The sequence below is a fragment of the Perognathus longimembris genome, chromosome 3, assembly GCF_023159225.1.
Source record: "Perognathus longimembris pacificus isolate PPM17 chromosome 3, ASM2315922v1, whole genome shotgun sequence".
NCBI lineage: Eukaryota > Metazoa > Chordata > Mammalia > Rodentia > Heteromyidae > Perognathus > Perognathus longimembris.
The window spans coordinates 66871140-66993035 of record NC_063163.1 but is presented as its reverse complement, the minus strand read 5'-3'; the positions used below and the strand labels follow the sequence as shown (position 1 = coordinate 66993035).

At 62.0% G+C, this 121896-nt stretch overlaps 2 protein-coding genes and 1 long non-coding RNA gene across 9 annotated transcripts; 1 reads left to right on the top strand and 2 right to left on the bottom strand.

Moving 5' to 3' along the window:
• Window positions 1–1269: 1269 nt before the first annotated feature.
• Ptprs (protein tyrosine phosphatase receptor type S) lies at window positions 1270–66800 on the bottom strand. Of its 7 annotated transcripts, XM_048341918.1 has the most exons (35): window positions 66682–66800; window positions 45115–45287; window positions 40629–40774; window positions 40383–40524; window positions 36542–36730; window positions 31513–31623; window positions 23324–23593; window positions 21244–21825; window positions 20470–20603; window positions 19922–20066; window positions 15912–16217; window positions 15406–15599; window positions 12963–13080; window positions 11871–12473; window positions 11480–11577; window positions 10661–10914; window positions 10304–10397; window positions 9918–10133; window positions 9360–9517; window positions 9081–9092; window positions 8711–8823; window positions 7802–7849; window positions 6915–7012; window positions 6714–6837; window positions 6369–6544; window positions 6168–6287; window positions 5402–5556; window positions 5022–5307; window positions 4692–4870; window positions 4197–4323; window positions 3962–4087; window positions 2621–2775; window positions 2313–2448; window positions 2014–2118; window positions 1270–1396 (listed from the first exon to the last, which is right to left on the bottom strand). In XM_048341918.1, the coding sequence occupies exons 2-34, from the start codon at window positions 45203–45205 to the stop codon at window positions 2050–2052; spliced, it is 5775 nt and encodes a 1924-aa protein (XP_048197875.1). In that variant the 5' UTR covers window positions 45206–45287; window positions 66682–66800; the 3' UTR covers window positions 1270–1396; window positions 2014–2049. The 7 variants fall into 7 exon arrangements, with proteins under 7 accessions (XP_048197875.1, XP_048197872.1, XP_048197877.1 ...); XM_048341915.1 differs by having other exon boundaries at window positions 1270–2118; XM_048341920.1 differs by lacking the exon at window positions 66682–66800 and adding an exon at window positions 49215–49349 and having other exon boundaries at window positions 1270–2118.
• Window positions 42187–54780, top strand: LOC125348584. Its single transcript, XR_007210389.1, has 3 exons — window positions 42187–42605; window positions 47425–47429; window positions 54769–54780. It is a non-coding gene; the product is annotated as an uncharacterized LOC125348584 (long non-coding RNA).
• A 42929-nt stretch (window positions 66801–109729) lies between the features above and the next one.
• Znrf4 (zinc and ring finger 4) lies at window positions 109730–111794 on the bottom strand. The gene is given in 6 exon segments (XM_048340631.1): window positions 109730–109807; window positions 109809–110087; window positions 110089–110184; window positions 110186–110416; window positions 110418–110959; window positions 111344–111794. Coding segments are annotated over 6 exon segments (1677 nt in total).
• Between the last annotated feature and the right edge of the window lie 10102 nt (window positions 111795–121896).

Here is a 121896-nt window from a genome sequence, read left to right as displayed (position 1 = left end):
GATCTTGACCAGGGTCTGTGGTCAGGCCCTACACTAGGTGCTTAATGAATGTGTCTGCTTTCACTTTCTCCCTGTGGTATCACCGGGCCAGTGTGGTTGGTCCAAAGAGAAGGGATACTGCTCGGTGGGCGTGAGCTGGACACCAGGCTCAGAGGTGCTTTCTTTTTTTTTTTTTTGCCAGTCCTGGGCCTTGGACTCAGGGCCTGAGCACTGCCCCTGGCTTCTTTTTGCTCAAGGCTAGCACTCTGCCACTTGAGCCACAGCGCCACTTCTGGCCGTTTTCTGTATATGTGGTGCTGGGGAATCGAACCCAGAGCTACATGTATAGGAGGCAATCAGAGGTGCTTTCTTACAACGGACTTTAGTACTGGCCTTTGAGGATTGAGTAGGAGCTCTAGGTGCACGAGAGCCTATTGTATTGGTAAGGTCCTGATGATTCACGTAGGTCAGGCTTGCACTTTTGTCTTTTCTTTCCTCTGTCACAGTGTGACGTGAGGTTCCTCTCCCTACGTGTGCATTCAGAGGTTACCAAATGCGGTCCTCACATGGTTTTCTGCTCAGTTTATTCCTCTGCTCCCTACCTGCCCTTCTCCCACCCCACAGGAGACAGGTGTCCTCCCAGGCCGGCTCCTGTACCCCCATCCCGTGGGGCTACTGTCCCCCATCCCGTGCCCCTTCAATTCTTTCCATGATAACTTGCTTCTGGTGGCTATGGTGGTCGTGTATATGGTGTGGGGTGAATGGCATTTTGATCATTCAAAGGACCCCTATTGGGGATGGTCTCCACCTCCATCTTCCCTCCTCTCCTGTATTGCTATTCAATGCCTTAACAATTGTCTTGAACTGGAGCTGGGGTCGTTTTTGGGTTCACTCAATTTGAAAATGTGTTCTAGACTTTTGAATTTTAGTCTGTAATGTGTATTTTGTAGTACTTAGGATGTAAACACTTGTAACTTCATTTTGATTCCTCGTGTGAGCAGGTGCGGCTGGCTGGTGTCCCAGGACCGGGAAGGGGGCTCAAGCCTGCCCCATGGCCACAGGTGGAGCGGGTCAGGGCTGGCGGCTAGGGCTGTGGGGGGCCAGGCCCTGCTCGCCGGCTTCTAGCTATGGGACAGGTTGGTGCCGTCCCCTCTGAACCTGTTTTCTCCTTGCGTGAGAAGCGACTCGCGTATGAGTGCAGCCCAGAGTCCCGGTCGCCTCGTGAGAACTGGAGGCAGCTGCCGTAGCTCCGTGCCCTCCGGGCCGGTGGCGCAAATGAAACTGCAGTGGCCCGGTCGGACCATCTCCCTTTAATACAAAGTCGATTTATCTACATACACGCGCGGTGCCCGCGGGCTCCGTGCATACAAAGAGGGAAACCCGCGCTTGGGCGGGGCAGGGCGGGGCAGGGCGGGCCCCCAGTCCCGGCCGGGCTCCCGCCGCGGGCGCGGGCCGCACAGGAGGAGCTGGGCCGCGTCCCTCCGTCCGTCCCCTCCTGGGGCGACGCAGCTTGGCCGCGCCCGCCGCGGCCTTGGACTGGGACTTGAAAACCTGGTACTCATGAAACTTAATTAAAAAACCAAAAGGGAAGGAAGGCAGGGCAGGCACCGAAGTCTTTGTCTCCGGGGCAGCGGGGACGGCAGGGACGGCGGGTGGTGGCATCGACGGCCGGGCCGAGGCTGGGGCACGGGCCCCTGCGGCCGCCGCGGGCGGGGCTCCATCGTGAAAAAATAGACTGTCTTTGAACGGAATATGAATAAGCAAGATGGGTCTTCACGTCGTTGACCGGCAAGTCTTTTTAAAAAGAAAAAAAGTGAAAAAAAATACACTATTTAAAAAAACCAAAACCAAACCAAACATGACTGAGCGGCGGTGGCGCGGTCCCGGCGGGGTCCCCGTGCGGTCCTGGCTCGGGCCGCGGGTTCGGAGTCAGGAGATCAGGAATGTTCTAAGTATCGAAGGCGCCTGCGGGCGGCGGGGTGGGGGCGCCGACGCCCCGGGCCCCATCCTGGAGACCAAGCCGGTGTCGCGCGTGCGGGCGGCCGGGCCGGGCCGGGCGGGTCCATGGCTTTAGGTTGCATAGTGGTCGAAGCTCCCGAGGTACTCCAGCGCCGCCTGGTAGCAGAACTGGTACTCGTCCTGCGGAGAGGGCACGCGTCCTTGGCACCAGCCCTGCGGCCCCGGGGCGGTGACCCGCACGTGACCGCGGGCCTCGGTTTCCCCATGGGGCTGTCAGGGGGTTGGGCGCGCTATGGCCGTGGGTGGGCTGATGGGAACTGAGGAGGGATGGAGGCCGCCCTCTTCCTCTCCTCCCTCCCCCCCTCCCCCCGCACCTCCGTCTGCACCATGGCTGGTCTCTGCGTCCGCAGCATCTTCACGGTCTGGAATATGTCCACCACGCCCTCGTAGCGCATGCGCTCCAGCACGATGCTCAGCGTGATGAACACACCGGTCCTGCCCACGCCAGCGCTGTGGGAGGCGGCGGGTGAGGTGTGGTGTGAGGGGAGCCCGGTGCGGCCCACCCACTGCAGAGGGCCCACCCCTCGCGGCTGCTAGCCCCGCCCACCGCAGAGGGCCCTCCCATGGCAGCTAGTCCCGCCCGCTGCAGGACCCTCCCCTTGCGGCAGCTAGCCCCGCCCACCTGCAGTGCACGGAGATGGGCCCGTCCTGGCCGAACTGCTCCTTGGTCTTGTGCACCTGGCCGATGAAGTCGATGAAGCCCTCACCTGATTTGGGCACGCCCTGCTCCGGCCAGTCCGTAAACTGGAACTGTCGCACTGTCCGCGACTGGCCGTCCTGCAGCGCAACATGGCCAGTGCTGTGGTCACCACCCGTGGCCACCTGTCCCCTACTCCTGCCCCTTGTGAGCAGATGCTCCTTCTGGAGGCCCAGAGTGCTTCACTCCAGGAGAGGGACTCAAGTGCCAGCGAGGGGCTGCCACCTCTCGGTCCATGACGACAGCTCTGCCCACCTCACCTTGTCCCCCATCACCTGGAGCTCAGCTCTGCCCTCCCTAGACAACCTTGCCTGCCAAGCACCACCCACCACCAACCCCGCCAGGCCAACCTTGGCTGGGAGTGACACTTCACCCCCTTTGGGAACCCAAATCCTGCCATCACCCAATCTCTTGCAGGCCGCTGAACCACTGCTTAGCGAGCAGCAGGGTGCCCCCCAGCCACCCACCAGCCTTCCTGAAACCCGTCTTCTGCGTTAGCATGCCACCCTGCAGCAAAGCCACCCCTCCCTGGGGTGCTGCCTCACTTCCCACCCTGGTTACCTGGCACTGCTGGACAGCCACAGCAATTCCCGCAGCTCTCGCTGGGCCGCCTTGTGCTGCCACCTCAGCCCTCCGAGCCCTGGCCTCAGTCCTCCTCACCCTTGCCCACTGCCGTGGTCACCACCATGCCCACAGATTCCAATTTGTGTCCCTAGCAAGTGGGCGGCTGGGCCCCATCTCTGCCACCTTCCCCCACCCCACACTAAGTCTGGGCCTCTGTCTCTGAGAGGCCCCCCACTTCACTAAGTCCCCACCCCAAAGTACCTCTTCTCACCTGTCTACACATCTATCCTTAGCCATACCCAGGACTCCCAGGAACCCCCAAACACCACTCTACAGCCTGCCTCCTTGAGAGAGAGACTTGGTACACAGGGACCCAGCGCCTCCCCCACAGATCAACCACCCCCCATCTCCCTCCTTTCTGCCCCAGAGCCTTTGCTTCTACTGGCCAGGGGACAGACCCCCTCCCCACCATCATCCCAGGGAGAGGCCAGGAGCCCCCTTCCTGTGCTGGAGCCTGGACTTCACCTCGACGCTTGGGGATGGGTAAAGCACACACTGCCTGCCTGACAGGGGGCAGACATAATTTAAGGCAAGAACGCTCTGCATGCAGGCTGCCATCCAATAGGGAATGTGGGGGGATGGAGAAAGCAGGCTGGGACCTCGGGCCATCCACCGCCCTCTCCTCACGGGCCCCCGGCTCACCCGGGCGTCGGTGACCTTGAACTCACGCAGGATGTACTGAGGCATGTTGTACTCGGCCATGGGGTCCACCACGAAGTACTGGTAGCGGGCGGACCGCTCGGCTGGCCAGTACTGGTGGCACTTCTCCTGTGGGAGCACGGGGCCACTGTCAGCTGAGTTTCAGGGCTGTCGGGGGAGGCTGCCCCTCCCCCCATCCCCTGCCCACCCCCTGCCCACCCCCTAGGGCCCTGCTCACCCGGCCCATCTCGCGCAGCTTGGTGAGCATGACCACGATGGTGGAGTTGTTCTCCCACAGCATGCGCCAGAAGTCCTCAGTGCTCTCGGCCAGAGGCCCCTGTGTCGCTATGTAGGCCTTCTGCTGCCTGTGGGGTGGAGATGGGGGCCACTGAGGGGGTGCCCCTCTCTCCTAGTGCCCGCGCCACGTGGGGATCTGCCAGCCTCCTCAAGGAAGCCACAAGTCCTTTCACCCCAGAGCCTCTGCACCAACCCGGAGGCCAGAGTCCTAGGGCCAGAGCCAATAATATTGTTCCATGCTCATGTCCCTCAGGGGCCTAAAAATGTCCCAGAGCTGGGAACAGCAGCCCGCTGAAACCCCAGCATGCATGAGGCAGAGGCCCCACCCAAGCTCTGCAGCCCAAGGCTTGAGGTGCGGCTCAGTGTGAGGGCCCAGCTCTGTCTCCTCAGCCCCTCAGGACAGGGCTCCAGCCTCCCGGGGCCCAGGGCCAGGCACCTATAGCCATCGATGAAGCTGGCATTGATGTAGTCGGAGCCCTCCACGCCCCGGATGGGCTGCAGGCAGACGCGCGTGCTCTCGTAGGGCATGACATTCACCAGGCGGTTTTTGAACTTGTTACAAGGCAGATTGGCACTGATAAAGCGGGAGGTGTGGGCCTTGGAGTTGGCCAGGCGCTGTAGGGGTGGGAAGGACAGGCGGCCATCAGGAGGGGGTCCTGCTTTCTCCAGGCACAGGGCAGCCACAGGCTCAGATGACCCCTGCCGGTTGGTCCCCGGCTCCGCAGGCCCTCAGACCCCGTGGCGGCCACCTCCAGCTGGCCCTCACCTTGAACTCCAGCTCCATGCCGGTGACGTGCTCCCCGGGCTCCACCTGAGCCAGCTTCTGGATGTAGGTGTAGAGGCTGCGCGCGGGGACCTCGGTGTTGCCGCAGCCCACAGCCTCCAGCAGCGCCTCGTGGATGAAGCTGTACTGGTCCTCCGTCTGCACCATGTAGTTGCGCTGCGAGCGCATGAGCGTCACGTGGCCATACACGTCCACTGTCTTCTCAGGCCTGATCCGCTCCAGCATGGCGTCGATGACAATGAAGCAGCCGGTGCGGCCCACGCCGGCGCTGTGGAGATGGGACAGCGCGGGGCGCTCAGGGGCGGCGGGGCCGGGGCCATGGGGCGGGGCCGGGGGGGGCCGGGGGGGCAGGGCGGCCGCACCTGCAGTGGACCACAATGGGGCCCGCGTCAGGCGGGTTGCAGGTCTTCACCCTCCTCAGGAAGGCCAGGAAGGGCGTGGGGTACTCGGGCACCCCGTGGTCCGGCCACGCCGTGAACTGGAAGTGGCGGACCTCGCGTTTCTCACTGGAGCCATTCTGGGGACAGAGCCACAGGGTCACGGCACACCCGAGGGTCCTCCCCTTACCTTCCGAGGCTGGCTCCGCCCTTCTGCTCAGCCCCCAGCCCTGGGGCCAGGCCTGGCAACCATAACCAACACCGTCACCATGCTTCTGGTCTGTCTCCAACCCACCGAGGGCTTCTCCCTCCCTCCTGGCCGGCTCTGTCCACGCTGGCCCTGCCCCACACCCGGTCCCTGCCGCCGCCTCCTGGGCCCATCCCTCCGCAGCCCCGAGGGCCCGCTTCCCTGGCCACAGCCCCACCGTCCTCAGGGCCAAAGCCCCAGTCCTCCCTCCTGGAGCCCAGCCGTGGCTCCCCACAGCACCCCCCCCTCCACACTGGGCTCTTCCTGTGCTGGGCCTCTGCGAGACAGGGGTCTGCCGTCTCCTCCCGACTCCCCCTTCATGTGCATGCTGACCCCCAACCTCTGCTCCTCCTCCTGCCTGAGGCTCTAGCTCACCCCTTTGTTAGCGGCACCTCTCATTACAACACACAGACTCATGTCATGGAGCGTGGCCACCCCTTCCACCCAGGCGAGCCCCACGCACGGCTGGGAGACGGGGGGGGCTCTGGCAGGTGCGGCCCCCACCTTGTGCAGGGAGAAGGTGCGCACGCAGAATGTGGCTAGCTCGATGGTGTCCAACAGCGTGACCTGGATGAAGCCGTAGGTCTCGGTGCCCCGGTTGGGCCAGTACTGGTCGCACTTGATCTGTAACGGTGGGGGGGGGGGGAGGGCGTTAGCGGGGGCTGCGGCCGGCCGGGGCTGGGGACACGAGGACTCGCGCCTCACCCGGGACTTCTCCTCCAGCCGCGTCATCATGACGATGGTGGCGGAGCGCTGCTCCCACACCATCCGCCAGAAGTCGCCGAAGGTCTCGGGCAGGGGCCCTTGCGTGGCAATGTAGGCGTTTTGCCGCCGGTAGCCGTCCACGTAGTTGGCATTGATGTAGTCGCTGCCCACAAGGCCTGCGGCGAGGGAGGCAGCCAGGCACTGGACTCAGCGAGCCCAGGGCCTTGCCCGGCCACCACAGCCTCCAGGCAGCCTCTGGCCGCACCAGGTCAGCGTGAGGAGGGAGACGAGGGGGCGGCGGGAGGGCGGGGGAGTGGCCTGAGGAGGGCGGGGCTGTTAGGTTACCTTCGATGGGCTGCAGGATGACCCGGGAGTGGTCATAGGCAATGACGTTGGCATAGCGGTTCTTGGGCTTGTTCACCTCCAGGTTGGAGTGTTCCCATGTGAACTGCTGTCCGGGGTCGATGGACTGCAGAGCAGGGGTTGGGTCAGGGGTCAGGCGGGTTGGCAGGGTCACAGGTGCGGAGGGTGGGGGGCGGGGCTCACCTCGTACTCCTGGGAGAGCTTGAGGCTGTCGTTGGCCTTCAGGCGCTCAGTGTGCTCGGCCATGTCGGCGATGGGGATGGGAGGGTGGCTGAGCATGCCTGCGGATAAGGACAGCCCCGCGGTAAGCAGCAGCGCGGGTGGCCTGGCTGCCCTGGGCTACGTGGCGGGGGCCCTACAGGGTCAGCCCATCTCGAGAGCAGCAGTTAGAAGCGGGAAGGGGGCTCTGGGTGGCTTCTCCAGACTTCTGACTTAAAAGGTGGTGTGGTGTGGGGCTGTGTCCCCACTGTGGCTTGCTGTCCCTCCCCCTAACCTGGCTGGGGTTCAGGGGCTGGAGTAAGCTGTGTGTGTGTGTGTGTGTGTGTGTGTGTGTGTGTGTGTGTGTGTGAGAGAGAGAGAGAGAGAGAGAGAGAGAGAGAGAGAGGAGCCCTCCAGACTTTGTGGTGAGAAGCAGGAAGTGCAGAGAGAATGGTGGTGCCCAGGGCGGAGGCAGCAGGTGGCACAGATGTGTGGCTGGCTGTCCCTGGCTTTGTCGCACACCTGAAGGGCTCTGGTGGCTGGGGTCTCCCTTCTGTGTGTCTATGTCTGCCAGACCTGGCTGGGCACCCAATTCTGTGAGCTGGGCACCAGTCACTGAGACATCCCAGGCTAGCCGGTGAATCCGCTACAACCCCCAGGGTCCCTCCAGGCCCACATCGGGGGACTCTAGGCCGGTCTTGCCAATGCTTGAGCGCCAGGTCTCCCCTGTCCCATCATGGCCCCCCATGTCCACCCCCAGGCACCCGCGGGAGAGGCTGTGGCCTTGCAGACAGACAGGAGGCAGGATGGGGACAGGAGTGGAGGGGAACAAACGGGGCGGGAGGAAGCAGAGACAGCGGTCAGGAACTAACTTTCCAAGTGGAACCCTGGCTCCCCGAGGGGGCCGCTGAGGCCCGCATCTGCAGAGACAGTAAACAATAAATAAACGACAGCGAGGTGCAGCGTGGCCCACGCAGGGCACCAGGGCCGGGCACTCACCAGCCCACGGGACAATGGCTGCTCCTTAGCTGCCATGCCAGCAAGACCCCAGAGGCTGAGGTGTGTCTGTATGTCCCCCAGTATGGAGCAGCCTGGCTGTGTGTCCCCAGCGGAGGATACGGGCAAGGAAAATGTGGGGGTCAGGCCACAAATCCACCGGGGGACAACAGACACACGACACAGGGGAACCTCTTGAGGCGGAAACAAGCCCTTGTTCAGAGCCAGCAGGGAAAGTGAGCTTGTGACATCTGGAGACCGCCCCCTTGGGGGAGGCCATTTGTGTGTGAAGAACGGATGGGCAGAAGCCAGCTCTGGGGCAGGGAGGCAGAGGCGGGGGGATGGCAGAGCCCTGGCGAGGGGACAGCAGGAGACCCCGGGAACGCCCTACGCCAGGCACGGACTACCAGGTGACCCGGACAGAGGGACAGGACAGCGCGGAGGACAGGCAGCCACGCCACGGGACAGCGGTGGGAGAATGGGAACACACTGTGCCCCAAGCGCCTGGTTGAGCCCCAAGGAAGGGAGTCTGTCACTCCCTTGCCCCTCAGGTTCGGCAGGGTGTGGGTCTGAGAGGAGGTGGGAGCCACAGCTGCGGGGACTCCCGGTGACCAGGGCCTTCTGGCCAAGGAGTGGTTACATTTCTTGGGCTCCCAGGTAAGACAGCCAGCATGGGTGTAGCAGGGCCGAGTGCAGCATCAGACCCGCCTTGGGGGGTCAGAGTCAGGACCCCAGCCACACCGGGGTGCGGGGCAGCGTGTGCCGCAGCAAGCATGGGTGCGCACCTGGCGTCTGGAAGTTAATGCGTCGCATCTCCACGGGGTCCTTGGGGTGGTGGGGGGCAGGGTCGGCATTGTTCAGCAGGCATTTGGTGCGGGGCTCCGAGTCCTTGCGCTTACTTCAGGGGAGGAAGAGGGAAGGCTCGGTGGGTGATCCACAGTACTCACACCCACACGTGCGGGCACACACATGGGCATATAAGGTAGTCCCCCAGAAAGTGCAGTAGTGAGGGCACACTGAGCCCTGGTCCCAGACAGCAGCGATGCTGAATCTCAGTTCTGACTCTTGGTCCCAGCAGAGCGACCCAGGAGCACGCGCGTACGCCCTGTCCCTTCCGCTCATCTTGTCCACCCTAGCCTGCAGCCCAGTTCTTACCTGTCGGGTTTGCTGCTCCCCAAACCGGATGGACACAGGCAAGAGGAAGAAGGAAAATGGAGGTCAGGCTGTGCTGGCCATGGGGACCCGGCCACTTCCTTCACCTCTCTGAGCAACGGCCTCCTCAGGAAGCACCATCACTCAGGTTGGGACACACAGCTTGTTCTGGCAGGCATACTACACCAGACCCCAGATGCCCCCCCACAGTCGCCTGGCCAGACAGCCCCGTCCCGCCCAGGGGAGGAGCCTGGCCCAGGCCCCCCAGGCTGGGGGACTCACTTCTTGTAGAGCAGGATGGCAATGACGATGCAGATGATGAAGACCACGGCTAGCACGGGCCCCACCACCCAGATGAGGCCCTCCTCGCCGTCCACGATGGGCTGGGGGTCAGGGTTGTCCAGCTGGAAGGCGTCTGAGAAGGGGCTGGCTGCAAACGTCTGTGGGGACCAGTGGGGTGTCAGTGCTCAGCTCCAACACAGACCTGCTGCAGCCTACAGACATCCCCCACAGCAGAGGGTACTCCCACCTCTCCCCCTCTTCCTCCTCTCCTCCTCCCCTCCCCTCCCTTCCCCTGTACACTACTCCGGCTCAATGAAGACCTCTGGGCCTTATGCAAATTCTTCTTGGAGAACTCCTAATCAGCTCTTAAAAACCTCAGCCCCAAAATCTCCTCCTGTAGGAAGCCTTGCCCAGGAGTCTTTTCTACCTCAAGCCCTTCCCTCTATGTAGGCCTGACTAGAGGGAGCGGGAGGATGTGGGGAGGTTTTGGGGACGGGCTGGGCCGCACCGGGGGCTGCCACAGTGTCTGGATATGGGCAGACGCCATGTAGGACTTACAGGCTCACTCTTCTGCAGCACAGCGAGCACGAATAGCACATAGCGGTGGCCAGGCTCCAGGCCCCGGTTGTCAAAGCCACCATATTGTTTCTGGTTCCCTGGATGGAAGATGGCGGGCAGGACGGAGAAGCGGGCTGCAATGTAGGGTCGGGGCACCTCCAGCTGGCGAGAGTGCCGTAGGCTGCGCCTCTGCAGCCGGGAGATGTCTTGGATCAGCTGGGGAACAGAGGTGCGGGTGGCTCAGACATCAGCCTGGCCATACACTCTTGGGTGGCTTGCAGTGAAGGGCAGCCATATGCTCCACCCCATGGATGGCTTGCAGGGGAGAAGGGCAATGCCCCTCCCCCCTCTCCCACCCCCACCCCCATGCGGGGCCCAGGCCTCACCTCCTCCAGGTCCATGTCCTCTGGGCTGCCTAGCGGGGTCAGGAACTGGCCGCCACGAGACTTACGCAGTGGCACCATCACGATAAAGTAGCTCCTGTGGCGGGTGGGAGAATCGTGGCTCTGGTGACAAGCGTCCCCTGTGCCCAGCTGCTGGTGACCCCTGCTCCCAGGACTATGCTGTGCCCTCGCCTCAAAGGCTGACTCCATGCCATCCTAGGCTCTGAAGCCCCGGCTCCAGCTCCCCCATGTTGCAGCCCTCCCTTCTTCACGGCTCTCGGGCAGAGTCCTCCCACCAGCCCAGAGCCCCAGCCTTGCTCCCGGCCAGGGAGGAGCAGCAGCTCAGGGCAGGACACGTACTGCACGGGCACGGGGCTCTGGCCATCGGGCAAGTAGACCACGATGAAGCCGTCGGCATCGGGCTTGGGTGCAATGCTGGGCTTGCTGCTCAGCAGGTTGAAGGCGGTCCAGGCAGTGACTGTCTGCTGCAGGCCACCCAGGCTGCTGCCGCGGTTGGTGAGCACGAAGTTGTAGAAAGTGTGTGGCTTGAGGTGCGTGATGAGCTTCTTGGTGGTGCGGCCATCCACATCCAGTGTGAGCCCATTGTACTGGATCTGTGGGCCGGGGTGCCAGAGCTCAGCCCCCCAGAGCCCCACCCCAGGCTCAGCCTTAACTACGGACTGAACCTCTGCCCCAGGTAGAGAACCAATTCTGAGTCTGTCTTGCCTAAACCTTAGACTTAGCCCTGATTCCGGGCCTTAATTTGGCACCTACCCAACTGAAAGCAGGCCTAAGGCAGAACACTATCGCTGAGTCTTGATCCTCATCACATCTGAGCCAAACTGAGCCTCTATCTCAGACTCAATCTTAAACACTGCCCAGGGATTGGGCCCTGGTGTGAGAAGGCACCTGACCTCGCCCTGCGCCCCAGTGCTAGGATAAGCCCCATCAGTAACTGACCCCTGACCCTAGACTCCGCCCCAACTCCAAACGGAGCCCATGCCCCAGCAGGGCCTTGACGGTGTTTCAGTTCAGGCTGAGACTCCATCTCATACTAAATCCACTAATGCCACAGGCTGGGCGGCAGGGCCCGGCTCAACTGCAGTCCCAGACTGAGCCGGCTGGAGGCGGGGCCTCCGCTCTCTGCTCCACGTTCCACGCAGGGTGAGCCGGGCGCACCTTGTAGGGCGTGGGGGAGTTGTAGTTGTCTGGGAACTCCCAGCTCAGCAGCACCGACGTCTTCATGATCATCTTCACCTTGAAGTTCTTGGGCGAGACTGGGGTTGGAGCGGCGGGCGGGGAGAGAGAGAGGAGGGCGCGTGAGGGTGGCGCGGGGGCCCGGCGCTCCCTGCGGTCCCTGCGGTCGCTGTGCCCGGCCGGCCGGCCTGCCCTGCCCGGGTCCCTGCGGGGCCGCGGCGACGGCGCTGGGGAGGGGGTGACGAGGGTGGCGCGGGGCCTCGGGGCCTCGGGCCGGTCCCACCTGTGCCGGCGGCGGCGGCCGGAGCCCGCGTGCGTCCGTGTCCGTCCAGGCACTTACCTGGGGCCGGGCGGGGCGGGGGCGCCTGCCTACCTTGGTCCCGCAGGAAGGTGCGGTAGCGCACGGCGGGGCTGTAGGGACCGGGCCCGCGGCGCGTGTGCGCGCGCACTTGCAGGTCGTAGGCCGTGTCGGGCTGCAGGCCGCGCAGCGTGAGCGCCGCCTCGGCGCCGGGCTCGGCGGCCGCGGGCAGCTCCGTCTCGCGCGCGGGCCCCGGCGCGCCGGCCTCGCGCACGGCCACGGTGTACTTGATGATGGCGCCGTTGCGTTCGGCGGGCGCGGGCGGGAGCCAGCGCAGCAGCACGGTGCCGGCCGAGGCGTTGCCCGCCGCCTCCAGGATGCGCGGGTGCCCGCGCGGCGCGTCCTCGGGCAGGCTGAGCGCCGCCGCCGCCTCCTCACCCAGCCCGCCGCGCCCGCGTGCCGCCAGCCGGAACACGTAGGTGGCGCCCTTGTGCGCAGGCGCCGCGAACTGCGCCTGTGTGGCCGGCAGCTCCAGCGTGGCCGCCGCCTCGTCCTCGCGCCCGAACCGCAGCCGGTAGCCGAGCACCGGGTCGTCGGCGCTGCCGGCCGGGGGCTCCCAGCGGGCCAGCAGGCTGCCCTCGGGGGTCTGCTGCACCGACAGGGTGGGGCGGCCCAGCACTGCGGGGACAGACGGGGACAGAGGGGACCGGGGCTCAGGGCGGCGCCCCCGCCGGGAGAAGGGGCGCCGGGGACCCCACGCCCTTCCCACCCGAGGCCACCACGCCTTCCCCGTCCATCTGCTGTCAGAGCCCCCCCAGTTCCCACCCGACCCTCCCGGGGGTGCGGGGTTGGGCAAGGGGGGGTTTCACGAAAGCTCGGGCAAGAAAGCTGGACCTCCGCTGCCTTGACCTCCCCATGGCCACAAGCGCCAGGGAAGGAGGCAGCATCCCGGAGCCCCGGGCTTGGCCGTGGGCTTTGTGCGGCAGCTAGGACGTGGCCCAATTCCCCCCTCCAGGATGGAGTGGGGCAGCCACAAAAAGGGCTTTAGGGTAGGGACACGGAACCGGTGCAGGCCCAGATGGGGCGGGGGTGCGGTGAAGGGTTCCTGTCTGGTCGGTGCTCAGGAGAGAGAGGGCTGAGCGGCTGTGGCAAGGCGCCGCCTCCTACCTGCTCCCTTGGTCACCACCACCTTGGGCTTGCTGCGCGCGCCGTCGCCTTTCATGGTGTAGGCGGCCACAGTGATGGAGTAGGCCGTCTCAGGCTGCAGGTTGCTGATGACCATTTCCTGTGGGCAGCAGCAGGGTCAGCACCACAGAGGCCAGGACTGATGGGCTGACCATCCCCTTCCTGGGCCCCAGACAAATGCAAGGGACACCGAGGCCCGGCTGTGGGCAGACACGTGCGTGCACACACGCATGCAGGGGCGGCACGCAGCACCCCAGGCACATGCAGCCCAGCCGCACCATCACCCACCCCAGGCCCCAGCTCCGCCCTTGCCCCTCACACAGAGGCGCCCACCACAGCGGCTCCCCTCCGGGCCCCTCTAACGTGCCCAGCCCCGCTCAGCCCGGGGCCAGGGCTTTGCCTCTGCCTCCACTGGGTGCTGCTCTGTGCTGGCCCTGGGGCTCAGGCTCAGGACCTGGGGTGCTGCCCCCTAGCTTTCCCACTCAAGGCTAGGGCTCCACCACTTAAGCTATACTTCCACATCTGGCCTTTAGGTAACTAGGGCAGAGTCTCACAGTCTTTCCTGGCCTGCGCTGGCTTTGAACTGAGATCTATAGATTTCAGCCTCCTGAGTAGCTAGGGTTACAAGCATCAACCACTGGCATCTGGCAGTTTAAGTTGAAGTAAGTCATTAAAGCAGTAAGTATTGTTATTCCAGTACATCAGCCCTTCCCTCTGAGAAGTGTCTTCTATGTGTGTGCCCAGCCAAAATGCAATACAATATGCTGTGCCCAGAGAGCTGACTTATTTTTCACATACCAGGGTTTGAACCAATGACCTTAGCTTGTCAGGCAGGAGCTCTACAACTGGAGCCATTCCTTAGACTCTTGTAGTCATTACTTTTTGGATAGAGTCTTGCACTTCTGGGCCGGCCTTGAACTGTGATCCCCGCCCCCCGCCCCCCAGGCCTCTAGGCTGGGATGACAGGCACACACCCCCACAGCAGGCTTGTTGGTTGAGATGGAGTCTCACTGCCTTCCTCCTGAGCTGCTCTGGACCAGCATGGGGTCCTCGCACCTCCCCCTCGTGCATAGCTAGGTTCTCAGGTGGGAGCAGCCATGGTGTCCACCATTTGCCCAACCTGCGGCACTTCTGTAGCCATGAGCCATCTACATATCCTAGCGTCCTGTTCTGCTGCCCCCGCTCCACCTGCACTGACCCCCCAGCAGGGCACTGAGGTCAGCCCTGGCCACCGCCCCGCCCTCAGCCAACGGTGGGCATCCTGGAGGAAGCACCCGCCTTGCACACACGGCGCGCGAGTCTGCACGCATGCACGGGGACGGATGCACACACACAGGGTCTCCTCCCAGGGCCCTGGTGGTGACAGGGACTTCGCCTCTCTGGACCTCAGGGGGCATCTGGGCAGGGCTATGGGTCACCCCAGGCCAGGGCTCATGTAACAAGAGACGGTGGCTCCCGTCCTAGGGCAGAAAGGCATCCCAGGGGAAGCCAGCCAACTGCCCCCAGCCACACCGCAGCCTGCCCTCTGCTCCTGAGCATGGAGCCTGTGCTGCAGGGTGACAGCTGCCAGAAGCCCCGTCCAGGCCTTTGCCTGGTGCCCCCTGTCCTCCAGGGAGCAGCGGAAGCCGCTCTGGGGCAAGGTGCAGCCAGCGCCCACATCCCTGATGCCAGTTGCTCTCAGAGGTGATAGGAGGGGTGGACTCCGGCACAGGGAGGAGACCCTGGGGTGAGAGGCGTGCAGGTCACAACACGGCACGGCCCACGCTTGGTAGGGCGGCAGGGCGGCGGGCACTACTTACATATTCAGCAGTGTCATCCATCTCCCACTGAGCGGGAGGCGCCGCGGGGAGAGAGGAGGGAAGTGAGCGAGCCAGGCAGCAGAGGTGGGGGGCGGGTGAGGGGGATAGGGAGGGCAGAGGTGGGGGGGCGGGTGAGGGGGATAGGGAGGGCAGAGGTGGGGGGTGGGTGCGGGGGATGGGGAGGGCAGAGGTGGGGGCGGGTGGGGACAGGCAGTAGAGGTAGAGGGTGGCAGAGGAGCAGAGGCAGGGGAGGGGTAGAGACAGAGCAGGTAAGGGTGCAGGGGTGAGGGGGTATAGGGTGGGAGGTGAGGGCTTGGTGGGAAGGTGAGAGGTGGACAGGGTATAGAGACCGGGGAAGGGTGCAGGGGGCCTGAGGGGGCAGGAATGGATGGGTAGAGGTCTGAGGGGGAAGAGACAGAGAGAGGTATAAGAAAAGAGGGTTTCTGGGGGAAGGGGAAGGGTGCAGGGGGAGGAGGGGTGTGGGGTAAGGAGGACAGGGGTGGAGGGTGTGGGGTGGAGGAGGTGGTGCACGGAGGGGGGGCTGCGGGGGAGGAGGAGGGATGGGAAGGGGTGTGAGGTCTGGGGTGGGGAGGAGGAGCAGGGGGCCCCGCCCCCCCAGCCCGCACCTGCGCATCGGCCAGCATGACGTCCTTGATGCGCGGCGGCCCGCGGGCCTCGGCGCCGTCCATGCGCACGTAGTGGACCTGGTAGCCGCGGATCTGGCCGTGCTGGCGGCCGGGCGCGGGCGAGCGCCACAGCACGCGGATGGCCGTGGCGTTGAGCGCCTCCGCCTCCACCTTCCGCGGCGGCGCGCTGGGCACTGGCGGGCGGGGAGGGAGGGCAGCGGGGCCGTTACCGGGCGCAAGATGGAGAGGCGGAGGCGGCAGCCGGTCCCGCATCCCGAGTGGCCGAGGTCTGTCTGCGTCCGCCCGCCCGCCAGCCCGCGTCCGCGCCCCGCCGGCTCGCTCACCCTCGCCGCAGCTCCGGCTGGCTCCGGCCCGCCCGCCCGCCTCGCCCTCCCGGCCCAGTGCGTCCCCGTCCGTGGACCAGAGCGGGCTGCGGCCGCCGCCACCTTGAGGCTCCCCTGCTAACCGGCGGCCCGGCGCTCCGCCGGGGGGAGGGCGCTGCTTACCGTCCTCGTCGGTGCGGACGACCACGGGCGAGCTCTCGGGCCCTGGTCCGACCTCGGTGTGCGCCACGGTGGTGATCCGGTACTCGGTCCACTTTTCCAGGGCTTCGAGCAGGATCTGGGTGGTGGTCGGGGGGATGCCGTTCACCTCCTTGGCTTCCGGGTCCTCGGAGCCCAGCGGTCGGTAGCGGACGCTGTAGCCCACCAGGGCCCCGTTGTGCGTGTCCGGCGGCGGCGGGCGCCAACTTACCAGAATGGCCGTGGAGCGCATGCTGGTACATTTTACGTCTTGAGGGGGGGCGGACGGTTCTATTGGAGGGGAGAACGTGGGGAGGGGTGGGATGGGCGGGGAAACAAAAGATGGGAAAGAGAAAATAAAAAAGAAGATGATAACAAACAAAACAGAAGCAAACCAAAGAGAAGTCGAACCCAAAAGAAGCGGGTGTCAACCAAAGGTGAGATGCTCGGGTGGATGGGCGGTGGCATGAGTGGGGAGGGCTGGCCAAGAATGCTCCTTCCCTCCCTCCCCCACTGGGCGGGCCTGCACGCCTGGCACACAGAGGGGCTTAGGCACAGGGTGGCCGCGGGCCGCACAGCGCATCCGGCCAAGGCTTTCAGAGCTTTTGCTAGGCACCTACTGTGCCCCAAGCATCTGCTTCCAGAACACCTGTGTATTTTAAGATGTGGCAGCCATCACCCTAGGCAGAAAGCACAACACAAGCCTGGTTCATTGGGCACCTACTTTGTGCAAGGCACTTGCCCAGGGCCTCCTGGACAATACTAGAAGTGTGCCTTTTGAAGATCTACTGTGCATCAGGCATAGAACGGGAATATCAGTAAAGTTCATCATATTCAAGGCCTACTGGAGTGCCAGAGACTTCTTAAGAATAAGGTGTGAAGCACCCTTATTGAATCCCTAGTACATGAACATAAATTGCAATCCATGCCCCATGTACTGGGCACTTACTGTATGCAGGTTCTTGTCCACCATGAGCATATGTTTACCGAGTATCAGCTGTGTGCCATGCATCGTGCCAGAGAGAATTGCAAAGTGCCACTCAGCACCTACTACGCACCAGCCCTCACGCCAAGGGGAGTACTGATAAAAGCACGAGACCTACTATGCACCCATTAGCATGCCTGGTACTTGAGAGGACACCAGGGAAAGCTCATTTCCTGCATGCCTGCTGTGTTGGAGAGGGGTGGCAATACAGCCAGCCCATTGGGGACCTGCAGGACTCGTACTGAGTGCATAACTGTGTGGTGACACAAAAACAGCAGCTGCACACATGGTACCAAGCAGGGGCATTATCAAACTCAAAGCTCTGCGCAATAAGCACCTACTGTGTGCCCGAGGCTTTGACAGTCCCCACAGACGGAGAGCCTACTGTATGGTACACAATGGGGTAGAACACTCCTGATCCGCACACTAAGCATCTACTGTGTGCATCGTGCCAAGGACCAACTGCACCACACACTGTGGCATGAGCTGTATCAGTCCTGATCCCCCGCTGAGCAGCTGCCGTGTTCTAGGCACTGTGCTTTGAGTCATGAGCACATACACTAAGCACTGCATAGTGGTAGAAGCTCAGTCCCCATAGACTAAGCACGTACTGTGTGCCAGGCTGTGGTGTTCTTTCACAATAAACCCCACCTACCACGTGCCACACATGACAGGCTTTTTTAATTTAGTGCCCATGCTAAGTGCCTCCTATATGCCAGGCAGTAGGGCCATGGGCCTAGTCCCCACACTAAGCACCTACTGTGTGCCAGGGGCTTTATCAGAGTCCTAGTCCTCACGTGTTGGGTACCCACTATGCAGGCACGCTGGGGAGCAGACCTACAGCTTCTGAGCACCTGCATACCGCAGCCCAGACCTCGGCGCCGGGCCTGCCCTATCCACAGACCACAGAGCCCAGGTGAGCACCAGCTACATAGCCAGCACCAGGACAGCCTTCTTGCAGCAAGTGCCACTGTTTGAGCAGGAAGTATGCAGGGGGCTCCATAGCCCCTGAGCACCACACCTGTGCACCTACTGTGTGCCTGGTCCCAGATTAAGTTTTATAGAAACCCCTGGAGGCTTCTATTTATTAAATGCCAACAGTATGCATCTGACCCATGTTTAGCTTGCAGTCAGCACCATGGGCCACCCACATGCAGAGCTGCGTCAGGGATGGGACTCTGCCACCAAGTCTTATTGTTGGCGCTGAGCTCGGCTGTGGCCTAGGGGCTTCCTGCAGGTGGTGCTGTCTACATGCTGCACGTGCCTGTGCCCTTTACACACAGCAGGACCTTGTGGCCTCCCTTAGGGCCTTTGTATGCACTTTCTCATGTTGCTCTACCAGCTGGTGTGGGCAGGGGCACTGCTGGTCCCGTCCCCACATCAGGTGAACCAGCCCAGCTGTGTGACTGGCAGCGGTGCCCCCCAGCAAGCTGCCTGGGAGTTAAGGAGGCTCAGCCTGCCACATGGGGTGGCTCCTGCTCTGTACCCCTCTCCTTTGTGGGGGCTGGGCAGCTCCCAGCCTCGCCTGCATGCAAAGCACTTGGGGACACTGGCCAGCTTGCCACATGCATTTCTCGCCAACCTGGTTTTGGGCCATTTTCTCTATGGCTGGGGAGCTGGGGTCCAGCACCCCTATCCAGACATTGAGCTACTAGAGACCATCCTTGGAAACGACATGGGGTGAGGGGCACCCCCATTCTTGACCAGCCACCCCAACCAAAAATGCGGGGGGGGGGGCAGGGGGGAGGTTGAGGAAAACCAAGCAGGAGTGGAAAACCAACTGGGGAATGTGCCAGAGGGATGGACTTGCTGAGAAGTGGGGAGGGAAGAAAACAAAACCAAAACCATAGTAAAACAAGAAACGAGGGCGATGGTGGTGATGATGGGGAAAATCATAACGAAAGAAAGACAGGCGCCTTCCAGAAATCTCCCAGTCTGTTACCTACCTTCCACTCTTCAAGTGCTAAATTACAACTTTCTTACGAGGGGCGGCGGGGCGCACTGGGAGGCTAGCGGGGCTCGTGGTGGGCGGCACGGGGCCGCGAGCTGAGCTGCTGTGGCGCGGGCGCGGTCTGACCTCCACCTACCCTTGCGCTCAGCTAAGGAGCCGCATCCCGGGGACGCGCCTGGCCCTGGGCCTCTCGGCTGCTTCCTTGGGCCCCACCCGGCTAGGGGCAAGAAGTGGGTCCTGCTCCCCCGCTCCCGGTCCTGGGCGCCCAGGAGGCTCCTGTGGCTGGGCCGAAGCCCCTGCTAGCGGCCTCGGGGGCCGCGACCTTCACAATCCGGCCCAACCTGCGTGATGGCCCGGAGGGTGCGCGGGGGGCCGGAGGTGCCGCCGTCTGTGCGGCCGGGTGTCGGGCGGGCACACAGGGTGGGTCGTGTTTGTGAACTCGCGTGAGACCAGCTCGTACTTACCTGCGCCACCTCCGCCGGCCTCGCGCCACAGGCCTCCCTCACTGACCTCCACCTCACGGACACCTGGCACCTCTGGGCGCCCCCAGGGCCGGTGGCTACGTTTCCGGCCCGCCCGCCCCAAGTCCACGGCCCCCTCGACTGACCGAGACCCCGCGCGCGCGGCCCGGGGCTCAAGGCGGCGCGCAGATCAGAGCCTGTGGCGCGCGTGCGTGACTGTGACTGACTGGGGAGGACGGGGACCGGGGACGCGCGACTCGCATGTGACAGGGAGGCCGGGCGGGCACAGCAGACTCTAGGGACCCGGAGCCCCACGCGCCCTCCCGTCCACCGCAGCTGGGGACCTGTCCTGGGGCCTGGAGCCCCGCAGGGCCGGAGGGGCCCCGGGTGGGGCGGGCTTTGCCGCGTCCTCCGTGGGGAGGCGAGTCCCACTCCCGGGCAGCGCGATCTGGGAGGGGACGAGGAGCCCGTGCCCGCCACGCCTCCCCTGCCCGGGCCGCTGGGCCCTGCGTCCTCGCCCCTAGCGCAGCCCCGGCCCCAGGCGGAGCCGGGCCGCGCGGACTCGGCCCGCGGCGCCCGAGCGAGACGAGACACGTACTGGACTGCAGCGTGCGCTGCCGCACTGCGGCGGTGAAGGCGCCCAGGCCCTGCGGCGAGCGCGCCGCCAGGCGGAACGCGTACTCCGTGTTGGGCTTCAGGTCGTCCACCACGAAGGCCGTCGTGGGGTCGAAGGTCCTCCCCACCTGGGGACAGGTGGAGACAGGAGTGGGGGGGGGGGGGCGGCTGTGGGAGGTGATGAGATGGGGATAGGCGGGGCGGGAGGCGGGCCTGCCGTGGGCGTGACCATGGTGGGCAGGGCCATGGTGGGCAGGGCCATAACGGGCGGGGCACCGGGTGAGTGTGGTCCGGAGGGCCAGCACTGGGAAAGACCGTGGTGGGTGGGGCACCAGGTGGGTGGGGTCAGGAGGGCCATCTGTGGGCCGGGCCAGGATGGCCGGCTGTGGGAGGGGCCGCGGTGGGCGGGACATAGGGACCACCTGTGGGGGACCTTGTAGGCGTGGTCGGGGGTAGCGGTGGGTGGGGCCGGGAGGGCCGGCTGTGGGAGGGGCCCTGGAGGGCGCGTCCTGGTGGGCAGGCGGCGGGTACCTCGCGGCCGCGGTCGCCCTCGCGGAACAGCAGCTCGTACTTGATGATGCTCTCCTGCCGTGGCGCGCTCCACGACAGCCCGATGCTTGTCTCGGACTTGGCCTCGGCCCGCAGGTTCATGGGTTGGCCGGGCACTGGGGGAAGCACGAGTGCAAATGGGGGCACAGCCCAGTCCCAGGGGCCCTCACCGCCCCGCGCTCAGGGAGGAACCCCAGACCCGGAGCTCCGAGCTCAGCCACCTGTCCTCTCACAGGGGCGTTCTAGGTTTCAAAAGCCTGAACCCCCAAGAAAAAGGTCCAGAACTGGAACCCCACATTCTTGACGTGGCACCCAAGGCCCCAAGCCCCAACAGGGAGGGGTGGTCGATGGACTGGCCCGGGGCCCCATTCAGCCCAAGGCGAGGGGAGGCTGCGGGGCCTATAGGCCTATGGGCTGCCCAAGTCCGATTGTCCATGGGAGCCCCAACTGGGGTCTTCTGGGAGGACTTGAAACTTTTCTACTCTGCCACCAATTATTTTTGTGGTACTGGAGTCTTATTATGGCTTTTGCTTTGTTTTGTCTTTGTACTGATATGGGGGCTTGAACTCTGGGTCAGGGTGCTGTCCCTGAGCTTTTTCACTCAAAGCTAGCACTCTACCCCTTGAGCCACAGTACCACTTCTGGCTTTTGGGTGGCTAATTAGTCTCACAGACTTTCCTGCCCAGACTGGCTTTGAACCATGATCCTCAGACCTCAGCCTCCCGACTATCAAGGATGCCTGGCGTGCACACTCACCCCCCTGCTGTGTCTTGACCTGGATGGGGTCCGACAGTGGGCCATCGCCCACGGAGGTGAAGGCAAGCACGCGCACGGTGTAGGTCTCGTCCTCCAGCAGGGACCCCACAGTGGTGAGCAGGCTGTCATCCACGTTGTGCTTCTGCCAGTTGCCCACGGGGTGTTCAGGCTCCATGGTGTAGTAGACGCGGTAGCCACGGACGAGCCCGTTGGGCTCCACGGGCTCCTCCCATTGCACGATCATGGTGGAGGCGCTCAGCATGCGGGCCTGCACGTTCCGCGGGGCGCTGGCCGGGGCCTGCTCGCCTGTGCGCGTCACCACTGACTCACTGGGGGGGCCCTGGCCGATGGAGTTGACAGCTGACACCCAGATCTCGTACTCGGAGTTGGGGCTCAGGCCGCCGATGCTGTAGCGCGTGGTGGTGATGTCCTCTTTGATCTGGTACGGCCCATCCTGGCTCTTGGACTTGTACTCAATCACGTAGTACGACACGGGATCTGGGTTGCCCGAGTCCCAGGTGACGGTGATGCTGGTTGCTGTGTTTTCTGTCACCACAGGGGTCCCGGGGGCTTTAGGGAGCGCTGTGGGAGAGACGCAGGGTCATGGGAGGGGAACGGGGCGCCCTGTGACTCTGGACCACATATCACCACCCTCTATGATCCCTTCATTTCTTGGCAGAACCACAGGCCGCACCACCTGATATGCTATCTATGGAGAGGCCGAGTGCCGCAACCAGCAACTGTGAAGCTGAGAGCATGTGATCTGTGCGTGGTGGAGCCTGGGGCTGAGTTCTGGGTCTCACACCTGACCATGGCCCCTGGCTACAGGAACACAGCCCCCACTTGAGCTGCGCCCCAGACCCTCTTTGGTGCACTTATTTTGGAGATAGATAGGGTCACCCTTTATGCCTGGGCCAGCTGGCCTTGAAGCTCCCCTGTGCTCACTCCAGGAATGGGTGAGGTTGGGGTCCTCCACCGGCCCCCCCCCCACTGGCTCGTCCCTCATGCTGCAGCTGATTTGAGATTTGCCTGGGTAGCTAAGGTTACAGGTGTGAGCCACCATGTCCAGCCAGAAAACATGTGCTTCCTTAAGAATAGCATTTAACAGAAAAGGAAGGGGGGAGGCATGGCTCAGTTGGTAGAGTGCCAGCCAATGAGCAAAAGTGTTGGCTACCAAGTTCAAGCATCTGTTTCAAACCTTAAAAAGTTAAAAAAAAAATGCCAGGCACCAATGGCTCACGCTTGTAATCCCAGCTACTCAGGAGGCTGAGATCTCAGGACCATGGTTTGAAGGAAAGTCCATGAGACTCATGTCCAATTAAACACCAAAAAGCCAAAGTGGAGCTGTAACTCGGGTGGTAGAGCACCAGCCTTGTACACAAACGCTCAGGCACAGCACTCAGGACTTGCGTGCACACACACACGTATTTTAGTCTCTAAGATGTCTGCAGTCCCAATCTGTCTGGTCCCCTGGGGTCTGTCTGCTCCTACTTCTCCCTGCACCCCATATGTCCTTGTCTACTTTTCACACTTCTCTGCCGCAGCCCTGGCTACCCAGGCAAGCGGCACCACGCCGACGCTCTCCCCACACGTCCTCCACGCTGGGAGGCCGGGACGCCCGCCCCGGGCTGTTGGGAACCTGGGGCAACACGGGGATGGAAGTCGTCATGGACCTGCACCCTCTCTATGGGCCATGGGAAAACTGGGCACGCTTTTCCACTCAGTTTTGCCAAGATAGCTCAAAAGCTCTGAAGTGATTGTGCAGTGTCTCCATAAAGCTTTATTTATACAAAGCTTCCTGCGGCCGGCCACCCCTGAACCTCACGCCACACTGGTGCTGGCTCCTCCCAGCCTCTTTTTCTTGCAGACAGTCACACTGGTAGCCAGGCTGGCTTGGCACTGGGGACCCTCCTGCCTCTGCCTCCCCAGTGCTGCAGTTACAGGCTTGCCAGGGCCCACAGCTCCCAGCTCTGCCCGGCACAGAGCACCCTTGCAGCTCCACCTCCAGGAAGTGATTTGTGCAGAGAATGAGGGGAATGTGAGCCCTGAGGTCTGCGGCCCTCCTGTGTTCCTGGCTTACATTTCACGGTGACCTGGGCCACGGCCTCGATCACGCCCAGGCTGGACATGGCCACACAGGTGTAATTGGCCGAGTCCTTGACGTCGGTGAGCTCCAGGACGTTCCGGCCCACGGGCATGTCATCCTCAGGCGTCAGGTCCTCGGCCCCCTGCATCCACTTCACGTAGGGCATGGGTGAGCCCACAGCCACGCAGGTGATGTTCACGTTGCCGCCAGGCATGATCTCGTGGCTCACAGGCAAGATGGAGAAGCGGGGGGCTACGCGGCGCACTGGGGGGGGCCGCAAGGATGGGGTTCAGATGTGGAGGAGGAAAGGAAGAAAGAAAAAAAGAAAGGAAAAGGAAAAAAAAAGAGTAGAAAGCCATTTAAATATACACAGGGCTGTTTCTTCCCCCAATCAGTTTCCCCCCAAAAAAGAAAAGAAAACAAAAGAACCAAATTAAAAAACCAAATTCTAACACAAAGAAACGAAACTTTAAAGGAAGGTAGTTCACAAACAATAGAGTTCTCCATCTCGTCAGGAGACACGAAGCGTCACGTCAGAGCAGGGCTTCGGGACCGCTGCGGGCCCGCTCGGAGCACAAAAATTTATCAGCGGTTTCTCATCTTTGCTCTGCTCTGAGTCGGGCTGCAGCCATGCGCAGGCGCGGGAAGGTTCTGACTGTGGCTGCGGGGGGTGCAGGACACGAAGGGGGGGGGCACCTTGTCACCTCCCTGGGTCTCTGAGCTGGGAGGCAGAGAGGGAGGGCCTGGAGCTTGGCCACCCCCCCCGGGGTGCTCTGGGGGCTTGGGGGGCCACCCCTCCCCCCAAGGAAAAGATGAGAAACTCTGATGAAATTTTTGTGGTGTGGGGTAGAAACCCTTCTAAAAGCTTCTGTCAGATCTGACAAGTTTCCATTCATAAATGCAGGTCTCAAAAGTGACAGACATCATGCACACTAGGGCAAGACAGAGAGAGGGACAGAGAGAGAGAGAGAGAGAAAGAGAGACAGAGACAGAGAGAGACAGAGACAGACGAGACAGAGAGAGAAGAGGGAGGAGGAAGGGGCAGGGGGAGGGGAGGCAGGACAGAGAAGGGTGATGCAGGGAACCAGAGGAGGACAGATAGGAGAGGAGAGAGGGGGACAGAGGGACGGGCACAGCAGGAGGGGGGACCCACTGGAGGCTACGCGGTAGTCCTAGCGGGCGTAAGGGAATGTGGGCGCACGCTCCCACATCTCCCGCAGTGCTACTGGCAGGAACTCGGCCATAGATAATCACGAGGATGGGGGGCATGGAGGCCACTCTGCGCTTCTCAGCAGTGAGGGGCGGATGCCGCCTTCTGCAGGGACCTCGCGGTTAGGAAGGCGGCAGGACGGATTTCGGGGGCTCCATTTTCGGAAGATGGGAGGGGCAGATGGTTAACCTGGGCTGGGGTGAGGCTAGACTTCAGGCACAAAGGCCTTGGCCCCAAGTGACCTCTGGGGACTAAGCAAGCATGGGGCTGGGCCAGGGCTCTGGGGGCTGTGTCCCAGTACCCCGATGTAGGGAGTGGGGCTGCGCTGTCACACCTGCGATGAAGGCCTCTCACCACTCTACTCTGAAGAGGAGGCAGCCCTCACCGCTCCCTTCCAGCCTTAGCCCCTGTGGGGAACCTGACCCCTGTTCCCTGAATCTGGGGTGCGAGGGTAGGAGCTAGAACCCTTCAGAAAAGGAGCCCCCCGAAAAGTCCAGAGTCACGGTGGAGACAGGATGGAGGGCGGCAGGCGCCGCTCAGGGCAAGGATGGGGGAGACAGATGGGCCGTGCAGACAGACGGACGAGGTGAGGGTGCTGAGATGGGGGAGCGTCGGGCAGGGCTGGCGGAAGGGAGCAGGGGGTGATGGGGTTCGGGGGGCCGGTGGACGTGGCCCAGGCCCGCGGCCTGCCGCCGGCCTCCACAGGAGGCTGGGCAGGCAATGCGGAGGCTGTGTTGTCATGGAAACAGAGGAAGATGGGGATGAGCAGAGGGAGCTAATTAATCCAGGACAGAAAACGGCACCGACGTCCAAACCAAAACCAGGAGAGAAATAACAAAAACAAAGCAAAAGCAAAGAGAAAAAAAATCCTAAAAAAACCCACATAAATTAAAACCCTCCAAAATGAAACACAACACCCAAAAGCAAGGGGGGGAAAATGGAATGGTGTGGGGCTGAAAATCGGGGTCTGAACTCAGGGGCTGTGGCTTCCCGGGAGCTGCCCCCCTGCGGGCAGAACACAGGATCGGGCCGGGCCCCTCCCCCAGCACCGGGGGACCAGGCCGCCAGGGCCAGGGTCACTGCGGAGAAAGAGGCCTCGTGGCAAACCAGCCGCCCCCAGCACCTCCAGCCCCCCCCCCCCCCCCCGCACCACCAAGCGGGTGTGTACTCAGAGCCTCTGGCCTGGAGACACCGCCCACCGGCAGGAGCCTCAATTTCCCCATCTTGTAAATGCACACAGCCCAGAGTGGAGGCTGCTCCACAGCCCGGCAGCCCCATGGCTGCTCTGAGTCCCCAGGGGTGGATGGGGAAACTGAGATCTGAGACATGAGGAGAGAAAGGGGAATGGCAGGGCGTGAAGCCCAGGAAGCCACTGCCCACCAGCACTGGGGGGGGACCAGGCGGAGCCTGCCAGGCCCTCTCCCTTTAGGTTCCTGCTCTCTAGAGACGCCAAGTTGTTGGCAGGGTGCCCAGCAGGTGCTTGCACCCCCAGGAGCTCTGGCCATGGGGCGGCACCTAGAGCCCCCTTACAGAGGCCCGGAAGCCGTCCAAGGTCCCCTATGGGGCAGTGGGAATGGAGACCCTAGGCCCACTTTCTGGGTGCCAGGGTTCCACCGGAGGCCAGCGTGTCCACTGTGGGGGCCACATCATACCAGGACTGCTCACACCTGATCTGACCTTAAATACCAAGGGCATCAGAATTGCGAAAATTGCCCAAACCCTTAGGCATGGAGCAACAGCAAAGGCTGGCCAGGAAGGCTGGTCCCCGCAGGCCAGGGGGGTGGGGGGTAACAACAGGAGCTGTCACCCAGGGCCCGCATGGCCTCCCGCATGGCCCCGCGGGAAGGGGCTGGTTTGCCGCGAGGCCTGCCCGGCTGCTGTGGACAGTCGACGCTGTGTTCTGCCCGACATGGTGCGGACACCCACCCACGTCCTCTCCACCCCTTGCTGCAAGCTTGAGGTGCGGGTGAGAAAATAAGGTGAGCGCAGGACCCCCGGGACGGAGCGGCCCCGAGGGACCCTGGCCCCCGATTACCGACCTGAGTGGAGGGTCCAGGCGGGTTATAGGGGACCACACCAGCCTTGATCCTCAGCACGCTCCAGCTGGCTCTGGTCCCCAGCTCTTCTCGTCACCGAGCGGCCGGGGCTCCCAGTGGAGGGACCCGCGTGGCGAGGGCCGGGATGGGGGCGGCGGGGTGGGGTGGGGTGGGGGGTTGGGAAGGGGATGGTCGCTTCAAACCCCGATTCACATGGAAAAACAACTCAAAGCAACCGGGGAAACAACCCCTCCCCCAGGCAGGAATAGGCAAAAACTCAAAGAACAAAAGTGGGGTCCAGGGGAGAGGGTGGGGAGAAGAGGGTAAGTGGGAAGGGAACTCAAAAGTGAGGTGCTCTGGGTGGACGCCAGGTGGGGCTCAGTGGTGATACACACATCCCAATGAGTTAGCAAGCAGGGCTCTGCAGGCATTCTGAGGTGAGAGGAAGAAGGCAAGCTTCTCTGCGCCCCAGAATGAGGGTGTGGATGGGGGGCAGGGGGAGCTGTGCAGCCCAGGGCGGATGTAAACTTAGATTACACCTGTCCAGGGAGGGGCCGGAGACCCCACCTCACGCCTGCCCACACCCTCCTCGTGCGCCAGCCCGTGCCTGCGGGGGTGGGTAGCACCCAGTCCTCCGCCCTGAGCACAGCGCCCAGAGACGGGCGGCCCAGGCCGTGCGGCCAGCTGCCGGCTTCGGAACCGGACATTTTGCTGTGCTGTGGACTTGTGTTGATCATTGGGTCAGGGGTGGGGAGCTACCCCATTTCCTGTTTCTTGTCCCCCTCCCTGGCTCTCGCCAGGCCTTCCCGCCCCACCCCTCCCCTGAGCCCAAGGACAGGTGTAAGCTAGCGGCCCTCGGCCCACCCACACAGGAAGCTCAGTGCACAGGCAGCAGGCAGGGTCAGCTCAGTGTTCCTGTGGGAGCCCCACAGCCCTGTACCCGTGTCCCCACACCCCAGCCCTGAGTCCCCCTCCCTGGGACGGAGCAGAATGACAGGGGCTGGGGTCCTGATATGTCACTGGTCCCAGATCCAGTCAGGGGCCTGATGTGCATGTGTGCATGTGTGTGTGCAAGGCCAGCATGGCTGGTAGAAGTGAGAGTGCTGGGCCTGGCCCTGTGTCCGCTCCCACCGGGGGCCACCTAGAGAGCACCCCACGGATTCCTGGGCTCTTGAGCCCAGCGTTGAGTTTAAGGCCTCCTCCGTGCAAGTGGCATGGTGAGGGCCGCGGCAAGGATCGTGTGGCCACGCCCGTCGGTAAAGACGGGGGCCCTGGCCATGAAGCCACACCCCGAGGGCTCAGCAGCTTCAAAGACACAAGAAAACAAACAGGGAGAGTGGTCCCCCTGGCCTCCCGAGGGGCTCCCAGGCCGGGGACCTGCAGGTAACCCGCCACAAGGCAGATGCCTGCAGCTTCTGGGTACAACAGCGGGATGGGCCAGTCTCCTGGTGGGCTGGTATTTGCTGCGAAGGCCGCTCAGCCCTTACCCTCCTTCTGGCCCCAGGGCTTCTTGAGATGGGGGTGCTGTTGGGTTTGGAGGAGCCCCTACCTGGGCTGGAGCTCAAGGGGGCTCAGAAAAGCTAAGTAAGAACCCAAGTCTTAAGGGATGGATGGGCTTCTGCCGCCATGGGAGGGGCCTGGCTCTGACTTCCTCTGGCCAGGGGCACCGGGGTAAACAAGGACTTGCGCTACCCTGCAGGCTGGGCTCCACCTGGCTTGTTCTTAGGATGTGGGCAGACCGCAAGAGGCAGAGGATGGGCCCAGAGTGATTGGCTAGGTAGAGGAGGCGGGGGCCCAGGGCCGCCCCTTTCGACCCTGGACTCTGGAGCACCTGGAGCTGGATTTGGTGGGGAGCTGGCAGCCCCTTTTCCCACGTGCGCTGTCCTGGGGCAGGGAAGGTGGCGGGGAACCGCTGTAGGAAGGGTGGAGGCAGGCCTACTCTGAGGGGCGAGGCACGGGGTGTCGGGCCTCCACTGCCATGCAGGTGCTGCAGGCCTGGGTGAGGCAAGCTCCCCAAGTGCAACCCGTCTGGGCTGCTAGTGATCTGGAGCTGGGGGGCTCTAAGGCCTTTCTTGGGGAGAGCACTATAGAGGTTTACAGAGATGAGGAAGGTGGCGGGGGAAGAGGAGAGGGTGGGAGGGGAGGAGGCAGAGGGGAGGGAAGACAAGAGTAGGGGAGAGGCTGTGTCCAGAAGTCCCCCGGTGTTCTGTGGAATTCCACAGCGTGGATGCTCAAGTGACTCAGAAAGTGACCACTCCCCATGGGCCTGGTGCAGAGCCTGGGGGAGGGGGGGTCCATGCTCGGGCCAGCACTCCCTGCAAAGTGTGCCGGGCCTCGCTGTTTGGAGATGGGCAGTTCCGGATTTGTGCCTGGCCAGGATTGACCAGGCCGGGACACTGACTGTCCCTGCGCGGAGAGCACCACGCCCGCCCGGCCTGCAGGGGCTCCATCGCTGCTGCCTGCTCCGTGTAAGGATGGAGAACGGATTGAGAACGGGGACTCCCAGAGCCCTCCAGCCACACCTCAGTCCACAAGGGGGAGGGTACCTCGAATGGAGGTGGAAGGAAAGGACCCCAGGGCTGCCCAGAGGGACGCCCGGGCACTAGCCAGCTTTGGGGAGGGGCTGCCCCCCAGGCTGCAGCCCCCCTCCCTGCCCGCGGTCACTTTCTGCACCAGCATCGTGCTGCGGAGCCCTGGCCCTCCGCGGAGACTGGGACAGGAACACTGGCTCTGGAGTCACAATGCATTTGGAGCAGCCACAGACCAGAACAGCTCAGCCAGGGAACCAAAACCAAACAGCACAGAAACAAGACAGAACCAAAGACCAATCGCTTTGGAGAAGTGGACCACTGTGGGGGGGGGGTACAGACAAACCAATCAAGTTCCCCCCCCCCAAACAAAATGAAACAAAATAATTTTAAAGGAAAATAAAAAGAAAAAAATCCAAGAAAACCAAAAGAAACACGGAACGGAAGACAAGAAACACTCCAACAGAAGGCATTGGAGGGGGTCACCAAACCAACAAGAATGGCATGCAGAAAAATTTCACATTCTCCCAGCATGCATCAGGCCCAGTTACCATGACGACGAGTGCAGAAACTTAGCAACAACATTACCAACGGATGCAGAGGGACCACAATGCAAGCATCGCATGTGTGCGGCCGGCCCTGGGCCGGGCTGGGCGCGGCTGAGATTTTTGTGTCTTTCTGGGTTTTGCTCTCACTTGGTGGTTTTTTTTTTTATCATTCATATTCCATGTTTCAGATTTTTTTCCGTGTGCATGTCTGTGTGTGTCTGCATGGTGTCTGTGTTTACTTAGTGTGTGTATGTGTGTCATTTTTTTCAGAATGTAAAAATGTGGGTAAAGAAAGTAAAAAGGAAAAAAACACACCAACCTTCTCGAAGCTCTGAGGGATGTTAAGGGGGTTTGATGCAGAACAATGACATGGGGAAGAGAGAAAAAATAGGGGAGATACAGAGAGTAAAAAGAGGACTTCCCAAGGCTAAAGCTGCAATCGTTTGCTTTTTTTTCTTTAAACCAAAAGAATAAAAAAAATTAAAATTAAAAAAGAAAAGGAACAGCAACGACCTTCTTTTCTGTCTTCCACCCTGCTCTGGCCATACAAAGTCTACATTTGCTCTTCTGATTCTCTCTAAATTCAACTTGGGAGCGGCTGAGACCCAGGCAAAGAACAGAGACGGAGCTGGGTCCTTGCCTGGCCCTGAAGGAAGGGGGCTCAGGCTGGGGACCCCACCTCCAGGGGCCAAGGACACAGAGGGCCCCCCTCAAGCCTTCACCCAAGGCCCTGCCCGCCCCACCCACACCTGCCATCCACTCTCTTCTGAGCCCGACCAAACACACCCCATCCCCAGTGTGGGCAGGAAAACACACAGGCTAGCTTCGCAACCGCGATCAGAGCCGCGAATGCGGCAGAACTCACCGAAACGCCCTGGCAGCAGATCCACGAGCCCGCCCCACGCCCACCCCCCACGGCCTCCTCCTCAGAGGCCAGGTGCACACCCACCATCCCGGAGCCACTCTGGGGTGTGGGGAGGGCAGAGGGGCCATGGGCAGACCCACTGCACTCCCAGGGGGAGGCCACATGGGAAACTGAGGCTGGGAAAAGGATGCAACCCAGTGCAACCCAGTCAGTTCCTACTGAGCCTACTGCCAGGAGCGACAGAAATGGCCATTAGAGGGTGCGAAGACAGGAAGAGGAGGAGAAGGGGAGATGAAGACTTCAACGGACCCAATGAGGGGCTGGTAGACGTGGGGGTGGAGCCCCCTGCACATCTGGGAGAACAGGGACCGGGCTGGAGACTTCCTGGGGTGGGGTGGGGACGTGGCGGTCAGGAGCCCTGGGCTTCTGGCCACTGCGGGGAGGGAGCCCCTGGCGGGGGTGAGCAGCACGGAGCAAAGGCGACCATGCCAGCCAGACCGGTCCTTTGTGAGGGTCACTAGCCGTCGATGCCCCCCAGGCTCTGGGACCACCAGGGGGCTTAGGGGCACTAGGGAAGGGGCGCAGCCTCTAAGACCCCTCCCCAAATCCTAGGTCCAGGGCACTGGGTGGGGCAGGGAAGGGGAGCTACGAGGCCACAGTTCAGAGAAGCAAAGCCAGCACACAACACAGGAAGGCCACAACACACCACGAAAGCCAACTGGGGAGGGGAGGGGCAGGGCAGAGGCCTCCAGGCTCCCCCGGCCCTGTAGGCCCGGTGACCCCGCCCCGCCCTCCCTCCTCCCCACGGGGGCCGGGGTGTAGCAGCAGCCACCCATCTTGCAGGGGAGGACCATCGAGCCTCATCCAGTAGGGCCGGGCCCTCGTCTCATGGCACCCCAGGGCGGGGCCCGCTGCCGGGGCTGGGGGTTAGGGGAGCCCGTGGCTGTGAGCCCAGGGGTCAGGGGTCCCTGCCTCTGACGTGGCGGCGTTCCCTACCTCGCACGTAGAGGTTGGCGGGGGAGGAGTAGCGCACGCCGGCGTTGTTGGTGGCCACGCACTCGTATTTGCCCTGATCCGTCTCCTCACTGCTCTCGATCTGCAGGGCCCCTGTGGGGAGAATGGGGGGACTTGGCCACGGAGCCGGGCGCCATGGGGGTGCTGGGAAGGGTGTCCCGCAGGCCTGTCTGGCCCAGCTCCTGTTCTGGCCAGGTGGGCACAGTGTGGCCAGGGCCCGATGTCAGTGGGTGCTGGCCTAGCACCCTGACTGTCCTCGCAGCCCAGAGCCCTGCTTGCTCTATGTCAGCAGTGTTGGCCGCCGACACCATGGCTCACACTGTCCCCGCTCAGGGAGGCTGAGATCGACAGCCCAACATGGAGAAGGTCTGAGCGACTTCTAACATGGAGGAGAGCTGGATGGTGATGGCTCATGCCTGTCACCCCAGCAAATGTGGAAATCCACCACAGCCACACTGAAGATGAACACAAAGCAGGACCCTACCGAAAATTAACCAGCGCGGCCAGGGGCTGGTGCTCACGCCTGTCATCCTAGCTGACCAAGGAGGCTGAGATCTGAGGATCCGGGTTCAAAGCCAGCCCGAGCAGGAAAGTCCATGAGACTCTTATCTCCAATTAACTAGCAAAAGCCTGAAGTAGAACTATGGCTCAAGTGGTAGAGTGCCAACCAACTCTGAGCAAAAATTTTGCTCAGGGGCTGGGAATATGGCCTAATGGTAAGAGCGCCTACCTCCTACACATGAAGCTTTTGGTTCGATTCCCCAGCACCACATATATGGAAAACGGCCAGAAGTGGCTCTGTGGCTCAGGTGGCAGAGTGCTAGCCTTGAGCGGGAAGAAGCCAGGGACAGTGCTCAGGCCCTGAGTCCAAGGCCCACTACTGGCCAAAAAAAAAAAAAAAATTTTGCTCAGGGGGCTGGGGATATATATGGCCTAGTGGCAAGAGTGCCTGCCTCATATACATGAGGCCCTGGGTTCGATTCCCCAGCACCACATATACAGAAAATGGCCAGAAGTGGTGCTGTGGCTCAAGTGGCAGAGTGCTAGCTTTGAGCAAAAAGAAGCCAGGGACAGGGCTCAGGCCCTGAGTCCAAGCCCCAGGACTGGCCAAAAAAAAACCATTTTTTTTTTTTTTTTTTTGCTCAGGGACAGCATCAAGGCCCTGAGTTTAAATCCCAATACTGGAACAAAGAAAAGTGAAAATCAGGACTGGAGGGGTGGCTCAGTGTCAGAGAACACCACCTAGCAAATATAAGTTCCCTAATTCAAACCAAAATACTGCAGGAAAAAAAAAACGGTTTGTGATTTGGGGACATGTCCTTCCTGAGTATCCCTGGTGGGAAATGGTGCTCCCATGCTGCCCGCCGCCAGGGAAGGAGCTGGGGACAGGCTGCTGGGTGTGCCCGCCTGGACAGGGCAGGGCTTCCCCACAGGCCCCGCCCAAGGCTCCAGGGCCCTGCCTGAGCAGGTCTCAAGTGGGGCCTACCCTGTGCACCATGTCTGAGTTACAAGTCTTGAAATAACTCAGGGCCTTGCACTTGGCAGGCAGGCACCGTGCCGCTTGAGTCATGTCCCCAAGCCCTGTTTGCTTGCACTATTCTTCAGGTAGGGTATCTCACTTGTGCCTGGGGCTGCACCACAATCCTCCTCTGCCTGCGGTGCAGCTGGGCTGGCAGCTAGACACTACCAGATCCAGTCTGTTTGTTAAGATGGAGTCTCACTAACAGTCTGCCCTCGCTGGCCTTAAACCTCAGCCCTCCCAATTCAGGCCTCCCAAGTAGCTGGGGTCACAGTTGTGCGCCACAGTGCCCACTCCTTTAAAGCTTCTTGCAACCCACAAACAGAGCTAAGGTTGGAGCTCCCACGTGTGTTTGGATTCGATATACAGATGAGGCCAACGGTTCTAAGTGTATTTCAACTCCCAAGCCTCAGCCATGACTTCCGTGAGCATGAATGTGGGAATCCACGCTGGCTTCTCCTAGCATGACAGAACTCTCAGGCCCACGGAGGCCTGCGACGCCCGAGAACAGGGAGGAAAGCATGAGCTCTCTGAAGGGCCCAAAGGCCCACAGGGCACTGGCCAGTGGAGCTTCCCAGGCCGCGTGCAGCCAGACAGAAACTCACAGCCCACCTTCCCGGGAGAAAGCACTCGGCATGAAGACAGCGTGGGTTCAAAGCCCAGCCCACAGCACAGCCCTGGCACCAGCACCTGCAGGCCGAGCGAGGGCCCGGCACTCCTGCCGCTGCTGTGAACACAGGCAGCAGACACTAGACCTGGCCCTCGAGGGCCTGTCTCTGGCCCCCAGGACAGGGCGCCCCCAGATGACCAGCACCCGAAGGAAGTTCCCTTCTGGAGTCCTTCCTACAGGTGGCAAAACGTCACGTGCCCAGGGGCAGGGCGGGGCAGCGATCTGTGGCCACAGGTCTGGCTCCCAGCACTCCCTCCCAGCCACTGTCACCCTCTACCCCAGACAGAGACAGAGACACAGACACCAATAAACGCTGGGTGGCATAAGAAGACTGGGTTCTGGGGGTCATGGAAGGGGGCCGGGGGCAGTGAGTGGCAGGTGGGTAGGAGGGAACCTCTTACCTCGGATCGGAGTGCTTTCTGTGAAGGGAAGCAGAGAGAGTCAGGTGAGTGACAGGGCGGCCAGAGGATGGGGCCAGGGAGGCGGGACCTCAGGCAGGCCTGTCCACTCACGTGAACGAGGGTGGGGCCAGGGAGGCAGGACCTCAGGCAGGCCTGTCCACTCACATGAATGAGGGTGGTCAGGGCCAGGGAGGCAGGACCTCGAGCAGGCCTGTCCACTCACGTGAATGAGGGTGGGGCCAGGGAGGCGGGACCCCAGGCAGGCCTGTCCACTCACGTGAATGAGGGTGGGGCCAGGGAGGCGGGACCTCAGGCAGGCCTGTCCACTCACGTGAATGAGGGTGGTCAGGCCAGGGAGGCGGGACCTCGAGCAGGCCTGTCCACTCATGTGAATGAGGATGGGGCCAGGAGGCGGGACCTTGAGCAGGCCTGTCCACTCAGGTGAGGGCAGCTGTAGGGGTATGGCCAGAGGCGGGACTGCAGACTATCCACTCTGCCTAGTAGGACCACAGCTGGCAAGGGGCCAACAGACTTGTGGGCTAGGCTGCCCTGGCTTTCTGGAGGAGGTGGCCATTGGGGATTCCAGGGAGGCTGAGCCTAGAAGCTCAGGTTTGGCCTGGCCTGAGGGCTGCTTCCCTCCTCATGGCTCTGGGGGCCCAACAAGAGGCTGTTTTTATTGAAGTCCAGACGGGGTAGGAGCAGCAGGGTCTTGGGAGTCATGTTAGAGAAGGACAGGAAGGACAGTTAGTGCCCGGGGCAGACATGTAGCAAAGGTCAGGGGTCACCCACAGGGCATGGAGGAGGGCAGGGAAGGGCATTGAGGACAGCACGCCTGCCACCTGCAGCTCCCGAGGAGAAGAGGAAAGGCTGCTTGCCTGTCTGCCGCACCTGTGTAATGGAGCCAGGAGCTGGGCGAGCGACTGACCCTCCTGCTCCCTGTGCTGACGGCCAGTCACGGCCCTGGGGACAAGTTTCCCAATTGTGCTGATTATCAGCTGCATGGATAAGAAGGGCAGGTCCTTCCTTTCAGGGCCCAGGCTTGTTTTCCAGAAGGGCACACAGAAGGGACCAGCAGGGTAGTGGGTTCTGAGTTCAAATTCTAAGGGTGGGCAGGATAAGGCTTTGTACAGGGAACCCTCCAGCCTGAACTGTCTGTCTCTCAAATTCTCTCTAACACACCTCCAGTGTTCGGATGGCCACGCTGCCGGCACCACGGAGGCAAGGGGAATTTGTGAACGGCCGCATGGCAGAATTGGAAGCCTGGCTGACGGGACTAAAGGCCGATCTCTGACCTGCACAGGTTCCCTGCACCCAAGGGCCATGGTAGAAGTGGAGACGGCAGACCCAGGGGTTTTGGGCCGGCCAGATGGCATGCACGAAAGGATCTTGGTCTGAGCCTCTCTGCGGAGCTGGCGATGAGCCCATGCGCTAGTGTGCGGGTCACTTCTAAGCCCCCACCCAAGAAAGGCCAGAAGGGCTATGGTGGTCCTGTCTGCCACTCCCACCATATTAAGAATGAGCCCGTTTCAAGGGCTTCAGGCTGGACGCTGGGAAAAGGGAGAGAAGCTCCCAGAACCTGTGCTACTAGAAGTCTCCGCACGCATGCAGGCATAAGGCCCCCTCGGCGTCCGTGGGCCCTGCAGCCCGTGCCGCCCTGCAGCCTAGCTGGTCCCTTTCCTCTCTTCCTGCCGGGCAGCTTGGGAAGTTAGTCGCATGCCTCGTGGGGGGCAGTGGCCACTCGTGGCTGTTAGTGAGGTGGGGAGCGTTCGTTAGTGGTTGTCATGGAGATCAGACTTACCAAAGGTTTCTGAGCGTTTATGGGGGATAAGAAGAGAGAAGAGAGCGTTAATGTGGAGCTGCGGGGCCGCCCGCAAGGCGGGACGGAAGAAGGGCAGAGAGGAGCAGCGCCCATTCCACGTCCCGCCAAGAAGCTGCTGTTTTGTAGGGAAACTGAGGCCAGGCCCCAGCAGGAATTCCAGGCTAGATCCTGGAGAGTGGGGTGGGTGTCAGGAGGGACACACGGCAGGACCACCGTGTGGCCCAGGTGCCCTCCACGTGTCCTTACCCCACACAGGAAGTAGGTCAGGCCTCAGGAGAGCCACACACGCACACAGACAGGCCACAAGGACAGGACAGCGACACGAGGCACACGACGCCCCACACGAACCCTCACCAACGGACCAACGGGGCATCAGGGTGCCCCAAGACTGCAGCGCCACCCCAGCCTGGCCTGCTCCGCTCTGCATGGGACCTCTCCCCACCCGCGCCTCCCCCCTACCTCTCTGCTATGGCTTCCACTGCCTCCCCCTCACCCCGCCCCGCACCTCTGCATCTCCGACCCTCTGCAGGTCTGCCCCTCCCACTGCTCCCTGTCTCCCCATGGGGCCCGCGCCCCCAGGCCTGGCCACCCTGCCCGCTCACCTGAGCGCAGCTGCTTGATGCGCCCGCCACTGGCGCTGGGGTCCACTGGCAAGAAGTCCTTAAACCAGGTGATCTCGGGGTCGGGGTTCCCGCTGGCGGCGCACAGCATGGTGGCCGTCCGCGTCCGCTCTACCACCTTCAGCTGGGGGCCCATGTCGATGTTGGGGAAGCCGGGGGGCAGCTGGTCCTCTGAGGGTGTGGGGGAGACGGAGGCCGAGGTCAGTGGTGGCAGGGTGTGTTCAGGCCTGCTTCCCCCTCGCCTGTGCCTGTGATGACCCCACGTGGCCCAGCCCCCCTCAGGGCCACAGGCTGAGGGCGTCCCAGCTCCCAGATGCCCAGGCAACGGGTGGGTGCAGTCCAGGGAGCCCACTTTCTGCATGGGCACCAAGTCCGCAGAGCCCAGCCCACTGATGGCAGCGCAGAGAGCACCACGGCTCTCCATAGTCCCCACCGCCTTCCCTCACAGAACCTGAACCCCAGCTTGGCATGCAGATGGCAGCCCCAGGGTGGAGCACGGCATAGGCCCAGGACAGGCTGCGAGGGACAGGGCTGGGTCAGGCCTTGGGCAGGCGGCCAGCTGGAGCCAGTGCAGAGGACCAGAATAATGGCTGTGGGCGTCTCCCAGCTGTGGCCCCGCCCACTTCCTCCACTGCCCCGCCCACTCCCCCGTCCAGGCCTGGGGTGGGCATGGGCGTGGCAGCACACATCTGCCAGTCCTCGGGAGGCTAATGCAGGAGGACCATGTGACCCAGGAAGGCTGGGCTACGTGGTGAGACCCTGTCTCAAAGAAACCACCACCAGGGCTGGGCTGTAGCTCAGTGGCAGAGCGCCTGCCTAGCAACTGCAACGTCCTGGGTTCACTTCCCAGTACCAAGCAAAAGAAGAAAAAAACCACCACCATAACCAACCCATGCCCGCTGGTGCTGTCATGATTGAGCGTGACCCCTGAAACACAAGGCTCGTGTTGAAACATGGCACCTATGACTTCCAAACCCTGTGTTGGGAAGCACTAAGGTCAAGGAGGGCAGCATCCTCACAGGAGGCCCCGCTCCCTCCTGACTCCAGGCTTCCAGCCCTGCAGGAACAAGGCCGGGTCTGCTGCCCCACGTGGGCCCCGCCTGGCCAGGGTGGCCAGGACTGAGGGGCGAGAGACAACGGGAGGGGAGGCCTGCCGCTCGGCGGCAGCTCAGCCCAGCAGAGACCAGAGGGACGAGTGGGCTCCCAGTCCGGTGGACTAGGGAGAGCTGGCTGGTCCAAGCATTAGCCACAGCCGGGGGTGCAGGTGACCTCCCCAGGGACTCGTCATCTGTGGATAGGACCTTGGAAAATGGGGGGGGGGGGGTCACAGCCTCAGGTTGAGAGGAAGTTGTCATGTGCTCCAAGGTCAGCATGGACCAAGGTCGCATCCAGGCCTCCCACTTGCTGTTTGTTAATAAAGTTTTATTGGCACACGGCCACCGCCATTCGCTTCCTCATCCCTGGAGGCAAGTTGAACTCTGGTGACAGACCACAGGCAAGTCAGGTGTGTGCGTGCATGTGTGTGTGCTGACAAAGATGAGGGGGACGGGCCACAGGTCACAGGGCAGGGACAGCCAGCCAGAAGCCACCGTCTGAGGAGGGGATGGAGCCCGAGCCAAAGGGCAGGCTGGGACTGCGGGCCATGGTCTCGCTGGGGTGGAGAGAGCCCCAAGTCCCGCTATACACTGAACTGCATGCCACAGGTCATATAGGATGGGGCACAGCGTCCTAGGGGGAAACTGAGGCTCACCACACACACCTGCCCCAGGTTATGTCCAGCACAGGGCAGGACATCTGGGTTCAGGCCTGTCCATCCTGGGCCAGGCATGGGGGGTGGGTCCCCAATACCATCCCAAATGGCAGGCCTGGTGCCCTTGGGGACCATGGGCATAGGGGTGCAGACACACAGCAGAATGTGATGGCCTATCACCCCGAATGCCCGTGGTGCAGCCAGCCAGTGCAGGGGGCCGTGGCCACCCCACAGTACCAACAGCGTCTCAATAAACAAACGTTCACCGCGCACCACAATGTGCCAGAGTCCTTGGAGCCTAATTAAAACAACAGTGCAGAGGCGTGCGCGGGCCCACCGTCAGATGGCGATGGAGGGGGAGGCAGTGCCGCGAGAGGGCGGGAGAGGGCTGGCCTGGGCCGCCAGGGGCCACATTCAGAGGCCTGGAGGGGAACGGTTTGGGCATCCTGGCTCTGGGAGCCCAGACAGCGGGGACGGGCATGGACAAGGGCGAGGCCCTGGGGGGTCTGCCCCAGGAAAAGGTCAGGCAAAAATAGCCCGGAAGTGGTGGGGCTGCGCATAGACTGCGCCCCCTCCCCCCAGCCACCCCTCCCCAAAACAGACAGACTGTAGGTCCTTGTCAGAAAGGGGACAGATTTCCAGGGGAGGGATTTAGAGCTCAAGGGCCTTTGGGAGGGAAGGGGGAAGGGAAAGAGGGAAGACAGGGGAGTGGGGGGAAGGGAATAGGGAGGAGGGGGGAAGGAGGGAGGGGAGGAGGGGAGGAAGGAGGGGAGGAGGGGAGAAAGGGAATAAGAGAGGAGGGGGAGGGAGGGGAGAAAGGGAATAGGAAGGAGGAAGGGAACAGGGAGGAGGAGAAAGTAAGGGAATAGGGAGGAGGGAGGAAGAGGAGGGAGGGAACAGGGAGGAGGGGAGGAAGGGAACAGGGAGGAGGAGGGAGGGGAGGAGGAGGGAACAGGGAGGAGGAAGGAAAGGAAGGGAACAGGGAGGAGGGAGGAGGAGGAGGGAGGGAACAGGGAAGAGGGAGGAAGGGAACAGGGAGGAGGGAGGAGCAGGAGGGAGGGAACAGGGAGGAGGAGGGAACAGGGAGGAGGAAGGAAAGGAAGGGAACAGGGAGGAGGGAGGAGGAGGAGGGAGGGAACAGGGAAGAGGGAGGAAGGGAACAGGGAGGAGGGAGGAGCAGGAGGGAGGGAACAGGGAGGAGGAGGGAAGAGGAGAAGGGAGGGAAGAGAAGGGGAGGAGGGGGAGGAAGAGGACAGGGAGGAGAAGGAGGAGGAAGAAGGGGACAGGGAGGAGGAAGGAGGGGCAGGAGGGAACAGGGAGGAGGAGGAGGAGGGGGAGGAAGGGAACAGGGAAGAGGAGTTGGCAGGAGAGAAGGGGTGGCCGCAGGTATGCAGGCCGTCCGTCTGTCCTGGCAGTGCGGCCCTGTCCCCCAGGGCACAGAGCCAGTGTAGTGACAGGTTGGGACACCTGGCCAGAATCACAATCACAGAGAAAAATCAATCAGTTCAGTGTGGCCAGAGTGGCCCCCACGTCCATGCCCGTGGCCAGTTGCCATCCACCAGTGTCTGTGTGAGGGTCTGGAGGAGCTGCCTCTCGCTGAGCCCCTCCTTGCAGGTGGCCTGACCTGCCTGTGCTCCCAGAGCCCCTGGGCAGCTCCGAGGCCCATGGGGGCATGTGGCTCACCAGGGATCAGAATAACATGGAAGAAAACAAAGCCAGGAGGCAGAGGGGAAAATCTGAGAACACCAATTGATCCCCTAGATCAAGCCGAGCCTGAAGCCAGCCTCCTCCACAGACACTAATTAATTCCACAGCAGATGTGCTCTATCTTGCCCGCAGCCCACTTGGCAGTGGAAAAGTATGAGTAAGGTGCTGTGCAAAGTAGCTGTGGGACCACGAGGCTCCCAGTCTTGCAAGGGCATGGATGCCCACTGCGGCCCACCAGTGTGGGCTCTGGGCCCCGTGGACTTACAGGCTGGGTAAGGAAAACCAGGTCATCTGCAAAACCCAAAGCAGAGTTCCAGGCCACCTGGCACATCTGGCGGGGGGGACCGCCCCCCAGGAGCCTCGTACCTCGCAGGACCGTGAGCTTGGCGTGGACAGTGATCTCCCCGACCGAGTTCTGGGCCACACACTCGTACACGTTCTCATCCCGGGGTGTCCGGAGCGGCTGGATCCTGAGCACAGCTCCAGAGCTCTCGTCAAACTCGATGGTCTGCAGGGCAGGGGCGGCGGGTGAGGCCGGCGCGGGCATGGAGGAGGCCGGCTGCAGCAGGCCTGGCGGGGCGCCCTGGGACGCAGCCTCCCCACACCACTCACCTCGAAACGCTGCGAGTTCACCTTCTTGCCCTTCTTGTTCCACGTCACCCGGGGCTTGGGGTCGCCCGCGGCCTGGCATACGAACGAGGCCACGCCCCCCGACACGCCAATTTGGTCCTTGGGTTCTTTGATAAATCTGGGCGGCTCTGGGGGTTCAGCAAAAAGAGGGGAGCTCTCAGGGCACCGGCGGTGTGGCTCAGACCCCATGGGGTTCACGCACTAGCCCTGTTTCGTACCCAGCCATGGAGGAGCCACATGGGCCACGGGAGGAAGGGGAAGGGGAGGAAGGCACGGCCAGCCAGCGCTTATATCACGCGCCCCTGAACACCGCTGGGACCCACTCCAGTGGTGACCTGCAGAACCCTCAGACTAGGAGGAGATTACAGGGTCTCACTTCCCTAGTGGGGAAACTGAGGCACCATGCAGGGAGGCAGCAATCAAACCCAGAGCTCCAGTGTGAGCTGAGTCCTTCAACCAGGGCAGAGGGCCCTAGCCATTATCACCCCGACTCCAGTCTACAAGGAAACTGAGGCACAGGCCTGGCTTTTCCCCAGCAGTGCCACAAAGCAGACTTGTGCCCACTCACTCAGGGGCCACCACCCGGAGCCCCCAGGGCCCAACCAGGCAGTTGTGCAAGGGGGGGGGGCGCTGCCCAGCAGGGAAGCAGGTGTACGGCGCTACACACATGCAGAGGAGGCGTGCAGGATGGCGGAATGGCCACTGCCCCACACCGGCACCGAGGGTGGCTGCCCGCCACTGCCCGAGCTAGGTGTGGAACCATGGGACTGATTGCAAGCAATAAGATCACTTCACAAAATGAGCAGGTCAGAAAAAACAAAAAGAAGTCGGGAGCCGGCAGCTCAGGCCCGCAACTCTAGCTGCTCAGGAAGCTGAGATCTGAGGACCCAGGTTCAAAGCCAACCTGGGCAGGATAGTCTGTGAGACTCATCTCCATGAACCACAAGAAAACCAGAAGTGACGCTGTGGCTCCAGTGGTAGAGCGCTGGCCTTCAGCGAAAGAGCTCAGGACAGCAGAACCCCAAGGCCAAAAATAAAGAGAAGGCAGACCTTGGGCGGTGCGGTGTGAGAACAGGCCTGGGCTGAACCGTGTGAGGTCTGAGCCTCTCATGCCAGGACGAGGAACTCATGGGCTCCCCCAGAACCATCTGGAAACTCCCCTGGGGCTTTGCTTTCACTGCGCGAGGCTTGGCTGACTTTGAACTGAACAGAGCCGGGCCGGGCCTCACTTCCCTCTGCGGCGGTCCTTGAGGTGGCCTGGGGTCGCTGTGGCCTCTGTCCCCAGAGCCCTGTGGCTGTACCTCAGGAGGCTGGTGACACTGTGCCGTCTACCCAGCAGGCCCCGAGCTGCGCTGCCCGCTCTCGGGTGGGGACCCCACAGTGGCCACGACCCTTGCTCCTCTCTGAGCATGGGGACCCTGGCTCCCCGATTACCTGGCCCTGGGCCCCAGAGGGGTCCCACAGCAGCATGGCTTTCTCCACACTGCACTCCAGCAGTAAGTGCCCCAGCACCCACGGAGCCCCCTCGGCTCATCCCACCCCTTTCTGGACCAAGGGGCCCCAGGGGGGCTAGGGACGGGCCCGAGGCTAGGAGGAAGTGGGGCCCTGCATGCCAGGCCTGAGGCCTGGTACTCATCCTGCACGGATGGGCATGCACCTCACAAAAGGAGGACAGGTCTGTACCCACAGCTCAAAGCCAAGGCCTGAGCCCGCGGTTGCAGACATGGCGCCCAGAGACACGGCGGGGAGAGGGGGGCTGGGGCTCTCCATGGGGCCCATGCCGAGGCCCCGGCCTCCTGCTCCAGGCTGGGTTTGGCCCTGTTTCTGTTTTTCCATTGCAGATTCCACAGAAACAGCCATGCCAGGACTGCCCCCTCCCCCCCGCCCCACAGCATGCTGGGAAGGCCTCCCTGGGCCAGACACAGTTTCTGCACTGCCTTCCTCCCTCGGGATAGGGATGTGAGAGCAGCCCCAGCCCCCCGCTTGCCCATGCCCACGGACACAGCCCTGAGGGCCAGGCCCTTCCACGGAGCCACAGGGGCCAGAGCTCAGGCTCGGCACTCCACTTCCTGGGGTCAGGAACAAGGCTGGAGTCAGTGTCACCACCAACCCCACACAGGCCACAGAGAAAGTCCCCTGACAGCGGTGCTGACATCTGGGCCTCAGGGTCACGGGGACTGCACAGCCAAGGGCCTCCTGCAGCCCCCCCCCACCCCTAGGCTCCCCCACCCCCACCCCCGCCTGGCCAAGGCTGCCATGGCCCCTACACCTCTGCTCCACCCACAAGCACCCCGCGGTGCCTCCCACCACAGGGCTTGTGCCCAGGCTGAGCCCCGGCCTGGGACACCTTTCCTGTGGGTCCTCATGGGCTCTTCTGGAAGCGTCCTCTGCCATCACCAGAGTGCTGGCTGCCTGGGAAGGGGCCTCCCAAGGGCACAGGTCTGTCCTGGTCACAGCCACGATCTGAACCCAGCTCCTGGGCCTGGACTGTGCAGCCTGTTTCCCCTGCTGGCAAGGGGCTGCGTCCCACAAGGTACCCTGGGCCAAGGAAGTGCGTATTACTCAGTGAGTGAAGCCAAGCTGGCGGGAGCCGCTGGGCCGAGGGGCTTGTCTGGGGACATGGGGACTGGTACCACTGGGGATGGGGTGCTAAGGGCACCGCTGGGTGAGGCCCAATGTGTGAAAAATGTCCAAAAATGCACAGGAGGACCTTTGGCAAGGAATGGCCCCTCCCACATGCCAAGGTGGCCCGGCCCTGTACAGGAGGGGCAGATGGGTGCAGTGGCCCCTGTGGTGGGGTGGTACGGAGGGGCTGGCTCCCTGGTGCTCATCCCCAGAAGCCAGGAAAACCTCAGCCAGCCCCAGAGGCTCCACCCCAAGCTGCGTGGCCACACCCCCGCTGCACTGGCCACACCCCCAGCAGAAGCAGGAGGACCCAGTGGGGCTATACCGTAGGCCCTTGAGTCAAAAAGCAAAACAAGGGGCTGGGGATATGGCCTAGTGGCAAGAGTGCTTGCCTCCTATACATGAGGCCCTTGGTTCAATTCCCCAGCACCACATATACAGAAAACAGCCAGAAGTGGCACTGTGGCTCAAGCGGCAGAGTGCTAGCCTTGAGCAAAAAGAAGCCAGGGACAGTGCTCAGGCCCTGAGTCCAAGACCCAGGACTGGCCAAAAAAAAAAAAGGGACTACACAATTAAATACCAAAAACCCAGAAGTGGAGCTGGGCTCAGGGGTAGTAGAGTGCCAGCCTTGAGTACGGGAAAGTGCCCAGGCCTTGAGTTCAAGTCCCAGGAGTGGCACAAAAACAAACTGTCTTTAAACACCCAACCAGGACACCTCCTTGCTGTGATGACACTGACACCACCCAGAGCCTCGGTTTCCCCAGCCTGGCAGCAGGCACAGGGCATCCTTCTCTGCTCAGGCAGGAGGTGCCAATCTAGACATGCGAGGCATTTACTAAACATTGCCATGAAAACCAGCCAAGGCCCAACACACATGCGGTGTGTCCCCAGAGTGTGACCTACTGTGTGCAGCCAAGGCCCAACACACAAGGCAGGTGAGGGTCCCCAGAGTGTGACCTACTGTGTGCAGCCAAGGCCCAACACACATGTGTGTCCCCAGAGTGTGACCTACTGTGTGCAGCCAAGGCCCAACACACAAGGCAGGTGAGGTCCCCAGAGTGTGACCTACTGTGTGCAGCCAAGGCCCAACACACATGCGGTGTGTCCCCAGAGTGTGACCTACTGTGTGCAGCCAAGGCCCAACACACATGCGGTGTGTCCCCAGAGTGTGACCTACTGTGTGCAGCCAAGGCCCAACACACATGTGTGTCCCCAGAGTGTGACCTACTGTGTGCAGCCAAGGCCCGGCACGCACCGAGCCTACTGTGTGCCAGGCTGCAGGCATCACAGCCTGTCCACCTCGGAGCAACACCGACTTCCGTTGCCGTGGGGATGGCGGCTTTTGTCAGTGAGCTCCTACATGCCCACAAAACTCCATGCCTGACTGACACTCAAGCTCAGGGCCCAGCCTGGGAGGGTTTGTCGGCCATGGGTTTGCCACTGGTATTTTTCTTTTCCCTTCTGCTGGGGTGCTGGACCCTGAGGTCAAGAGGAGCCTCTGCTAAGTCCCTACCTCTTTGGTGCCTCAGTTTCGCCTCTGCTAAGTCCCTACCTCCTTGGTGCCTCAGTTTCTCTCAGTGGGGAAAGGAGGGGCCCGAAGGGAAAGCCTGCCTGGTCTGTGTGATGAACCAGGGATGGCGGCGGCCAGGGCTGCCTTCTAAGCCAGTGCATTTACTCATGAGTCTCCACAGCCTTGCACACAGCAGGTGGGCAGACTGGCCACGCAGGGAGGGGCAGGGGGCCCCAGGGCAAGTGGGAGGCTCTAGGGAGGAGCAGGAGTCTCCTCAAGGAACCCCAGGAAGGGGGGTCACCAACTGCCCACCCACCAGGCTCCACCTCTTACCTTCTGCCCCGCAGCCTCCGACCAGAAGCACAAGGAAGAGACCCACGGGCCCGGCCACCGACACTGCGCCAGGTCCCCGGGTGGGCGTCATGCTTGGCAGCAGCCCCACCCTGGCAGGTCGGCCCCCGCCCCTCACAAAGAGGCCGCCGCCTGGGCGTCCAAAGGGGCAGCGTCTGCAGAGACAACACAAGGGTCATGAGGAAGTGGAAATCGGGGGGGCCTTCCTGGAGTGCACAGGCCTTGGGGAGGGGGTCCCCAGAACCTGTGGTGTTCCCCCACCCGAAAAAGGAACCCTCTTAAGCAGAAAGACATATGATGGGGGCGGGACTGGGACGCGAGGCCCCCACAGACATGGCATGGTTGGTGGCCCTGCCTGCAACCCCAGGGTGGGGGGCTGAGGCGGGACGGCCTGCAGCCTGAGCAGATCTCATACCGAGATCCCATTTCAAAAAGAAACGAGGCTCTGACTTGATGAGCATCTCTGGGGGTGCGTGACCCCCACCTGTGACTCACATTGTCCCCAAACACACGCCTGCCAGCCACTCGCCCACTTGCTCCCTAATGCCTCCCTTGGCTCCCAGCGCCGGGTCCCGGCAGCCATTTCCCCAGGAAGCTTGGTCAGGAACAAGCGCCGGCCCCCAGCCGCACCCCATCTCACCCCCAGCTCCCCTTCAGCCAAGCCAGGCAGAGGAACGGGGGCGAGGGCGGGAGCTCCCAGGCCCAGTCCACCCCGCACCCAGGCGGCTTCCCGGGCGGGTCCGGGCCATGGCCACAGAACCCAGAGCCACCCTGTGATTCTGCCTCCCAAAATACCCACTGCGGTCATTGCGTCCAGCCTGAGGACGGCTGGCCATCACAGCTGGCCATCAGTGGCCCAGTGACGTCCTGGGGGATGGGAGAAAGCAGAGCAGGGGCTCAGCACGCACACAGTCAGACCACGGCCACACAGATCCCCAGCTGCGCACATAGACAGACCACAGCCACGCAAAGCAGATCCACACAGCCGGCTGCAGTGTCTCACTCACGCATGGACCACCTGAGCACCGCCCCAGGATCGGCTCCAGCAGAGGGTGCATGACCCCTGCTCCCAGGGGACCCCAGGCAGTGAAGTTACACCGGACAGATGGGCACCCAGTGGGTGTCAGACACAGCACACAGTCAGACCAGCCTGGTACCACACACCCAAGTCAACACGCTGTCCCCTGCACATGCACACTGTGCATAGTCAGACCACAGAGATGCCTGGGGACACAGCCAGGGAAGAGCATCTGTGCCCAGCCCCCAGCCCTGGCCATAGAGAGCCGGCGCCTTCAAGGAGGAAGGCAGGCGGTGGCCACTGGGGCTGGGTGACCACAGTGCCTGCCCCGCCCAGGGCATCTGCCTGGCTATGGCCACAGATGACTGGGGTTGGGCCCAGGTCACTAGAGTCAGATGGCACACCTGAGAGCAGCTTGGGAAACGGAGGCAAAAAGCCCACCCAGAACCCAGGGGCCATGGGTGGGGGTTACCTGCAGATGGGACACATGGACAGGAGGTCCCCAGCACCAGCTGCCTCTGTAGGACCTCACCAGAGCCCAGACAGACCCCTCCCCCACCCCCACAAGGGGCCTCAGCCAGGGCCCACAGGGCCAGGCAGGAAGGTTCCCCAAGCCCAGATACCACTCCAGAAGAAGTTTCTTGTACCCCAGTACCCCCAAATGACCTGGGACCTTACAAAAGCCCATGGTCCACCCTTCCTGACAGACTCCAGGTGATAAAAATACCAGCAAGCCCTCCATCTGCCCACCTGAACCAGCTTCTGCTCTTGCTCTGCCCTTCACAGCTGCTAGGGGGCACCGGTGAGCTCAGAGTCAGGCCCTCCTATGCCCCCCACCCCAGCCCTCTACAGTGCCCACCTCCTTCGGGGTCAAAGCCCAAGTCCCCTGTAGCCCACAGGCCTTGTCCCAACTGCTCTGTCCTTTTCCTGTCTCCTCCTCCCTCTACTCAGATCCCTTGCGGCTCCTCCACCACTGGGCTTCACCCTGCCCCAGGGCCTTTACACACGCACCCAGATTTAATGTTATTAGTTGGCTGGAAAGTAGAGAGTGAATGGAAACAGAGAGTCTTTTCATAAGCAGCAGCACACAGAGCAATGGGGGTAGATGGGACCCACAGGCCAGCCAGGAGCCCTGGGCAGGGAGGGCACTGTCCTCCACTCTGTCCGGACTGCCTGCCTGACACTACTGGGATGAAGAAACAGAGGCAGGGGAGCTGTCCACAAGCCCCCACAAACAGGTGGGGGCCACTAGGAGGGACTGGCTGTCCACGGAGCTGCAGTCAACGCTGGTGGTGAGGTGGTTATGGGGGGCTCCTGGCTGGTGAGTGCAGGTCCCCACATTCCTTTCAAACTGGACTGAGGGTCAGCAAAGGGCGAGGTGGCCCCCATCTGGGACGGGACTGGGGGAATCCCTGGATGAGATTTGGTGGGCCCAGCAAACACCTCCGAGGACTCCAAGGCTGCATTTGTGGGGGGGGGGGGGGCGCGAGTGGCACCCATTCCATCTGAGCCCCAGGGCATGGGTCACAGGATCGGCTTTGTGAGCCCACGCAGGCAGGCGGTCCCAGGAGAATAAAGGGGGATTATAGTCCCAGCCACACCAGCTCTGTGTCACCAGGCATGTCCTGGCCACCAGCTCAGGCCCACTTGGGTGCTCACCAGGCCCTCCCTCCTGGGCCTCCAAGCCTGGGCCCTGGGAGGAGCTGTCCCTTCCGGCAGCCAAGGGTCCGGCCTTAATTGACTATCGATTTGTATTGGGAGAACACAAAGGCTTGGGCACTGTCCTGGAGGGTCCCAGGGCCAGCAGTACGAGAGGCAGGACACCAGCCAGGCCCAGCCCCGAGAGAGCAAAATAGTCCCACCTGCTCAGTGCCAATGATTCTTCCTGCCTGACAGGTGGGGAAACTGAGGCATGCTCATGGATGAGTGAGGCAGAGCCCACCCTAGCCAGCCTGTCCCAGACTGCTTCAGTTGGAGGGGTGAATGTGAGCCCATGTTTGGGTGCCACCCTGCCTGGGTCACACACCTGCTGGCTCCCTGCTGCTCTGCTAACAGAGCTCACAAGAACTCCTCCAGGAGAATACCTGAAGGCAGACCTCAAACCCAAGGCCTTTCCCCAGGCGCCTCCTCCCAGGCCGAGCCCCCACCATGCCCTGCTTTTCCTCCAAAGCTTTCCTTCCACAGCTACCATCTCGGTCTCCAGAGCTGACATGGCACAGCTGTCCCCAGCCCCAGGAAGCCCACAGGTGCCCAGGGCTGGACCAGGACCCTCCCAGACTTCCTACACCTTGGGCGTCTGCCCACCCAGCCCCAGTCCCACCAGAGGGGCTGTGGACCCCCGGGGATGTAACAAAGCCTCTGCATGCGTTGGCCTCCTACTGCAATGCCCAACCCTGCTGGACACTATCCACATCGCTCTTCCACGACGGGGAAACTGAGGCGACAGGGCAGGAGGAGGCGGAGCCAGCCAGGGCTACCGAGGATATCCACTGTGTTCACCCTGGGTATCCGGGGACCAGCCACGTGAGGCTGGGGGGGAGGGGGAAGCCCTGGTTCGGGACGCTCGGGCCTCGAGTGCGCGGGAACAGGCCGGCGGAGGACGGACCCCAGGCTTCCCGAACATGTCCCCGCTTTGACGTTAAAGTCGCCGGGACCTGCCGTCCCGGGGTCCACAGACCCAGACGATGGGGGGGGAAAACTCGCTGTGCTTTCCAGGGGTCCCTCTTGGCCCGGCCCGCCCCGGCCCGGCCCCCTGCGCCCCTAGGCCGCGCTGGATCCGCCCCCGGCGGGAGGGAGGGAGGGAGCAGGGGGAAGGGGGAGGGGAGGCCCCAGCATAACGGTCCGCAGCACTTCGTACTTCTCCAAAGTCCCCGCGCGGCGGGGTGGCGGCGCGGGGTCAGCGCGTCCGCGGGGCGGCGGGGCCGGGCCAAGCGTGGAGCGCAGGCCCGCAGAGCCGCGGGGGGTCGCCGGTTTGGAGCCCGGGGCAGGGATGGGGGTCGAAAAAGCGAACAAAGCCCCTCGCGGACGCGAGCCTGGGTGGGAGGGCGGTCCCGGGCGCACTCACCCCGCGGGTGGAGGTCGGGGCCCGCGCCCCGGACGCCCGCGCGACCCTCGGGATCCCTCGGTGCCTCCGTCCGCCCGCCCGGAGCGCCGCGCGCCGCGAGGACTCCGGAGAGGCCGCGAGCCTGCGCTCGGCCCGGGGGCGGGGCGGAGAGCGGCGCGGGGCGGGGCGCAGGGAGGGGCGGGGCGGAGAGCGGCGCGGGGCGGGTCCCAGGGTGGAGCAGGGATTGGGTGAGATGAGCGGGCGGGCGGGGCTCGGGCGATGCTAGGGGCCGGGTCCCGGCCGGAAGTGGGGCGGAGCCCCCGGGAGCCCCGTCCAGGGGCGCGGGGACCTTGAGTGGGGGTTGTCAGGGCAGCGCTGGGGGTGCGCACGGTTCCCCGCCTGGTGCACCCAGGTCCTGTTGCTGACCGTGGCCATGGCAACGGTGAGGGGGGCTGGACCCAGTCCCAGGGCCGGAGCAGGGTCCGGGACGCAGCCCGCCTCCTCGCGCCGGCTCCCGGCTCAGGCTTAAGCTAGGCGCGGGGCCCCGAGGCTTCCATCCGCGGGCGGTCCAGGGGGCCCCCGTGGCCAAGGCCCCGCCCCAGACACAACTCCGCGCGGGGCCAGATTGGAACCAGATGCGGCGGCGCTGCCAGACCCGGGACACCCGATCCTGTTGGGGCGGGGCGGCGGGGAGGGGGGGTCTGGGGAGGGGGGCCGTGGGGAAGAGGCGGGGCGCGGGGAGGGGGGGTCTGGGGAGGGGGGCCGTGGGGAAGAGGCGGGGCGCGGGGAGGGGCGTCTGGGGAGGGGGGGCCGTGGGGAAGAGGCGGGGCGCGGGGAGGGGCGTCTGGGAGGGGGGGCCGTGGGGAGGAGGCGGGGCGCGGGGAGGGGGGAGGCGGGGCGCGGGGAAGGGGGCCGTGGGGAGGGGGGAGGCGGGACGGAGGATGCCGTGGGGGGCGGGGCGCGGGGAAGGGGGCCGTGGAGGGGGGGGAGGCAGGGCACGGGATGAGGGGCCGTGGGGAGGGAGGAGGCGGGGCGCGGGGAGGGGGGGTATGGGGAGGGGGGGAGGTTGGCCACGGAGAGGCGGGGAAGGGGACGGGCTGACCCTGCAGACCCCGCGCCTGGCCCTCTCTGCCTGGCCCTGTCTGCGCTCAGCCCGCCCGCAGCCCACAGCCCGGGGTCGCGGCCCGCACTCCTTCCCAGGGGCGGAGCTGTGGGAACGGAGAGCAGTAAACTTATCTGAAGAGAGAAAGACATCGGACGGAGGGAGGGAGTTTGCCCCGAGTGGAAAGCCCCTCTGGTTTTTCTGAGGACCCGCAGTAGCAGCTGTCCCCCCTACGGGGGCCTCCCCCCTCTCCACACCCAGTGCCTTGGTTAGGGGCCGCAGGCAGACCCTTCACCCTGTATGTGCCTCGGTTTCCCACTCTACAAACCCGAGTGCAGCATCCCAGGCAGGAGTGGCTTGGGCCCGGGGAGGCCTGAGCCTTCCACACTGGGCAAACAGCAACACCAAACAACTGGGGACCTACCCAAGGCTTCCCTCCCACCCACACAGCCGCCACCCCACCATGTCCTGAGAGACAGACACACAGTGGGGCTTCAGAAAGGCTGTCCTCGAGGCCCACAGGGACCCACAGAGGTGCCCTGTGTCCACAACTTCCTATAGGCTTCCCACAGCTTGCTCGGCAGGCCCTGAGTACTGGAGATTCAGGACTCCCACACATTAGTTTCGAGAGTGAGTGCACCCACATCAGTCCTGGGGCTTGAACTCAGGGACTGGGTGCTGGCCTTTAGCTTTTGCCAGCTAGCACTCTACCTCGTGAGCCACAGCTCCACTTCTGGTTTTCTGGTGTCTCACTGGAGAGAAGAGGCTCACGGACTTTCCTGCCCAGGCTGGCTTTGAACCATGATCCTCAGATCTCAGCCTCCTGAGTAGCCAGTGTGACAGGTGTGAGAGCCTGGGTTGGAAGCAGACATCCCATCCTACATGGAGCAATGGCTCTCTGGGCCTCAGTTTCCCAGTGAAGTGCTCTGGGTGTCTATGTGGTCCAGACCCTGGGCTGTGTGATGGACATGTCTGTGCCACCAGGCCCAAAGAAGTGGCCAAAGGCCAGCCACGCTTCTCCCGGCTGGCTGTGCCTTCTCCTGGCCTCCCACCCATCTTCCTAGAGACAGCCTGGGTTCCCCATTTGAAGGCAGAGACGGCAGAGGGCTGCCGTCCCCAAGGGGCGGGCTGGCCTCCTTCTGGGCTGGGCAGCCCCATCTGCCCGGAGTCCCCTGACCCGCATGCCCACCCTGCCTGCCTGTCCTGGGAAGGCAGCACTGTGTCCCCAGCACCCAGCATGGGTCCTGGACACCTGGGGGGAGGGGGGATTCAGGAATCATGGACGCAAATGCTCAGGCCCACCCGCACCAGGACGCCCCCCCCCCAGCTGCTCTCCGACACCCACTGCCCCACAGGTGCGTGACCTCGCATAAGCAGCGCTGGGCCTTGAACGGCATGCCTGGTTCTGCACACCGCAGCGACCAAGGCCGCAAGGGTCCCGGCACCCGTGCCAAGAACCAAACACAGCATGGGCCTCATAAGGCAGTGTGTGGTAGGACCATGGGGGGGGGGGCAGGTGAAACCCACATAGAAAAGAGAGGAAGGAATGGCGACGCCGGTGTAAACAGGGAAAGAGAAGGACATTGCAAAGAAGTGCTCATATCTGAAATCCCAGCTACTCATGAGGCTGAGATCTGAGGCCAGCTGGGGCAGCAAATCCCAGACTCTCATCTCCAATTAAACACAAGGAAGCCAGAGTGAGAGGGACACAAACAGTGGGCTGTGCAAAGGCCCTGTGGCAGGAGGGAGCGGGTGGGTGGGAGGAGCAGCAGGGGAGGAAGGTGGGGGCCGGGTGGATGGAGCAGGGTCTTGTGGGCTGCAGGGGGGACTTGGGCCCTGAGGAAGTGGGGAAGGGAGAGTTGGTCCAGGTGGCCTTGAGGTTGGGCCAGGGGAGGCGGAAGGGGTGTGTGTGGTGGATTCTGGGTAGACTGCTAGTTGTGGGATGTGGGGTGAGAAGGGAAGTGGGGATAGATATGGTGGGGTCTAGGCCCAGAGCCTTCCTGGTGAGCCCACTGTGAGACCTTCAGAGGCAACCCCTGACCCTGGGAGCCCCTACCCCCCACCCCCACCCCAAGGGACCCGGCCCAGCCCATCAGCTCCTGCAGCTGGGACATTTGGACACAATTTTTTTTTTTCAAAATAACTTTTTTCTTCTAATTATAAAACAGGCACATGCAGCAGAAAATGAGAGAAAATCAGCAAGAAGAAGAAAATAAAAATTACCCACAATCCCATCCCGGGCCTGAATAAACTCTTAGTGCCGGGCCATTTTCATTCATTCATTGCCAGAATTGGGTGCTTTGTGGTGGCCGCACCGGGTGCAGGAGTGGGTCTGTCTGTCTGTCTGTGAGTCTCTCAGAGGAGGTGACGTGGGCAGAGGCGGCCCTTGCCGCCGCGCTGGGATCACAGGCCATGCCCAGCCCCTTCTCCACGCCTACACTGGGGGCCCACGTTACCTGCGGCCGAGCTCCATGGCCTCCAAGAGAGCCGGGTCCCCTCTTTCTGACACAAAACTCCCAGACAGAAGGCAATGGGAATGTTCTACACCTTTGAATCTGCTCGACCCCCCCCCCCCCCCCCGCCCACACACACCACCGGGGGGACCCTGGGTCCTAACTAGGCCCGGGACACACGCGGCCAGGGCCGCCACCCTGGACCGGCTCCACCACTTCATTTTTTTTTTTTTTTTTTTTTTTTTTTTTTTTTTTTTTGCCAGTCCTGGGGCTTGGACTCAGGGCCTGAGCACTGTCCCTGGCTTCTTTTTGCTCAAGGCTAGCACTCTGCCACTTGAGCCACAGCGCCACTTCTGGCCATTTTCTGTATATGTGGTGCTGGGGAATCGAACCCAGGGCCTCATGTATATGAGGCAGGCACTCTTGCCACTAGGCCATATCCCCAGCCCCCACCACTTCATTTTTGACACCGAATCCCCTGGACGTCTCACGGACGCCTAACCGCCGAACCCCGTGCCCTCCGGCGAAAGGAACTGGTATGGCGACGTCCTCCCTCGGCCTGCCCCATGCCGCAGGCTGCCGCCTGTGCCCGCAGCCGCCTCCCTCCCAGCCTGGAATTCAACACCTGGGGCGCCAGGCGTGTGCTGACCAGCCAGGGGCCCACCCGCCCACCCACCCACGGCACCCCGCAGACCCGGCACGCCCAGCCCTGCCTCTGCCTTTTTCAACTGCCGCCCCCACGGGTGCCAGTTCCACCCTCTCCTTCCTGACGAGTTGCGAGGGCCTTCAGGTGCGGCTGAATCCAGCAACACCAGCATGCCCCCGGGTGGGCTGGCAAGCCTGTGACTCCCCCATCTTCTGCATTTCAGCAGAATGGATGGCAACCGAGATCTTCAGGGACTCAGGATCCCTCCTGTCCCCCACTGCACAGGCTGCTGGCCTGGAAATACTCTTTCTCTCCAAACTCTCTCTCCCCTTCCCCATGTTCCCTTCCCAACCTGTTCCCACCCACTATTGCTCCCCACAGCTTCCAGAGGTCCCTCCCTCCTCTGCCCACAGCTCCCCCCGCCCCCGCCCCGTGGCTCATGGCTCCCACCTCCCTGGGGTCAAAGCCCAAGTCCTCCTTGCAGCCCCCAGGTCCCTGGGTGATCCTGGCTGCTCCTCCAACAAGCCGAGGCTCCATCACTGAGTACTCCGTCAGCCCCTAGCCTGCTACCGGTCCTGTCACCTGGAACCACTGGCACCTTTGTCATCTGGTGTGGATCTGTGCTCTCCAGTATGGGAGCCTCGCACACACGTGACTGAGGGGCGAGGCCATGCGGATGGCAGCGTAGGGGCAGCAGCACGGGCTACCCGTGGCAGGGCCGGCAGGGCTCACGGACCCCCAAGCTACACGGTGAGACTCGTCTCAAAAATATCTAAAGTGGGGGTGGTAACGGGTGCCAAAGGCTCACCATGTCATCCTAGCCACTCAGGAGGCTGAGATCCGAGGAGAAACGTGCAAAGCCAGCCCGGGCAGGAAAGAAGCAGAGCTGTGGCTCAAGTGGTAGAGCGCTAGCCCCAGGACCAACACAAAAAGGAAGGAAAAAATGGAAGGAAGGAGGGGGGAGGAGGAAGAAGAGGAAGAAGGGGAGGAGGAGGGAAAGTTCTGGTGATCGGCTGCTGCAAAAGCAAGTGGAGAAGATGTGTTTGTCAATAAAGTTTTATTGGCACATAGCCACGTCCACTGCCTCGGCTGCCAGCGGCTCCCAGGACCAACTTCCCTGGGATCTATAGACATAGCCAGAAAAGCTGAGAAGATTTTCAGGGGTGCAGAGACCCCACTGTGTTCTAGGGAACAACAGAGGTGGGTCTGATGCTGCCTGCCCCCCAGCGCCCTCCAGGGCAGGGCTGCCCCCATCATACTGACACCCCCAGCCCAGGCCAGGCCCCGCACAGCCCCATAAACCCACAAATGAAGAGGTTCAGGGCCAGGGTGGGGGACGAAAGGCAAAGGCCTGTGAGCCTCTCCCACAACCAGAGCTGCCAGCCCCACCCCCAGCCCCAGGAGGTCCCCGCAGCCATCTTTTGGGGGGAGGGCGAGGGCAGGGGCAGAGGTGGGGGGGCCGGGGGCTCTGGGCTGGGAAAGACATTATGCATCCATCAGAATCCTAAACAAAAGCCCCACAGCCGCCTGTCAGCGGGGCTATGGCTTTTATGGTAATGAGCGATGAATTACCCACAATGCCCAGCCAAGCGCAAGTGGTTCTTGGCCACCATCCTAAACTCATTTTTATATGTTCGTGTGTATATAATTTTGTGCGCTCCCTCCCGCTGCTTCTTTTTTCATTAGTGAGAGCACAGGGGGGCAGATTGGGGTGGGGGGGGAGAAATGGGGCAGAGAGAACCGTGGGTGTAAAGTGGGGGGGAAGCTCACAAGGGCCCCTGGTCTCCAAGGCCAGCTGGCATGGGGCCCTGAGTACAAAGCCTGCAGAGGCGGGAGGCGGGTGCCAGGCTGGAGCTGGGGAAGATGGGGGGAGACGGAGTTCTGGAAACCACCAAACCTAGAGCTGGCAGCCCTGAGGGTGGGAAACACCAAGGGAGGGGAGGACTCCACTCTGGAATCTCCACTGGGTGCTGTGCTCAGTACTTCCACTTGGTGCTGTGCTGGGCACCACCCTCTGGAGCCCTAAATCACTATTTCTCCTGTACAGTCAGGGAAACCGAGGTGGCGCTAGCTGGACTGAGGCTGTCTGCCGCCTCCATTCAGGGTGGGGACCCCAGAGTCCCCTGCACTCCACTGCTTAATCAGTCCAACTGCTCTGGAAAAGCCTTCCCCAAATCCGTCATCTCTGCCCGGCCCCTGCCACCCTCCACCCTCCCCACTGCAGCCAGAGGGCGCCTGTGAGCAGAGCCCCCGTCCCTCCCCCTCTGCCCACAGTCCCCCATGGCTCCCACCCTCCCGTAGCCCCCAGGGCCCTGCACACCCCACCCCCTGCTTCCCCCTGCCTCCCTTTCCTGCCCCTGGCTCCCCTTGTATGAGGACATGGGCCTGCCAGGAGGGGCCCGGTGGAATAGCACATGGCCCTGAAAACTGATATTGTGCAGTGAAAGTACACAGCATGGGGCAGTGGGCACAAGAAGCCTGGAAGGCTGGGGGCCCCCATGGCTCATGGCTGTCATCCTAGTGACTCAGGAGGCTGAGAGCTGAGAATCGCGGTTCAAAGCCAGCCTGGGCAGGAAAGTCCATGAGACTCATTATCTCCAATGAACCACCAGAAAACCTGAAGTGGCGCTGTGGCTCCAGTGGTAGAGCACCCGCCTAGCAAGCTCAAGGCCCTGAGCTCAAACCTGTCCTTCAAGAAGTAAGGCACATGGGCCATGGTCTCCGCAGCCCTTGGAGCTCCAGACACGGTTCAGCCTCAAATTAACGAACCTGGGGCTTTGCACCTGGCACAGTTCCCTGTGTCCTACAGGCCGGGCGGCTGGCCTGGAAATCCATGCCTGAAAAATCACGGCTGTTTGGTTAGGCGCACGTGGAGCTGAGTCTGAATGCACAGGAAAAAAGCGACCAGCAATGGACAGAAGTCACACAGCATAGAGGAGGAGAAAGCAGGATTTGAATCAAGTGGGACAGAATACTGGGCTTCCTTCTGGTCCTGTTGATAATTGAGGACTTCCCCCAAAACCTGGTAGTGTAGGACCCCACCTGGAATAAGGAAATTCAAACTCACACAGGACTTTAAAATTCAGAAAGAAGCTGGGCACTGGTGGCTCATACCTGTGATCCTAGCTACTGAGGAGGCTGAGATCTGGGGATCAAAGTTCAAAGCCAGGGACAAGAAAGTGTGTGAGACTCTTAGCTCCAATCAATCACCAGAAAACCAAGTAGCTCAAAGTGGGAGAGTGCTAGAGCTTAGGGACAGCACCCAGGCCCTGAGCAAAGGCCCACCACTGACCAAAAAAATTTCAGAGAGCAGGGGGTGCAGCTCTGCTCCTCCTTGTGCCCCTATACGCCTATGAATAAGACGGCAAGCAGGAAGCACCCAACAGCGCTGTGCGATACTGGATACGTGAGTCAACTTCTCTGGTTTCCCATCTGTAAAACAAACGTAAAAGCTCTGTGCCTCCGGGCCCAGTGGACAGGAAGGCGAAGCCGAAAGTTCACAGAGCTGGTCCCCTTACAGCCTGCGAGGCTCCCTGGCCGTGGTCTCCCTGCAGCCTCCTCCTCCTCTCTGCCCTCCCCTCCTTGACTCTGGCTGCACCCCAGGACTTTTGCGCGTGCCGGGTGTCGCCTGGGAGACCCAGCCTCCAGCCTCCTTTCCAATGGCAGCCCAGCGACACCAGCGTGGCTCCTCAACCGAGCCCTTCCTCGTCCCTCGCTCCCTCTCACCCTGGCTTACCCGCCCCCCTGCCCCCTGCCCCCGGCCATGGCATCTCCGGGATGACCCCCAGCTCCAGCTGGGATCGACAGCTGTGCTGCCTCCAGGCGGGTTCCGGAACTGCCCACGCCCCCTCCACAGGGCTGGGCACCTGCTGGGGTGGCAGGAAGCCGGGGCGGCTGCCTGCAGTCCCGGTGCCGGGCGTGGGGCAGGCCATGGCTGGGGCTCGGAGTCTGGCCACTGGCACGGGCTGCCTCATCCTCCAGCCCAGCTCTGCAGGGCCCAGGTGTGGCCACGCCCACCTCCCTGATGGGGAAACTGAGGCCGCCTCGAGCCCAAGGGCTGGCCCGGCCCAGGCTGTCCTCGGCCTCCACCCCCAGCACTGGGACAGGCCGCTGCTCCCCACAGGGAGCTGCACCCCAGGGTCACGCTGCAAGTAACCGAGAGCAGGACCTCCCACTAGACGTGAACACGGAGGCTTCCGGAAGCCCAGGCACCAGATGTCACGCTTCATGGGTGGGGAAACTGAGGCCTGGGCGCCTCTGCTACTTATTCCAGGATCTCACAAATGCAAGAGAACACTGGGATTTTTTTGGGGGGGGGGTCAGCCCTGGCTTGAGCCATGCACCCCTAAACCATGCTGACAGCCCTGGCCGGCTGCCCTTCCAGCGCTGGGCACCGTGCGTGGCGTCGGGTCCGCGGCCGCCCCCCACGGCATCCGCACCCGCCTCGCGTGGGCGCCCGGCCAGAGTTCCGTGCTATTTTAACAGGGATATTTCCGGAGAATGAGGTGAGAACAAGGTGGGGGGGCGGTAGGAGCAGCCCAGCCTCGAGGACACCATCGGCCAGCGGGCCCCCCCCCCAGCCCACCCCAGCCTCACTCCTCACCCCAGGAAACCGGTGCACCGGGGCCTACTGAGTGTGGACTGCCGTGCACAGGGCGCAGAGCAAGCTCGAACACGGCGACGGCACGACTGGACGGGCAGCGCCTGGTGTCCCAGCCAAGCAGGACGACGGGGCGGGGGGGGAGGGGAAGGGGAGAAGGGGAGGGCGTCATCTCAGAAGTGTGCTGAGGCCTGAACAAGCCCTGCTCACATCCACAACTGCAGGTGGCACTCCCAGCACGCCACGTGCAAAGGCCGGGGGGCAGGCCGCAGCCTGGTTGGTGGGCTGGAGGACTGCGGAGGAGCCCGGTGGCTGGAGCAGAGGAGCGAGGGGCGGGCAGAGGGGGTGGGGCGGCGGCAGGGCCCACGCTTGGGCTTTGCCCGAGGGAGGTGGGCGGCGTGGAGGGCTGCAGCCTGAGGAGGGAAGGACGGGGTTCTGTGCCCATCGGTGTGGGCCACCTCTGGTGGCCGCAGGGAGAACAGACCGGGGGGGGGGGCAACGCAAGGGACCCGCTGAGCAATGACAGGGCAGGGGACGGACGGCACGGAGAGCAAGCCCACCATCCCCGCTCCCACGCGGCCAGTACAAGCCAAGTGCTCAATAAGTACTTGCTAGTGTCTTTAGGACTCAGTTCCAGCCCGGCCCGGGGGGCCCATGCGCCCATCATCACAGCTAGCTACCCAGGAGCTGAGATCCGAGGATGGCGGTTCAAGACAGCCCAGGCAGCAAAGTCCGTGGGCCTCTTGTCTCCCATGAACCACCAGAAAACCGGAAGTAGCGCTGTGGCTCAAGTGGCAGAGGACCGACCCGCCTTGAGCACAAAGTTTGGGAACAGCACCCAGACTGGGAGTTCAAGCCCCACAACAGACAAAAAAACAACAACTCAGTCCCCAAACTTGCTCCCCCTTGAGCAAACCTTGGGGAATCCTGAAGGGTGGGGGGTGATGTGGGGGGTGGGGGCACCCCGCATGGAAGAGGGGCCATGATGGCTTGGGCTCCCTGTCCCCTCTCTGTCAGGATGGAGCCCGGCCACAGTGCTGTGTGACCCTGGGCCAGTGGCAAGCCCTCTCTGGGCCTGGAGAAGGCAGTGACGAGCCCCATCCACAGCAACACCTGGGCATCAGAGGCTCTGGGGCCCAGAGGGAAGGATGGCCACCTTCCCAGTCCACAGGAGATGAATCATTTCTCGCCTCACATCAGGGAACCCCACCACCACAGGGGGTGGCTTTTCAGGGGCTTGTTTTGCCCCCCAATCTCTCTGATCCTCCAGCCTCCTTGACACCTGTCTCATGGCCCCAAACGGCTGCCTGAGCACCTGCCATCACCTCCTCCAGATCGCAGACAAGGCTAGAAAAGAGCATACGACACCTCCCGTGAAGGCAGTTCCAGGAAATCCGCCATACGTATCCTAGACTCAGTCAGACGGCACAGAAAGGGACACCCGGAAGCCTGTCCCCCGCCCGCCCCAGGCGACCAGCCCGCTGTCTCTCGGAGCCCACCATCAGGCAGCCTGAATGGAGCCTCCCAGCCCCGGGGCGGAGGAGCAGACATGTCCCCCTCCGCTGGTGAGGACCGGCAGACACAGCCCCATCCGTCTTCCGCTCAGTAAACAACTGCCAGGGAAAATAAATAGTTTCTAATAGGCTCATTAATTGAATGCGGGACGAAACCGTCTGTCCAGGCCACCATGGCCAGGGGACCCCAGCTACTCAGGCCGGGGATCACCACGAAGGACCCGCCACGCCACCCTCTTTTCTCAGCACATTCACTCCTAGCACTTCTCCGCTGCTGACGTGGCTAGGGCCCCCACTCACGAGAGGAAGTTTTCTAGTGACGTTTGCTTCTCCGAGGTGAGGTGGGGGGGGGTGTTTTTTGGACAAGCTCCTGCGACACAGCCAGGCTGGCCTGGAACTCAGGGCTTCCTGCCTCAGCCTCTGGCGTGCTGGGGTGACACGCGCGCCCTACCAGGCCTGGGGTGTTAGCTAGGATGGGGTCTCAGCAATGATGTTCCCTGGCCGTTCCTGACCACTGAGCCTCGACCCCCCCCCAAAAAAAAAAAAAAAAAACACAGAGCGTCTGCAACGTGACAGCGAGGGGCTGCGGCACGCGTGGTGTCATCGTGACGTCACCGCAAGGGGTGGTAGCGTGGGCGGAGGTGCCCAGCCAGGGCTTGTTTTAAATAGAACATGTCTCCCGTCTAGACTCTGCATTCCCTGCGCTAACGGGCAGGTGTCCTGCTAGAGCCCGTCAGGCCTGTTGGGGTGGCAGTCTGGCTGTGTCCTCCTGCCTCCGTTTCCCCTTTGAGACGGATTGTGAGTCGCCCAGCCCGGTGGGAAAGCGCACTGCTGTGTGGCCTTGGGAAACCTCCTTGCCCTCTCTGGGCCTGGCCCGTCAGCCATGGCAAGGGACATTTCCTGAGCGTCAAGGTCTCAGCTGCGGCGGCGGCTGGCGGCTGTCCTGTCTGCCGCCACCTCCAGCCGCCCTCCTGCCCCTGGTGCCAGCTGCCCTGTCCCCTTGCTGGCTGGAGCTGTCCCACAGGCCTCAGCCAAAACACTGCCCCCTCCGCCAGGACGTGCCCAGGCCAGCTGCCCTGTGCCATCCCTGTGCTGCCTACCCTCGCTGCCCCTCAGACAGAGCCAGGGTGCAGAGGCTGGGGGCCCTGGGTTCCGGGTCTACCCCTGTGTAGCCAGTCAGATTTTTATTTACTTTGAGCTTGAAAAGAAAAGAAGGAGGAAGGAAGAAAGGAGGGAGGGAGGGAGGGAGGGAGCGAGGGAGGCGGGGGGGGGAGGGGAGGGAGGGCAGACATCGCCGCACTGCGGCCAGGTGTCCACCTGGCGGGGCCCAGCGTCTCTCCTGGCCAGATCTCTGCTGTGAGGGCCACAACCCCAAGAAACCCATTTCCCAGATGGGAAACTGAGGCCAGGAGCAGCCACCTCCATCCCCTAAAGCCAGAAACAGGGCTGGGATTGGAATCCAGAGCCCGGCTCCCGCAGTCCCAGGAGGCCCGTGTGCCACAGAAGCCACCGGCCCCAGGAAGGCAAGAAGGAAGGAGTGACGGCACAGGGGAATGAATGAAGGAACACCAGCGGCCAGCCCCCCAGCCCTGGTGGCCCCCCATGGCTCTGTCCCTGCCAAAGTGGGGCACCCTTGATTAGACAAGCCAGAGGCGGGGAGCGACGCCCCAGTTTCCAAGCTGAGTCATCCCGGGCCCTGGCGCCGGACCCCGCACTGGGGCTAGGCGGGGCGGGGGTCCCCCACCTGCAAGGACTTGCCGCACAGCGACGGGTCTCCTTTGGGGGCTCAGAAGCAAACAGCCGAGGGGCATCGAAAGGCAGCCATGATAGGAATGATCATTTAAAAGGAAAACCAAAGCTACCACCCCACACTTCACAGGCATTCCTGGGGTGCAAACATTCAGTCCCCCCACCCCATGGCCCCTCAAAAGGAGACCTAAGAAAAGCAGGAGCCCAGAGAGCCGGAGCGACTGGCGCCCCAGGCCACACAGGCAGCGAGGGCTCCGTCTGAACCATGGGCAAGCCGGTGGGCATCCCTGCTCTACCCCTGGGAGAGAGGTGGGTGGGGACCCCAGAGCCCCTCATTCAGGTCTGGCTCCCAGTCTCCTGCGGCGTCACCCGGGCTGTGTGAGCCAGGCCGGCGCATGTCCCTCTCTGGGCCTCTGATCCGCTCTCCACAAAATAAAGCTGCTAACGTGGGAAGCTTGGCAGAGGGGTGCCTGGCACGGGGGGAGGGGGGGCGGAACAGCTATTACCCCTCCCCGACAGCCCCTCATTTCCTCATCGTGGGGATTAATTATAAGCAACACTAAATTGCACACACAGGCATGTCACCTCCCCGCCCCCTAGCCCCTGGATTCCCACTGACGCCCCATCACCCACGAGGCGACCCAGCCAGAGCATCTGCCAGGCTGCTTCCTCCCAGGGCGCCCCAACTCAGAAATCCTGGGAAAGCCGCGACCCATGAGATGGGGGCGGGGGGGGGAACCCGAGAGCCCCCTCCCCCGTCTGCAGCACAGGCAGGGCAGAGGCGGGAACAGAGAGGGCAGGCCAGCCTCTGGGCTGCACAGCCCAGCCCGAAGAGGTCACTGAGGTGGTGGGGGGGGGGGGGGAAACGACTGACTACAGGCTACCTCCATTTGTATTTATTTTGCTTTGTTACATTTTATTTTATTTACTTATTTCTGCAAGAAGCACAAAGACGGAGTTATGGGGAGGGAGGCATCAGGAAAAAAATAAAATTGGGATTTCTTTCTTTTTTTTTTTCCCTCCCCAATCAGGGCCAACCGGAGCCTCCTGCCTTTCCTACAAAGAGCTAACAACAAAGATAGACAGCTATGAATTGAAAATAAAACTTAAAAGCACCGGGGCCACGCAGGTCCCATGAAGAGAATAACAGGAGACCCCGTGACTCCAGCTCTTCCGAGTGCCCCCCCACGGAGGGGATCCCTGTAACCCGGAGGGGAGGGGACCCCACATTTGGACCAGAGAATATCACCAACCCCCCCCCCATGCCAGCCTGCGGGGGGGGGGGCAAGCATGGAGGAGGAGGAAAAAAGAGAGACAAAAATACACGGATGTGCAAAGCAAGGCCGCCCGTGACTCACCCTTATCTGCTCGGTAATTTTCAGCTGCGCAGAAGTGTAAAGCCAATTGATTTTTCATATTTCCCCACGCACCCCCCCCCTTCATCTCTGGGGTATCAGCCAGAGACAAGGCAGAAGCGGCAGCTGCGGCCTCTTTGCTCGTTTTTGTTGTTTTTTTTAATTTGGCGCTGGGGATAGAGCCGCCGACCATCAGGCTGAACCCTTCTTCCTTTCTTTCTTCATTTTCCGTGCCAGTCCTGAGTCAGGGCCTGGGCGCTGTCCCTGGGCTTCTTTTTGCTCCAGGCTGGCACTCTACCATTTGAGCCACAGCTCCACTTCTGGCTTTTGCAGTGGTTCACTGAGGGTAGGAGTCTCATGGACTTTCCTTGCCCAGGCTGGCTTCAAACTGAGATTCTCAGATTCCCACCTCCTGAGGAACTGGAATTACAGGCAGGAGCTGCGGGGCCCGGCTGGGTTGAGCGTTCTAAAATTCTCAAAGCCACCTACAGTGTCCTTCCCTTCTTAACTTCCTCTCTCCGCTCCAGCCCGCTGTCCCCTCAGACAGAACGTCAAATATCCTCCTTGATAATTGCACCCCTGGGCCCCCGGCCTCCAGCACCGGGGTCCCCCACCCAGCACGCCGGCAGCTGTCCATCCAGCAGCAGAGTTACAGAACACTCCGCAGCCTGGGGTCCCCACTCCCCTGGGGTGCCTTTGTTCTAGTCTTAGTCCTGTCCCCTCTGGTCCCCACCAGAGGCCGGGCCCTCCACCTGTGTGCACTTGAGTAGTCTTCACAAATCCCCCAGCCAGGGTGGAAGGAAGGAGGGAGGGAAGGAAGGAAGGAAGGAAGGAGGGAGGGAGGGAAGGAAAGAAGGAAGGAAGGAAGGAAGGAAGGAAGGAAGGAAGGAAGGAAGGAAGGAAGGAAGGAAGGCAGGCCAGACTGCTCAGAGCGGGAAGGGGAGCCCAGGGCAGGCTCAGATGCAACAGCCCTGCAAGGCAGGTCCCCAGCCCCCAGAAGTGAAGCCACAGCCCCCTTCAGGGCACCCCACCCCCAAACCCAGGGCTGAGCCCCAGCATCTTGAGGGACCTCACAAAGGCGGCTGGCGGCGTGGGGGGATGGAGAGGGCTCGTAGCCCAAAGCATTGAGCGGCGTCGATTTATCCCCCAAACCTGCCAGGTTTATAAATATCCACCTTTATTTTTAGGATTTCCTCTGGCATCGCCCCCATCCCGAACTCTCTTGACACCCCCTCTTCCCCCTACGCAGGCGGCGCGGCGACTCAGGGAGTCACAGAGAGGGTGAACGGCAGGCCACACGGCGGATGCCGCGAAGCCACGGCCCCCCAGCCCCCCCTCCCGCCACCGTTACAGTCAGCGCAGCCACAGGTCTCACCCAGCTCGCGGTAAGTGAGGTCGCTGCTCTCAGCACCCATGAACCCCCACAGGACAGGTGGAGGAAACCGAGTCACCCATCGCCATCAGGGACACCCCCCAGTTGTTCTGTGGAGCCCTGAGGAACCAGGGGGCAGGAGTGGTTCCAGACCCTTCTGTGATGGAATTCCTCTCTACACAAAGCATCTAGGTGTCCCACGGAGGCCGAGAGCTGGAGAGGGCTCTGTGTCTCCACAGGGGACCACAAGAGGACACCCCAAATCCTAGGAAACCCCGGGCTGCTGTAAAACTGCCCCGTGGCTGCCAAAGCGGGGAATTGAGCTCTGGGCAGGTTTCCTGTCCTGGCCACCCACAGCAGCGGTGATGACCCTTGGGTGGGGGGATCCCAGGGGCCCCCCATCCAACCCAGCTCTGGTCATGTCAGCAGCACCCCAACACTACCCAACTCCCGCAGAGCGCAGGGTGCGGGCCAGGACACTGCCGGCTGGCGGCGTCTCACTCAGCCCCCAGGGGGGCCGATGTCACCACGTCCCCAGGGGCCAACACTGCAGGAATAGCAAGAGCAAGCAGATGAGCTCACTGGGCAGGCCGGGTCTCCCGCGACGTCCCGTGCCCTGAGCCCAATTATGCCAAGTCTCAGGGCACTCCAGGATGGTGGGGACCCCCCTGGGGACTGGGGGGGGGCTGACCCCATGGCAGAAGCGCACCGTCATGGTGAAGGTGTCCCTCCCCCCCCCCCCCCGTGCCCCAGGGGACAGGCAGGAGGAAGGGCGGAAGGGCCCTGCAGGGAGAGGGCAAGAAGCGATGGCCCACAAAAGGCATTGTTGGGGGACAGGGGAAAGAGGACAGCCAGAGCCCCAGACCCAAGCTGGAGGGGCTGTGGGATTGGCAGGAGGGAGCCACCCCCAGCCCCAGCTGCCTGCCTTCCGATGCCAAAGTATCAGCTGGCAGCAGGAGCGAGGAGGGACAGACGGCAGCAGAGCCTGTGGGGGGAGGGGGCACAAAGGAAGGGGACCCCGAGGGGGAGGGGAGCTATGCAAAAGGCAGCAGCGAGGAGGCCCTGGCCATGAATAAGAGAGGGCAGCAGAGACTGGGGTTGGGGCAGCCAGCCCGCTCCCCGTCTAAGGCAGCACCAAGCAGGGGACTGTACGCCACAGACAAAGCGGGGGTCCTCACTCTGAGCCCCAGGGACACCAAGCAGTGGGGGACAGCCAGGAACCCAGAGTCCCGGCAGCCCAAGTACGGATGGAGGAAGATGGAGATGGGGCCCAGGGCCGGAGGCGCCCCATCCTTTCAACCCTGGGGACCCCAGGGCTTTGTCTGGCAGTTCAGAGTCCCCAGAGTGGAGCCTGGGCAGGGCACCCCTCGCCAGCAGACCTGACCCGGCTGGCGTGGGTTTTTTTTTTTAGAGGGGGGTGTCAGTTGGCAGAGGGCCACTTGCTCAGGATGGGAACCCAGCACCACTAGATTTGAGGGAACCCAGAACCCCAGGGGGTGGGGGTGAGGAGGAAGCCACGGGAGAGGTACTCGAGCAGCGTTGACTTCGGGGTCCCGAGAGGTGGACGGATGGGAGGGGGGTCTCACAGGACATGGGTGGCCTCCGAATCTGCACATTTCGGGGGCTGCTGGCAAAGGATGAGCTCCGGGAAGGGGTAACCGAGGCGGGGCTTCCAGATTTGGGGGGGGGTGTGGCTGAAAAAACGATTCCAATGTGTGGTGTCGGCGGTGGAGGGGTTCCGGGATCCGAGGGTGTAGCGATGGAGGCAGCGATGGGGGTTCCCCGGCCAGGGGGAGGGGCAGGAGAGGACGGCACCCCTCAAAAGGAAGAGGGATGCCCACGAAGAGCCGTGAACTTGGCGCAGGCCAGCCGGCGCCGGGCACCACGCGCGAGCCCCCCGCAGGGGTCGGAGGTTGGCCCCGAACCCCTCATCCTCGGGCGGGCGCGCGGCCCCGATGACGTCACCGCCCCTCCCCCCTCCCGGGCCGAGGGTCTCCCGGCAGTGAGGTCCGCGGGGCGAGGTGGGGGGGCGACCTCCCTCTCCCCGGGGTCCCCGTCGGGGGGGGGGGGATTGGGATACCGAAGGGTGCGGGGCCCCGGCGATGGTGGGGAGGGGACTGGGGCTCCGCCCGCCTTGGGGGAGGGGGCCGGGAATGGTGGGGGTACCGGGCCGCAGAAGGGTGGGGCGAAGCCCGGGTGGGCGAGGGGAGCCCCCACCCCGCGAGGCCGCCGTGGGGAGCGGGGAGGGCGAGGGCGAGAGGGGGGAGGGGAAGGGAGGGGGCCGCCGCGGGCCCGCGCCGGCTGCACTCGGGGTCCCCGCGCCCCGTCCCCGGGGACCCCCACGGTCCCCCTCCCCGCCCCCCGCGTCCCCGCCCGCGGCTCCCGCGGTGCAGCCGGCGGCGCTGGGCAGCGTCCAACGCGGCGTCCAGGGCGAGCGCGGCCCGGCCCCGCAGCCCGGCGCCCCCCGCGCGCCCCCCGCGCCCCGCCGCCGCCACCACCGCCGCCGCCGCCCCGCGCCCCGCGCCCCGCAGGCGCCGCCGGCCCGCAGCGCCCCGCGTCCCCCGCCCCGCGAGCGCCGCCGGCCCGCAGCGCCCCGCGCACCGCACAATGGCCGGGCTCCCCGGGCACAAAGCCGGCGCGCTGCCCGGACCCCCGCCCGCGCCGCGGCGCCCCCAGCCCGGCCCGGCCCGGCCTCACCTGCAGGCTGGCTGGCTGGGCTCCCCGCGCGCGGCCCCGCTTCACATCCTGGCTGGGGCATGAGACCCGAGCGGAGCCCGAGCGCCCGCGGCGGGCGGCGTGCGCCGGCCAGGATGGCCGGGCTGGCGGGCGGCGGGCGGCGCGCGGACTCTCACTGCGGCTCGCGCTCCGCTCGCGCCGGCTCGCGCGCCCGCCGCGCGCCCCCCGCCCCTCGCCGCTGACGTCACCCCTGCCGCCGCCGCCGCCGCCGCCGCCGGCCAGGGGGCGGTGCCGGCCCTCGCGCGTCACTGCGCAGCCGCCACGGCGCCACGCCCCCCGGCCAATGACGAGGCGCGGCGCGGTCATGTGGGGCCCAGGCCCTGTTTAAAAGGCCGTGAGAGCACGTGGGGAGCCGGGCGTTGCGCTTCGCCAAGCACGTGGTTTGCAGCCGCCGACCGGCTGGAGCGGCGAGGCTCCCCCCCTGCCCCCCCCCCGCCCGTGCCTCCTCCTGCAGCTGCCTGGCTGCCCTTGCACCCATTACCCCGTCCAGGCCTGTCGCGCCAGCTTCTTTTTTATTCTTCTTTGGTGCCGGTCCTGGGGCTTGAACCTAGGACCTGGATGCTGCCCCTGAGCCTCTTCCCTCAAGGTTAGACTCGACCACTGGAACCCCGGCTCCACTCCCAGCTTTCCTGGTGGTTCACTGGAGATAAAAGTCTCACGGACTTTCCTGCTTGGGCTGGCTTTGACCCGCGATCCTCAATCTCGGCCTCCTGAGTACCTGTGGCATGAGCCACAGCACCTGGCCCAAGCCAGCTTGTAGTTTCTCCAGGTTATTCATTTCTCCTGCTGGACACACCCTGCCCTCTCCAGTCCCTTCCGGGCCCCTTTTGCTTTTTTCTGTGTAGTCCTGCGGGCCTGGGATCCCACACACCAGTAGAGCCTACCTCCCCTGAACCCGGGTCCCCATCCTCTGCCTTCCAGGCAGGATGCAGGACAACCCTGGCAGGACTCCGTGTGGCTCCTGAGTCACTCCCCTCTCCTGCCAAATGCCTTTGCCTGTCTGGGTCTCAGTCCTCATCTGAGACATGGAAAGAGGGGCAACCAGCGTTTAGAGAAAAATTATCATAAAGTACCTGACTAGATTATTGTGGGGGCTTCAAAACAAACAGGTGGAGGGGGGAGGTAGAAAAATAGAAAAGGGATGGCAGCCAGAGGCTCACCCCATAACTCTAGCTACTCAGGAGGCTGAGATCTGAGGATCTCGGTTCAAAGCCATCCTGGCCTGGAAGGCCCATGGGACTCTTATCTCCAATGAACCACCAGAAAACTGGAAGTGGCGCTGTGGCTCAAAGTGGTAGAGAGCTAGTCATGAGCAAAAGAGCTCAGGGACACCACCCCAGGCCCTGAGTTCAAGCCCCATGCCCAGCCAGAAAGAATTGGAAACCCAGGTTGTTTTCCTGTTATGTGGGGTGGGCTACCTTGCTGTATGAGATTTAAGTTTAAAACCTGAGACATGCCCCCCCACCCCACCACCCTCTTCAAAATCGTTGATTCATTCATTGCAGGCCAAAGACTCAGGTAAACAAAAAGCATTAACCCCAGAAAGAAAACGATATGGGGCGGCGGAAGTCATAAACGGGAAAGATAGAGGAGAGGATGAATAATTTAACAAGGACCTAAATTAAGCTCGGAGTTTCCCAGCGGGCAGCGGCGCAGGGGCCAGGTTGGCAGAGCCCACTCGTCCTCCTTCCCGGCTGGGTCACCCTGACGTGGCCTTTGACAGTCTGCCCTTGGTTTGGCCATCGGAGCAATGGGAACAGAGCCCCCTCTTGAAGGACTGAACGGGGTGGGCTGGGCAGGCAGGCGCTGGATGTGGTTTTTGGAACACCCTGGGTGCTCAGACCTTGCAGTGTGTGGAGGCAGAGTACAGTGAGGCTGCGGGATGGGCTCGGACAGACATCACGGAGCCCAGGCGGCCGTCAGGGAAGGGACTAGAACCAGTTCCTGTAACAATCCGTGTTAAAGAAGGTGCTAACTGTGTCTGCCTCCCGGGCACTGGTGAGCAGCGAAAGAAAACAGATGTAAAATGCCGTGTACGAGTGCCAGGGAAATGGCCATCCATTCCCCCGTGAGCCACGATGTCTTCAATGCTCTGGACACAGAGGTAAACAACACACACACACACACACTCCCTCCAGTTAACAGCGCAGTGAAGGAGATAGACAATATCTCACTCTACGTAAAAGCCTATTATCTGTGTAGCCCAGAGGCCCTGCTCACCCTGCCTCCTTCCTCTCCCCCGCCTCTCTTGGCTTCCTCTGCTGCAGCCTCCTGACTGCTGCTGCTGCTGCTGCTCCCTGGGGCCGGGCTCCGTCCTGCCCCAGGGCCTTTGCATGAACAGTGCCCTCCACTGAGCACAGGCCACCTGTCAGTGAGAAAATCCCGCTGCCCTGCCAGAAATGCCAGGTGATCATCAAAATCAATTCCACAAAGGTTGGGTGCAGCTAAGTAGTAGGGGCCTGTCCAGTATGTCCATGGGGGGGGGTGGCGGGGGGAGTCTGAGCTTCATCTCTAGCACCATAAAAGAGAAAATAATGATCGTCAATCCACAAAGAACAGAGCATTCTAGTCTGACAGGCTGAGGCCTCTGGGCAGCTGTCAAGAAGGTGCTAAGGAGTCACAGGAGAGCCTGAGACTTCCACAAGCTAAACCTTTCAGAGAGGGATGGGAGGGAGGGGGCTATGTCATCCTGGCCCAGGTGGGCCTAGCTCTCTGCAGGGTGGGGAAATGTGTAAGGAGAGAGTAGGGTGGGGTGCAGTGGGGTGTGGTGGGGTGCGGTGGGGCATGGGTCTCAGTCTGTCCACGAGCCCCAGTGCCTGGCACACTGACTATGACTCATTATTGAGTGACAGTTTCTCTCAGCGATCAGCCCCATCTTCTGCGGTTGGGGAGAGGAAGGGGTCCCCGGGCTGCCCTCCCCCTCCCCTCCCCTCCCCTCTGTCTGTAGAACCTGGTAATTGGCTCCGTGGTGATTTTGTTGAGTTGACTCCCGGGAACAATAAGCTGCCCATCAGCTCTGCACACAAACAGGATTCTTCATGCCAAGTCCAGCATCCTGTGTGTGTGCAACCAGCTGCAGTCCCTGAGAGAGAGGCCCAGACATCTGCCCTTTCGCTCTGCAAATCACCGTGGGACTCATTCCACCATTGCTTCAATCTCTCTCTCTCTCTCTCTCTCTCTCTCTCTCTCTCTCTCTCTCTCTCTCTCTCTCTCTCTTTCTCTCTGTCTCTCTCTCTTCCTCCCTCCCTCCTCTGAGGCAGCCCCCTCATCCCCCGCATGCACTTTTCCATGGGCTCCAATGCAGAGAATCTTTGGGGATCCACTAATGAAGTTAATCAGGTCTGTGGATCAGAGAGACCTAGGTTCAAATCCTGACTGTGGCCTTGGCAAACCTTAGCATCCCTTCCTGATCAAGCCACTCCATAAACTGGAACTGGAAGGACCCTTCTCCATCTGCTAAAAGTCACCTACAGCCAGTTTCATACTCGACAGTGATGGGATGTTATTCCCCCAAAAGATCAGGAGCAACTATTCCACTATTTTTTTTTTTTTTTTTTTTGCCAGTCCTGGGCCTTGGACTCAGGGCCTGAGCACTGTCCCTGGCTTCTTCCCGCTCAAGGCTAGCACTCTGCCACTTGAGCCACAGCGCCGCTTCTGGCCGTTTTCTGTATATGTGGTGCTGGGGAATCGAACCTAGGGCCTCGTGTATCTGAGGCAGGCACTCTTGCCACTAGGCTATATCCCCAGCCCCTTATTCCACTATTTTTATTTCAGGTCATAACCAGGCAATTTGGCAAGACGATGAGGTGAAATAAAACATCTTCCAGGCAGGTGCCATGGCTCACAGCTGTAGTCCCAGCGACCTGGGAGGCAGGCAGAGGAGGATTGACATTGGAGGACATCTAGAGGTGCAGCGGTGCGCACCTCCATCCCAGGACACAAGGAAGTGCACGCAGGAGGATAGAGGTGCTGCGGGCCTGGGCAAAAATAGCCCAAGCGAGCGTGGGGGCGTGGCTGTGTAGTAGGCATGGCCTATCAACAGGGGCGTGGCCTTTGCACCATGGGCGTGGCTTCTAGTTGGTGGGCGTGGTCAAAGCCTAGCTGTGGGCCGTATGGCAGAGGCTGACGGAGGTGTGACTACGTAGTGGGCATGGTCTACCCTCGGGGGCGTGGCCTACTAATCGCAGGCGTGGCTTTAGTGGGCATGGCCAATCCTGTCTGCAGGCTGTGGGGCGTGGCTATGTAGTGGGCGTGACCTATCCACAGGGGTGTGGCTTTTATCATGGGCATGGCTTCTAGTTGGTGGGCGTGACCTGGCCTGACTACAGGCCTTGTGGTGGGGGCGTGGCTGCATAGTGGGCATAACCTGCCCATAGGAGTGTGGCTTCTAGTTGGTGGGCGTGGTCACGCCTAGCTGTGGGCTGTATGGAGGAGGCGTGATGGAGGCGTGGCTATGTAGTGGGCGTGATCTGCCCGTAGGGGTGTGGCCTTTATCATGGGCATGGCTTCTAGTTGGTGGGCGTGGTCCGCCCTGGCTGCGGGCCCTGTGGTGGGGGGCGTGGTCTGCCCTATGGGGCGTGGCTTCCGCGAAAGAGCGCCTGCCTCGCAACCCCCAGCCCTTCCATCCTGGAAGATACACATCGTGCTTGGCAAGGACGCAGCTTAGCCCGTGGCGCCGAAACGAAATGAGGACACCAACTCCATCCCATGTCCATGGATGAAACCAGATGACGCGGGGTGGAGACGTTCCCCCAAACGCAACCGAGGGTCCGTCCAAACCCAGCTCATCCGCAGCCTCAGGGCTCCGAGCCGGAGGAGGCGAGGGTTTGAGCCTGGCCGTTGTGGTTCCCGTCAGGGCTGTGAGTTCAAGTCCGCAGGGGTGGATCAGGCCTCCTCCCCCAGGGTGCTGGGCTGCAGATGCGTGCCGCAGACCCAGGTCGCCGCTCCGCTCGTGTATTTCCACACAGAAGAGGAAGCGCCGTGGGTCCTCTCACGCAGCCAGGCCGGCTGCAGAGTCGCCGGCTCTCACACTTTCTCCAACGTATCCAGTTGTTTTTCCAGGGTACCGTAGGCGTCGGGGCGTGGGTCACACAGGCAGGTCCCCTTGCCAGTTGGCCTTCACCCTTCAAGCAAGATACAACTGTCATTTACCCGTGTTTTGGGCCAAAATTTGCTGTGTACCATCACCAGCTTTTGTCTGAACCAATGTTTTTGTTTTCCGTCTCTGTGCAGACCTATGTTTTTGTTTCCATTAGATAAATACCCCCAAGTAGCTTTGTTTGTTTGTTTTGGTTTTTTGGTCTTTGTCAGTCCTGGGGCTTGAACTCAGGGCTTAGGCACTGTCCCGTACTTCATTTGTTCAAGGCTGGCATCTACCGCTTGAGCCACAGTGCCACTCCTGGATTTTTGCTGTTTAATCAGAGGTCGGAGTCTCATGGACTTTCCTGCCGAGGCTGGCTTCAAGCTGTGATCCTCAGATCCCAGCCTCCTGAGTAGCCGGGATTCCAGGCAGGAAGGCCCCAGCTCCTGACTCACTCAAGGCTCATACGAACAGAAAGACGGGGGAGAAACTGAGGCACGGCTCACATTCTGAAGCCATGGGCGGGCCGGGGTAGAGCCCAGGCTAGGAGGCTGGCAGGGAGGCCGGCTGTGAATCCGCATTCACTGGTGGAGATGCTGGAACCAAGCATCCCAGGTGGGCGGGGGTGAGACAACAGAAATGGAGAGCGTGGGGAACGCGGCCTGGCCCCCCTGCAGTGGGATGCAGCCTTGGCCTGAGCAAGGACGCCTGGCCGGCAGTTGGAGTGATGGAGGGACCCGATGACAGATCCCCACCGGAGCTGCGTCCTCAGCAGCTGGCACTGCTACCCACGGGGCCTCGGGCTCTGTGCTTCTCAGGAAAACCAACCGCAGCTCCGGGGCCTGGGCAGCAAGCGCCAAGCTCCTGCGTGTGGCAAAGGTGAACCTGCTCATCTACATATTCTCCCCCAAGTGCATCTTGGGAATAGACTGCTGCACATTTAAGGAGGCAGGGGAGGGCAGTCCTGATCCCCTGGGAAGGCTGATGAAGGGGATTGAGGCCCGGGAGGACAAGGAGAACAAGGGAACCTCCGGACGGGGGAGAGGAGGGGAGGTAAAAGTGTGTCGGTGTAGATCACTCTAATCGATCAAGGATGGCCCTACTATCATTAGTTCACCAAGTACCAGTTCTCTCCCTTCCAACAACGAAGCCAGCCTCAGTTTACTGGTTGTGCCTTGTGCCCCAGGCAACCAGTCAACAATGTGTCAATCAACAACCGTGCACCTGCAGTTACTTAATAGATGTCACCAGAGGCTCAGAGGGAACTTAGACTCAGCCCAAGGACACACAGGGAGCCCGGATGTTCCTGCAGGACTTGAGCTCTGCCACCCTCTCTTTGCAGCCAGTGCAAAGGCCCTGGGACAGGAGGGAGCTGGCACTGGGGCAGAAGCTGATGGAGAGAGAGGGAGGAGGAAGCAGGGAGGGGATGGGATGAGACAGGTGGGCTGGCTCAGGGCCTGGTGAGCTACGGGGCCCTGGGAAGGACTCCTCTCGCCGGCGCCCTCTGGTGGCGGCCATCAGGACAGCTGGCGGCTGCCGCCAAGGTGAGGGGGAGTTTGTTCCCCTGGGAAGGGAAGGTGAAGGGGCAGACAAGGGAGGGGTGGGCTGCCCCCCTCCCCGGGGGAGAGGTGTTTGGGGGGACTGGTGCTGCGGCTCAAGCCTGTCATCCCAGCCAGCCACTCCGGAGGCTGGGATCTGAGGATGGCAGTTCGAAGCCAGCCACACTGGCCCCACAGTGGAAAGAAAAAGTGGTTTTGTTTCTTTCCCCCCCCACTTCCACCCAGCAATTGTGCGTTGGCCCTGGTGCCATCTGAGGGTCAGGACACCGCACGGCATTTGCAGATCAATGCCTGTCAGTTGAGTCCTCCCTTCCATCCCCTCCCCCGCCACCCCTTAGTCCTAGGGTGGATCCTCAGCTGCTCCAAATATGACCCTGCTCTCGAGGGTCCCCCCAAATCACTTTCAACCCATGCTGGCTGCGACCCACAAGGCCCCGTGCCGGAGCAGCACTCCTGGCACAGGGAACGGCCCATGCAAGGGTCCTGGGGCAGGGAGCCGCAGGGAAGATGGATGGGCCCAGCCTGCGGGGGGGGGGGGGGGAAGGGAGGCCTGGCCCAGCTCCCACTGCCTCCCGGAATGAAGTTATTAACCACTGTGCTTAATGAGGCCATTACCCGTTGACCTTGTCTCGAGACGGATGGACACCTCTCTAGCAGCTTTGTTTATGGTTCTCGGCCTCAGGACCTTGGACAGCACTCCGTATGCAGTGGGTGCTCAATCAATGAATGTTTCCTCCCTAGGCTGGGGTCTATCAGGAAGGGGCCGTCTCCTCCCCTTTGTTGTTGCTGTTGGTGGTGGTGTAGGGCTTGAACTCGGGGCCTGGGCGCTGTCCCTGAGCTTTAGTTGCTCAGGGCTAGCACTTTACTACTTTTTTTTTTTTTTGGCCAGTCCTGGGCCTTGGACTCAGGGCCTGAGCACTGTCCCTGGCTTCTTTTTGCTCAAGGCTAGCACTCCGCCACTTGAGCCACAGCGCCGCTTCTGGCCGTTTTCTGCATATGTGGTGCTGGGGAATCGAACCTAGGGCCTCGTGTATCCGAGGCAGGCACTCTTGCCACTAGGCCATATCCCCAGCCAGCACTTTACTACTTTGAGCCACAGCGCCACTTCCAGTTTCATGGTGGTTCATTGGAAATAAGAGTCTCGTGGACTTCCCTGCCCGGGCTGGCTTTGAACCACGATCCTCCGATCTCAGCCTCGCGAGTAGCTGGGGTGACAGGTGTGAGCCGCCAGCAGCCGGCTCATCCCCTCCTTCTTGCGCTTGTCATGTACCTGCTGATACCACCCTGCCTTCCTCTCTTCTTCCCTCTTCCTCCCTTTCCTGTTCCTCTCTCGGGACAGTAAAGGGTTAAGCATGCTGGCACAGTCGGAAGTTTCTGGAGCCTTGCGAGCTGGGGCTGGAGCAGCACGCGGTGGGCAGCACTACAGAAATACACTCTGGTTTATTAGGAGAAGGAGCTGGAAGCGGGTGACTGCGGGGTGCAAAGATAGACGCTTCCTGTCTTCCGGGCCGGGCTCCGCAGCTGGCGGTGGCCGGGCCGGGAGCTGCGCAGAGGACGGGAGGATGGGAGGACGGTCACACACGGCGTGTGGGGACAGCTGGAGGGGGGCAAACACCCAGACACAGGTCACCTTTTCTCTGGGCCTCTGTTGCCCCATTTATCAAATGTACATGACGTTTTGATTTTGCGTGTGTGCCAATCCTGCAGTTTGCACTCAGTGCCTGGCCGCTGTCCCTGAGCTCTTCAGCTTAAGGCTGGCGCTCTACCACTCGAGCAACGGCGCCACTTCCGGTTTCCTGGTGGTTCATGGGAGATAAGAGTGTCATGGACTTTCCTGCCCCAGTTGGCTTTGAACCACGATCCTCAGATCTCAGGCCCTGCGTAGCTGGGATGGCAGGTATGAGCCACCCGTGCCCGGCTCTCTTGTTTTCTTTTACAGCACGACTGGGCTTTGAACTCAGATCCTTCAACTTGACAGGCAGGCTCCCTTGCCGCTGAGCCACAGCTCTGCTTCCAGCTTTCTACTGGCTGGGTGGACTTAAGACTCTCAAGCTTTTCTTCCCATGGCCGGCTTTGAACCCCAACCCTCCAGGTTTCAGCCTCCTCAGTAGGGAGGATTACAGGGGTGAACCACTGAGCCCCTGCTCCTTTTTTTTTTTTTTTGGCCCAGGTTGGCCTCAAAACACGATCCTCCCCCATCCCAGCCTCCTGAATACCCAGGATTCCAGGCAGAAGCCCCGGAGCCCAGCTTGGCTGCGGTTTGCAAGACTCTCCTTGTAGTTCCGTTCACTTCTGCCCCCCACTGTGTGACCTGGTTTCCGTTCTCACAGAAGGTTCCGCAGGCCCAGCCAATCAGATTCGTTCTGCTGGAAATTTGTGATCAGGGTCCCCCGAGCAGTGGCCTCCCGGTTCTCCTGTAGCAACCACAGCCACTCCGCGTTGTCACCATAGCCCCAAAGAAACAAAGGCCGGTTGAGTTATCCTAGCTGTGGCTTACCAAGGAAGGCAGAGCTGCGGGGAGTGGGGGCTGCGATGGCCTGGTGATGCCTGGCCCTCATCCCTGCGGGAGGATTCTATCATGGCTTGGTGACGCCTGCCACGGGCAGCCCCACCGCCCAGGCTGGGCGTGGCCGCTTCTGCTCAGGCCGACTCCCCGGCCCGAGCCGGGTTGGCTCTGGGCTTTTCCGATCTGAACAGGTACCGTGTGAGGTGAAGGCTGATCACGTCCCATCTCTGAGCTCCATTTTTCTCTTCCCCTAAGGGGGAGAGGAATGTCACCCTCCCGGGCCTGACTTGAGGGGCCGGGCTCACCCTCAGCGGCTCTGCCAGGCTGCCCCAGGGCCCCTCCCGCCCCTCCCGGAGGTCCCGGGCCTCCCTCGACGCCACAGGGGTTGGTCCTCACCCCTTCCTCCGCCCTTGGCAGTGGCCCTGGCTGCGGCTCGCACCTGGGCTCTGCCCGCTCTGCCTGGCCGAGGGTGATGGGCGGGTAAGAAGGCGGGGGGGGGGGCAGAGCGAGGCCAGGCAGCCCACCCCTGGCCTCCCCTCCCGGCATCAACCGAAGCCAGGCCAGCCCTCGCCAGGCCTGGCCACTGGCCGGCACTTGGCCCAGTGTCTCTCCAGGCATTTGTGCTGCAGGTGGCGGCCACCAGCCGGCCATCCTTGTTATGAGCTGGGCACTGCAGGGAGCCAGACGGAGAGGACCCCCCCCCCCCCCAAAGCTTCCTGCTTGTTCCAGGCCCAGAAAGGAAGGTGGGGGCTGGGCTGAGCCCATCTTGTGGACAGGAGGCAGCTGGGATCTCAGACTCTTCCCACGGCCTACGAGCCCCCCCCCCCAAGCACCCCCACAATCCAGGTCCCCTGATCTCTGAACTAGCAGCCCACCTCACTTTTTCCTCAAGGCCTCCTTGCACACTGTTCCACCAAAATTACTGTTCCTTGTCCTCAGGGCCAGGGCCCAGCCATCAGGTGTTAGCCCATCCGCTCTTCATGAAACCCTTCCTGGGTGCTGCTGGCCCCAGCTTGGGAGGGCCAGCGACCCTCCTACCCCAGAGTGAGAGCCTGGCTCTCATCACTATGGAGGACTCTCACCTCGCTCAGGGGCCCCCACTACTCAGGGGGAAAACTCCTGGATCCGAGGAAACCCGGAGGCCTAGAGCTGAAGTCTGCCCGCCTGACCTGGTTCGAATCCCAGCTGAGCCACTCACGGAGCACGTCTTCCCCGAGCTGTGATGCCATCGCTCATTCACAGGGAGCAGCTTCAGGTAGGGCTTGTTCTGGGGGCTGATAAAGGCCCGGCGGGCGGCACAGGCCTGCATGCCCGCCACGCGGGGTCAGAGGTGGGAGGATCGAGGCCCACATGGGTCCTGGGCCAAAACCTGGGACTCTACCTGAAAGCCAAGGAAAAGCAGAAGTCCGGGCCCAGGCTCCCAGCGCCAGTGGGCGTGGTTGGCGGGGCGGGGCTTATGGGTGGTGAGGCGTGGCTTGAGTGTCAGTGTGGCTTGAGTGACAGGACGGGCCTTGAGGAGTTGGGAGTGGGTCTTTTGTGATGGGCGTGGTCTATGTGGTGGGCGTGGTTTGTATGGTGGGTGCACGGCTTGAGTGGCAGTGGGTGGCTCGAGTGGCACGATAGGTCTTCATTGTGGGGTGGGGTTTGAGTGGCAGGATGGAGATTGGTGGGCGTGGTTTGTGTGGTGGGTGTGCCTTTGGTAGGCGTGGTTTGTGACGGGGGTGGTCTGGGTGGGGGGGTGGTTGTGATTGGGCGTGGTTTGTGAGGTGTGTGTGGCTTGTGACATGGATTGAATGTTGGGTATGACCTGTGGTTGGGCGTGGTTTGTGGTGGGGGTGGTCTGGGTGGGGCGTGGTTGTGATTGGGGGTGGTTTGTGTGGTGGGTGTGGCTTGGGGCTTTGGCAGGGGTCGTGGTGGGCGTGGCTTGTGATGTGGTTGAGTTGGGCGTGACCTGTGATTGGGCGTGGCTTGGGGTGGTGGGTATGGCTGGAGGCCGAGCATGGCTCAGGTGTAGGGCGTGGTTTGTGGCTGGCGTTTGAGGTTTCAGTGATTGCGTGGCTTGAGACAGCACAGTTGGAGTGGTGGGCGTGGCTTTTGTGGCTGGCGGTGGCTCGGGGCGGGCGTGGCTTGTGATGGGCATGGTGGGTGTTGTGGGCGTGGCTCGGGTGGTGAGTGTGGCTTTGTGGCCGCCTGCTTTGTGCGGTGGGTGTGGCTTGTGCCTGGGTGTGGCTTGGGTGGTGGGGGTGGCAGGGGCGTGGCTTTGCCTGACAGAGCACCTCCCTGGCCAGTGCCAGGCCCTGAGTTCGAACCTCACCACTGCGGAAGGCATAGAGGACGGTGGAGGCCAGAGTCCCGCCTTTGGGGAAAAGCAAATGAACGTGCAAACTAAATGACATCGCTGTGTCCAGGGCTCGAGATTCACCATGACCAGCAAGTGGAGGCCGTCAGGTGCCAGCCCACGGGAGCGTGACCACCCCATGGGACCAACCACACCACGGAGTGTGACCACGCACTGGAGGGGTCATGCCGTGGGAGCGACCTCATGAGAGGGACCACACCATGGGAGCGACCACATCACGGGAGTGCGACCACACCACGGGAGTGTGACCTTGCCACTGGAGTGATCACGCCATGGGCGTGATCATGCCACGGAATGTGACCACGCTACTGGAGCGATCACACCACAGGAGTGTGACCACGCTTGTGTGTTCCCACCATGGGAGCGACCACACCATGGGAAGGACCACATCATAAGAGTGACCATGCCACAAGAGTGTGACCACACCACTCCAGACCTGGCCAGGATGTATGAACAAGACAGCAGCCGCGGCTCTGGGTCCTCCATTGAAGGAATCAGAGGACAAATGTCACTGGATGCCGCCCGGGTCACAGATGCTCCAGGGGAGCTGCGGGGGTGGGGGGGCTCTGGTCTGGGCTCACTGTTTGGGGGGCTGAGCTGTCACCCCCAGCGCACTGGATGGTGCATCGCTGCCCCTTGTCTCTTTGCTCAGGGTCTCACCGGCTGGCCTCGAGCTCCGGTCCCCCCTCCCCGGCCCAGCGCTGGGGCTGCAGGCGTGCACCACAAGCCAGGCTGTGCTAGGCAGGCGTTACGCGCTCCGCTTGCTAGCCATGGGGTTTTATATTATGTGGATTCGACCCAATCTTCAGAAACAGGTTGCTTTATTCCCAGGCCTGAACAGGAAGCAGTGGCATAAAACAGGGAACGTGTACACACTGGAAAACTAGAGCAAGCATGAACTCAGGTACTTGCCTGAGCTGGAACTGTCTCTGGAGGAAACTGAGGCCAGCAATGCAGCCCCCTGGGTGAGGGTGCTAGGTGTGGGGTAGCAGGACTGGGGAGGACATACTTTATTTCATTTCTACCACTGACTCCCTTTTGCACCTCAAAAGCCAGAAAAGGGAGGCAGTTAGAAGCCCCGCTCTGTGTTTGACTGTGCTGTGTGACCTTGGGGAAGTTGCCTGAGCTCTCTGTGCCATGGCCAGCTCAGATGGTGCGGGACGAGGCTCCCGTGAATGGACACCAAGGAAAAGGCTGTGGGGCCGGGCGGGGGGGGGGGGGGGGGAGAACTGGGCGTCCGGCAAGGGCTGCTGGGGTTGTCAAGGACTGAGTGGAACAAAGACACGTCTAACACTCCAGTCCTCGGCATGAGCCATGGCAGACAGAGGGTGCTTGTTAGTTCCTGGTGCCCAGCTGGTGAGCTCACCCCGGGGAGCCCCCCGGGACAGCAAGTGTGACTCAACCCCAGGAAAGCAGCCCTGTCCCCTATGGCTGCCCCCCCCCCGCCCCCTGCATGGGAGGCAGGGGAGGGCCCTGGGGGGAGGGGAAGCGTCTCCCCAACGCCTAACTGGCATCCTGGAGGAGCCGGTCGCCATGGCGACAGAGGATGCCACAGGCTGAGCTGGCCCCGGCCGCCCCTGGAGGAAGCGGGGGCCCCAGTGGGCCTGGCTTCCCCGCCAGCCGGCCTTGTTCTTCTCATCTCGCCAGGCTTCTCCACCTCAGAGCCTTGAGGCTGGGACAGCCTGGCATTGTGCAGGGGGGGGGAGGGAGGAGGGGCGGGGAGGAGGGTGCTGGGACTGCCACTCCCTCCCGCCACCGGGGCGGGGCCTGGAGGACCATGTGGGTGCTCCCAGGGGGTCCTCTCCGCCCCACACACCCGGAGCCCCCATCTCTTGGTGACCCTGCCCGGGACCATGTGGAACAGAAGGACACGAAGAGACAAGGGACAGCCAGACGCCAGAGAGAGAGAGACACAGACACAGACAGACAGACAGACACGGCGAGAGGGCGGAGTGGGGGCAGGGGGGGGGGAAGGAGGATGGGGATGGACTAGGAGAGGGGAGGAGGCTGACACAGCGGAGCACAGGGCCTCCCAGGAGACATGGAAGGAGGAGGGGTGAGGGGTGGGTGGGTGGGTAGATGAATGGATGGTGGGTGGATGATGGATGGACAGATGGATAGATGGATGAGTGGATGGATGGACAAACGGATGAGTGGATGATGGTGGTGGGTGGGTGGATGGGAGGATGGTTGAGTGGATGGGTGGGTGGGTGGCTGATGGACACCTGGGTGGACAGAAAGGTGGATGGGTGGATGGATGGGTGGGTTGATAATGGATAGAAGGATGGATGATGGATGAGTAGATAGGCGGATGGGTGTGTGGATGGATGGATAGGTGGATGGGTGTGTGGATGGGTGTGTATGTGGATGGACAGATGGGTGGATGGGGGTGTGGATGGGGGGTGTGGACAGAAGGATGGGTGGATGAGTGTGTGTGTGGATGGATGGATGGGTGGATGGGGGTGTGTGTGGATGGATGGATGTGTGGATGGGGGTGTGTGTGGATGGAGGAAGGGTGGATGGGGGTGTGGATGGGGGTGTGTGTGGACGAATGGATAGGTGGATGGGGGTGTGGATGGGGTGTGGATAGGGGTGTGTGGGGGTGGAGGATGTGTGGATGGGGGTGTGGATGGAGGTGTGTGTGGATAGACGGGTGGATGGGGGTGTGGATGTGTGGATGGGGGTGTGGATGGGGTGTGTGTGGACAAATGGATGGGTGGATGGGGTTGTGGATGGGTGTGTGGATGGGGGGGTGTGGATGGAGGATGGGTGGATGGAGGTGTGGATGGGGGTGTGTGTGGATGGAGGTGTGGATGGGGGTGTGGATGGGGGTGTGTGTGGATGGAGGATGGGTGGATGGGGGTGTGGATGGGGGTGTGGATGGGTGGATGGGGGTGTGTGTGGATGGAGGATGGGTGGGAGGATGTGTGGATGTGTGGATGGGGGGTTGAGTGGATGATGGTGGGTGGGTAGATAGGTGGATGTTGGGTGGGTGGGTGAAGAATGGACAGATGGACGGGTGGGTGGTGGACACATGGGTGGACAGGCAGGTGTGTGAAGGGTGGTGGATGTGTGTTGCTTGTCGTTCTCCTCCTCACTGTGGTCGCCCCCCCCCGCCCGGCCCCGCGGCCTCTGTCTCTCTTCCTGGGTCTTTCTGGCCCCTCGCGGCCCCGCGGCCCCCCTCGGCTCCGCCCCTGGCTCGTTTCTTTTCCTGCTCAGGGCAACGTGCAGTGGACCCCGCGTCTGCGCCGGCGGTGGGGTGGGGCGTGTCCGGCTCTGGCTGCCGTCTGTCCCGGCCTGCCGCCCCTCCACGCTGTGGGATGGCTGGCGTGTCGCACCGTGGGGATGAGTTCGGGCCCACCGTTTCTCCAGGCCACCTCTCCCGCGTGGCTGGGATTGCAGGCGCCAGTCGGCGTGCCCAGCTCTACCGCGAGGGCGCGACATCGGGGGCCAGCTCCTGAGCTCAGCCGGGGCTGGGTGCCTGGCAGGTCACCTCGCAGAGGGCCCGCCCCCAGGTGGGGCAGGAGGGGGGCAAGAGGGGGGAGGGGAGGGGGCCGGCCTGGGGGTGCCCACCCCCTTGCCTTTGAGCCCCCCCACCCTCCGGCTGCCCTCCTGCCTCTCCTTCTCCCGCTCCGTGGTTCTCTTTCCAGAATGTTCCCGCGAGCTTCCTTGCACCCTGGCTGGGTGGCACCACGTGAAGGGGAGGGGGAGACCAACCTTAAAGGTCAATGTCTATAATTGAATTTTCCTCCTGATAAAAATAGCATCTTTGTGATCCTTTAAGTGGTGCTGAGGGAGGAGGAAGGAGGGATGGAGGGAGGAGGGAGGGGAGGGGAGGGCGGGAAGGAAGGCCTCCTGTGGGGAAGCTCCCCCTGGCCTGGGGCCTCCTGAGCACCCTGGCTGTGATGGGGCTCTGGCTGGTCCAGGAGCTGGGAAATCAGCCCAGGCCCCACAGCTTTGCTCCACCAGAGCAGGAAGAAAAGCGGGAATGAACAAAATCAGGCAGTGACCGGGGCCATGGAAAGTGCTGTGGAGAACGCGTAGGGTGAGCCACAGTGAACCCCCATGCCCGTACCCTGTCTCTACACCAGAGGCGAGGCTGGGGTAAGGCTGGGGGAGGGGGGGTCATGGGAGGTAAACTGTGGATCACGCAGCCTGGAAACATATGCGGCTGTTAAAAAGGAAATGAGGAAGCCCGGCGCCCATGGCTCACACTTTTAATCCCAGCTGTTCAGGAGGCTGAGATCTGAGGATCAAGGTTCAAAGCCAGCCTGGGCAGGAAAGTCCATGAGTTCAAGCTCCAGGATTGGCACAAAAGGAAGAGGAGGAGGAGGGGGGAGGGGAGGGAGAGAGGCAGGGGGAGGGAGGAGAGGAGGAGGAGAAAAAAAAGGAAATGGGAAGTGAAAAAGTGGGGAGTGGAGGGCAGAATTGAAACAGGGTGATGTGAGAGTGTTGGGTTTGGAGGTACACCTTTATCTGGGGAGGGGCATCAAGGAGGGCTTGGTGAAGAAGCCACATTGCTCCAAAGATCCAAATGACAGCATTTGCTTTAGAATCTTGTTTTTGTCAGTCATGGGCTTGAACCCTGAGCCTGGGCGCTGTCCCTGAGCTCTTCAAGGCTGGCACTCTACCCCTTGACCCACAGTGCCACTACTGGGTTTCTGGTGATTCATTGGAGATAGGAGTCTCACAGACTTTCCTGCCTAGGCTGGCTTTGAACCGTGATCCTCAGATCTCAGGCCCCTGAGTAGCTGGGATGACAGCTGGATGACCTGATAGATAGGTTTTGACCACCAAGATTTGTGGAGGAAAGCTGCCCAGCAAGGGAAAAGAAAAGAAAAAAAAATAAAAGGTCCAGGCAAAGGCCCTGGGGCAGGTCTGAGAGTTGGGGGGGGGGGGGGGCGGAGATCTGGTTCAAAGCTCATGGGTGCCCCCTGGTGGCTGCCAAGGGGGGGACAGGGTGGGGAGGACCAGGGCTAACCCCCCTACCCCCCACCCCCGTCCTTGGCCAGTCCAGTCCCCAGCATGGCCCACAGAACAGCCCCCTGTAGAGGCTCAGAGACACCTGGCACCAACCTCAGGCCATGCAGCACCGGAGGGAGGCCCTGCATCGACTGATGTCATGACTAGTCAGGATTGCAGGTGTGAGCCACCAGCGCCCAGCTGAATGGTTTTCTTTTTCTTTTTTTTTTTGTTTTGCCAGTCCTGGGCCTTGGACTCAGGGCCTGAGCACTGTCCCTGGCTTCTTTTTGCTCAAGGCTAGCACTCTGCCACTTGAGCCACAGCACCACTTCTGGCTTTTTCTATATATGTGGTGCTGGGGAATCAAACCCAGGGCTTCAGGTATACGAGGCAAGCTCTCTACCACTAGGCCATATTCCCAGCCCCTTGATTGATTCTTTTTTTTTTTTTTTTTTTTTTGCCAGTCCTGGGCCTTGGACTCAGGGCCTGAACACTGTCCCTGGCTTCCTTTTGCTCAAGGCTAGCACTCTGCCACTTGAGCCACAGCGCCGCTTCTGGCCGTTTTCTGTATATGTGGTGCTGGGGAATCGAACCTAGGGCCTCGTGTATCCGAGGCAGGCACTCTTGCCGCTAGGCTATATCCCCAGCCCCTCTTGATTGATTCTTAAACATCTGCTGCTCTGGGAGACCCGCCCCGTCCCGGATCCGGAGGTGGATTTCGCTCTTGATTTCTTCTATTCTGTGTCAGTGCAAGGGCTCAAACTCTGGGCCAGGGTTGCTATCCCTCAGCTTTCTGGCTCGAGGCTGGTGCTCTACCACTAGAGCCACAGCGCCGTTCTGGGTTTTCTGGTGGTTCACTGGAGATCAGAGTCTCCCAAACTTTCCTGCCCAGGCCAGCTTTGAACCGCGATCCTCAGATCTCAGCCTCCTGAGTAGCTGGGATGGCAGGTGGGAGCCACTGACAACCAGCTCTTGGATTCGTTCTTTAAATTCAGGTTGGGTGACCCCATCCGGGCTCTCCCAGGGCACCCCCTAAATATCTCGGTTTCTCAGGGAGCCCAGGAAACGGCGCTCAGCTCAGTGAGGCCCTGAGACCGACCCGAGTGGCCTGCCCCGGGGCCTTGGCGCTGCCCCGTGCCTGTGCCCCTGGGCAGCTCTTCCTCTAAGCCAGGGCTGTCCTCTGAACCCCGATGCCCGACCCGCTCCCTCCCTCCCCAGGGCTCTGGGAGGCCGGGGCTAGCCTGGGACCCTGACCCGCCTTGCTCGGCGGCCTGTGTCTGCGTGACAGGGTCACGCGCGGTGTGGCGAGGGGAAGCCCCTCTGTGAGCCCCCGAGGCCTCGCGTCTGAGCACCCCAGCCCCCCTCCCGCTGGCTCCGTGCAGCTCCCTTCGCTCCGGGGCGGCCGCCGTGTAATCGTGGGGACGCGGCACAGGACCCCCCCTCCCCTCATCGTCCGCCCTGCACACCCGGCCGTGAGCTCTGCAGAGCCCCGCCCCACTCCCCCGGTCCCTGGGCTCCCGGCACTACTGGCCCGGCTGGGGAAACCAAGGCCACGGATCCGGGCTGTGGACGGTCGCGGGACGAGCGCGCCCTCTGCTGGTGGAGGGGCAGTGACAGCCCGGCCTGCGGGACGCATGGGCGTCGTCTGGGGCGTTGCTCCGTGTGGTGGGATGGGGTCTCTGGGCAGCACTGGCGGGGGGCGTACAGGCTGAGAGCCTCCTGCTTCGGCCTCTGCGCGCAGGGGTCACAGCGGTGCCCACCAAGCCCTGTTTCAAGTGGAAAAGCGTGTTTTTAAGCAGAAGGAGCCACGTGGACAAAGGTGGGTGGATGGTGGCAAGGGGAGTGTGGACACTCGGCACCGGCACCCTGCGGGAGTGCGGGACAATGAGGAGACATAGGACAGTGGGTGTGGCGGCTCACGCCTGCAGCCCCAGCCCCTGGGCATGCTGGGATCTGAGGATCTCCCGGCTCCTAGTGTGCTTTGTTACACAGCTTCAGAGCAGCTGGGGCTGACCATTACAGGGTCCCCAAAGACAGGCTTCACTCAACAAATGTAGAGACCCCCCAACCCTGCCCCTGCCTGGGACTCCTTCCATGTTCACATCCCAGAGACCCCCCCCCCTAACAGGGGGGAACCCGGCTTCCTGCCAGTGCCCCCCCACCCCGGCCCCGAATTCAGACACTCGAGGAGCTTTGATCGGCTGTGTGGGGACTCAGCCAGAACACAGCGGCTGGTAGGGGGCTGGGGGGGGGGTCTGCTGCAGATCTACAGGAAGAAGCAGGAAAAAATGAAGAAAATAAGGAACACCCACCACAAGCTGCGGAGCAGACTCCTCTTAAGAGCCTCTCCGGTGCTCCTCGAGGCGCAGGCAGGGGAGACGGATCCTCCACGACAGACGACAGACGACACGCGATGTGCGATAACATAAAAGCCGTATCAGTTGTTAACACGCCATAAAAACCCAGCTGCATTCATCGCCTGTCAGGGGCTCGGCGCGGGGTTTAGAGTTCTCCCGGTTACAGCTCAATTGATTGGATGAGGACAACACAGACCTGGCTGCCGGGGCCCGGCCTCCCCTGGGCGCGTCCGCCCCCCTCTCCCCCACCGCTGTCTTCCCTGTCCCATGAAAGTCACCCTGGGGTCCGGGCGCCGGGGCACACACCTGTAGTCCCTGGTACTGAGGAGGCTGAGACCTGAGGATCGCGGTTCAAAGCCGGCCCGGGCAAGGAAAGGACGTCCCAGAGATTCTTATTTCAAGGGTCCACCCAAAATGTAGCCAGAAATGGAGCTGGGTGTGGCTCAAGGGCTAGAGCGCCAGCCTTGAGTGAAAAGGCACAGGGACAGGGACAGGCCCTCAGTGCAAGCCCCGGGACCCACATGCAAAAAAACCCGAACAGATTTGTTTTCTTTTCTTGGCATATATATATATATATATATATATATATATATATATATATATATATATATTTTTTTTTTTTTTTTTTTTTTTTTTTTTACCAGACCTGGGGCTTGGACTCAGGGCCTGAGCACTGTCCCTGGCTTCTTTTTGCTCAAGGCTAGCACTCTGCCTCTTGAGCCACAGCGCCACTTCTGGCCGTTTTCTGTGTATGTGGTGCTGGGGAACGGAACCCAGGGCTTCACACATGCTAGGCGAGCACTCTACCATCAAGCCACGTTCCCAGCTCTTGGCGTGTTTTGCTGCTGACTCTAAGCCTGGTGCAGTAGGCGCTCTGTGATGGCAGAGTGCGTGGTGAGTTCGGGGAGGGAGACGCAGGGAGCAGAGCGGGGCATGCCGGATGTCGCAGTATTTTTGGTTGTTATTTTGTGTTGTTGTTGTGGCTTGATTCTTCCAGCCCTGGGGCTTGAAGTCAGGGCCCGGGCGCCGTCCCTTAGATTTGAGCCACAGTGCCAAGTCCAGCTTTGTGCGGGCTCATTGGAGATCAGGGTGTCACGGGCCCTCCTGCCCCCGCTGGCCTCAAGCTTGGATCCTCAGACCTCAGCCTGGCGCGCAGCCGGGGTTAGAGGCGTGAGGCACGGTGCCCGGCCGGGGGACGCGCTGCCCGAGCTGAGGCCTCCCGGGCTTGCCACCGCCACACAGCTTCTGACGCCGGGAAGGCCCCGCACAGATGCTGCCGGAACGGCACATCTGGCCGCCTGTGCCAGCAGCTGGTGGAAGCAGCTGGCTCGCCGCGTGGGGGACGCGCGTGACGGGCGCCTGGCCACAGCCCGCCACCCCACCCCGAGGACTGACAGCTGCTTCCCGCCACCATTTCCCAGGGCCCGAGGTAGGCACGTCACTCTGACACCCCACCCGCCTCCCCCTCCTCCAGCCCATCACCGAGGCCCGGCTGTCGTCACCCAAACTCCTGCCTGGCTTCCACCACCAGCCGGGCCGGCCATCGGGACTGGGGTGGCAGCACTCGGGGCACTTGGTTTTGGCTGCTTCCTGGGCCTCCCTGGTGCTGGGTGAACCTGCCAGGAGCTGGCGGCCCCAGGGCCTTGTCACCTGCCAAGACCTCTCCACTGCTGCCTTCTCCTCCTCTCCCTTCTCAGCCAGAACAGCCGCTCCCCCCATGGAAGTGTCCTCCCCGGCCCTCCCGGCCTTCCCGGGCTGGCCGGCTCATGTCCGCTCTCTGCTCCAGTCGACCCCCCCCTTAGGCCCCGTCCTGCCCCAGGGCCTTTGCACAGGCCCAGCCATTAACCCTCCCCGGCTGAGCCTCTCAGCCCCAGCTCTGGGGTTTCCCCATGGCCCCCAGCCCTCCTCTTCGACGCCCCTTGCCCCTGGAGCCTCAGTTTCCCCACATGTCTCTTCCCCTGGTGCCCAAGCCTTTGTGACCCGGAATCCTGAGGGTCGCTGAGCACCGGGGTCGCTGAGCGGGTGCTAGCCTCGGTTCTGGGGTGACTGCCCTCCCCCTCCGCCCCCCACACCCCCGCACCAGGGCCCAGCTCTTCCGGGCTGGGAGGAGGTTCTAGAAGCTGAGGGAGGGGGCGCCTTCCTCTCTCTCCCTTCTTCTTTCTGAGAATCCTGCAGGACGTGTGTTGTTTGGCTGAGGGTTCGGGCCGCTCCCCGCAACAACGAGCCCCCTCCCGCCGCCCCGGGCCCGCCCCTCCCCGGCCCCGCCCCTCCCCGGCCCCGCCCCGCCCAGATCCCGCCCCTCGGCCCGGCCCGGGCCTCCGGGCTCCCAGGAGTTAAACCCACCTCCGCCGCAGGTGGGAAAACTTCCCTCTTCCCGCTTCCCGCCCAGCGGCGACCCCGGGGGTGACCTTTGCTGGCAGCGGAGCTCAGCCAATCAGGAAGTCCCACGCGGTTGCCAGGCAACGGTTGCTATGGTAGCCAGGCGGGCGCCGCGCCTGGTCCCAAGGCCGGGGCTGGAGGGCGCATGCGCGGTCACCATGGCTACCGGGCAGCGGCGGGGGCGGGGCAGGCCCACCGCTGGTCAGCTCCCTTCTTCTCCCTCCCCCCCCGTGGGGAAACTGAGGCCAGGGGCGGCCGGACGAGGGAGGGAGAGGACCCGAATAGTCACAGAACCACGACCGCGGCAGCCACTGGGCGCCCAAGCCCGGGAGCCCCAGCCGGGCTCCAGCCCCGGGCCCTCAAGTCACACCAGTCACCCCAGGAGGCCGAAGTTCCAAACCAGCCTGGACTCTCACCTCCTGCCAACCACCAAAAAGCCAGACCCGGAGCTGTGGACCAAGGGGCAGAGCGCCGGCCTTGAACCAGGCTCTAGAGGAATTCCAGCCCCAGGACGGACAGACGGACAGACACACACAATCACACGACCACACACACAATCACACACAGCCACACAGTCACACACTCACACAAATCACACAACCACACAGTCACACACATACACACACAGTCACACAAATCACACAACCACACAGTCACACACATACACACTCACACAGTCACACACTTACACAACCACAGTCACACACACACAATCACATGCAGCCACACAGTCACACAGCCACACAGTCACACACTCACAAATCACACAGTCACACACACAATCACACAGCACCCTAACGGCTTCCATATGTAAACGCCCCAGCCGGCCTAAGTCAGGAAAATCAACCATCTCTCCTCTGTGGTGGTCTCCCGTGGGTCCCCTGCGCCCGCCCTTCCCTCCCTCCCTTCCTCCCTCCCTCCCCTGCCCACAGCCCTTCACGCCTCCCCCACCCCAGGATCAAAGCCCAAGTCCTCTCTGCAGCTCCCAGGGCCCTGCACGCCCTCCCCAGCCTCTCCCTGCCTCGACCTCCCTCTGGGCCCCTCACTCCTCTGCTCTGGCCCCTCCGTCTCCCCCCCCCCCGCGCCCTGCCCTGCCCCAGGTCCTTTGCACTTCCTCTCGTGCCGGCATCAAGGCACCACAAGGGTACCAGGGAGGCCCCTGTAGCACAGAGGACTGGAGAGCAGAGCGTGAGGGGAAACTGAGGCGGACAGCCTCCAGCCCTCCCTGGGTCGGGCGGGGAGGATAGCAGGGCACAGAGGAGCTGTGGGAAGGGGCCATCTGCTGCCCCCCTAGTTGATTCTGATTCCTCAGGGCTGGGGGCACGGTGTGCCAGCCCCCCCCCCCGCAGCTTCAGGCTCCCTTGGGGAGGGAGGGACCCTGGTTTCCATGGCAGCAGCAGTGCCCGGCTGGCTGGCGGGGTGGGGGGCACTTGATATCCACGTGGGGGTGGGGAGCCCATATGGGGGAGGGGGCTGGGACGGGGTGTCCCTCACGCCATGCACCCTGGCTTTACACCTGGGGGGGTCCCAAGAGAGGCTGGAGGGGAGGCTGGGCTGGGGGCACAGCAGGAAGTGGGGGGCAAGGGAAGGGGGTGGCTCTGGCTAGCTGGGGGAGGGTTCAAGTCCCACCCTTGAGCCATGATTCTGGAGCTGGCTGAATCCGGAGCCTCTTTCCTGGAAGCTGGAAGGTGGACTGACCCCCCCCCCCACGCCCAGCTGACCCCCAGGGGTGCAGTCAGCTGGCCAGGAAGTGCTTCACATTGGGGCTCGAACTCGGGGCTCTTCAGCTCAAGGCTGCAGCACTTTCCTGTGCATGTGGGGAATCGAACCCGGGGCTTCATGCGTGCTAGGCCACCTTCCTGGCCCGTGGATCGCCTCACCTGCTGCCCAGGCCCCACTGGGCTCTGCCCGCGGTGCTGAGCCCCCGGGGCCCCAGCTCTGCCCAGCTCTCCCTGCCTCAGTGTCCCCAGCCGCACGGATCACCCCCTCAACTCGGGGGGGGGGGGGAATGGAATCAATCTCATCAGCCCCAAGCACCTGGAAGCGGGAACACGGAGGTGTGTGAATAATTGATTTTGTGAGTCATTTTAATATTTTATAATAATTGTGGCGAGCCCATTTGGTTTCGCGGGGTAGCTTGGGCATCATTAAGATAGACTGAGGCATGAATGGGGTGAGCCGAGGTGACCCACCACCTAGGGGGTCACCTGGGGGGCCGAGGAGGGGGTGCCTGGAGCCCATGGCTGACCTGCTTCTTTTCTTCAAGTCACACACATGCATACACACTTACACACCACACACACAAACTGGCTCATTCAGACTCTGCATTAAATGAAGTCTGAGCTTCCCCCTAGGTGGACAAGATCCCCCCACCAAAAAAAAAGAATTCAGCCCTTCTCTGACATTCTCCCGTCTCCTTCCTCCTCCTCCCCTCCCTCTCCATCTCCAGCCACTGGGTTCGTGGACCCTCCAGCACACCAAGGCGCTCCTGCCCCAGGGCCTTTGCACCTGCCAAGCCCCTCCCATGGCCTCCAGTGACAAGTTCCTGGCCATTCTCCGGCCTTAGCTTGAGCTCCTGAGGACCACGGTCCCAGGGATCTCAAGGTGCTGGGATTGGAGACAGAGCTACGTGTGGGTGCTGAGAGACCGAGACCCGAGGGTGGACAGGGTGGGCGGAGGCTGGGGCACCCTGGCTGGGGGGAGAAGGTTCTGAAGGGGAAGGCCTGGGCTTGGGGAGGGCCTCTGTGAGGAGGAGGGAGGGGAGCTCCATACCTGGAGAAAGGACTAGACCGTCATTCCTGGATTCCCCCACCCGGCTGGAGAACCTGCTGTGACCCCGAATCCTGGGGCCCGCCCCAGAGGGCGATGCAGTGGCCGTGGGGTGGGGTGGGGGGGCTGTCCAGCCGCGGACTACATTTCCCAGGGACCTTGGCAGTGGGTGGAGTCATGTGACACACTCTGGCCAATGGGGTGTGTGAGAAAGCAATGAGCTTTGTCCCCACTCACCCCCCACAGCCCTCCTTCCCCCCCCCCCACCCGCCCTGGCTCAGTCAGGAAGGGTGAGGCTCTGCCATTTGAGCCACAGCCCCCCTTCCCGCCCTGTCTGAGGAGTTTATTGGAGCTGAAGGCCTCAGGGACTTTCCTGCCGGGGCTGGCCTCAAATCACCATCCTCAGATCGCAGCTTCCCGAGCGAGCGCCAGGGTTGCAGGTGTGAGCCACCGGCACCGGCTGGCCTTCTGAAGTATGGGTCATAAAGTCATGTTCCATTAAACCTGGCTGGCGACAAACTGAATGTTTTCTGTTTGTTTGTGGGCAGTTGTAAGGCTTGAACTCAGGGCCTTGAGCTTGTTAGGAGGTGCTCTACTACTTGAACCATGTGCTGGATAATTTCTGCCCCTGCTGGCTTCACCATCCTCCAGATCCCGGCCTCCTGCGTATTTTAGGATTACAGGTGTGAGCCGCAGGCACCCAGAAAAAAAAAAAAAAAAGGGACTTTTTCTTTGAGGAATGTTGAGTTCTATGAATTTTTGATGAGCTCTATGGAGATATTATTCATATAACAACAACGTATTCATTTACATTTTGTGCCAGGTATGAAAGTACGTGCTTGCACCCCCAGCCTGTGGGAAGCTGAGGATGGGGATTCTGAGGCCAGTCTGCAGTCACCCTGGCATGGGGCATGGCTCGTGATGAATGCTCGCCGAGCACGTGCAAAGGCCCTGGGCTCACCCCGGCCACGCGTGCACACCAACACCCCGGCGGCCTCTGCTCCCGCCCTTCCCCACCTGGCTGCTCACCAGCCTCCGGTCGAGATTGCCGAGTTCTTCATCCATTCCAGATCCACATTCTCTGTCATCCGTGGGATTTGCAAGGAGGTTCTGCCACACTGGCTCTGGGCTTTTCATCCTTGTTGACAGTGCCTTTCACTTGACCAATTTATTAGTTCTGATGAGGTCTTAATGTATCGAAGGTCTTTTTTTCTTTTGTGCATTACCTTGGGATGTGTCCCTCGGACCTCTTCCCCCGCACCTGGGGTTCTGGAGAATGCCTTTGTTTTCTGAGTCCAGTGGGTTCCGTCGGCCCCGCCCACCGCCGACCCCGTGTGCATTGGACGTGATGTGGAGGGGGAAGGGTCCCTTGCCAGGGTTTCATCCTGGGCTTGAGGGAAAGCACCTACTCCGACGAAGGGCAAAGACAGACAGAACCGCACAGGAGAGCAGAGCCCAGGAGCCCCTGACAGCCTCCTCCTTAGCCTCAGTATCCCCAGAGCAGAGGAAGGAGGAAGGCGGGAGGAAGAAAACGGGGTCACGGTGGCCCACGCCTGTCATCCCAGCTACTCAGGAGGCTGAGATCTGAGGATCACAGTTAGAGGCCAGCCTGGGCAGGAAAGTCCATGAGACTCTCATCTCCAATGAACCACCAAGAAGCTGCAAGTGGAGCTGTGGCTCAAGTGGTAGAGGGCTCGCCTTGAGTGAAACAGCTCAGGGACAGCGCCCAAGCCCTGAGTTCAAACCCCAGGACTGGGAGGGAAGGGAGGGAGGGAGGGAAGGAGGGAGGGGAAAGGAGGGAGGGAGGGAGGGAGGAAGGAAGGAAGGAAGGAAGGAAGGAAGGAAGGAAGGAAGGAAGGAAGGAAGGAAGAAAGGAAGGAAGGAAGGCAGCCGGCCTGAGAAGTCCCAGCTGCGCAGTCTCTTGAAGTCATTTTTCAGGCCCCACCATTTCCCTCCTACATAAAGTGGACCCAGAGCCAGTTTCCCAAGAATCTAAATTGAGAGTAAATAGTGGTGGGAGAACCCCAGCGCTAACGCCAGCCATTTGGGGGCTTCTCAGGGTGATATTTATTTTACCCTCTTGCTAATGGCTGCGTGGACTCCCCCGGTTATGAAAGAAATGGCTTTGCTTAACCTGACTGGGGCTGCAGCTCCCCCCCGCCGGGGGGGAGCTGGTGAGGACCCCCCATGAAGCTCCCCACAACCCCCCCCCACCCCGACAATTAGAGCAGCCACTGCTGCTTCTCAGTGACTATAAATCAGAAAGCTCGTCGGCCCGGATTTGTTTTTCTTTATTGAAAATGTTTAAGCTTCATGCATGGCGAGCAGCGCCGCTCCGGACTGCGGATAAATCTTTTTTTTTAATTACAAGGGAAGGATGGCTCCGCGGGGCTTGGCCAGGTGCCGTCAGGAGCGTGTCCAGTTTTTTTCTGGATGGGGAAACAGAGGCTCCGAGAAGGAAAGACACTGCCTAGGGCCACACAGCGCCAAGCAGCATGGAGTTTTCTCTTTCTTTCTTTCTTTCTTTCTTTTTTGGTGCTGGTCCTGGGGTTTGAACTCAGGGCCTAGGTGCTGTGCCCAGGCTTCTTTTGCTCAAGGCTCTACCACTTGAGCCACAGCACCGCTTCCAGCTTTTTGCTTTGTTTTGGGGTAGTTTTTAGGGGGGGACAAGGGTCTCACAAACGCTCCCAGGCAGGCTGACCTCCAGCCGCGATCCTCAGGCCTCAGCCTCCCGAGTGGCTGCGATTCCAGCCCCGGAGAACAAGGGACAGGGAGCCCCCAGCCCCAGCAAGCACACACACCTGGGGCCAGTCGCGGGGGTGGGGGGGGCAGCCAAGGAGGCTGGGTGGCCTCCAGAAGGAGCGGCCCAGCCGGGTCCCTAGGAGCTAGGGCCACCTAGCTTACTGCCACTGCCCCATGGTGCGGGGGAACGAGAGCCACCACCCAGGCCCCAGCCAAGGGCAAGGCGGAGGCTCTCCCCGGGGTGCCTCTGAGGGGGGGGGGCCACCCCAGGCTGTGGCAGGCCTCTGTCCCCGGCCCCTCCAGGATGTGACAGCCATCTTCGGGAAGAAGTCAGAGAAAGATCCCCAGTGGCAAAGGGCCCCGCGAGTCAAAGTGCTCCTTCAAAAAATAAATAGCCTGATTAGCATAACATATGCAAATATATGCTAATGTGACAACTATTAAAAGATCCCAAATGTCATCGAGGGAAAACACACAGGTCCTTGCTGGCAGGAGGGGTGGGGGAGGGGGCGGGAAGCGGGCCGGGACACCTGAGGAAGGTCAAGGCCCAGCCCGTGTGTCTCCCAGGCGCACCGGGACTCTGCCACGCGCACTCGGGCACACCCAAACGCTCACACGCACACAGGCGCCCGGCGCTCCCGGGAGACGGGAGCCCCCAGAACTCTGTGCTGCGGGTTTGAACGTCCAGCCCCTGGCCTGGCGCAGCGGCACCCACTTGTAAGCCCCGCACCCCCAGGGAGGTGGAGGCCGGGGATCTGGAGCTCCAGCCCGGCCTGAGGCACACAGGGAGGCCTTGGGTCAGGAAAACCCCCAGGCCTGAAAACACGGCTTGAGTGGGACAGCGACAGCCTAGCAAGGACAGCGCCCTGAGTTCAAATCCCACCAGCAAAGCCTGGCGCCTGGCCCCAAATCCTGAGAGCGTCTCCCAGCGTGCCCCGGGGCTCCTCCCTCCCCTTCCGATTGGGGTGATCGGGGTGTCTGTGTGCCCACCCGGGGCCCAGATCCTGGAACAGAGACCCCCAGATTTCCTCAGGACCTGGCAGCTGGGAGGAGCCTGGGGTCCCATGCACACACCCCACACTCACACCCCAGGCCCATCCACAGCTGCACGACGCCCCGGTGCACCCCGCACCTTCTAGCACCTTCCTTCCCGTGTCCCCCGCGGGAAGAGCTTGGATCCGCTTCAAAGGCAAGGTGGTTTGTGACTAAAGGAAAGCCGGAAACATGGACCACAGCAGAAAGCCATTGAAAAACCAGACTGGGGGCTCCTGATGGGGACGGGGACGGGACGGGGAAGGAACGGGCGCTGGCCCAGAGCTAACGGAACCCCGTCAGACACGGGGTGGGGGTGGGGGGGCTCCAGTGACGGCCCCGTGCTCCGGAGAGCGTGTGGAGAGAGACTAGCGGACAGTGCGACCCCCCAAATTGCCTCCCCATCCCCACAGAGAGGCCATCCCAGACATGGGGAGTCCCAAGGCAAGGACAAAGGAGAGGCCCAGGGCACACGCGGTCAGCACCCCAACTCCTCATGTACCAGAGACATGGGTAAGCACTTTCCCTTACAAACACACCCCGCTGGGAGTCCATCTGTCCATCTGACATCACCTGTCCATCCGCCCATCCATCCACCCATCCACCCACCCATCCACTCATCCACCCACCCATCCACTCATCCACCCACCCATCCAACCACCCACCCACCCACTCATCCATTCACCTATCTATCCATTGTCTTCATCCACCCACCCACCCATCCATCCATTTGTGCCGCCTCCTCCCGTAAGTCACCCGTTGTCTGGAGTACTGGGGACACACCTCCCATCTCCTCCTCTTGTTCCAAGTCCGCAGGCCCAGCTCCCAACCTCCCGCGGACAACATTGTAACCATCTCCAGGGCTTCCCTTCTCTCTGTCACCCACCAGATCTGCTTGCACAAACACCAGCGGCCACACAGTGAGCGGAAGGGTGAAGAGGAATCCATTTTCAGTGTGGGCCTGACCCTCCCACCCTTCCTCCCTAGCCCTCAATAGCTGCCCAGGGCCCACCAAGGACAGCCCAAGCTCCCGCTTCAACACTGCCTTCTTCCACGACCCTCACCCCCTCTCCTCCCTCTCCACCTCCCACCGCCCCCTCCTCAGGAGCAGCCTCGAGCTGGGACCCCTGCACACACCTCAAATCCTCGCTGTTGGCAGGCTGCGATCTGAAGACTGAAAGTTCAAAGCCAGCCTGGGCAGGAAAGTCCATGAGATACTGATCTCCCATGAAACCACCAGAAAACTGGAAGTGACGCTGTGGCTCAAGTGGTAGAGCGCCCGCCTTGAATGAAAAAGCTCCAGAATGGTGCCCGGGCCCTGAGTTCAAGCCCCAGAACCAGCACACACACACACACACACTCACACACACACACACTCACACACATACACACACGTTGCTGAGAAACCAATTTAAGATTATGTAAAAAGGAAAATAACTTGTCCCCCGTTGCCAGCGCATGGAGGAGGAACTTTGATGGGGGGGGCTTCGCTCGCTCGCTGTCAGCGCGGACCTCGGGGCCTCCTGGCGCAGACTGTGACATTTGCAGTTATATATTAATTGCGAGTTGTTTTTTTCTTTATTTTTTTTCAGGAACAAGACACTTCTCCACAGTACGTGTGAGTGTGTGTGTGCGCGCGCGCGCGTGAGTGTGCATGTGTTTAATGACTTTCTCAATTTGAGATCATGCCAGATAGCTCTTTGAAGAAAAGTCTACCCAGCGCCTGGAACATATAGAAAATTCCGCCGGCTTGACAGCTCCCCCCCCACCCCATCAGGGAGGAGCAGCAGCCCATCGCCAGGCTTGTCTCTAATCACAAGCTTCACGTGGTGCGGGGGCGGAGGGGGGGGTTGGCGAGGGGACCCGGGCGGGGCCCATGCAGCCAGCATTAATTGAGCACCTACTGTGTGTGGTGTGTCCTGTGTTAAGGTCGAGCAAGGCTCAGTCTAAAGAAGAAAAGGAGCCCGGCCCTGGAGGCTCACGCCTGTCATCCTGGCTACTCAGGAGGCTGAGATCTGAGGATCCTGGTTCAAAGACAGCCAGGGCAACCAAGTCCATGAGACACTGATCTCCAGTGAACCACCAGAAAACCAGAAGTGTTGCTGTGGCTCAAAAGGGTAGAACGCTAACCTTGAGCAAAAAGAGCTCAGGGAGAGCGCCCAGGCCTTGAGTTCAAGCCCCATGACTGACAACATAACTTTTTAAAATATATCATTTGGGCATAGACTCATGGGAGGACCCAAAATGACCCAAAAGATTCACATGTAGACCTTACATTCTCACAGTCAGAGCAACCAAATTTATAACAGCCAGCAGGGAAAATTACCCAGAACTCTGCACATATACATGGCATGTATTCAAACAGTGGAATATTATGCAGCCTTGAAAAAAAGCCTGGCTATATCCTACAATGCCATGAGCCTCGAGGACACTAAGCTCAGGGAAAAGAGCCCTTGGTCCATAGAGACAAGTCCTAGAGTGCAGAAATCGCCAGGTCCTAGCGTTTGTGGGGAGATGGGGGCGGAAGGAGCGGAAGGTAGTCCTGCTTGTTGGCTATAGGTTTTGCTTGGAATCGATGAAAACTTTTTGGAATATACATAGCGACAAGGTTTGTAGGGCAAAACGGATGGATGGACAAAGGCTGAAAATGTGGCTTAGTGGTAGAGTGCCTGCCTACAACGCCTGAAACCCTGGGGTTGATTCCTCAGCACCACATAAGCAGAAAAGGCAGGAATTGGCGCTGTGGCTCAAGTGGCACAGTGCCAGCCTTGAGCAAAAGAGCTCAGAGACAGTGCTCAGACCCTGAGTTCAAGCCCCAGGACTGGCAAAAAAAAAAAAAAAGAATGAACTAAATACCCAAGAATGCTACTCTTTAAATTAGCTAAAATGGTGGCGTTTATGTACATGTCCATCAGGGCAATTTTTACAGTTTGCGATTTGAAGCCAGTGGCTCAGTGAGCTGGTGGCTCACACTTGTAATCGTAGCTCCACAGTAGTAGCCTGAGATGTGAGGATTGAAGTTCAAAGCCAGCCTGGGCAGGAAGGTCCGTGAGACTCTCATCTCCAATAAACTACTCAGAAAAAGCCGGACGTGGCCCCACGACTCCAGTGGCAGAGCACCAGCCACGAGAAACATAAACTCAGGGACAGAGCCCAAGCCTGAGCCCAAGGCCCAGGACCGCACCTCCCACAAAAGAACACTTCGAAACCACAGAGGAGAAACAGATGGCTTTGTCTCCAGGGTGAGTTCAGGGTGATGTAAACAGCCAGGTACTGACAGGATCCAGGGGAAGACCTGAGAGGCTGGAGGGCGTAGTCAGGATGCTGGGCGTGGCTGCGCTTGTGGGCGCGACCACGCCTGTGGGCGTGGTTGCAGTTATGGGTGTGGCTTATGGGCATGGTTGGGGAGGGTCATGTTGACTGGTGCTTTGCTGAGGGGGCGTGGCCATGTTAAGTGGTTGGTATGGGGGGGTTGAGGGACAGCTCTGTGGATGGGGCGTGGCTTGGTGGTGGGCGTGGCTGTTGCTGGGCGTGGCTGCGCCCTGGGCTTTGGCTTGGTTTGCTGGATGGGACTGGACCAGCAGGAAGACAGGAAGAGCCTGAGAGGCAGGAACAAGGATGAAGAGTAGATCCAAAGCTTGTGGCCCGAGCTTCTAATTCTGGCAACTCAGGAGGCCGAGATCTGAGGATCGCTGCTCAAGGCCAGCCCAGGCGGGAAAGCCTAGGAGACTCTCATCTCCAATGAGCCAGCAACAAGCTGGAAGTGGCGCTGTGGCTCAAGGCAGAGGGCCAGCCTTGAGCTAGAACGCTCAGGGACAGCGGCCAGGACAACAGCCAGGCCCTGAGTTCACCCACGAAAACTAAAGAGTGTCGCAGATATGTTTTGTCCATCAGTTCTGAGGGTGCTCCATCACTCCACCCCATGGCTAGACCTGGCAGAGTCCCCACCAGCTTGGTCTGCCAGGGACCCCCACAGGGTGGGCTCCGGCCTCTGTGGGGACTCTGAGCCGGGGTGCGGTGGAACCACCGCAGCCCAGCCGAGTCCCACCGGTGCGTCTGCTTACAAGGTGCAGATGTAATACCTGCTTTTAAATTCAATTAAGTCGGCCTCCGTTCTGCTTCTAGAATACATTACCCAGCCGGAGACAGCAGGGAAGGAAAAGAGGGGGAAAAACACGCACAAAACACAACATAGACCTATTTAGAGATTTCCCTCTAAATGGGTTTTAATTCACCCGATTTATCAGGGCCGGAGAAGCCGCTGACAGCTGTGCTCACAGAGCGTCTGCCGGCCCAGCCCTGGCCTGGCGCAGGGAAGGGGAGGCCGGGGCTCCCGGCTGACCTGAGCATCCCTGTGCAGAGGGCCGGGGCCACCCAAGCTGGGGGTCGGACCTCAGTTTCACCATCACTGCTGAGTTGGAGCTCATGTGCCCACGGAAGCCTCTGGGCCTCCCTTCCCTCATGTTTCAGTGGAAACAAGGATGGGGCTTAGTTTAGAAGGTTCTAGTCAATTATGGACTGGACTGGCTGAGAGGGCCGGGGGCTGACATCCAGCACAAGTCTAGGCATGTACAAAAGCCATCCAAAGACACCGGAAAGATGGTGACGGTGGTGATGGTGTCATTGGCCATGATGTGGTGGTGATGGTGATGGTGGTGGTGATGGTGGTGATGGTGTCAGTGGTGATGATTGTGGTGTCAGTGGTGATGATGGTGATGGTGGTGATGGTGGTGGTGACGGTGGTGACAGTGGTGACAGTGGTGGTGGTGGTGACGGTGATGATGGTAGTGGCAGTGGTGGTGATGGTGATGGTGGTGATGATTGTGGTGTCAGTGGTGGTGACGGTGGTAATGGTGGTGGTGGTGACGGTGGTGATGATGGTGGTGGTGGTGGTGGTGATGATGATGGTGGTGATGGTGGTGGTGATGGTGGTGACGGTGGTGGTGGTGGTGAGATGATGATGAAGGTCATTATCAATATTGCTTTACAAGTACTGGTCCAGCCGCAAGTGAAGAGGAAGTGCATTTGTCTGAGGCCTGTCTTTGAAGGCCAGGAGGTTCTACGGAGCCAGGGAGGCAGACATGGAGAGGTGGGGTGGCCTGTCCCGGCACAGCAGTGGGGCAGGACGGGTTCAGGGTGCACGGGGAACTGAGATGGATGCGGGGTGTGCTGAAGACCAGGGGCTGAGCAGGTCGCCCCAGACAAGCCCTCTTTCCGTGAAGCTCACGGGCCTAGTGGCGGCCAGGACCCTCTCCCCCATGGGCCTTGAGCTTCCAGATGGGCAGAAACCAGGTCCCCACCACAGCCCTGGCCAGGCCCAGGATGGGTGTCATGAGTGGATGTCGCCTCTCCACCATGCTGGGTAGAGGTCCCCATCTCCCTTGCAGGGGGGAAACTGGGAAGGAGGGGCACGCATAGCTCGGCACATAGGCTCACTCTCTGTGGGTGTGGGCTGGGGCTCGGCTTCCCCCTCTGTGGGGTCCTCAGCGGGGCTGCCTCACCCCCCCAATCCCCCCTCGTGGAGGAGGCCTCAGCCTCTGTGGGGAGCGGCCCAGCCTCCAGTGCCTTCGGGGGCTCCGAGCGGCAGCGCTGGCTTTGAGCCAGGCGGGGTCACCCCTAAAGGGCCTCCCTGGCCCCACACTGCCCAGGCTCCTGGGGCATCCACTCCATTCCCAGGATCCACACTGGGGACAGAGCGGAGTGAGGGAAAGACACAGACAGACAGACAGACTGAATGTTGGCTGTCCTAGTGGGGTCCAAAAGGGGAAGGGCACAAAGTGGGGGGCGGTGTGGAGGTCCTTCTACAAGAATGAGGCCCCAGCTGGGAATGTGGCTCAGTGGTACAGCACTTGCCTAGCATGCGTGAAACCACGACTCCTCAGCACCACCTACACAGAAAGGCCAGAAGTGGTGCTGTGGCTCAAGTGGCAGAGTGCTAGCCTTGAGCAAAAGAAGCCAGGGACAGTGCTCAGGCCCTGAGTTCAAGCCCCAGGATTGGCAAAAACTAAAATGAATGAATGAAAGAATGAATGAGGGCCCCAAAGCCAGGTGGCACATGCCCATCATTCTGGCAACTCAGGAGGATGAGATCTGTGGATTGAGGATTGAAATTCAAAGCCAGCCCGGGGTTAACATAGCCTGTGAGGCCTTTTATCCTTCAGTTCTGGGGCTTGAACTCAGGACCTGGGCGCTGTCCCTGAGCTCTTTTACTCAAGGCTAGCGCTCTACCACTTTGAGCCACAGCACCACTTCCGGTTTTCCAGTGGTTTACTGCAGATAAGAGTCTCACAGACTTTCCTGCCTGGGCTGGCTTTGAACTGTGATCCTCAGATCTCAGCCTCCTCGGGAGCTAGGATGACACGGGTGAGCCAATGGCTCCCAGTTGGCACAGACTCTCATCTCCAATGAACCAACAGAAAACCGGAAGTGGCACTGTGGCTCAGGTGGTAGAATGCCAGCTTTGAGTGAAAGAGCTCAGAGACAGCGCTTAGATTCTGAGTTCAAGCCCCAGGACCACCACCAACGAAAGAAGCGGGCCCAGATTGTTCCAAAGAGGGAGGAACAGAGAGAGAGGACAGCCATGCATGATAGCACACACCTGTAATCCCAGCACTAGGGAGGCTGAGGCAGGAAGATGGAAGAGTTCCAGGCCAGGCCAGGCTGGGCTTTACAGTGAATACTCAGGTCAAGTGACAGGAGAGGAAAAGAGATGAAAAACATGCAGCTGAAGATAAAGAAATGGAAATGCAGGGGGATGTAGAAAGACAGGGGAAAAGAACAATGAAGAGCAGCCATGGAGACAGGTGGACAAGAAAGTTCCAGCAGAGAAGGGGCGGATCAGGAGGGGGGGCATGGAAGAGGAGGGGGAGGGTAGAAGAAAGGGGGGAGGAGGAGAGAAGGAGGGGGAGGAGGAGAGGAGGAGGGGAGGAGGAGAGGAGGAGGAGGAGAAAGGGAGAGGAGGAGGAGGAGGAGAGGAGGAGGAGGGGGAGGAAGAGGAGGGGAGGAGGGAAGAGAGGAGGAGGAGGGGGAAGGGGAGGAGGAGGAGGAAGAGGAGGGGAGGTGGAGAGAAGGAGGGGAGGAGGGTGGGAGGAGGGGAGGAGGAGGGAGGAGGGGAGGAGGAGGAAGGGAGGAGGAGGAGGGGGAGTAGTAGGAGAGAGAGGGGAGGGGAGAAGGAGGGGGAGGAGGAGGAGGAGGGGGAGGGGGGGAGGAGGGGAGAGGAGGGAGGAGGAGGGGGGAGGAGGAGGAGCTGTCCTCCCCGTGGCTCTCACTGGGGAACGTAATGGTAATTGCACGGGGACATTTGGTTTGTAGAGGCTGGAAGTAAATGCAGCGGTGCGGGCCCATTAATCTAATGGCTGTCAGTCACTTCAAAAGGGGCTGGGCCTGGGGGGCCTGGGGGGCCTGTGGGGGAGGGGCTAGCCAGCTTTAGGCTAATGACGCCCTGCGGGGAGCCCAGGGCAGGTCCTGTGGGGAGGAGGGGGCTGCGGTTTCCAGCCCTGGGCTCAGCTGGTGGCCTGGTTGTCTTGCCTCCCTCCTCCACGGTCACGCGTGGCCTCTGCCTCCCTCAGGTTCTCCCTGCGGCCCCAGCGCCCTGGCCGCCGTCCCTCTCCCCTGCCCCTTGGGTTCCTCTCGTCTGGCTCCACTCACCCAGCTCCCCGCCGCCCAGGGCCTTTGCACAGGCCCAGCTCCCCCACACCTCACAGCTCCCTAATTCCCCACTGCACCACCCCCCCAGGGGCTGCCTCACCCATCCATCCCCTTTCCCTTTGTTCCGGGCAATCTTTAGGTCCCCGTGGGCCTGGCTCAGAGCTGGCTCCTCCACACCACGTTCAGGGGTTTCTCCCCCCCTCCCCCCATGCCTCCAGGACAGGGTCTGGCTCTGCATCCTAGGCTGGGTTTGAACTGCCAACTCTCCACAGGTGTGCCCCGCAGCACCGGCCGGGAGGGCCTGGCCAAGTCTATGGGCAAGGTCCGGAGCTGGGGGTGGGGGTGGGTTCTGGGCTGTGGTGCCGCCAGGCCCTCTGGGGCCCATGTCAGCACCCCGGATTCGGTGGGGTGCATGGTGTGGTGTAGGGCCCGGTGATGTTTGACTAGGGGCAGGGGCATCTGCCACTGCTGCCTTGGGGGCTACGGAAGGAAGCCCAGGGATGAGAGAGGGTGGGGGGGAGGGAGGACAGTGTCACATTCTACTGCTGATGCCCTCGCACCCCAAGATTTTCCCTGGACGGCCAGGCAAGTGGACCCAAGCATGTCCCAAACACCGCACCCAGCCCTGCAGACTGCAGCCCTCTCTGTCCTCCCCTCCCCTGCCCTCTCCCGCCCTCCCAGCGCCCCTGCCCCCTCCTGTCCTCTCCCTTGAAGTCAGCATTCCGGGCCCGGCAGCCCAGCGCCCGCCCACCAGGAGCCCGCAGCCAATCGCTGAGCGGCCTGATGAGGTAATGCCTCCTCCTCGCGTTCCCATTGGTCCTGGCGCGGAGCCACTCTCGCTCAGCCCCGGGGAGGCGGGGCGCTGGCGCCCGTCCCCTGCTGTCCCAGGCTCAGCCTGCAGCTGGGGCCCTGGCCCCCTCCCCTTCCCCTCCCCACCCTACCCCCTCTCACTCCCCCTCCCCCTCTCTCCCCTCCCCCTCCCCCTCCCTCTCCCCACCTCCATCCCCTCCCCCTCACCTCCCCTTGACCATCCCACCCCATCCAGAGCCTCTGCCCGCCTCAGATGGGCCCCAGGATCCCCACAAGGACGAAGGGTACCCCGCAGGCATTGCACGGGACTGCACGTTTATGGGGCGCCCACCGTGGGCAGCTCCTCCTGGGTTTATCTGGGGGTCCCGGGGGTCTTGGGACGCCCCCTCTGCCCCGCAGTCTTCAGCCATGGGCCACTGTGTTCCCCCAGCCCCTCTAGTTCTTTGGCTGGGTTTTAAATTCTGGGTGACCTTGAGGCGGGGTGCGGGCTGTGTCCTGGGCTCAGAGCGCTTGGGTGTCTGGGGACCTGGCAATTCATCCTGGGAGGCTGAACCCCAACCCGAGTGTGAACCCCAATTCGAGAACCTGAACCCCAACCCGGAGCCTCCACCCCAACCCGGGAGCCTGAACCTGGGGTGCGGGGTGAGGGGTCCGGGGTGCGGGATGTGGGGTGCGGGTGTCCAGGGTACGGGGTGCCGGTGTCCGGAGTATGGGGGTCGAGGGTGCGGGGGTTTGGGGTGAGGGAGGCAGTGTCTGGGGTATGGGGTGCAGGTGCAAGGTTCGGGGAGTGGGGTCCAGGGTCTGAGATGTGGGCGTCTGAGGTGCGTTTTGAAATTTTTCACATCCAAAGAGAAAAATTCTCCCAACACCCCTCAGCCCCCACTCCCATTTCTTTTCTCGTGTGCATTGTGGTCCTGGCTGGACTGAACTCCAGATCTTCCTGCCCCGGACTCCAAGAGCCGGGGTGATAGGAGTGAACCCCCACACCAAGCTCTCACATCTGTGTTTTCCTGACTTGGGGAGGGCAGCACATCCAGCCTGGAGCTAGCACTTTACCGCCCCCTCCCCCCACATTCTATGCGTGGGCCCCCTCCCTCCCGTCCTTCTTCCCCTCTCCACGGCCCGCCTCTCTCCATTCCAACTGTTCATCTGTTGTGAGTCTGTCTTACAAATGGTGCCCACGGCAATCCAGAACCCAACGCCTTTGGAACTGGGCCTCTGTCACCCAGCACGGGGCGAATCTGACGTTCCTCCTAGTCGGGGTGTGCATGTCCCCAAACCTCTTCCCCTGTTCACGGCTGCGTGGTATTCCAGCGCCCGCCGGGCAGCCTGTGGCTTGCCCACCTCCGGGTGGTTTCCTGGGTCTGGCTGAGTGGGCAGGACAGCTGCAGGAACGGCTGGCTCCAGGTGGACATATGTTCTGGCTTCCCTTGGGTAAACACTCACCCGGGAAGGGGGCCCACGGCGGGGCGGGGCCTGCCATTTGCCTTCCTGCAGGCAGGAGAGGGGGAGCCTGCGTGGAGAGCCCAGCTCTGGCATTCTCCCCCTTCTGCTCCCCACACACTTCGGATCTGTTTTATTGAGGCATAATTGGAGGACACAGTTGGGTAAGTTTTGACAAATACATACATCTGGCGTCACCCAGACACCCAGCCTCGCTAGCACCCCGAAAAACTGCCTCAGGCATGTTGTTTTAATTTGCAGAGAGAGAGAGAGAGAGAGAGAGAGAGAGAGAGAGAGAGAGAGAGAGAGAGAGAGAGAGAGGAGAGAGAGGAGAGAGAGAGAGAGGTGTCAGTCCTTTTCCGATTTGTACTTTATTCTGAGGTGACAGTGTCTGTCTCAGGATGAATTTCCATGCACGGGGTTTGGGGGGGGCTGTCAGGGGTCACTGTAATCTGGGCCCACCCCCACCCAAGTATTACGTACTATGAGCACCCCGTGCCTACCTGGCCTGTGACTTCTGGATCTGGGGCTGCCACCGCCGTATCTCCCCACCCCCAGCACCGCCCCATTTCCCAGATGGAGAGACTGAGTCACAGGGAGCCGGTGCCAGCCGCTCCCAGCCCAGCACCGCACAACCAGTGCCAAGCGGCCTGGGATGGGGATCCGGTCCTGCAGCATTCCCCCACCTCCGGCCAACCAGCCCCACGCGAGACTCCCCCTCCTCTCCTCCTCCCACCCTGAACTCCTCCACCTCCACCTCCCCACCCGAGACTCCCCATTCTCCTCCTCCTCCCCACGCGAGGACTCCCCCACCTCCACCTGCCCCACCCGAGACTCCCCCCCTCCTCCTCCTCCCACCCTAGACTCCTCCACCTCCACCTCCCCACCCGAGACTCCCCCATTCTCCTCCTCCTCCCCACGCGAGACTCCCCCACCTCCACCTCCCCACCCGAGACTCCCCCCCTCCTCCTCCTCCCACCCTAGACTCCTCCACCTCCTCCTCCTCACCCGAGAGTCCCCCATTCTCCTCCTCCTCCCCACGCGAGACTCCCCCACCTCCCCCTCCCCCCGCCCCCCCCCGTCGTGGCATCTGAGCCTGGGGCCGCACGGAATGCAGTCCCTCCGTCCCGGGCCTGCGTCTCCACGGCCCACAGCCCTCCACGGCCCCCACCTTCCTCCCGGTCAAAGCCCGAGTCCTCCCCGCAGTCCGGGGCCTGCGCCACCCGCCTTTCCCGGCGCTGTCTCCTCCGCCCGGGCCTGGAACTCGGGCGGGCGGCCGTGGTCCGCTCCCCGCAGGGCTGGCGGGCACACAGTAGGCGCTCAGGAAAGCGCTTCCCACGGTGGGAAGCCGGGAGGGGCGCGCGCCCCGTGTTCCCGCCGCTCCGGGCGGGGAGCCTGGCTTTGGGGGGCGGGGGGGGGGCACGGAAGTTTGGTCGCCTCCCCCCGCAGTTAATTATTTTGTCGACAAGGCTCACAACTCAGCAAGTCAAGGTGGCATTTGAGAGGGACGGCTCCCTTTAGCGCAGCTGACAGCTAATTTGTGGGAAGTTTAATTACAGGCGGCGGTAATTAACTGGCAGAGCGCTGGGCAAGGAAGGCGGCCATCTGTTCCTCAGAACGTCCTCGGCAGGCCCGGCCAGGAGGCGGGAGGGGGCGCGGGGGCGGGGCCCGGAGGGGGGCGGGGCCCGGAAGGGAGGAGTTGTAGGCGGAGTCAGTCAGGGTGGGGCGGGGCCATGGATGGGTGAGCAGATTGAGGCGGAGGGGCGGGGCCTGGAGGAGGGGCGGGGCCCGACTGAGGGGCGGGGCCCGGCCAAGGGGAAGAGTCAGGGTTGTGGAAGCAGGAAGGGTGGGGCAGGGCCATGGATGGGTGGGCGGGTTGGGGCGGGGGGCGGGGCCCGGCAGAGGGGAAGAGTCAGGGTTGTGAAAGCAGGAAGGGTGGGGCAGGGCCATGGATGGGTGGGCGGGTTGGGGAGAAGAGGCAGGGCCAGGGAGGAGGGGTGGGGTGGGAGCAGAGGTGGGGCAAGAAGGGAGGGGGCAGGGTTGGAGAGGAGGGGAGGGGCCAGATTGCAAGGTGGAGCCAGGTTGAGGGGTGGGGCCAGTGAGGATGGGCGTGGTCGGTCGCAGAGCGGGGCCAGGTATGATGGGCGGGGTCATGAAGAAGAGGAGGGGCCAGAGAGGGTGGTGCTGGGACAGGGTGGGGCGGGCCAGGGAGGAGGGCAGGGGCTAGATTGGAGGGCCTGATCCAGGAAATGGGCGGGATCATGAAGTGTGGGCAGTGCCCTTGTGTTTGGGGCGTGGCTATGGCAGAAGGGGGTCCAGGGACGGGGAGGGGCGGGGGTCATGGCCAGGGAGGGGAGCAATCGAGGGTGTGGCCTGGGGGCGTGGCCGTGGGCCTTCTGGGGCAGACCCCGCCCCAGGCTTAGATCCCGGCTCCAGGCCTGGGCAAGTACGGCCTCCTTCCCCGCTAACCAAGGCGCCCACCCTTCGGCTTCACTTGGGGAGGCCAGGCTCCCTGGATGCTCACAGCTGCGTGGCCCCCTTCCCAACGCCACCTGCCCAGTCACCCAGTGCCACTGTCTCCCAGGGGCCAGGCATCGCACCCACGCAGGGACTGGGTGGCCAGGGTGGTGGCTGGCGCAGGGCGGGACCGCCCGGGGCACTCGCTACGCCTGCAGGGGAATACTACTCGGCACTGAAAAGGAAGGGCCTCGTGTGCCCATGTATGTGCGTGTGTATGTGTGTGAATGTGTGCGCCGGTCCTGGAGCTTGAACTCAGGGCCTGGGCTCTGCCCCACTACATCAACAGCCGCTTTGTGGCGTTCCCCCCCTCCCTGGGCTGCCTTTGAACCGCGTTCTCAGCTCTCAGCCTCCTAGGTGGCTGGGATTGCAGGCGTGAGGCACTGCGCCCGGCTTGCTAGGAGCTCTCGGCGTGTGACAGTGCTGCTGTGTGGAGGGAAGGAAGCCAGACGCCCAGGCCGCGCGCATGGGGCCCTCGGGCTGGGCTCTCGGACCCCCCGCGTGGGGGCCAGGCGCCTGACTGCGCCACGGGCACGGCCTTGGGGCCGGGTGATGGCCCCGTGTCCCCAGCCGAGGGGAGGGGGCGGGTCCCAGCTAGTTGTTTGTGACACACGAGAGCTGTGAACTAAGGCCGTGTTCCCCGTGCACACCAGGCTCCGGCCTGGGGCTCGGAACAGCCAGCCGTCCGTCGGTGCCCGCTGCTCTCGGCCCGAATGCCGTTCCCTGATCCTCCACCGGGCCGGGCCGAGCCGCTCCTCCTCGGCTCTCGCTCCCGCTGGAGCCGCCTTGGCCTCTGCGAGGTCTCCGGCCCCAGGCCCTTTGCACCTGCCGCTCTGGCACCCCTGGCGCCTCAGGTCTGCGCCCCGCCGATGGCGGCTCCGTGTGGCTCCGTGGACCCGGCTGGGGTGGCCGGAACTCCAGAACCTCCCGCCGCGGGGTGGCCAGGGGTACCCGGGACCCCCTCCTTCCGGCCAGGCCTCCCCGCGGCGGCGGGTGGGGGCCGGCTCTCCGCAGATGCCGGGGTGGGGTGGGGAGGTGGCGGCTGGAGAGGTGCCCAGGCCCGGCGGGGAGTCAGGCGGCTCCCGACCTGGGCCCCACGGAGGCGCGGGTCCTGCGCCAAGAGCCCAGGGCGCATGTCCTGGGCTGAGCTCACTTTGCAGGTGGGGGAAACCGAGGCCCAGCGCCTGGACGGTGGATGAACCCCCGGCCTGGCGCGCATGAGGGCCCTGCCCTGCCACCAGGAGCTCCCCAACCCCCCCCCCCCCCCGAGGCCGCCAATCAGTCACCCAAATATTCTGTGTGCGCGCCGGTCCTGAGCTCGAACTCAGGGCCTGGGCGCTGTCCTGAGCTCCTTGCCCTCGAGGCTGGCGCTCTACCGCGCGAGCACAGCGCCGCTCCCAGCTTTGTGCTGGCTCATGGGAGATAAGACTTTCCTGCCTGGGCTGGCTTTGAACCGCGATCCTCAGATCTCAGTCTCCTGAGTAGCCAGGATGACAGGTGTGAGCCACTGGCGCCCGGCTCACATGTTACACTATGCCTGCCTGCCTGTCTGTTCGTCTGTCTGTCTGTCCTCTTGGTCCGTGTTGACAGACACTCCCTCACCCCCCCCCCCCCGGTTTTCATTGAGATGAAATTACTCTTCCCACCATCCTTTGGCCAGGTGCTGGCCACGTGACTGCACTGTGGCCAGTCCACGTGAGTGGGTGTGTTGTGACGGACTTCCAGGAGGTGATCATTAACGGGCAGGCGAGAGACCAAGTCCTTCCTTACCACCTTCTCCCACTGCCTGGAATGCAGACGTGATGGCTGGATCTCACGCAGCCACCCTGCCCCAGCGCAGGTCCCGGCCGCCATGGAGACCCCAGGCCCACCCCACGCTCCCTGCCCCCGCTGGGGCAAACGCGCCTTGTGTGCTCGGCGGCCATGGTTAGAAGTTGGGTCTTTTTCTTTCCTCGCTCCTCATGTCTGCCCTTGAGGGTCACTGAGTGCCGCAGTCCTGGAGAGCATGGCCGGCCCTCACGGGAGCCGAGCCCCCGAGCCCCTGCGGGGTGGGGGGATGGGGGACGTGAGGGGGGACCTGCCCGTGACCCCAGCACACATCAGAGCCGGGACCAGGAGAGAGCTGCAAACGAAGGCTCAGATGGAAAACATCGGGGTTTCATTCTAAAGAAAAAAGGAGTCCGGTGTGTGTGCGGTGGCTCACGCCTGCCATCCCAGCGCCCAGAGGTGGGGAGCTGAGGATCGCGGTTCAAAGCCAGCCGGGGCGGGAACGTCCTGAGGCCCCCATCCCCAATGTGCCGCCCCAAACCCAAGCGGCGCTGTGGCTCGAGAGGCCAGAGCGCCAGCCTTGAGCTCAAGAGCGCCCAGGCCCGGGGTGCGGACCCCAGGACCGGTACGGGGTGGGGGGAGGGAGGGAGGGAGGGAAAGAGAGGGGGGGGAAGGAAAGGAGGATGGAGGGAAAGGAAAAGAAGGGAAAAACCAAGACTATATTCCCAGCCGGGGAGAGGAGTAGAACTGAGAGACCCTGACTCAGGGCCATCCTTGACTCAATGGCCCCAGCAGCCCCTGAGCGCCCCCTACCCCCACCCCCCCGCGGGATGTGTCGGTCGCCCGCCTGGCGGACCGGCTCTCCTCCTCCTCGCACATCGTGGCTGCGGGAGACCCAGCCACCCCCCCCTCCCCGCCTCCGCCCGCACAGCACGGGCCACGGTGGACATCGAAACGCACGTTTTCTTCTTTTATTCTCACAACGTTCCCACCCGGCCCGAGTCCCCATCCAGATCGGGTCTGGCGGCGGGGGTGCCTTGCGTGCGCTTGCGTGCGTGCGTGCGTGCGCGCGCGCGCGCGTCAGGACGCCCGCGGGGAGCCGTCCGGGGAGGACGCCACGTGCTGGTCGGCCACGGCGAGGGACGTGGAGCTGCAGCGGGGCCCGCGGGCCGGCCCGGGCGAGCAGCTGCAGCCTCCGCGAGCGCAGCTGGGCCTGGATGGCCCAGATGGGGGGCGGGTGTCCGGGCAGCGAGGGCGCGGGCGCGGCGTCGGGGGTCCTCGTCGCCCGCCAGGCTGTCGGCGGCCGGAGTCGGAGCCGTCCTGGGTGCTGGCGACCGACTTGCTTGCACATGGGGCATGCGCGCTGCGCGGCCAGCGCGAACCAGGGGTCGATGCAGCGGCAGTGGTAGGCGTGCGAGCAGGGCAGGATCTTGAGGCGCTTCGCCCTCCTCGTACTCGTCCAGGCAGATGGCGCACAGGTCGCGCAGGCGCGTGAACACCTGCACCTGCGCCTTGTGCGCGTGCGCGGGCGGCGGCGGGGGCGGGGGCGGCGGGCGCGCGTGCGCACCAGGCGGCGGCCGCGCGGAGCCACAGGCGGCGCGCCAGCAGCAGCGCGGGCGCGGCCAGGGCGAGCGCGCGGCCCAGCGCCCAGGCCAGCGCCAGCGCGGGGCGCGCTGGGGCCCGGCGCAAGCCCGGCGACTCGGGCAGCAGCCACACGTGCGCCGACTTGTCGCAGCGCAGCAGCACGCGCAGGTCCTGCGAGGCCGCCCTCGCCCACGAACACGGCCGGGATGGCGATCTGGCGCCGCAGGTCCTCGTAGCCCGGCGCCATGCGCACCAGGCCGTCGGAGCGCACGTTGTGCACGATGGCCGCCTCGAAGCCGGCGCGCTGCGCGTGCAGCACCTTCAGGTCGAAGGCGCAGTCGTAGCGGCGGATGAGCGCGATGGCGCCCAGCGTGCCGTTGCCCGGCCGGGGCCCCTCGATCGGCTGGCACGCGTTGGCCGGCCGCGCCTCCACCAGGTAGCCGCGCACGCCCTCGGGCGCCAGCGGGACCCCGAAGAGCGCCGGCAGGTCGGCGAAGTCCACCGAGCTGGAGTTGCCCCACAGCACGGCGCGCACCACGGCCTCCGAGCCCGACAGCAGCAGCGCCAGCACCAGCAGCGCCGCCGCGGGCCCCGGCCGCGCCCCGGCCTCCCGCCCGGGGCCCCGCCGCCCGCGGGCCCCGCCGGGCCGCCCGGCGCGCCGTGGCTGCGGGAGCGGGCGACGGCGCAGGGACGCGGACAGCTGCCACAGGGGGGCCGGGGGTGGCCCTAGGAGAGAGCGGCTCCAGGGGCAGCCCGGCCCGCATGGCGTCTGGGAAGCGGGGCTCTGGGGTGGCTGTTCCCCGCCTAGAACCTCTCCGCCAGATGACACTGAGCTCCGGCCACCTCTGTGACATCATCTCCGCGAAGGTTCTAGCACTCACGGGGTGCCCCAAGAGACACGGCTGGAGGGGCCGCGCCTGAGTGGGGGAACCCCGATAGACGCGCTCCCCGAGGTTTCTCCCCCTCCGCTCCCTGTGCTCCAGCCCCCACGGGCCTCCCGGCTGCGCCTCCAGCACGCCGAGCTCCGGGGAGCCCCGCGGCCTGTCCCAGGGCCTTGGCACAGGCTTTCCCTTCTCTCCCGGCTCGCTCTGTGCCATTCGCGGGGCCCACCTTGCCTGTCGCGGCCCCCACTTGTGCTTCTTGTTCTTTTTCTGCTGTTTTCTGGAAGTAAGCTGTGGGTCTTTTGCAGGCTTGCTTCCTCGTCGGCTTCGGGGCTCCCCGACAGGCGCTGCAGGTTTGTGAAGGAAGGGAGAGCCCTTGGGCACTCCACGGGGAACAGTCTAGGAGTTGAAGTTGTACCACCAGCTGCCCCAAATCGGCTGTCTCTCCCAGACACAGCTTTGGGGGTGGGATCGGGGCGATGGCAGCCCCACTGCAGAGCTGGGGTTCCTGGGCCATCCCCACTCTCCCCAAGCCCGGGGGGCGGGGGGAGGTTACCAAGATCCCCTACTATGGGCGAAGGAAAGTGAGGACCTTGGAGGAAAATCCATGGCCTTCTTTCTGAGCTTTCTTCTCCTTTCTGGTCCACACCTGGCCTGCTGCGTTCATCATGGGGATTCATGGTGCCAAATAGAACAACCCAACGCTGCCTTATTTCAGCAGAAAGGACACAGGCCAGCCTGTGTCGCTGGAAATGACAGTGTGGGCTTCAGGTCTGGCCTGCTCCAGGCACTGGAGTGGCACAATCAGGGATCTCTCTCTGTCTCTCACCATGCTCCCTTCCAGGTGGGATGCCTCGTAGTCTCTGTCTCTTGCTCCTTTCCTCTGCGACCCACTCTGGAATCCTCTGACTTGGGTGGGTTTGGGAAGGTGAAAGCCACAGTGTGCCTCACAGCCAGAAGAGCCTGAAGACCTGGGACAGGAGGGGCTAGTGGGCCCCCAGCCTGAGCCCAGCGATTGGCTGAGCGAGTCCCTCCCCCGGGCCTCCGAGCCCCCTCCGCCCCAGAGGCAAAGTGCAGCTCATTGCGATGCAGGCTCCACAAACACCTTCCCAGTAGAGCTGCCTGTGAGCTGTCCTGAAATGACATACCAGGACCCAAGAAAGGCTGACTGGGCACCAGCGGCTCACGCCTGGTCATCACAGCTGCTCAGGAGGCTGAGATCTGAGGATGGTCGTTCAAAACCAGCCGGGGGCAGGAAAGTCTAAGCCTTATCTCCAATGAAACCCACAAAAAGCAGGAAGGGAGCTGTGGCTCCAGTGGTAGAGCGCTAGCCTTGAGCTGAAGACCTCAGGGACAGCGCCCAGGCCCTGAGTTCAAGCCCAACACCACAACAACAACAGAAAATAGGAGGAAGAAGAGGGAGGAGGAGGAGGAAAGAAGAATGGTTGGACTTTGAGTCACATTTCTGGAGCTCACAGCCATGACCAGTGGCCCCTGCAGCTCTGGGTCTGTGACAGGGCTGTGGGCCACAGAGGTGGAGGGAGAGAGAGAAAACCAGGTTCCATGATCTCCTCTGAGGCCATGCTACCAATGACCTAATTCCTCCCTCCAGGCGCACACCCCCCAATGACCTAGGACCTGTAGGCCACACCCCTTAAGGGGCCATCACCTCCCAACAGCAGTAAGCTGGGGAAACTAAGGAAAGGCCCCCAAAAGTGGGGAAGGCAAGGGAGAGTACAGGGTGAAGTTAGCAGGCCCAGAGCTGCAGGCATCTGGAGATGGCCTCATGACGTTTCTGGCTGTATTGCAGTTTGAACTCAGGACTCTTGCACTTGCTAGGTAGGTGCTCTATGACTGAGCTGTGTCCCCCAGCCCTTTTTGCTTTGATTGTTTTTTGGTTAAGAGCTTGTGTTTATTTTCAGGCTATGCTGGATTGTGAGCCTCCTGTTTCTACCCTCCACACAGCTGGGGTTTCAGTTATGAAACACCATGCACAGATTTTACTCAGCCAGAATCTGAAGAACTTTTTTTTTTTTTTTTTTTTTGGCCCTCGCTGGCCTAGAACTGATCTCCTCTTTTTTGAGTAGCTGGGATGACAGGTGTGAGCCACCGCACCTGGCTGCTTTTGAGACAAGATGTCTCTGCCCAGGCTGGCCTTGAACTCATGATCCTTCTTTCTCGACCTCTCTGGAGCTGGGGATGACAGGTGTGAGCCACTGCACCTGGCGAGAGAAATGCCTTGTAATCACGGCACAGTTGCGGTGACGATGGCTGAGAATTTTGCCAGCTGGCAGAGTCCCGGAGGGTTGAGGTTCCATGCCAGCCCAGGCGAGAAAGGGAGACCCCCATCTCAACAGCAGCAACAAAGCGGGAGGGGGAGGAGTGCACACCTGCCATTCCAGGTGCAGCGGAAGCAACACTGATGGTCCCTGGTCTGCGCTCAGGCCCTGTGTCTAAACCACCAGCACAAAACAGGATTGGGGCGTGGCTTGGGCGAGGGGAGTGGCTTGAGTGATAGGGCGTGGCTCAAAGCAGCAGGGGCATGGCTTCTGCAACTAGAGCGTGGTTTGTGTCAGGGCGTGGCTCGTGTGATGGGGCGTTGCTCGTGTATTGGGGGCGAGGTTTGTGTGTGGGAGGCGTGGACTCGGTGTTGAGAGTGTGGCTCAGTGGTAGAGCCACCTGCCTCATAAGAACAAGGTCCGCGAGTTCAAAGCCCAGCCCTGCCAAAAGTGTGTGCACGTGTGTTTTAAGGCTGTTGGCCCCAGCCAGGAGCCTCACTTCATGCTTATGTAACAAGTTAACTTCAGGGGTGGCTCCAAGAACAGTATATGGAAACTCTGTTATTTCTGCCAATTTCTGGTAAGTTTAAAGTGATTCTTGGAACAAAGTATTTTAAAAGAAACTCCAGAAATCCTTAAGGCACTTAAAAAAAACACCAACCACCAACAATCAAGTCACTACAGAAAATGAGTCATAGAAAGAAGCGGGGTGGGGACTGTGAGGAGGGGTGCAGCCTAAGCAAAGGCCCTGTGGCAGGCTGGGTGAATCTGAGAGGTCAGGACGGGGTAGAGTAAGGGCTGCAGGGAAGGAGGAAGGAAGCGGGGTGTGTGGGGGGGGGTCTCAGGGGTTTGGGGACCAGCTGTAAGTGGGGGAGTGTGTCTGAGGGCCTTGAGGAGGGAAGGGAAGAAGCTAGGTGGGGGTCAGAGCTCAATCCTCTAAACAGATATGGGATGCAGGAGTGAGCAGGGCATGTGCAAAGGGGGACAGGCCTCTGGGGTTGTGGGGAGCCTATGACATCACAGCCACCCCATCCTGAGCAGGAGGGAGCTGGGGTGGCGGGGAGCACACAGGGTGGGTGACTGTTCCAGGCTGCCACAGGCAGAGCCAAGCACCCCGGGCTGCTGCCAGCCCCAGAAAGGCAGCAGGCACCCGGGGAAGACGGTGGGGACCCCCAGGGGATCCGAGCTGGCAGGCAGCGGCCGCCACGGAGCCCCCAGGACCGCCTGCCAACATGGGGGCCTCCAGCTACATGCGATTATCTACATTCATTAAAGCAAAATGTGAGAGGAATCCATATGCGCACACATGCCAGAACTTCCATTCCAGAAAGTTCTAACAGACAAATCCCCATGCCAGAGCATATTAAGAGAGTGCTACATGCTGAATGAAATTCTAGCATTGAAGCCCATTGCTCACGCCTGTCATCCTAGCTACTCAGGAGCCTGGGATCTGAGGATCACAGTTCAAAGCCAGCTTGGGGTAGGAAAGTCCAGGAGACTCTTATCTCCAAATAACCACCGGAAAACTAGGAGTGGCGCTGTGGCTCAAGAGGTAGAGCGCTAGCCTTGAGGCTAAAGGAGCTCAGGGACAGCACCCAGGCCCTGAGTTCAAACCCCAGGACTCATCAAAATAACAATAACAACAATAAACCTGACTTGTGGGACTGTAACCCCTCAGCACATCACCTGTACAATAAAAAATTAACTTTTTTTTCTGTCAGTCCTGGAGCTTGGACTCAGGGCCTGAGCACTGTCCCTGGCTTCTTTTTGCTCAAGGCTAGCACTCTACCACTTGAGCCACAGCGCCACTTCCGGCTTTTTCTGTGTGTTGAGAAAAGCAATCGAACCCAGGGCTTCATGCATGCTAGGCAAGCACTCTACCGCTAAGCCGCATTCTCAGCCTAAAATAATTTTAAAATCTTTTTAAAAAGGGAATTCTAGAATTGCTCTGGTTGTCAGCTGAGGATGATGGAGGAATCTGGGGTCCTGGGGAGCCATGGGGTGGGGGTGGGGGTCCTCCCGCAGGCGGGGTTGCCAGGCTCAGGCTGGGCAGTAGATAAGAAGGTGAAGTCCCTGAGTGCTGACCATCGGGAGGCGAGAGTGAGAGGAGCGCCGGGAGAGGAGCTGCCAGCGGGGCTGGGGGCAGAGGCGGTGGGCAGGAGCCTGGCCGAGGTGTTCGGCCCCGGGCTGGGCTGGGATTCGCCAGGCCCAGGACGCCGATCTGGTCTCCAGGCTTGAAGACACAGCTTGCCTACACGCTAACGAGTTTCGCCTCCAAATGGTGGCGGGCTGCGCCGTGTGTATGTGTGTGTTTAATTCGGGAATGAATTTAATTCTAATTCCGCCGACTTCGGGGATAGAAACAGCTGTCTAACGAGTTAACAGTGGGTTTTAAATAGCTGGCATCTGTTTGCTGTCTGAGCCAACCCCTACCGGAGCTGCTTCCGAGGCCCCCGGAGCTCGCAGTGTTGGGGGCCCCCGCAGCAGCTCTGAGGATCATGAGAACTAGGGGGGGGTGGCAGCCCCCCCAGACTCCAGCCAACGACCAACTTTGATTCCGCGTGGTGAACCCTCAGCACTCGGTAAATGCAGAGAGCCGGACAAGGAAGTGACAGCCTGAGCTCCCCGGGATGAGGGAGGATGGTGGCCCAGGCCCAGGGAAACAACTTTGCTGGGAAAGTAAGCAAAAGGACTGGGGGGCGTGGCCCAGGTGATGGGCGTGGCCCACGTGGTGGGCGTGGCTGGCCTAGGGGCGGGCTCGACCCGTAGGGGGCGTGGTTTGAGCAGCACCGACATCCAAGCGGTGGTGGGCGTGACCAGTTTGTGTGATGGGCGTGGCCACCTGCGTGGGGGCGTGGCCTGGTGGTGGGCGTGGCTACCGGCGATAGGCGCGGGACTCAGGCCCGCACCCCTGCCCCTTAGGCGGGGCGGGGAATCGGACCTCGCTTCTCCCTCACTCCCAGGCCGGCTGAGGCTCCTTACTTTCCCCGGGGATGAAACCTCCTAGCAGGTGTGGGGGGAGGCAAGGCGACTTCCCCTACGACCTCTGGGGCTCCATCTTCAAAGACAAAGTGGGGTGCTTGGCCACTGTGCTTGAGGCAAAACTGTGGGGGCCCAGGAGCGGGCAGGCAGTGAGTTCCTTTCACTCCCACGCCCGGCACCCCGTGAGGGGATCCCCATGGTGCGGACACCCGGGCTCACGGAGCCCGACCAGCGCCATGTGGACGGACGGAAACTCCAGTGGTTAAACTGCACAGACACTGAGGTCGTGGACACTGAACTGCGCTGGTGGGGGGGGGGCAGCCGAGGTCTCCCTGTGTCACCCCGGCTGGCCTTGAACTCCCGGCCTCCCGAGCAGCTGGGCCGGCAGGTGTGCGGCACTGCTCCCGGCAAACATGCGTTTTAAATATGTGCATCGATCACACACCAGCTGTACCCCAAAGCCACAAACCCCAAATGAACCCAGTGACTTAGCCGCGCGCAGGGGCTTGGGGGCCCCGGGCGGAGCCTGGGGTAGGAATGAGGGCTGGAGGGACCCCAGGAGCCCGTCCCAAGCCCGGAGCCGGCCCCTCGCGCACACCCAGGCCCCCAGGCCCGGAGGCACCTCCGTCAGGAGAAGCCGTGTGTGGATCTGGGCGAGGCTCCAGCAAAGGGGCGTGGCTTAGCCGCGTGGGGGCGGGGCTCCTGGAGGTGCGACGCCCAGGTGTGGGTAGCCCTTACTCCGTGGAGCGCGACCCCCCAGTCTTGGGGCATGGCTTCTAATTGTGGGCGTGGCTTTGACTGATGGGCGTGGCTCCGGGGACAGAGGTGGTTTTGAGAGGCGGGGTTTGGCTCCGTTGGTGGGCGTGGTCTCTGTGAGGGGCGTGGTTTCCTGCCATGGGGCGTGGCTCCGGGATCACCAAGGAGACAGGAGATGGGCTGGGAGAGGTCTTTGGACTTCACGGTTGCCTGGCCCCAGGGACCTGGGTGTGGGGAGAAGCGGGGTCCTCCCCTCCCGGTCCACCCTCTGCCCCCCTCCTGGCATCAGTCTCCTGCGAGGGGACAGGAGTGGCTCAGAGCCCAGGCTCGGGATCCGGGCTCGGTCCAGCCAGCCTCTGAGACTCCCGGGCACGGGAGGGCTCATGCCTGTCATACCCGCTCTTCAGGCGGCTGAGATCTGAGGGTCGTGGTTTAAGGCCAGACCAGGCAGAAAAGTCCATGAGACTCCAATTAAGATCCAATTAACCAATCAAAAGCTAGAAGTGGAGCTGTGTGGCTCGAGTACCAGGCCTTGAGCAGAAAGGCTCAGGGACAGCACCCAGGCCATGAGTTCAAACTCCAGGACTGATGCACGCGCCTGCGTGTGTGCGTGTCTGCTCTGAGTCTCTCTACCTCCACATGCCCCTGCTCCTCCAACCCTCCAGGCTCAGTCCTGCCCCAGGGCCTTTGACCATGCTCATTTTTGAGTCAGGGCTCGTGCTCATTGATGCTTACTGAGGAAAGAGAGAGGGGAGAGGGGCTAGGGTGTCAGGAAGTGTGCAGGGTGGGTCCAGCGGAGGAGGGTGGGTGTCTGGGGGCGCCTGACGTGGGGACCCGTGCCTAGCCAGGTTCTGGGGCACACTGGATGCTGAATGGCGGCTGAGTGGAGATACAGAGCCTTCGGCTCACACATCAACAACTCGCCAGAGATGCAGGAAATATTTTCTCTCCAGCTGACACTTTTTTGCAAAATACAATTCCTTCAGCTTTCCTCCCAACAACAACAAAAAAAAACACGTCCATCACAGCCGTCCCAGCGCCTGCAGAGGCCTGAGGCCTCGGTTTTGGGCCCAGGGAGTGTGGGCAGGGTGGGAGGTAGCAAGGGGATGTGGCCCCTTTCCCCTCTGCACTGGGAGGGCAGCATTAAACAAACAAAAAGAGGAATCACAGTAAGAGTGCCTCTACGCCCACGGTGACCCCACCTTTGCTTTTCAGATGAGGAAACAGAGCTCAGAGAGGGCAAGAAACTCTCCCAAGGGGCTGGGAATATGGCCCAGTGGCAAGAGTGCTCGCCTCGCATACATGAAGCCCTGGGTTCGATTCCCCAGCACCACATATATAGAAAATGGCCAGAAGAGGTGCTGTGGCTCAAGTGGCAGAGTGCTAGCCTTGAGCAAAAAGAAGCCAGGGACGGTGCTCAGGCCCTGAGTCCAAGGCCCAGGACTGGCAAAAAAAAAAAGAAAAAGAAAAGAAACTCTCCCAAGACTCCACAGCACAGCAAAGACAGGCGCTCTGGAGGAGGGAGCGCCCCCAGCAGGCTACTCAGGACAGCACAGCTGTGGCCACAGCTCCCAGAGAAATCCTTCTGTATGGGTCTCTCTCCAGCCTCCCACCCCTGCGTCCCCAGGAAGCCCTCAACCAGGGGGTGCTGTGGGTGCGGCTCAGCAGAAAGGAAATGAAGGATCGAGTTTGCGGACCAGGGGCTCCCCAGCACCCCCAACTAGAGCTCCGCCAGAGTGGGGAGAGAGGAGGCCGTCCTCTGTAGTGTCTTTAAACACAGAGAAAGGTAGGCACCAGTAGCTCACACCTATAATCCCAGCTACTCAGGAGGCTGAAGTCTGAGATTGCAGTTCAAAGCCAGCCTGGGCAGGAAAGTCCATGGGGCTCTTATTTCCAATTAACCAGCCAAAAGCTGGAAATGGAGTTGTGGCTCAAGTGGTAGAGTGTTACAGAAAAAGCTCAGGGACTTGAGTTCAAGCCCTGGACTGGCGCGCACGAGCACACACACGTGTGCACATGCACGCACGCACACACAGAAGACGAAGACTCTGTGCCCAGCAGGTTTCCCTTCGAACGCCAGCCTCAAGGGCACAGAGTGGCTGCCAGCCACAAGGTAGCAGAGAACCATGGTTAAGAACGCGAGCTTAACGTGCCAGCTCCAAATCCCAGCTCGGCCAGTTTCTTATTGTGCAATCTTTTTTGAGTGTATGCCGGTCCTGGGGCTTGAACTCAGAACCTGGGCACTGTCCCTGAGCTCTTTTCACTCAAGGCTAATGATTGCGCTACCACTTTTGAGCCACAGCGCCACTTCAGTTTTCTGGTGCTTAATTGGTGCTAAGAGTCTCATGGACTTCCCTGCCCTGACTGGCTTTGAACCGTGAACCTCCTGAGTAGCTGGGATGACAGCATGAGCCACCGGCGCCTGGCTTCCCTGTGCAATCTTAAGCAAGTTACTTAACCTCTCTGTGCTGCCCTGTTCCCCACTTCTGATTTAAACCCACAGTGTTTTGGAAAACCTTGGCACCCAGAAGAGGGGGTCTCTGTGAGATTAGTGAGGGTCCATCCTGGGCCGGCCAGGCGACCTGTCACTGGTCTCAGAGCCCCAGCTGCCGCAGCTCTGCGTCCCTGGCAAGGCCCGGACTCTTCCAGAACCTCTCCCCACCTCCCGGTTTCCATTGGGCGCCAGCAGCACCGCATAAATCCCGCTTTACGACTGTTATTGACGGGAGCGGGGAGCCAGGCCCAATTAATTCTCCAGGCTGGCATCTGTGTGCAAGGCGAAGTTCTGAGCTCCAGGGGGGGCGGGGCCGAGTGAGCCAGGCCAGGCTGAGGACAAGGTCGTGCGCATCCCAGGCGGTGTAGACACCCAGCCATGGAGCACTGTGCAGAGAGTCCCCAGGATCCAGAACCCTAGCTCCTGCCTGGCTCTCAGGAATGGGGTTTGCTGTCAGGTGAGACCCTGCAGACCGAGGGCTCCACCTGTGCAAAGGCCCTGGGGTCAGCTAGACCCTGGGATGACCAGAGGTGTCTGGAGCAGAAGCTCTGGGACAGAGAGGGAGGAGGAGGCAGGGAGGGAAGGTTGGGGGGGGGCTGCAGGGAGGACTCAGCTTAGCCCCTGTGGCGGTGGGGGACAGGGAGGCCTATGGGAGAGGAGGGAGGGACCCAGGGGCAGCTCTGGGGGGAGTGTTGGGGTAGGGGGTCCCACAGTGTTCTGCCCGCCCCACGCTGCTCTCCAGTCTCCAGGGCTGTCGGATTACATTGACTTTTTAAGCCTGTGTTGAAGCACTGGTGCAATTCCCAGCGCAGCTGCGCGATGGCCTCACCGGACACCCCAGCCGCCCCGCAGGCCCAGGCGGGAAGGTCGCTCCAGGCGGCCCTGGTGGCCCACGCCTGCTGGCTCCGCTGCTCCGGAGGCCGGGACGTGCGAGCCCGGGTGGGAAAGCCTGGCGCCTCCCATCTCCAGGAAATCGCACCAGGCGTCAGGAGAAGCTGAGGGTCAGAGCCACCACTGAGAGGCACACGCACGCGCACGCGCACACGCACACGCACCCCCCCCCCCCAGCTCCACACTGCCGCTGTCCCACAATGACTGGGTTGTTTGAAGTTCCGAGTTTGAAGTTCGGGCCTTGCAAATTAACTAGGCCGGCCCCCTACCATCAAGCCACGCCCCCACTGCGCGAACTAGGAGCAACCAAACCACGCCCCCGCGGAGCAAGCCACGCCCACCATGCGTTTCTTGCCCTTGGGGCGGTTCGGCCCGGCGTTGGCCACGCCCCCACATTCAGGCCACGCCCCCACATTCAGGCCACGCCCACACATTCAGGCCACGCCCCCACGGCGGTCACGCCCCTGCGGCTTCAGCTGGCTCTACACCCTCAGTGTCCCGGCTGGCCCTGCCCGCCCAACTCCTCTGGCTCTGGTTTTTTTTTTTCTTTTTGGCCAGTCCTGGGCCTTGGACTCAGGGCCTGAGCACTGTCCCTGGCTTCTTTTTGCTCAAGGCCAGCACTCTGCCACTTGAACCACAGCGCCACTTCTGGCCTTTTTCTATATATGTGGTGCTGAGGAATCGAACCCAGGGCTTCATGCATACAAGGCGAGCACTCTTGCCACTAGGCCATATCCCCAGCCCTGGTTCTTTCTGAGGTAGACTGAGTCTCACACTATCCGTGCTTCCTGAGTCACTGCCGTCTCCAGCCTGTGAGCACCAGCATGGCTCTGTAGCTGTAGAGATGGGCTCCCAAACGTTCCTGCCTGGCCTGGCCTCCCACCACCGGATCTCAGCCTCACAATGAGCCCTGGACGGCACCCAGTGTTCTGATAGAAGGTGGGGGAGGTGGTGCACAGGCCTGTGACCCGGGGGTGGGGAGGCAGAGGGAGAGGGAGGGGAGGAGGGAAGGGGAGGGGGAGAGGGAGGGGGAGAAGAAGGGAAAAGGAAGGGAGGAAGGAGGGATGCAGGCAGGCCTTGCACTGTTTTCCTGTATTTCTTGTGGGAGCCAGATGCCAGCTTTCCTTCCCTCCTTTATACTTCTGGGGAGACACTGAGAAGTGGTGGGATTTGAACTCAGGGCTGCTGCACCTGTCCAGAGCCCCCTGCATTTAGGGCTGTTCCTCCCTGAGGCTGAGGTCCCCTGGAAGCCTGGGCAGGGCGCTGAGGCCCAGTCCCCCCATTTCCTCCCCCGTGCCCCACACTGCAGACTTGAGGGGAAGGACGGGGCGGTCAGCTGTTCCCAGAGCTGCAGGCTGCTACCCCGCCCCCAGGCCATTC

Coding starts and splice junctions, on each gene's coding strand:
- Ptprs (XM_048341915.1), bottom strand. CDS start 45,205: ATGACGCCCACCCGGGGACCTGGCGCAGTGTCGGTGGCCGGGCCCGTG. Junction 21,826..23,323: donor GGCCCAGGTCACCGTGAAAT/GTAAGCCAGGAA, acceptor TCTCTCCCACAG/CGCTCCCTAAAGCCCCCGGG. Junction 10,398..10,660: donor CAGAGCCCCGTGCCCGTGCA/GTACGTGTCCTG, acceptor CACCCGCCACAG/GAGCTACTTTATCGTGATGG.